Genomic DNA, 140646 nt, shown 5'->3' with positions numbered 1-140646 from the left:
TTGTGGTAATCATTCCCATTGAATGAGAAAGACCAAGAAATTGTCAAAAACCACAGATTCATTGATACTTAGAAAGACCGGTTTTGGTTATTACACCATTTTAAATCTCTGATGAACTGAAACTAAATACAAGAGCAGCAGAATTTATACTAGCGGGCGGGTACTGCTATTGGTCAAGGGCATGAATGTCTGCCATTGGCCCAGCTAGACAGTCTCCTACCACTCAACGGTGTGACAAAATGGCAGTTTAAGCAACAGAATTGCCATAACAAAATTCACTTTCAGTAAAAATCAAGAATCAAGAAAACAAGTGTGAAAGATGATGAAACAAATATGTAAATGGAGAAACTATTGACTAATGTATGCTTACAATTTTATGATAAAAATGAATTTGTTGTGTTGTATTAGTTGAAGTGAATCTGGTCATTTAAACTATACTGGAAATTTTCCTTGATTACTCTTGTTATTTCTGAAGCCTCTAGAATATTCAAAGATCTGCCTTTGTTATTAACATGCAGAAACTCAACATTCTCCTTAACTGTGAACTTGTGATTATTTGTTATCAAATGTTCTGCAAAGTTAGATTCCCTTTTTGTTTATTCCAATCTCTGATGTGTTCTTTAATTCTACTTTTGAAACTTCTACCAGTTTGACCCACATAACAAGCATTACAATCATCACATTCAAGTTTGTACACCCCACTTTTATCCCAAATATCAATTTTGTCTTTACTTTAGCTAAATAGACTATTCAAGATCGGTTTGGTCTTGGAAACAACATGAAATCCATCCCTCCTCAATTCCCTACCTATCTTATCAGATACAAGGCCTAAATATGGGATTGTTATCCAAGTCTTCTCCTCATAGTTTGAGCCTCCAGAGTTAGAATTGATTGGAATTTGTCTATTAATTTCACTCAATAGTCTGTCCATCATATTTTCTTCATACCCATTTGTGACAGCTATCTGTTTTATTTCAGTGATCTCAATATCAAAATCATGATTGCTCATAGGTAACAATACCTACCTATTAGTTCTCTATAAACCATGCTATTGGGAGCAGCAAGTTTGTGAGAAATAGGATGACAAGAATGAAGAGGAATGATAACATCAGTATGGGTTGGTTTTCTGAAAATAGAAAACTGGTGAAAACCAGTGCTATGATCTGTTCTTAGATCTAGAAAATTCAATACACAATCCTGTTCTACCTCTACATTGAATTTTATACTCTGATGTACCTAATCCATTCAGATAGGAGAGAAAATTGTCTAGTTGTCTGTTAGACAACTTTTACAACTTTTACAACTTAGACAACCTTCCAATGAGCAAATAATATCATCTAAATATCGAAACCAGTAAACAATTTCATCTATGAAATGACCATTTCAATAATTTCACTTTCTATCTTATCCATAAATAATTCAGCTGGGAGTGGTGAGAGGAGTGACCCCATTGCCAACCTCTCTCTTTGTTCAATAAATCTATTGTTAAATTTGAAATAATTATGCTGAGTGCATGACTTCATCAATCCTATCAGTTCTTCTCTGAGTGTATGATCATTGATAGAGGCTTCCATTATTTCCTCATATCCTTCAAGACTTTCTCCCACCGGAATGTTGGTGAAAAATAAGTAACATCAAATGACACAAGTTTAAGAGTTGATAGAACAGGAAAATGGTTTATATTGTTGACCAACTACTATGAATTTTCAATACTAAATTTTGGTTGAAGACCCGTTAATGACTGAAAGGTGCTGAGAGATGAAGGTTGAAAGGTAAAAGAGCTAAGGTAATAATGGAAGCCTCCATCAATGATCATACACTCAGAAGAGAACTGATAGGATTGATGAAGTCATGCACTCAGCATAATTATTTCAAATTAAACAATAGATTTTTTGAACAGAGAGAGGGTTTGGGAATGGGGTCACCCCTCTCACCACTCCTAGCTGAATTAATTATGGATAAGATAGAAAGTAGAATAGATAGAAGAGTAGCAACATGACTTTGGCCTCCTATGGAGGAGGGTCACCAGGAGTCGTCCAGACTCGAAAAATTACCCAAGGAGGCGTCACCAGCTTTGGATGGCGAATCCTGTCATTCATGAGTGTATTGCTTACAGAACAGAGACGCCGTCGAATTGCTCTTAGACTCTGTGCAAACTGACAGCACCTGTTCCAAATCGAGGAGGGCATTAGCAGAGCAGCGGCAGCAATTCCTCACAATGCTTACACCACTTCCAAGTGAAGAAGCTGTGCTACAACCAACAATGCCGAGATCAATACTGGCTCATGCAGATACTGATCCACTGAATCATGCAAGACCTGCATTGGTGAGACCAGATGTACCACCAGCTCACCAGTACATGCCCAGACACATACCGAAATTGCCTACCAGAGCTGCAGCACCTCACACTCTATTCATTGACCAAGGATCTGTGTGTGATAAAGTTTGGGGATGGAGTTTTTCATATGATGGCAACTGAGAGGCTCCTAGTTTACGGGAGCGCCTCGAAGAATTGCAACAAGCCTATGGGCTGACAAGGGAGCAGTTGTTCCCGGCGCTACCAGGAATGTTAGCGGGAAGGTGTTCCTTGTGGATGCAGAACCGGAGGGGGCTCTGGCATCACTGGTACGACTTTGTAAGAGACTTCCAGTCTCGTTACTATCCAGCGACCTACAAGGAGGACCTGGATACTCAAATCCTGTTTTAACAGCATTGTGAAGGTGAGGCCATCAACGACTATGTTGAGGAACTTCAGACCCTCATGAGGAGGAGAGGAGATTTCTCAATCAGCCACCAGCTGCAGAGGCTCTTCAAGAATCTCCTACCCCGGTACAAGCTGTACATAAGGAAAGCCGAAGTTTTTTTGGTTGACGATCTGCTCAAGCTGGCAAGGCGATATGAGCGAATAAAGCTGGGTGAGAAAAGTGCTCAACAGAAGCAATGGGCTGCAAAGCAGGAGCTGAGTGAACCAGTAAAATCTCGCCCCGAACCTGAGCCCACAACAACCCAATGATGTGTGGAGTCGACTCCAGTGGGACCTGTATGTTGACTGTGTAAGAAGGTGGGTCACTGGAGGTCAGAGTGCCCTGAGGCTTCTCTCTGCTCAACCTGTGAGAAGTCTCATTCTGATTGCACCCGTGAGAGAGACCAGAAGAGGACTATGGATAAAGCCACTGTGGTGAGAACCCGTAATCAACTCCAGTTGGAACTGGAGTTGCAGTTCTACAACAGGTGAAAAGGTGGAAATCAACCTGAGAGTCGGCCAAGAGTTGCTGCCCACAGTGATGACTATCATGAAAGAATCACCCAAATTTTTTTTTGGCATGCAGTTTCTGCAGGAGCACAAAGTGAAGATCAACACTCACACCCGTACTGTAGTGTGAGAGCCTCAACCCAGGGAGGAAGGTGAACCAGCCACCTGAAAGATCGTGAGGGTCTGAGAGAGAGAGATGCAGTCCGGTGCAGCCACAATATATATGCAATGAGAGTGTCCGCAGCCCCAGGAGACACGTATCGTCATGCTAGTACGTGTCCAAGATGTCTGAAACAATGCAATGGTCGACATTGGGGCTGAGTTGTCCTATGTCTCTGGAGAGGCAGCACGACGCCTGAAGAAGTCTGGTGATTGCCAGATTGGAGCAATCAGTTACCAACCTATTTTGGTGACTGGAGAGAAGCTTTCCTTAGTGGAGGAGCTGAATCTGACTGCCGAAGTGAGCAGTAGACGAGTGTACTGGAGAGTGGTAGTGATCAACGAGTTAGAATCCGGAATGATTTTGGGATTGAGTCATTTGAAAGCAATTCAAGCAAAACTCGATCTAAGGCAGAGGAGGATGGTATTACCTCCTGCCTTAGTGTGACAGGTGGCAGCTGAGACTTCCGGAAAGGAGGAGTTCGAAGAATTCTTAGAGATGGAGCTGGAAAAATTCCAAGATGTGCCAGATGCGACCCACCTCCTAGTGCATAAAATCAGGCTGAAGGAAGGAGCTGAACCGTTCCGTCAACATCCGTATCCTCGTTATCCATGTATGCAAGTGGTGATAACAGTGAAGCCGACAGTATTCTCAATCAGCAGGTGATTGAGCAAAGCAGCAGCCCTTGGAGTACACCAATTGTCTTGATGAAAGAGGGTGATGGGAAGATGCGGTTTTGCATTGATTTCCATCAGATTAATGCACTCACAGAACAAGATGCATATCCATTGCCGAATATGACAGGCATCTTGGATAGATTGAGGAATGCTAAATATATTTCTCCAATCGACTTGAGAAGTGGATATTGGCAAGTGCCATTGGAGGAGCAGAGTGAGCAGATCCGAATTCTGGATGATGCTGTTTGGACTACACTCAGCTGGAGCGACATTTCAATGTCTTCTTGTCTGGGTAATTGGGCCAGAATTGAGCCCTGTGTCTTTGCTTACCTGGATGATGTCATGGTCCTGGGAGAGACGCTAGAAGCTCATATGCTAGACTTTGCTAGAGTGTTCGGAAGACTACGAGAGGCTGGCTTGATAATTAACCAGGAGAAGTGTCAGTTTTTTAAGAGGGAGTTGCGGTATTTGGGCCACATTGTAACAGAGCAAAGACTCTGTTACAATGTAACAGAACAAAGAACCGATCCAGAAACGGTTCCCAACTTCACAGAGGCTGAGAAAGCTCTGGAGTTTTCTAGGGTTGGCGTCCTGGTATAGGAGATTTGTTCCAAATTTTTCGGACCTTGCAACCCCCTTGCGCTGGCTGCTGAAGGTGGGATTGAAGTGTCACTGGGGACCAGTAGAGGAGAGGGCCTTCCAGGAGATAAAGGGGGCCCTCGCAAGATCGCCAGTGCTGATGTATACTCATTTTGAACTCCCATTCACACTCCAAACAGATGCCTCGGAATTTTGATTGGGAACTGTACTCACACAGGAGGTCAATGGAGAGGAGAAGGTCATCGCCTATGCAATCAGAGGGCTCTAAGGGGCCAAACTTAGGTATTCCACAACAGAAAATAAATGCTTTGCTGTGATTTTCACATTGAGAAAATTTAAGCCATATATAGAGGGCTAAGAGACTACCACTATCATGGATCACCAGGCTCTAAAGTGGGTCACAGCAATCCTGAACCCGTCTGAAGGCCTGCCAGCTCGCAAAATTGCTGGGTTCAAACCTCAGCTCTAGCTCAGTGGTAGATACATAAATTTTCCAAACACAACCAATCACCATAAGGTTCAATGACCGGTGATTATTAATTCTTACCGCTGCTTCTATGAAGTTCTTGAAGAATACCAGTGAGAAAATCGAAAGAATAATTGATGACTGACTATCAGTAACCATGTACACAATAGAGAATAATAAAGACCAACTATAGTTTTTTTTTCTAGTTGATCCTTAAAACGCTTGTCATGAATACAGGTATTCACCAATTTATCCTTCTGAAATTCCTTAGAACTTACAACGCCAGTTCTTGAAGCTCTCTGGATCCTTATATGATATAACTGGAACCTTATTAATATAATTATCAATATATTTTCTCTGGCAGACTAATGTGACTATCATCAAAGGATGATAAGTACTGAGTGCTATTAATAAGATCGATATTAATTGATAATTTATATCAACTATGCGTAGAAAGGCCTTAAACGAGCTCGTTTGATTTATCACTCACATTAATGACGTTCTTGACGGTCTCCTGGATTGAATCAATTATTTCCAATAATTTATTAGGCAGGTCCCTTTCGTCACTGCTGGGCTAACACATGGTCCAGATTTCTTATGGATTTCTCTCTGAATTAAAGATATATTCATGTGAATTGATTACAAATTACAAACTCTTCAACAACACTGAGTTCACAGATAATTTAACATTAATCACAAATATTTAACATTTAAAAAGGGGTTGGCTTGAAAATTTTAAAATTTGAAGGAAGAAAGAACCTTAAACTCAATGTGCATCCTCTCAGGTCAAGATCACAAGCCAGAAGAAGGTAGTTTTCAGAAAAATTTTATCTCTTCCTTGAACAATTTGTAAGCTTCTATCTGAATGGCTTTTCATTTAACAAACTCAATACAATTGGTTGCTCCAAAATCAGGGCTTGTTCAACTTTATAATAGAAAGAATAAATAAAAAGTTCTTCATATTAATATATGGAGTGATTATCTTAACTATATTCATAAATAAATTGCGATATACGATGTTAACATGTTACAATATGTATTTAATTTCTTATATGAGTTTTGTATACTCTTGATTTTCGTGCTTTTTAGATTATAATAAATAGTTATACAGAAATAATAGTTGTCCGTATTTCTATACATCAACCTTCCTTAGTATATATAATACATCTTTTGTGAGTAAATTTTTATAATTCAACCTATACTGGTTGATCGAACAATCAGCTGATTTGCTAGGTATTGATTTAAATAACTATCGATTCATTCTAGATTGATTGATTCATTTAAAAGTGTAAACAAATAATTCTAACCTCAATGTACATGCAAACTTTTATTTTTTATAATCTGCCAATAATAAATAAGCCGCTTCATAATTTTTAATTCTGCCAATGGATTCTCATTAGTTGTTGAATCACAGTTATGCATGTTCTTCCTTATCATTTAAGATAATATGATTATTCTTTATCGCTAACAATATTCAATTTTATTCGAGTGGTCATTTGACTAGGTTATCTTTATTTTCCATTCTATAATTCTATTGAAATTCACTGGTTCACTTCAAATATTCTGTGGTGCTAAAATACCACGTGACATAATGTGCCCTCTGATTTCTGATATAAAAGGACAATTCGAGAATATAATATAATTTTATGATCCTGTTGGTTTTGGATCAGAAATCACACATGTTACAAAGCCTGTTAATAAATCCAATGAGAATCGTGTCTCCTAACAATTCAACAACACTTATAATAATAAATAAATTCAATTTGAATATATATACACCTTACATCGGCTAATCTCCTACTACATACAATACATAAATATAAATCATCTCCACCTCCATACACAACATAAACATCTTTTTCGATTCAGGCTTACGCCCTCAGGCTAGAAGTAAAATTTGAACGTTAGTGCAAAATCATTGCCAACCTAACAACTCTATAGTTCTCTGACTTGCAAAATATAACATTTCTTTTCCCTCGATATAGAACAGTGGCTTGTACATCTTGATTTCTCTCTCTTAATTAATTTGGGCTATATGCTCACACAATGAATATTTTTAATAGCCAATCTTTGATGAATTTTATTAACAAGAACCTATTAGTCTTTTAGTACATGAAACTTTGGCTTAACAATCTTTGGTGGTAACGAGGTAGTTTCATCATTTGGCAGATAATTTTATTTATTTTCTCCCTTAGATTTACATATTAATAATAACAATATAATACTTTTTACAATATGTTTACATATAATTCACATTTATATGACACTTGAGCTTTTTTCTGGGGTATCAACTTGGGCGATTCATCAGGCATTGGCTACTTTGGTTTTGGCATGGAACAAGCGATCCCTTGGCTTCTGTATTACTCAGCTGTCGCCATTTTTATGCTTTAAAGATATACGGTAAGCTGGTTTTTTTAAATTGGAAGTTATTTATTTTATTGGTTTATGAGTGAGGATGGTGTTACAGATGGCTTCTAAATTTTCTATTTCTTTATTTCCAGGTGTCGCTAGTCGAAGTGGATACTCGTCTGCTAAATAGGTGTGTTGTTTGGCATTCGTCTGGTACGTATCCATTGACAGGTAAGACAGGTGACATTCCATCAAAATATAATTATTCACTTCCTTATCTCTTAGTGTCTTGATAATACGGTTTGAGATTAGAGATATTTTCCCACCAAGTTAAATTTGGTTTGCATTCTTCATACAGCTGAACTGTATTATGTTCAGTTACAGCTGCAACTTTATATGGTCCAGTATAGATATGAAAGAATTTTCTGGTAGTTTTCTCTAATGCATTGAATAATCTATGGCTTTTTGAGAGTATCTCATCCCTGACACTGTATTTGAATTGTTTGGATTTGTTATCATGATAATGTTTTCGTGAGGTCGCTGACCTTTCTAACCTCTGTTGTCCAATGTGACAGATGTCTAGGTTAGGATGAGTTAAAGCATTCGATGGTGGGAAATCTATCAACTTTTCAATAAACATTTTATTTCTTTCTCCGAAAATAACTTCTACTGGGGTATATCCTGTATTTTCATTGATACAATTGTTGAAACACTCTTTCAGGAATGGTAGATATCTAACCCAACTTTGATGTTTTTCAGAGCAGTATGCCCTCATGAATCATGAGATTTCTGCCATACGGCGCTCTACAGGATTCGAGCTAGGAGAGTATGTGGAAGTTCGAGATATTTTTATGTCAGCCAGGTCAAGTATTCTTTTCCATTGTTTACTACAAAAATATGAGGCATTATCTGATAGAATGCGCTTAGGTTTTCCTACTTGTGGAGTCCACTTATTCACTATGCAATTTGCTAGGGTTCCTCCTGTTAATTTACCCATGGGAAAGAACATGGTGTATTTAAAGAATGTGCATGTTAATATGAATATATATTTTCTCCAATATTGTGCTAGAGGTAGAGGACCATAATTGTCTGCTGATACTAACTCCAATGAGGCAATATTGGTATCATAGCTCCCCTGATTTGATATTTTAGGTGTTTTGTTTTCTGACATAGGTCGCATGCTCTTAATACTTTGACTACTTTTTTATGCATACCCTTCAAATAACATGCTTCTTTTAGCGTACATATAGTTTTCTTTACTCCAAAATGACCTATTCTCTCATGGGTTTCTTTGATCACCTCCTCAGCTTATATTATGACAGCTGGTATTATGATTCGCCAGTTATAACTTTGTGGTATGGTGTGGTGAAATAGGAATCCTCGGTATCGTGTGTACTGTTGCAGGTAGTTGGGTGGTTAAGACGATCCTTCTTCCAATACTTCTAAAATTTGGGATAGCTTGGGGTCTTTTTTTTTGCGCATTCTGAATGCTTCTAGGTGTTGAGGTATTCTTGTAGACCTTGAGTTGAATATTTTCGGGATATGGTATGCTTTTGTCCATTTCCATTGCGTAGCATTTCAGGTTTGTGTCGTTACAATATGTGACATCCAGTTCTCGGGCTAGGAAATCGGCTGTTTGGTTTTGTTTCCCTGGTAAATGTGTGAGATCGAGATCAAACTCTTGTAGAGCGAGAAACCATCTTGACAGTCTGTTGTGATTTAATTTGGCTGTTTTGAAAAATGTGAGAGCTTTTTGGTCGGTATTGATATAAATTTTGTTTCCCAACAGTAGTGTGCGGTATTTTTTACAGACTTCTACTATACTTAATAACTCCTTTTTCGTAATCAAATAGCATCTCTGTGCTGGGTTTAGTGTTTTACTAAAGAAGACTGATACTCCTTTGTCCCCTTCTGCACTTTTCTGAAATATTTCAGCTCCTATGGCGTAATCTGAGGCATCTACGTTTATGTAAAATGGTTGGCTCATATCGGGATGACTTAATACAAGCGTTTCAAGGAAAGCTTCTTTCAATTCTTAAAATATTTTCTCTTCTGCTTCTGTCCACTTCCACGCTTTGTTGGTAGATAGTACGTGACTTAATTGGGCAGTGTAGTGTGACATATGGCTGTTGAAACGTCTATAGAATTGGAGAAATCCAATGAATTTCTGTAGTTGCTTTCGGTTAGTAGGTGAAAAGAATTTTCTGATGGCTTCTAATTTACTGCTATCTTGGGAGATGCCGTCTGGGGTGATGATATGTCCCAAATATTTAACTTGTTGTGCAAAGAACTCGCATTTTGATAATTTCAATTTGAGTCCACATCTGCTGAGGCGACGAAATACTGTTTTCAGGTGTTGACAATGGTCCTGAATATTTGCTGAAGAAATAATTCCATCATCCACGTAGAGCATACAGAAGTCCGTGACATCTTCTCCCACAGCTTGACGAAGGCAATGAATAAATATGGCCATGGCATTCCTCAGTCCAAAAGCTAGGCGGGTGAAGCGGTAATTTCTTCCATTGAATAAAAAGGATAGATAATCTCTTGATTCTGCTGCTATCTGACTTTGCCAATAACCTGCGCTTAGGTCAACTGCAGAATACACATTTTTCCCACTGAAGGTTTGAAGCACCTGTTCTATCTGGTCAGGGCTTTCACGATCATCCTCCAAAATGCTGTTAAGCGCTTGCGCATCCAGACATAATCTCATGGTGCGGTCTTTCTTAGCAACACAAACAATTGGTAAGCTATATTGTGAGCTTGATGGTTCAATGATCCCCAATTCCAACATTCCATTTATCTCTGCTATAGCTGCCGGGCGGTATGTAAATGGTATTGGATAAGATTTTCGATAATAGGCTTCATGAGGCTTGACATTGAGGCAGCATTCAAAATCTTTGGCTAGACCTGGTTGTTCTGAGAAGACATCTCTATTTTCAATGAAAACCTTCGTGACACTGTTTTTTGTATCCACATCCCACTTGGCACAACAGTTCATCTTATCCAATAGTCTTTGCAACATTTCTTCAGAGGAAATATCTTTATCAATCACACTGTCGTCTGCTGTCGTTAAACTCAACACTTTGAATTGCTCCATGGTTTCCTCGATTTCATGAATACCCCAAGTCCTAGGAACTCCTTCCATGTGGTATGCAAATTGTACAATCCGACTTTCTCCAGGATGTCTTTTTAAACTGAGATGTGTAATAATTTTGGTGGTGGTAATTTCAGGACTTGCATGGAATTTTAGTGTACAGAAATTCAAACAGGTTCAAAAATACTGTAGGAAATCCGCGCCTATTATCATTGATGGACCTTTGACTGGTAGCACTAGGAAAGTATATTCAAATATAACTCCTCCTATTTCCACTTCTAAGAGACATTGAGTGTTCACTCTTATTCTTCTGCCAGTTTAATACCGGAGATGTATACATTAGTAAGGGGTAGTGTAGCTATTGCATGCTTATCTTTGATGTTTAGAAACATCTCTTCTTGCAATAAACAGTATTGTGAGCCACTGTCAATCAGGGCTTGTAGTTTAGTCCCATACAACTTGCATTCGATATAAGTTTGTAACTGACTGTCTGATGTCACTTAGGTACTGTCAGGATCTTCTAAAAGTGTTTCACGCTGATCGTCCTGGAAAGTATTGTCTATGTGGAGAGGTTTAGTAGGTTCCTCTAATTTGGCAGATGACTAATTATTATCCTTTACTTCTGGGGTGTCATATAGTCATATAGTTTTAGAAGCACTTATTTCTTGGTTTGGTGGTGGGTTATTTGCATGTTGATTTTGGGTTGTTTTTGTTGTATGTGCTACTGTGTAAGATGTATTTGTTCGGTAATGATTTAGATGTGTTTCACCTTGACTCCTGTGACCTCCATCTCGCTTGTAATTATTCCCGTTTAAACAATCTCTGCCATCATAATATGCTCCTTCATCCTGTTGTTTATTATTGTAATATGGGGATCTATTTCTGGAACTGTTTTCAAACGATTGACCTCTGTTAGTATTTTCTGTGTATTTTGGATATTGCGTGTTTGCTCCAGCATTGGACATTTGATTCTCACCATTATAGTTTTTCCTGAAGCTATTGCTATTATGCTGAAGAGAATGATTGGAATCTCCTGTGTGATCGTCTACATGACTTGATTCAGATGTAATGGATTGGATACAGTGTAAATGTTCTATCAGTTCTTTGCAACTGGAAATCGGAGATACTGCTAGTGTCATGCGAACATTGAAAGGAAGCTTTTTTAATAATATATTTGCTAGTGATAAGTCTGCTAAAGATTCGTCCAGTTGCGAATTCTTACACATCATCTTAGCCACAAATTCAGTATAAGAATGTCCGCCTCTATTATCATATGTGCATGATATAATCTCTGATAGTGCGTCCATCTGTTTACGTTTGCTCCAATACTGCTGCAGGAGCTGAGAGATGAAGTCCTCCAGGCTATTGATATCTCCCATCCGACTCTGGAAGGGCATCAGCGGCTCGCCGAGTAATAGACTGGACAGTTGGAAACGCCATACTAACCAAGAGGTGGGTATCAGTTTCTGAATGGCTTTTATTTGATCTATAAATGGTCTGGGTTGCATATGACGGTGGGAGTTATCAAACTTTCCAAGATTTTGGAAAAGTTGAGTGCCGTTTACTACTTCAGTCAGTGTATAATGCATTCGACTGACTGAGATACTTTCTATACGTGTCTCTATTCTAGAGACTCGTTCTTCATTTGCGATCCATTTATCATTCATAATTTTCTTATTTGCATTCATTTCATCATACAATCCGGTTAGCTTCAACTGTTGTCCGCCTATGGCATTCTCTAACATGCCGTATCTCTCTCTTGATTTTGCCCCCTCCTCTGTTAAGTTTGCTATACATGTCTGCACGTTACTTTGTTCTTTGACTTTTTTTGCTATTTTATTATTATTTTCTTCCACTTTTGACTCTATCTCACCCTTATTTTCTAACACTTTTTCCATGACAGTTCCCATGATAGTGGTGCCTAGCTCCTTACCCAATACGTCCACTTGTTTCCCAACTTCCCTGGGTACCTCATCCAACCGCTCATTCACTTTGCATGTAACATCATCTATACAGGTTTCTAACGTTTTTATGACTGCAGATTGCATATCTATCTTGATATCTATCATATTTCTCACTTCCTCCTTGAAGCTAGAAAATTTTTCATCCATAGTTTTGATACCTTTTTTAGGATTTTGGTATTTTCCTCTGCTTTATCCTGGATGGCTTTAGTGTTTTCATTGATATCTTCTTGTATTTTTTTAGTCACTCCCTCCAAGGCTTGGCTGAGCAAGAGTTCAAATTCATTTATGGAATCATTTGCTATGAGATTTGTAGTACATCCGACTGAAGAATTTAATGTGGTGTTGTGTGTTTCTAGATTGGTGGTTGCGGATGGCGGTTGAGTGACGATATCGGATGGTGATTGGGTGGCGGCACTCTCCATTCCCTCGGTGACGCTTGGAGCGATCTGCGGAGATGCCGGCACTGGGTTGGACGCCCTCACTCCCTCATCTCTACCAGCTGTACTCTCATCAAGATTTATTACATTGACGATGTTATCGATCCTAGTGGAAGACAAATGGGCCAGGTTTTGCGGGTCCAAATTGATGGAGCATACGCTGCCTCCCTCTCTCTCTCAAGGGGTCTCCGCTGTATTGTCCTGGCGTTGTTGGTTGGCTGGTGTCATAGCCATAGGGTTTTGGGGGTGGTCGCTGAAGTGGGAAATTTGTGAGTTAGCCGGCAACTGGTTCATTGTGACGTGATTATGGAATACTTCGAATAAATTGCCAAGTGTACAGCCAAATTACAGAAATATTAAAATGGACTCACTGATAGTGCCTATTCTGGATAAAATTGTGTGGTGTTGAAAGTTTCAAGTGACATGTACATGTATTACGAAAAGACCTTCTAGTGATACAGGTACGTTTGTCAGATATATTACATTAATGTAGTTCTTAAAATTTTAGTTAGGGTCTTATCTTCCTTAATAACAATAATGCTGTTATGTTTTAAATAACCTATAACCCTGGTCAGCATACAATATCCAGATTCACAGATTAAGATCAAAATTTTGCTATAAAATTTTATGGAAATTTCCATCCAATTTTTCTCTACTATGAGAATAATGTTATCAAACTCGTGTGATACAGTTTGTCTGTATTTATGCAGCTTGAAAATTTCAATTTGAAGAGCAGCAATTATTTTTGCCAAAAACTTATAATAGAACATCAGGTATATCCTGTTGAATCAACTTCAGATTATACTTCTTGCAGCTTTCAGTTTTATAATTAATTTTATTAATCATTGATAGTAAGGTTTAGTGGGTAAGCTTTTCATCATGCCTCACGCTTGTGGTGCCATCATGTAAAGACGTGCTTCCTGGGGGGTTATCTCTTATGATAGAGTCCCACGTTGTAACAATTTTTATTGTTACAATTGTGAGTGATGAGAATTATGTGATTTAGCCTGAGACGTTAGCCTGTTATGAAAACAACATCTTGCTGTTCTGCTTTTCTGCGGTGTGTTGTGTCGACTCTATAAGTGTGTGTGTAGAAGTTGTAGTACTCGAAAAAACTACAATTTCTCTGCTCTGGTAGTAATTCTGTTTCGAAGTAAATTTGTCTAAATTTCAAATAATGAGAAAGTAATAGACTTCTTGTTTATAAAATTCTTGAGTAAATTTTTATTGGAAAAATTTAAATAATTCTTTCTATTGTATTGAATTTTGTTTAAACTTAATTTTCTACTGTTTATTAAATATTGTATAAGTTATAGTATGTATAGGATTTACAAAATGGTTTTTCCTTTATATCCCAAACAGTGGTCGATGTCTTCGCTCGAAGTCTATGCTCGATGTCTATGCTGGATGTCCATGCCCGAAGCCCATGATTGGAGCCAGGTCCCATATTTCACGTTCCATGGTGAGGCTGCAAGTCTACATTCGGTGAACCAGACCGATGATTACAAACCCAGGACGTCTAGTCTAATTATTCTGGTACGAGGACTGGTCCAGACGAATCTAGGAAGATTCCACCGGAGTTCATAATTGTACAAACCCGCCACACCACAAGATTCGCCTTCTTCAAATAATATCGACGTATAAGGATATCAGCCAAACTTCGTAACATCGCCCATATGGATAAAGTGTAAACAGTGCTCGCGAAAAGTAAAATATTGCAAAAGTGTTCATCAATTAAAAGGGTTTTGGGGCGCCCCTCCTCAACATATAAGGTATTTATCTGAATCACTATGTATTGAGATCAAAATGTAATCTGTTTATTTCATATTCATAATTTGTTGCACCGTTTAATCTGTTTTCAATATTTAATTAGATGCTTCTTTTAGCTATCAATAACTGTACAATTGATTTGTTTCTATATTTAAATTTGTCCAATTCTGTTTATCTTCAAAATTAAATTTAACACACATGCTTACTACCGAATATATCGTTTTTATTACAATACTACCCATTTGCAATGTTTAAGGTCTGTAGACTGCTGTCAAATTAATTAAGTATACGTTAATTGAATTATTCCGGTCTTTCTTACTTTGTGTTGATGGAATTGATTCCTTAATCTGTCGGTTTGAATCCAGTTTCATTAGCATACAGTGGAAGGATTGAATAAAACAAACAAAAACGTTTCAACTGCGCCTCTCATTAAACTATTTCCGTTTTGATAGCTTTCTATACGCCTTCTGCATTGTAAGTGAGGGAGGGTAGAGTAGAGTAACTAAAGAATAGAAATAATTTAGAAACATAATTCTTTATTAGTTTTTATTTTAATATGGTAAAATTTATGATTGTCCTGTACTATTTATTGGATATGAATGGCGGTAATGTTCTCACCAAAACGTAAATCTAACCCTCAAAATAGTGTAATTAATTACTGGGAAGTAAAGAAGTCAGTTGAAGAAAATTTCGATTTTAGTTTGTTGCCAAATAGGAAATTCAATCCTAACTATATAGTAAAAGAAAATCTAATTTTTGAGCTTGAAACTTTGGGAGTGCCACCTGATACAGTGAAAGATCTTGACCTTGACACACTAAGAGCCAAATTTAGAATTCTAAGGAGTAATCCTGACCCCCAGATTTGTAGGATTAGTTACAACGAAACTTCGAGTGAAGAAGCTCTTCAAAAAATTGTTTTTCAATTGACTAAAGAACAGGAAAATTTAGACGGGATTCCTAGCTTAGGTAGTGCTGAAGGACAGGAAAATACATCTAAGGGATTTATGATTTTCTTGCATATTTTAAATAGAATTTTCCAGTTATTGACCTACGCTAGGGAAGTAGGGGGTCAAAAACTAATCAGTGGAATTAACGAGGCTCTTCTTTCCACTAAAACTGTATTTTCCAAACTAGTAGAATTAAAAGAGTTATCTAGTAGACCTGCGTCTCCCATTGATGAAAAGATTGTTAATATTAATCAAACTACGTCACTAATCAGTCAGCTAGGCGGAAATAACGATGATATTTTAGCTACCAATCTTGGGCTTAACACAGAGTCAACCACTAGGGATGATAAATTGAACTGAGGTTCTAGTAAAGAAGGAAATAATCAGCAACCTATCGAAAAGATATCTAGACCAAACCCTACTATACTAATTACCGAAAGTGAATCCAATAAATTGATTACTAATAGTCAAGTAAACATGGGAGAACCATCCAGTTCCGGGAAAAATCAAACTACGGATAGTTTTAACACATGTTTAAATAGTATCCAGAATACTAAAATGATGTCACAAACTACTAGTAGGCAATCCAACAATGCAACGTTAGCAGATGCCCATGATAGAAATACTGATGAGATATTGTCTAGTATCAACCAAGAAAATCATTTAGTTAGTACTAGAGTATCAGATAATGTAACTCATTCTCTATTAAATGGAATTTATAATAAATTGTCCAATCCTATTGAAGCCCTCATAAAGCAACTTCCTCAAAATGATGGCTTAAGCGTGGATAAGTTACTAAAATTCATTGAAGTGAGTTTACTTATAAAAGAAAGATCTGATTTAGATGGTCAGTTACTCTTCAATTTACTGGTTTCTGCTGCTATTGGCCCACTTGTGGAGAGATTAGACAGGGCAATCTGTGAAGGTAAATCCTTCAATGAATTTCATGGAGAATTGCTCCACTATTTCATTCCATCTAGGTTGATTTCAGTAATAGAAAGGGAACATTACTATAGGTTACAAATGCCTAACGAACCTCTGTCTACATATATCTTAGCGATTAGAAATGCAGCTAAACTGTTGAGATTGAATAAATCAGAAGAGGAAATAGTAAACGACATCTGTTCTGGTCTAAATCCCGAGGAAAGATCTAGGCTATAAAATATGAAAGATCTGCTGTTGTAAAATATGGAGTACGTTGATTATAATAGTAAAGGATGAAACTTTTTTACTCTGCTGAATGTATTGAAATCTAACTATCATTACTATAGAGTTGAGAGTGCAACATATTTTTAACAATATAAAGCAATTCAATAGGCAATACTATCCCACATGGACTACGATTCAAAGATAACAATGGTTGAAACTGCAATGCTAGCGAGCCATCGGAGAGCAATGACACACGCTTGATGTACATTCCGTAGCTATGAAAATTTTCTATCCATTATTGTATTCCAGCAGGAAATCTCTATCACTGAATTGTATTAAAGTGAACTAAAACGGAATCAGTTGAACTGAATAAACCTATGATAAGATTATAATTGTATTAATCATGGAAGGTAAACTGATAAAGAATAGAGATATCAACAAAATAATATGTAATATAAAGCGAATAGAATATAAAATATGAGGCCTTAGACATTATCCTTATTATTTTATGAATGAGAATATATTTTATCTATGTGTACTAACTCCTAACTAGGTAAATGTATAGAAAATTATGATAAATCGTCTTATGCTAAATAACTTATTATTATTAGAGACATCATATACATACATTGCTACATAGGATATTATGACTGTTGATAACTTCAAAAATTGATCATCACTCGATTTACCAAACAATCAATTACAGGAGGAGCTGGGTCTTTGAAAATGTCCATGTTAAATAAGCCATGTCTATCTTCAATGCCATTTTGATCTCTAGAGCAGCATGGCCATGTTGATCTAGAGTGGTGGGTCTCCCATGGACATCTTGATCTAGTAGGTCTACCATGGACATATTGATCTGGAGTGATAGGTCTTCATGACCATCTTAGTATAGAGTGACAGGTCCTGCATGACCATCTCGAGCAAGATTGATAGGTCCCCCATTGATGCCCCTAATGATGATAAAGATTGGTGGGCGTGGCCATTAGTCATTTGACAGGGGGAGGTAGAGTAGGGGTTGTCGAAACAGCCTTCATTGAAAGTATAGTAAGGTGATTCCTTACCTATATGAAAGCATAGCAAGGTGATCTCTTACCTATATGAAAGCATAGCAAGGTGATTTTTTACCAAGCAATTTCCAAGCGGCAAGAGGAGTTTTTGGCTTAGTAATCTTCGCAATGCTTTTCAGTCCTGGTAACTTAGTTATGATGTTGTCAGAATGTGTCCTACTCGGAGCTGGTGGTAGTTTTGCCCATTTCATTCTGTTTATCCGACAGAGGCTGGCTCAAACAGCACTCTGGTTTGTGGACTGTATAAATTTCATCTAGAACTTTTGGGTTGTCTGGCATCGGGTAGCAAGTTGAACAATTAAAATGGCTAAGTGCACAATAACATAGACCTACCTTCATGTCCAAATCCTCCTTGCTTCCAGGATCCCGGGTCCAGATCACAATATGAGACAAGACGACACTTGTAATAAATCACAATAAATAATCAGTGGATCACTTTGCAAAAATCGACTCACTTTGCAAAAATCATTATGAGAAGTGAGCTGTTTGATTGGCTGTCAATCGGCAACTGGCTGCAATTATGCTTGTGCATCACCCCTTAATTGCCCCCTCTACCACACAACGCCAGACAACAGAGCAACATGGATAACGTCTGAACATTCCGCCCACCTTGGAAGAACTTCCAAAAACAAAAAAAATAGATCAATAAACGGTGGTGGTGTGGCTGTGTCTTAGTGAAACACTGAGAAATACATCTGTCTAGCACTGTAATATATGAAACTCTGGATTCTATGGATATGCAGCTGCCTAGCACTGTAATGTTTGGAACGCAGGGTTCTATGAAACTTGATAGCACACACAGATAGGGATGTCTCACTTGTATGGCTTGTGGCTGAACACTGATGGTCCTACACTGTTGTGCACACTATATATGCTTCACAAGTAGGTGAGAGGCCTTCTGATATATTTTGATTTATTTTCGTTTTTTAATTTTCTTTTCATTTTTTTTTTATTTTTTTTTCAATTTTTTTTTTCATTTTTTTTTTAATTAAAAAATTTTTTTTTCATTTGGATGACCTTGAGGTTAGGTTTGGTCGTCTTGGGTGATCTTGAGGTTAGGTTTGGTCGTCTTGGGTGACCTTGGTTAGGTTTGGTCATCTTGGGTGACCTTGAGGTTAGGTTGGGTCATTTTGGGTGACCTTGAGGTTAGGTTGGGTCGTCTTGGGTGACCTTGAGGTTAGGTTTGGTATCTTGGGTGACCTTGAGGTGAGGTTGGGATCATCTTGGGTGACCTTGAGGTTTAAGGCGGTTCTGGGACATTTGCTCCAGGATTGGCAATATATATCTACTACAACTCATGAGTCAATTTTCTGTGGCTGATGGTATCATAAGCTGCACTTGAATCAATGAATGCAACTCCTGTCACCTGACGCCTCTCAAACCCATCCTTCAAATGCTGTGTCAGATTGAGGATTTGCCCACAGAACAATCAGCCAGGTATGAAACCAGCATCTCTTGTAATGTGAATGGGATATCTAAGGAGTGGTTTCCACTCTCCTGTTCTTGCGCAATCTTTGTTCTTCCATTTCTTTCTGCAGTTTTGCCATCCAAGAAGAGCTGATGGGTGATTTGGCTAGCTGTGACATCACCCATGTTTGATTTATTTGTGGTTGGATCAGGAGCTTCCAGGCTGGACGACTGTTTCTCTCCATATCCAATTGTTCAAGGGGGTTAAACCATATTTCCCTTCTAGATTCTGCTATGAGAGACAGTAGTTGTTCACCAGTGTTTATCATCTCATCTGAAAAGGGATCTCCATCAAATAGTTCTCCATAGAATAAAAATATAAATCGAAGTACCCGTTTCAAAATTATTCAATCATGACACGTTTCGGCTATATAACGCCATTATGAAGTAATCACTTGATAATGGCATCTTCTAACCGAAGCATAGATTCATATTTTCATTCATATTCAAGAGGAGCCCCAAAGAAAAATAACAGGTTTTCATTTGCTATTGAGGGCAGCTGAAGAGTCTTGTCCAAGGCCAGTGATTCAGTCCACTTGACACCCTCTTGGAATGTGTTTTCTGGATGAGAGCTTCACCATTTTCAATCTACACCATGCCATACACCATACATCTTGCCTACACCATAAATCTTCTTATATTATATTTTCTTCACGCTTATATACAATGAGCATGTGGATTGAATGGTGAAAAAAGCAAGAAGGCAACTTAGCATGTTAAATTGGATCACTACAGATTTCAAGTATCCTGTTTCCCTCTGTTTGTTATACTGCACTCCAGTAAGATGTTGTGTCCTGGGCCTGAGAAATGCTTCAGTAATTTGGCAGAGATTAAGAATCACATCGACTGTGCAAAGTAGGTTTGCTAGAATATTATGTGATAAATTTTTCCCTCAACTGTGAGGACTGAATTATAATTATCAGGGAGCCTACAATCTAGGCAATTTGGAGTTCCTTCAATGGAGAACAAGGAAGGATGACAGACACCTTTTCTACAGACACCTTTCCATTTCTTTTCATGGCACCCGAGAGTCACTGTTCTATTGGGCCGTATATAATAAGGATCTGATAGAGGAGAATGCAAAACATTGAATAAATTCAATACAATATCACTCTACTTTATTAGTCCAACACCCCAGAAAATTATGAATAGAATTACAGTGATAAAATAATAAATAATAATGACAATAACAATTGTGCAGAACAATAGAACAATAATTATAATAATGAAATCAATTATGATAAAAATAATAATAATAATAATATTAATGATAATAATGATAATAATAATAATAATAAGAATAATAATAATAATAATAATAATAATAATAATGATATTAATTATGATAATAAAAATAGTAATGATAATAATGATAGTAATTATTGTGCAAAAAGATATCCCGAACACAATTCAAAAACAAATTTTTCCTCTCATGACTTCCCCCTTTTTCTCTGTGTTTTCTTCTAATTCTCCTAATTTACTCTTCTCCTAATCTACCTCCTAATGAAACTACGAACAGCACCCATGCCAATGGACTTGAACAAATTCATGAGCGGGCAGGTTCGTCTGAAACAGAGAAACAATGGAAACTAATGAATATCCAATACATACGGTAAATTATGTTTTATAAGGATATTAACTCTATCGAATATTCTTTTATAACTAGAAGGTTGGAATTATTGTGATGTGGAAGAATTGAATGTCCATTTTCACACATAAGTAATGCCAAATTTATTATTATCTGGATTCGATGTTGTCATCTGGGAGAAAAAGTGTTCGATCAGCAATACCCTATAGTTATTTGTGCATAAAGTGAGCGATAGCCGAGAGAAACAGTTTCTCTCAAGAGCCGAGTGCAGCAACACACTTCTACTCACGAGTTATAAATTACATTTTTCCTCCAGTTACCATAGAATGTGACAACTGAGTGATTGGGGAGAGCTTCATAAATCTTGGAAATATACTCGGGAGTATCGGATTGACATTGAAGTATGATCAAGCTAGACTATATAGCAAGATTTGTGAGAATTGATCAGCTATCAACAACTTCCAAAACGTTTGATGCTTGCAAGATTGTCAGAAATTATAATCTAATTTGTTAGGCAACAAAGAATTTGAAGTTTCTATTTACTGCAGAAGGAAAATTCATAAGAATTTTGGTAAGGAATGATGTGTTACAAAGTTTATGGAATTTGTTCTGCTTCGAACTATAGAATTGAAGATTATCTTTCAATTATATTCTCAGACTTGAATAATATTATAATGGAATCATTAACATTATATGGTACCATTCCATTTCCATGAAACTTTTATGTCAATTGGGATAGTAATGAGGGTAAAATATAGATATGTGTAATTTTCATCAACATTATCATTCAATCTGTAAGATTAATTATTTACTCCATCTATAAGAGATCAAGTTTTATTGACTGGAATCAATGATTATAATGGTTGAAAATACTATTGATTTTATAGACATAGATCACTATAGAGTTAATTCTGTTCATGGAATTAAATATGTTGTTTACTGATGATATAATTATCTCCATTGTATCAAAATGAAATATGAACACAATTCAAGGAAGGCAAAGAGAAAGAGAGATAGAATGAGATAGAGAAAGAGCGAGTGAGGAAGCCTGTGAAGGAGTAGTGGGTGGAGAATTATGTTTATAGAATTGCAATTGAAGGGTTCCAGTAGTTGAGAGGTCGAGACGCTCCATCGAGAGTCACAACTCAAGGGCCCTTGCTCATACATTGTTGCCAAATTTCTGGTTTCCATTTGTACAGTAGAACCGTTTTGTATATTTCTGGAAAAATATACATGGATGATGATAGCCCTACCTGGGGATAGAACGCTGAACTGGAATTCATACATTTCATACATCTTCCCAACTTATGGCAACCAAATAAAAAATTTTTATTATTTTTTACTGATGTCTATTTTCTTTGAATACCTTTATGATCGAGTTCTTTGAACCTTGGAATCTGATGGACAATTTTTTTCAGGCATTTTCGAAATTTGGGAGATGAGTTATCAATGGAAAAACAAGTGGCAGCCGTATATGGCTGCCATAAGTGGGGGCTGCCACTTGTAATGGCGAAATAAGCATTATCGGCTGCCACTTGTCATGGAAGATGTACATATATATATATATATATATATACATCCTATACCTATATATATATCCTAACCTATATATATAGGTTGGATTCGAAACTGCAGTCTGCTAGGTTGAGGAAGGAAGCTCAGTCTCCGAAAATTTCCAATGTAAGTCTTTAAGTGTTTTCAATCTATTTATATCTTGTGTCTCCTGTTTTGATTTATATATATATATAATATATATATATATATATATATATATATATATATATATATATATATATAAAGGATACACATGACAAGGATAGATTAAAAACACTTAAGAAAGTGTTTTTCCTAGAAGTCTTCCTGTTTGATTGACAAAGGGAGCCCAGCTTCTGAAAATTTTTGTTTAAATGAGAGTTTTTAATCTATCTTTGTCATGTGTATCCTGTTCATATTCATATCATAAAACTTTAAGGTGTTTTCTGTGAATATATATGAATATATATATATAGCTGGTAGGGGAAAAATCAAGTGAATTTGTCATCTTTTATTTTTATTATAATTTTCTTGTTTTGGCAGTGTACTGTTATCGAAGCAATTTTTTTTAATTTTTGTAGATACTCCCATGGTCAAGCTTTGAAGCTTTGCATAAGTGTAATTTAATCAGAAGGATTCATTAATATTAATTTTCAATTGTTATTATTTTTGTTGTTTTATAATGTATTTTCTGATAAAAAAAATCATTATTTCAATGATATTTCTAGTAGTCGAAACCCTTCCTATATATTTTAGTGGAACTTGAGCTTATCTGTGACAAATTGCACATCATATGCATTTTACATCCATCATAATATGTGCATACTCATGTGCAAATTTGCAATATTAACGCAAAAATGTTGTGATCGTTCTTACGGTGGTGGGGCAAGCTCTGTTGAATGGACTGCTGCAACATTCTTTGCAGGTTCAGTTGAAGATGCAGATGCAAATTCAGGTGTAGATGCAGGTGTAGATGCAGGTCTAGATACAGGTGTAGATGGAGGTGATGATGCAGGGGTGGATGCAGGTATAGATACAGGTGTAGATGCAGCTGTAGATTCGGGTGGCATGTCCACATTAACCATTCTTGTTGAAGTGGATATATATTGAGGCTCTATCATAGGCAATGGTTTATCTGGAAAAAGTATCAAGGTTCAAGTTAAGCAAGTTGTGGCACAAATACGAATCTTGTAATTGTCATGACATTCCCATCCACAACCATGTTATAATATGAACAATATCGAGGGACCATGCTTCGCTCTGGAGTGTAAAAGCATAGAGAATTTGTAGCGAAAGATTGAATACTTTGGACCAGAAGAATATATTGTTCTATTCATTTATTTTCTCAGTCGTACAATTATTTTTACAATAATATGAGGAGGCACAACAGGCTTATGCCCAAAACTGTCCCTTTTCAAATGTATACTACAGTCCAAATCAAAATGTAGGCTAAGCTACTATCAATCATCAAAATAACAATTCATTCACACTTCTAAAAACTAACACATTATGGATTTCAAATAGATATACTATGAATTCTATTTAGAATGATATACTATGTTTGCTACAATATCAATTTGTTAATATACCTAGTTACCATCTTGAACTTATCAAAGTAAACATGTTTTCTAAAGAAGATAGATAGACAAAAATGAGTTTTTCCTCCTGAATTATTCTTCTCATGAGATCAGCTGAGGAATAACCCACTCATGCACTCGCTCACTCACTTCCATCACATTATCAACAGACGAAAAAATTTCCAGCTGTTTTTCCAAGGAATTCTTCTTGTTTTTTGATCTTTGCTTTTTATATTTCTTTGAGATCTTCTTTGCTGCTTTCTGTGGACCTATTGCAAGTGACTAAAAATAGTATTTTAATGTCCTTCAGCGAGTTGTCCCAGAATTGAGACCTAGTGCAATCGAAATTTCACTTCATAAACCAACTTTGTTCCAAATTTGGTGAGAATCGTTATAGCCGTTTTCAAGATCCAGTCACATACTGATATAAATATAAACATAAAAACATATGAACATGAATTGCTCGTTCAATATTATAGGATTACAACATCACAATCAATCTCATAACAGAGGAGTTTTTGTAATGCATATTCAAAACTATACTACAGAATGTGAGCATTATGCAACGACTTGAGCATTATATCACGGTCTTCTATGCTGGCGGAATCAACATTGGAAAATATTTCTGATGCTAGCAGCAGGTTTCTGTTTGTCACGTTTTCACTAAATCATGTGTTCAGTTTGACAAGTTGTCAATTCAGCAAGCTTATTTATCTCAGTTTGTCAAGTTGTCAGTTCGTCAGGATTTGAGTTTATGAAGTTTCCAATTTTTCAAGATCTCAGTTTATCAAGTTTTCAGGACATCTAGTTCTCTTTGCACCAAGTTATCATTCAGTGAAGTTTTCAATTTGTCAGGTTTTGATTTCATCAATTTTCTAGTTCAGGTTCTTAGTCTGTTAAGTTTTTAGTTCATCAATTTTTCCAGTTTTTTAGATTGTCAAGTTCTCATCTATTCAAGTTTACAGTTTATCAAGTTTTCAGTGAATCATATTCTCAGTTTTTCGAGTTTCCAATTCCTCAAGTCTTCAGTTTGTCTTGTTTTCTGTATTTCAAGTTTACCATCCTCTCTCTCTCCCCGAGTATTATTTACCTACGGTATTGTTATTTCGATCTCAATTTAGTTATTTCAATCTCAATATGCTCGCTCAATTGTGTCTCAACTCTTGTAGTGCTGTATTTGGATATACCAAAATATGCTACATTTTGATAGTGATTTTTCATATGGAATGCCACTTGGGTGCCCAACAGTGATAATATGATCCCCATCATGCAAAAAAATTGCAGAAATCGAAGGCTGTCTGGCTCACAAATATAATTGAGTACTAGCCACAGCTCTAGCTCTGTGATAAATGCATAAGTAATTTTTTATTCATTTTTTGTAGTTGAGAAGTTGATATTGTGGTAATCATTCCTATTGAATGAGAAAGACCAAGAAATTGTCAAAAACCACAGATTCATTGATACTTAGAAAGACCGGTTTTGGTTATTACACCATTTTAAATCTCTGATGAACTGAAACTGAATACAAGAGCAGCAGAATTTATACTAGTGGGCGGGTACTGCTATTGGTCAAGGGCATGAATGCCTGCCATTGGTCCAGCTAGACAGTCTCCTACCACTCAACGGTGTGACAAAATGGCAGTTTAAGCAACAGAATCGCCATAACAAAATTCACTTTCAGTAAAAATTAAAAATCAAGAAAACAAGTGTGAAAGATGATGAAACAAATATGTAAATGGAGAAACTATTGACTAATGTATGCTTACAATTTTATGATAAAAATGAATTTGTTGTGTTGTATTGGTTGAAGTGAATCTGGTCATTTAAACTATACTGGAAATTTTCCTTGATTACTCTTGTTATTTCTGAAGCCTCTAGAATATTCAAAGATCTGCCTTTGTTATTAACATGCAGAAACTCAACATTCTCCTTAACTGTGAACTTGTGATTATTTGTTATCAAATGTTCTGCAAAGTTAGATTCCCTTTTTGTTTATTCCAATCTCTGATGTTCTACTTTTGAAATTTCTACCAGTTTGACCCACATAACAAGTATTACAATCACCACATTCAAGTTTGTACACCCCACTTTTATCCCAAATATCAATTTTGTCTTTACTTTAGCTAAATAGACTATTCAAGATCGGTTTGGTCTTGGAAACAACATGAAATCCATCCCTCCTCAATTCCCTACCTATCTTATCAGATACAAGGCCTAAATATGGGATTGTTATCCAAGTCTTCTCCTCATAGTTTGAGCCTCCAGAGTTAGAATTGATTGGAATTTGTCTATTAATTTCACTCAATAGTCTGTCCATCATATTTTCTTCATACCCATTTGTGACAGCTATCTGTTTTATTTCAGTGATCTCAATATCAAAATCATGATTGCTCATAGGTAACAATACCTACCTATTAGTTCTCTATAAACCATGCTATTGGAAGCAGCAAGTTTGTGAGAAATAGGATGACAAGAATGAAGAGGAATGATAACATCAGTATGGGTTGGTTTTCTGAAAATAGAAAACTGGTGAAAACCAGTGCTATGATCTATTCTTAAATCTAGAAAATCCAATACACAATCCTGTTCTACCTCTACATTGAATTTTATACTCTGATGTACCTAATCCATTCAGATAGGAGAGAAAATTGTCTAGTTGTCTGTTACGTCCTTTCCATGAGCAAATAATATCATCCAAATATCGAAACCAGTAAACAATTTTATCTATGAAATGACCATTTCAATAATTTCACTTTCTATCTTATCCATAAATAATTCAGCTAGGAGTGGTGAGAGGAGTGACCCCATTGCCGACCTCTCTCTTTGTTCAAAAAATCTATTGTTAAATTTGAAATAATTATGCTGAGTGCATGACTTCATCAATCCTATCAGTTCTTCTCTGAGTGTATGATCATTGATAGAGGCTTCCATTATTTCCTCATATCCTTCAAGACTTTCTCCCACCGGAATGTTGGTGAAAAATAAGTAACATCAAATGACACAAGTTTAAGAGTTGATAGAACAGGAAAATGGTTTATATTGTTGACCAACTCCTATGAATTTTCAATACTAAATTTTGGTTGAAGACCCGTTAATGACTGAAAGGTGCTGAGAGATGAAGGTTGAAAGGTAAAAGAGCTGAGGTAATAATGGAAGCCCCCATCAATGGTCATACACTCAGAAGAGAACTGATAGGATTGATGAAGTCATGCACTCAGCATAATTATTTCAAATTTAACAATAGATTTTTTGAACAGAGAGAGGGTTTGGGAATGGGGTCACCCCTCTCACCACTCCTAGCTGAATTAATTATGGATAAGATAGAAAGTAGGATAGATAGAAGAGTAGCAACATGACTTTGGTCTCCTATGGAGGAGGGTCACCAGGAGTCGTCCAGACTCGAAAAATTACCCAAGCAGGCGTCACCAGCTTTGGATGGCGAATCCTGTCATTCATGAGTGTATTGCTTACAGAACAGAGACGCCGTCGAATTGCTCTTAGACTTGGTGCAAACTGACAGCACCTGTTCCAAATCGAGGAGGGCATTAGCAGAGCAGCAGCAGCAATTCCTCACAATGCTTACACCACTTCCAAGTGAAGAAGCTGTGCTACAACCAACAATGCCGAGATCAATACTGGCTAATGCAGATACTGATCCACTGAATCATGCAAGACCTGCATTGGTGAGACCAGATGTACCACCAGCTCACCAGTACATGCCCAGACACATACCGAAATTGCCTACCAGAGCTGCAGCACCTCACACTCTATTCATTGACCAAGGATCTGTGTGTGATAAAGTTTGGGGATGGAGTTTTTCATATGATGGCAACTGAGAGGCTCCTAGTTCACGGGAGCGCCTCGAAGAATTGCAACAAGCCTATGGGCTGACAAGAGAGCAGTTGTTCCCGGCGCTACCAGGAATGTTAGCGGGAAGGTGTTCCTTGTGGATGCAGAACCGGAGGGGGCTCTGGCATCACTGGTACGACTTTGTAAGAGACTTCCAGTCTCGTTACTATCCAGCGACCTACAAGGAGGACCTGGATACTCAAATCCTGTTTTAACGGCATTGTGAAGGTGAGGCCATCGACGACTATGTTGAGGAACTTCAGACCCTCATGAGGAGGAGAGGAGATTTCTCAATCGGCCACCGGCTGCAGAGGCTTTTCAAGAATCTCCTACCCCGGTACAAGCTGTACATAAGGAAAGCCGAAGTTTTTTTGGTTGACGATCTGCTCAAGCTGGCAAGGCGATATGAGCGGATAAAGCTGGGAGAGAAAAGTGCTCAACAGAAGCAATTGGCTGCAAAGCAGGAGCTGAGTGAACTAGTAAAATCTCGCCCCGAACCTGAGCCCACAACAACCCAATGATGTGTGGAGTCGACTCCAGTGGGACCTGTATGTTGACTGTGTGAGAAGGTGGGTCACTGGAGGTCAGAGTGCCCTGAGGCTTCTCTCTGCTCAACCTGTGAGAAGTCTCATTCTGATTGCACCTGTGAGAGAGACCAGAAGAGGACTATGGATAAAGCCACTGTGGTGAGAACCCGGAATCAACTCCAATTGGAACTGGAGTTGCAGTTCTACAACAGGTGAAAAGGTGGAAATCAACCTGAGAGTCGGTCAAGAGGTGCTGCCCACAGTGATGACTATCATGAAAGAATCACCCAAATTTTTTTTTTGGCATGCAGTTTCTGCAGGAGCACAAAGTGAAGATCAACACTCACACCCGTACTGTAGTGTGAGAGCCTCAACCCAGGGAGGAAGGTGAACCAGCCACCTGAAAGATCGTGAGGGTCTGAGAGAGAGAGATGCAATCCGGTGCAGCCACAATATATATGCAATGAGAGTGTCCGCAGCCCCAGGAGACACGTATCGTCATGCTAGTACATGTCCAAGATGTCTGAAACAATGCAATGGTCGACATTGGGGCTGAGTTGTCCTATGTCTCTGGAGAGGCAGCACGACGTCTGAAGAAGTCTGGTGATTGCCAGATTGAAGCAATCAGTTATCAACCTATTTTGGTGACTGGAGAGAAGCTTTTCTTAGTGGAGGAGCTGAATCTGACTGCCGAAGTGTGCAGTAGACAAGTGTACTGGAGAGTGGTAGTGATCAACGAGTTAGAATCCGGAATGATTTTGGGATTGAGTCATTTGAAAGCGATTCAAGCAAAACTCGATTCAAGGCAGAGGAGGATGGTATTACCTCCTGCCTTAGTGTGACAGGTGGCAGCTGAGACTTCCGGAAAGGAGGAGTTCGAAGAATTCTTAGAGACGGAGCTGGAAAAATTCCAAGATGTGCAAGGTGCGACCCACCTCCTAGTGCATAAAATCAGGCTGAAGGAAGGAGCTGAACCGTTCCGTCAACATCCGTATCCTCATTATCCATGTATGCAAGTGGTGATAAACAGGGAAGCCGACAGTATCCTCAATCAGCAGGTGATTGAGCCAAGCAGCAGCCCTTGGAGTCCACCAATTGTCTTGATGAAAGATGGTGATGGGAAGATGCGGTTTTGCATTGATTCCCATCAGATTAATGCACTCACAGAGAGAGATGCATATCCATTGCCGAATATGGCAGGCATCTTGGATAGATTGAGGAATGCTGAATATATTTCTTCAATCAACTTGAGAAGTGGATATTGGCAAGTGTCATTGGAGGAGCAGAGTGAGCAGCTCACAGCGTTTAGAATTCCTGGAAGGGGGCTATTCGAATTCTGGATGATGCTGTTTGGACTACACTCAGCTGGAGCGACATTTCAATGTCTTCTTGACTGGGTAATTGGGCCAGAATTGAGCCCTGTGTCTTGGCTTACCTGGATGACGTCATGGTCCTGGGAGAGACGCTAGAAGCTCATATGCTAGACTTAGCCAGAGTGTTCGGAAGACTACGAGAGGCTGGCTTGATAATTAACCAGGAGAAGTGTCAGTTTTTTAAGAGGGAGTTGCGGTATTTGGGCCACATTGTAACAGAGCAAAGACTCTGTTACAATGTAACAAAACAAAGAACCGATCCAGAAACGGTTCCCAACTTCACAGAGGCTGAGAATGCTCTGGAGTTTTCTAGGGTTGGCGTCCTGGTATAGGAGATCTGTTCCAAATTTTTCGGACCTTGCAACCCCCTTGCGCCGGCTGCTGAAGGTGGGATTGAAGTGTCACTGGGGACCAGTAGAGGAGAGGGCCTTCCAGGAGATAAAAGGGGACCTCGCTAGATCGCCAGTGCTGATGTATACTCATTTTGAACTTCCATTCACACTCCAAACAGATGCCTCGGAATTTTGATTGGGAACTGTACTCACACAGAAGGTCAATGGAGAGGAGAAGGTCATCGCCTATGCAATCAGAGGGCTCTAAGGGGCCAAACTTAGGTATTCCACAACAGAAAATAAATGCTTTGCTGTGATTTTCGCATTGAGAAAATTTAAGCCATATATAGAGGGCTATGACCTCTATCATGGATCACCAGGCTCTAAAGTGGGTCAGAGCAATCCTGAACCTGTCTGAAGGCCATCCAGCTCACAAAATTGCTGGGTTCAAACCTCAGCTCTAGCTCAGTGGTAGATACATAAATTTTCCAAACACAACCAATCACCATAAGGTTCAATGACCGGTGATTATTAATTCTTACCGCTGCTTCTATGAAGTTCTCGAAGAATACCAGTGAGAAAATCGAAAGAATAATTGATGACTGACTATCAGTAACCATGTACACAATAGAGAATAATAAAGACCAACTATAGTTTTTTTTCTAGTTGATCCTTAAAACGCTTGTCATGAATACAGGTATTCACCAATTTATCCTTCTGAAATTCCTTAGAACTTACAACGCCAGTTCTTGAAGCTCTCTGGATCCTTATATGATATAACTGGAACCTTATTAATATAATTATCAATATATTTTTTCTGGCAGACTAATGTGACTATCATCAAAGGATGATAAGTACTGAGTGCTATTAATAAGATCGATATTAATTGATTCAATAATTTTATATGCTGCTGAATATTCTATTGGTACCAAAACAGCTTAAACTGTATATCACGAGATGAATTAGGATAAAATAAATTTCTATGATTTGTATGCTGACATAAAACACAAAATATATTCCCATAAAACAGTGTATATAAAATTTCCTATATCTATAATTTTCCTTAAATAAATTCTTTTCTAAAATCTGAATAATTATCACAAAGTTTGATAGCATTCACAATAGTGAGTTTTAAAATTTATAAATTGGTATTTAATACTGATATATGGACTTCAAGTCAATTCATAAATCTACCATTTAAAACTTGTTTGGTCTATAGATTTGATATGACTTGCTTTGATCAATTAGCAAAAATAATAATTAACAAATTTATTTTCAAACATGAGATCTCAGGGCTTTTAATGAGTTTGTGTCATGCACGGAAGTAAGCTTCCTACATATATCAAATAAATTCATAAAATGTTCTTATAAACTATGTGATAGCACTCAACACATTGCGAATTTTCATTGGATTTAAGTTAATTTGAATAGCGCTTTGATTAATTCCCCCAACTATGCGTAGAAAGGCCTTAAACGAGCTCGTTTGATTTATCACTCACATTAATGACGTTCTTGACGGTCTCGTGGATTGAATCAATTATTTCCAATAATTAATTAGGCAGGTCCCTTTCGTCACTGCTGGGCTAACACGTGGTCCAGATTTCTCATGGATTTCTCTCCGAATTGAAGATATATTTTATAAAGATATATAAAAAGTTCTTTATATTAATATATGGAGTGATTATCTTAACTATATTCATAAATAAATTGCGATATACGATGTCAACATGTTACAATATGTATTTAGTTTCTTATATGAGTTTTGTATACTCTTGATTTCCGTGCTTTTTAGATTATAATAAATAGTTATACAGAAATAATGGTTGTCCGTATTTCTATACATCAACCTTCCTCAGTATATATAATACATCTTTTGTGAGTAAATTTTTATAATTCAACCTATACTGGTTGATCGAACAATCAGCTGATTCGCTAGGTATTGATTTAAATAACTATTGATTCATTCTAGATCGATTGATTCATTTAAAAGTGTAAACAAATAATTCTAACCTCAATGTACATGGAAACTTTTATTTTTTATAATCTGCCAATAATAAATAAGCCGCTTCATAATTTTTAATTCTGCCAATGGATTCTCATTAGTTGTTGAATCACAGTTATGCATGTTCTTCCTTATCATTTAAGATAATATGATTATTCTTTATCGCTAACAATATTCAATTTTATTCGAGTGGTCATTTGACTAGGTTATCTTTATTTTCCATTCTATAATTCTATTAAAATTCACTGGTTCACTTCAAATATTCTGTGGTGCTAAAATACCACGTGACATAATGTGCCCTCTGATTTCTGATATAAAAGGACAATTCGAGAATATAATATAATTTTATGATCCTGTTGGTTTTGGATCAGAAATCACACATGTTACAAAGCCTGTTAATAAATCCAATGAGAATCGTGTCTCCTAACAATTCAACAACACTTATAATAATAAATAAATTCAATTTGAATATATATACACCTTACATCGGCTAATCTCCTACTACATACAATACATAAATATAAATCATCTCCACCTCCATACACAACATAAACATCTTTTTCGATTCAGGCTTACGCCCTCAGGCTAGAAGTAAAATTTGAACGTTAGTGCAAAATCATTGCCAACCTAACAACTCTATAGTTCTCTGACTTGCAAAATATAACATTTCTTTTCCCTCACGTGACACCTGGTTAACAAATATCGATGTGGAAAGCTGAACGTGGACCCAGATGCACTCTCCCAAGCGTTGCCAGGAGGCGACACACCGGCCGACAACAATGGAGGCCAAAAGGAGGCTACAGGAGAGGTGGCCACCATCGTCATGGAGGATGATAGATGGATAAGGAAGATGAAAAACAATCTGCTCCATAATCCGGATGAATATCTCGATTATATGGTGAGGGGTGAGGCCCTTTATTGTCATATATGGGCCCAGCAGCAGCCTCTTGATGCACCCGAGAGTGACGGCTGGAAGCTGTGTTTTCCGAGAGTTGCACGGGCTGAGATACTTCAGCAGAGTCATGATGCACCAACAGCTGGCCATCAAGGGGTTTTTCGGACCTATCACCAGATAGCATGCCACTATTACTGGCCAGGCCTCTATGCAGACGTCGCGAAGTAGGTGCGGTGGTGCAAGACGTGCATGAAGCACAAAGTGGAGCAGCGGCCTCCATATGACCAGATAAATAGCCAGAGGAAGCAACGATATTATGGGCCCATTACCTCGCTCGAAGAGAGGAAATAAATACCTGGTGGTGGTTCAAGACCAGTTCACAAAGTGGACGGAAGCTCGGCCACTAGCTCAGGCAGACAGTAATGCAGTTGCACGAGCCTTGAGGGAGCTAGTTGTCACCAAGTTTGGAGTGCCGAAGTTATTTATTCGTGGAAATGGAACACAATATACCAGTAGGCTTCTTGAGTCATACTGTGAGGATAATGGCATTACATTCTCCTATACTCCACCGTATTCATCAAGCCGTAATCCTACTGAGAGGGTCAACAGAGTCTTAAAGACTATGATACAGCTCTATGAGGGAGAGCATCATGCTGATTGGGATCATTATGTAGAGGAGTATAGTTTCGCAATGAATACAGCAGTACATGTCGGTACCAAGTATACTCCTGCTTTCCTGAATTTTGGAAGAGAATTGAGAGCACCAGGAGATGCTAGCTATGAGGAGGAAGGTGATCCCCGACAGAAGGATGGAGGCACGAGTTGAGCAGCCTAGCTGAGGAGGCTTCAGGGGCTGAAGCGTGCACAAAAGCTAATTCTAGACAACCTAAACGAGGTCTATAATAATACCAGGAGGAATTATAATCTTAGGCGAAGACTGTTAGAACTGAGGACGGACGAGATGGTGTATAAGCGAGATTATCACCTCTCATCCAGAGTTAATCAGTTTGCAGCTAAGTTAGCTCCAAAATTTTCTGAGCCCTATGAGGTAGAGAAAATGTTGAGTGCTTCAGTAGTGCTGTTGAAGGGAGCTGCCGATAAGAGGCTGAGTTCACGTGAAAGATATCAAGATTTTGCCACTCCTTCCTGAGGAAGAGGAGGACGAGGATGGAGGAGTTGGCAACGATGGAGGAGCCGGTGCCGAGGAAGATGGTGATGAGAGCATGAATCGCGTGAACAGGGTGACGCTGCCCACTCGGCTGATGGAGTACTGAGGAAGGGGAATCCACCATAACTTATATGGTGAGAGGTTAGAAGGGGAAAATAACATCAAATTTGGAGAGAATTCACTTAGAATTTATAGTTCACATTTAATTATGGTGTTCAAGGAAATTGGTTGCATTAGCACTAGATAAAATTAATGTAAATATTGGAAGATGGGAATAATTATTTCTTGTCCAAAGGAATTCATTAATGATGGGCCTATTTAAAGGTAGTGAAACTAATAACATATTCCGTGTAATTTTCCCTTGTCAAAGAGAATTAAAATCAAGCCAAGTGGCAACTCAATCATTTCAGTCTAATCATCCAGATAATCAGTCTTTGAGCTTTATCTGTTGAATCGGAAAGTCGTGTTACTATCACTTCTTCTATTCCCAATAAAATTGCCACATTTCCATTTCGAAACTCCTAATAAATTTGTCATTTCCAAGCACGGGTTAACATATGAATTTTGAATGATTTTTTTTGAATCATCAGTTATAGTCTATAAACTAGATGACGAATTATGCATATTAGGAGAGTATTATAAGCCAGTCTATTCTGAATTATATTTATCCATGAGGTGATGGTTTGAATAATTATTGCAGTCAGAGAATGAAGCTGGTGATATATAGTGTGGTCCATGTAATAATGGCAGTGGATGAAGATAGAGGAATAGCAATGCAGATTCTCTGCATTAATTAATTATATCTCTACACTGTCAAAAACATAATTGTCATCGTTGTGGACCTAGAAAAGGATAGTACCACCGGCTTTGTCGAATGATAGACAAGGATAGCAAAACCAAAGTTGATCAAATACTGTCATTATAACGTGGACCTCACTATAGTTGCTTTAGACCGTGTTAATCAACAAGATTATGATGCAGTTAATTACAGGTGTTATCATTCTGTAGGATAAAAGTCAATTATGTCGCACTGGATTATTCATAGTGAATGAATGAATTGCGTTTGATTGTGAGTCATGATGCACTACAGTCATATTTTATTAGCTCCAAATATGATTTGATTTCTTCAACCATCCTTAACCATCCTTCAAACCAGAACCGCACCCAGGACTTTGATGCTGTTCATGCAGTCACCTCGAAATACTGCAAAGTGAAGAGACTGCAGTACATCAAGGCGGGAGATGTGGAGTGTTTACATCATGTTCGCAAGGGGTTGACCCATTGGCCGTGTGAGAGGCTGATCGGTCATCAGCTGCTCCGGTTCCTGTAGCAGCGGACCCCACCGGAGGAAACCATGGTGGAGGCGGCCTCACGTGAACTTTTTGATCTCCTCCCCACCTGAGGACGGGCTGAGACCGTGATCTGGTGTCCATGTCCAGCCTCTTTACATCCGAAACCCCAGCCAGCACCAGCCAAGGAACCCTTACTCTCGACCTTTGCCACATCAGCCTCCAAGATGGACGACTCGAGGTCCTGACAGAGGACAAGGATGCCCTACTAGAAGGAAGGTGAAGGTGGTTTCTCCATTTCACCAGCTTACTGGACATCAGAGGAGGTCGCAGAGCACCCAGCACCATCTCGCACTATGACCCAGCTGGCTCCGCCGACTCACCCAACCCCTCTTTAAGTCCAGGAGAGGGATCTCAACGAAGCTTGGGAAGCAGCTCCTGTAGAGACCTGCAGCGCCCCTGAGGTCTCAGCTGATTCCGCCAACGCCAGTGACTTGCCTCAACTACCCCTTGACAGGCCGAGTTCGACTCCTTCAGAAGCACAGGAAGTGATGCTGGTTTCTTCTGGGAAGGAGGAGAAGGGAGTACCCCTGCCCCCACCCATCCGCTCAACAGCTGCTGACTGTGGATGGGGCCTCGCTCTGGTGACCATTGGAGACAGGCCAACAGTGAAGAAGTTGACACATCAGTTTTTCTGGGTCAGCAAACGTCTGCGCTCGGGTCACCCGAGGATCTGGGTCCACCTTCCCGACGGATGTAGCACATGGATGGAGCATTGAATGCTTCATAAGCCCAATCATAGCAGTGTGTAAGCACAGTGAAGTAAGGCAGTGCGAGGGCATGGCCACCCGTAGGGCATAAGCCTGGCAATAGTAGTGCACAAGCATGGCGAAGTAAGGCAGTGTGAGAGCACGGCCACCCATAGGCCGTAAGCCCGGCTATAGTAGTGTGCAAGTACGGCGAAGTAAGGCAGTGCAAGAGCACGGCCACCTGCAGGGCGTAAGCCCGGTCATAGCAGTGCACAAGCACAGTGAAGTAAGGCAGTGCGAGAGCACAGCCACCCACAGGGCGTAAGCCTGGCCATAGCAGTGTGCAAGCATGACGAAGTAAGGCAGTGCGAGAGCACGGCCACTTGCAGGGTGTAAGCCCGGCCATAGCAGTGTGCAAGCACAATGGAGTGAGGCAGTGCGAGAGCACGGCCACCCAAAAGGGCGTAAGCCTGGTCATTGCAGTGAGCAAGCAGAGCAAAGTAAGGCAGTGCGAGAGCACAGTCACCCGCAGGGCATAAGCCAGGCACAAGTAGTGCACGAGCTTGACCTCAGCAGTGTGGAAACACTGCAACCAGATTGCTAGCTCGTCCGAACGTTGTGTGCAAACATGACACATTGTGTCTGGTTGTCATCATGCAGATGCACACCTTTGTGGTGTGCAAGCACAGCGGCAGTGCGAAAGCAGTGCATGCAGTGCAAAAGCACGGCTCCCTGCAGGGTGGAAACCTGGCACACAGTGCGGAAGCACAGCATGCAGTGTGAAAGCACAGCATACCTATGCAGTGTGGAAGCACGGTGCGACCCAGCAGTTCCACTCCAATAGGACCAAGTCAAGCACATGGCCAGATATCCCACTGCTTTTCTCTTTGACAGTGCCACCACATTATCACTGGTTGGTGAGGACCCAACCTGGCACCCAAACAAATGTACAGTCTCTCATGACCATCAGAGATGCAACAGCGTGTACCCGGTGCTTGGGGACATAGGTCAATCGCATACCCTTCTCATCCTCACCTCCCCTCATTCCTCTCCATTTTTTCTCTCCCCTTTTCCCTTAGTAAGAACAGTGTGTCATGATGTATATCGTAACTAGTGAGAGAAATTGATTTTGGAGCTAGTTTTAAAGACGCTCAGTAATCTCATTATAAGATCTCATTGTACAATGAGCAAGATAGCCACTGAGCTACCACTCAATTGTGCTGCGCACCCTTACCCCCTCCCAACCGGCTGCTGAAGAAGGCATGCTGAGAGAGAGTTGAGATCAGTATTGTACAGTGTGGTACAGTCAAGAACTAGTGAAGGAAGCAGCGTGTGGCCAGAGAGTGAGTACAACTCATGACCAGAGTATACTCAAACTCCTTCGACTACTTTGAATTTTGTCTTCTGTTAGCTGGAATTAGTAGAGGACACTGGCAGCTCCAAGATACAACATTCACAGCAGGTTTGTATTGTGCGACCACTTTGGTGACTTTTAGTAGCCAGCTTGTCTGATTCGACCAGTGGCAACAAGTCAGGTTTTGGCTAAAACCTGACTTGACCTAGGGACATCACGAAGAGGACCAGGAACGGTAGAAGGACCTCGAGTAAGGCTTGGGAACGCCTTTCTCGACTCCAAGACACAATCCTGGCCGCAAGAAACCTGAGGTTACCTGAGGTTAGGGAACCGGTGACCAGCAGATCACTACGTCACTATGCCTGGGGCAAGGGCTCTTCTACCTTGCTAGTTTCAACTGGAAAAGCAAGAGGACCTCTAGTGAGGCTTGAGAACACCTTTCTTGACCACGAGATACTGATCCTGGCCGCAGGAAACGCCCGGTACCCGAGGTGAGGGACCCGGTGACCATCCACGACACCCAGTTCCGAGGCTCTTCCACCTTGCTAGTTCCAACTTGAATAGCAGGAGGACCACACCAAGCCTCCTGTCCCCTGCTACGGCCCACCCCAGACACCGACTGAGTCCAGCCGGCCCAGAGCGACACTGGGAATTCTGGTAGAAGAAGGTGTGGGCAAAAATCTACTCAGACATTAAACAATGATGCAATAACTGTACAAATTTCATACATTGATCTCTATGTGATCTCTAGTTACTTTCTTTTTTGTGTTTTTTTAGATACCAATAAATATTTCAAGTATCAAAATAATCAATGCTTCCAAGTTCACATACCATCCCTCACATTCAATATTTATAATTATGAATGAATAAATAAATAAATAACCCTTTATTGCTTCTAAAACTTATATACATAATATAATTGCAATTACAATAAAAATTTTATTCTTTGCAATTCAGCATCTGCTAGGGTATCCTATTAAGGATAAAATGAGTATCTTATCATATTAGTAGAGTTCATATAGAATTAATTTTAACTTAAACATTTCAATCCCTGTAGAGCCAGACCTGTTTGTACACGTTTTTCATCCTCTCCCATTCCTTTCTTTCCCGTGCGACTCTCTGCCAAGTTACTCATCCACAAACTTGCCAGAATTCTTCATCCCATCCGTAGCTGGGTCTTCCTCTGCTTCTTTCCCTATTCCGTGGATGCCAGTCCAATATCCTTCTCATCCATCTGTTGTCCTTTGTTCGCACCACATGGCCAGCCCAATTCCATTTCCTTTCTACTATTATCTTGCCAATGTCTTCGATTTTTGTTTCATTCCTAAACCAAGTATTTCTTTTCCTATCTCTTCTTGTCACTCTGATCATCATTCTTTCCATCGATCTTATACTAGTTCTTAGCTTTTTTATTAATTTTCCATTCAATGTCCAAGTTTCACAGCCGTATAATATTACTGGCAGAACGCTCATTTGAAATAATTTTCTTTTGCCACTCATGTCGATTTTAGATCGGAATAGGTAAATGAAACGTCTGAACATCGACCAGCCCAACGCAATCCTCCTGGTAATCTCTCCCCTTTGACCATCCTTTCAATCTTTTGTCCCAAATGAATGAAGTTTTTCACTCTCTCTATTTTCCCTTCCTCCAATAATATTTCCCCTTCTTGGCAGTTGAATGACATGACTTTGGATTTATCATAGTTCACCTTTAATCCAATCCTCCTTGTTTTGCTATTCAGTTCCTCTAGCATACAACAAACTTCTTCCGCGCTGCTCCCTATTAGAACTACGTCTAAATTTATAATCGTATTGTAATAAAATATATCTCGTTACAATAATTGTTTGGTTGGTCAGCTGATTAATCGATCAATAAGTTGAATAAACTGTCGGCTGACCTGAGATCATGTGACCTACAAAGTCATAACAAGAATTCCAACTTCTAAATTACATAAATGTTTCATTTTTGTGTATGTCAAGAACAAATTTCAATATTTTCTATAATTTTGTTCCTGCCAAAAAATTTAGACTAGTGTATAGTTAGATCTTACATTGATCTCTGATCGCTTTATCAATAATAGCTGTACCTCTTATCAAAAAAGAAGATTCAATTCTATAATAATTGTACCTCGACTAGGCTGATCGTTTTTCAGTTCACCAATTCTTTCTAAGATGATTTATTTTATTTGATTACTATATTGTGAGTCACATGTGACGTCACAGAACGCCGTATGAGTACTGATACAAAAGAATAGGATGGAAATATTAAGTTCAACAATCCTAGTGGTTTTGAATGAGGAGTCAAACAAATTACAAAGCTTGCTAGTAAAAGTTAAAAAGAAAGTGTTACCTACAACTTTGAGCTAAATAAACAGTAATGGGTAGATTCAACCCAAGTAAATATGCCATATTTCGGCTAACCTCCTACTACATACTACATTTCAATACAAATAATCTCTTCTGCATAAATATAACAACTTTTTTAAACAATTCTCCACCCTCAACAACAATTATTCAAAGGCGGTAACCATCGCTTAATATTTCAAATGTTGGCGCAAACACATTTCCAACCTAACAACACAATACTTTCTGGTTTGTAAAGACATCAACTTGGATTTTACAACTTTTGAAACGTTATTTATTCAATTGAACTTTTCCATCCTAGTTAATTTGGGTGCCCATCCCCCCAATGGTCCATGTCGCAAAATTCTCCCCAAAAATTCTGAAAATTTGGTATCCATTTAGGTACTCAAAAACTGTATATTGGAAAATCCCCCCCATTTTCCCTAGTTTTTTCCAAAAATCCCCTAAAATTCAGCCTCATGTCGCAACTTGCGACATCAAAACATGCTGTGGTTTCTGGTCTTATTACCTGGAAGAGTTTCTTGGCTGTTATGGCATATTGATAGTTTAGCCTATAATATTATCTCATTAACCATTCAGTTATATCACTTGGCAGACAGTTTTTACTTTTCTGGATAACATAGTGTAATATGGGGAATATTGAAAGGTTTGTATTGTAGTTTTTTTTGTGTCTTTCTTTCAGGTTGTTGAACTGATCAAAATTGGACTAAATTTTTCCAATATGAACTCACGTGAACCTTGCTCTTGATAATTGAATAATGTATTCATGCACGGAGTAAGCACCTAAATTTTGTGTTGCCATAAAAGATTTGCTAACTTGCTTCTTATTCATCCATATTATTACAGTCTTCTAGCTTTTCCATAGTACTGGCTTGGATTTCGCAATGAAATTAATGCAAACGTATTTATAAATGTATTTGAACCGTGCGAGCCCATGACGTTTTAACCATTACATATACTACCAATGTATAATGTAATTATATTATTATTATTATTCATATACTACCAAGCTATGCTTGATTATGTAGTGTTACATGACATAACTAAACTAAACTAACCAAACCTGAAATTAGGCCAGGCGCTCCACGTGTTTTCTTCCAAATCAGAATTTTTTTAGTGGAAGAGCGGCAGTTCTAATCGAGTCGTCACCGCGAGAAGTTTGGCCCTGATTAGATAATAATTTGGGCTTTGACCTAATTAGATGAAAAATCTCCTTATTATTTCTATTTTGTATAAATTGAAAGCATGTAGTCTGAAATATAGTACCGTAGTTGAAATGTGAGCGTGAGTGATTGTGAGTGCCGATGTATTTGTTAAATGTTCGATTCCATGGTGAGTGCCAAAATTATTTTATTATGCTCAAATAGATTGACCACATAAATTTACTGAGGCCCCAAATTCATTGAAGAGTGCGTTAGAAAATTCTTGTCTAAATATCAAATTCTTATCTAAATATTCATAATTATTGAACTGTTTGAATGCAACTAATAAATTAATGTCAGTAGCATTTCTACAAAATCTTTTATTTTACGTTCCTGGCTCGTGATAAGTTATTTAGTTGCTAATACAGGTGTTGTTAATAGTGAAGATCTTGGCATTCGCATGAACGAATCCATCCAAAGCTCTCAACCGTGGATTAAATTAATTTAAACAGTTGAGTGGAGATTTTTAAAGCAACTTTCATCAAATTTTTCCCTTGTTACAAAATTGGGTCCTCTCATAAATAAATTCCCACCTGTTACAAATTATGGAATCATGATGAAGTCAGGTGTGGGGTAGTGTTATAGATACCTTCACCCATTACAATGGTGTCAGGTGTGAGGTAGTGTTAGATATAACCACCTCCCAATTACAATAGATAGGATAATAATATAATATTTATAGCATTTTCACATATAATTTTCACATTTATGACACTTGAAGTGTTTGAAGTGGTAGGCCTGAGAACATTATGATTCAATGGGCGTTGTATGTTTGGGTTCAAGACAACGATAATTATCAATCGACTACATTGGATTTCTGGTGATTTCACCTGCCACCATCTTGCAATTAAGTCGGGTTTCAAATTCAATTGATTAATTTTTAATAGGGTTTATTATCAATGAAGAAGTTATAGATAGCTTCTAAATTATCTTGTTTTGAATGTTTCAGGTGTGAGCGTTGCTGAGTAGTGGCTGGTAATTTGTCTGCTAGATATACAGTTCTGGTGTGATGAGTTGTTAACCCGATCATAGTTGACAGAATCGAAGCTGAGGTCTTAGTCTCGACTCGATCGGCTTTTGTCTGTTTGTTTGTTTGTACCGCAGTTACAGTCGCAGTTATTGTCCGATTTGAATGAAATTTGGTATGCAAGTTCTTTGGAACAAGGCGCAGAAAAGTATGTGTAACGATCTTTTGTAAGATTTCCGGTTTTTTGTAATATTTAAAAAACCGTAAAGTAACCTAAAAATTTACTTCTTCGTATCTTTGAAGATACAGCAATTCATGTTCCAACTTTTCCGCATCCACTGTTGAATGGGCATGGTGTCCAAGACGGTTAGAGTGTAGTTTGACACACTGTGGGACCCAGATTCAAATCTCGTTCTGACCAGATTTTTTTTGCAGACGATACTAATTGTTTTATTAGTTACTTACTTTTATGTTAGTTATTTTTTAACTGAATTTTCAGTTTATCAGTTGCAATAATTATTTTATTGTATAATTTTTTGTACATTTCTGTGTCGCTCTTCAGTGTCAAGTATTTTGTTCTCCTTTAGGTATGAGATTGGAAACCGATTTATGAGCATTGACATTCTTCATAGGCATAACAAGCCATAACATTGAATCCACTTTACATGAAAAACATCATTAGCAACCTCCTGTCATTGTCACCAACAAACTCATCTTATTTAGAATCATTTTTCATCTCACCATCGTCTGTGAGATGATTCATCATCTAAATTGCCTACTGCATATTACATTTTTCCATCAGTTGACCGATTTCTTATAATTAATTATTAGGAAAGTTGTAATATATGTTTATATTGTAAATATGGATACGATATAAAGGTACCTCCTTGATAAGTCCGGTGTCCCTGCAAACAGTGTCTCTAGCACTTTCAATGGAGAAAATAATAGATGACATGGCTAAATCTTCACAATATACTTTACTTACTGTACTGGCCCTTCTCATTAGATAGAAAGATGTATTCATGAGCGAGGTCTACTGTTTGCAGAACTACTAGTATTCATGTTTACAATTCTTATCTCTAATCAGAGCGATAATACGGCCGAGGCTGGAAACATTGAACTTTGGTACCGTGTATACTGCCGTGAATAATCTGGTGGTTCAGATGACTGATTTTCCAGTAATTCTATTATCTGGGATAACTCAGGATCTTCGTTTTGTGTATCCTGAATTCTCCTGAGTGTCGAAATATTTTTGTAAAATCTAGGATTAATATTCTCGGTATATGGCCCTCCTTCATCCATCATTACATTAATATCACATTCCTTAATCGATGTCACAACTATACTAGCAATCATTACACAGTAAATCAACATATTTATTATACTCCTCACAGCATAACATCTTAATAAGCAACAATCATGTACTTTCACCTTCAATAGACAACTTACTATTTCTTTCATTTTTATTGCACACTTTCCGTCCTCCAGTAATTTCATACAATAATGTCTTCCATCATAATCTAGGCCTGAATCCATAATTATTTTTTTATTGGCTTTAAGCATGTTTCCTTTATTCATCCTATAACTGCAGTCACGACGATGAGCTGCTTGCTTGTACCGCGTGTGCTTTGGATGCATGTTGGTCCCATTTCTCCATCCATCTTGTTGCCGGTCGTCTTCTTTATAAGCTGACTCTCTCCAACTGCTGTCTGGTTCCTGGGCGTCCTTGAATCTGGCATGTGGACGATATCCTCGTTTGCGGGGCTTTCCTCGTCGCTTTTTCCCTCATCACTTCTCTCTTCTCTTCTTTGCCTGCCTATTACATGGGAAACCATAGTTGGCTAGGTATCTTCCTCTCTTTTTTTTCTCTTCTCCAACACACCCAACCACAAAGCCCATGGTTTTTTTAATATTGTAACAATTTTTTGTATTCCATTTGTTTTGTCTTGTTTCGTGAGTTTTAATAAATTCAAAGAAAAACTTTTTTTGACTTTGTGAGTATTCATATTGCTACAAAAGTAGGCTATTGGCAAGAAACGAGACATTTTCCTTGTTATTGCGTCATGAAATTCTCACCTTATTCAACATAAGGTAACTGATTACATATTCTTGCAATGTTTTTTTCAATTTCATCAAAGTATAATTCAAACTCCCTTCCCAACCCTGAAACCGTAAAACATTTTCAACAATAGGTGCACTAGAATATCAGGTATGATATTATCCCACAAACAATATTATCAAAAGATGAATAATTTGAAATTTGAGAATTTTTAAATTTTACACAATTTAGAAATTTGAGAAACTTGGAATTTTACATAATGTAGCAACGCTTTTCTCGTCAGAGCCTTACTCATTTGAAATTGACTGAAGCTCCACAACGTTACCAGTTTGTTTCCTTATCATGGTGGAAATACCAAATGAATAATCAAATACTAAAATGTTTCATCCTTCTATTCTATTTCATGCCATTATCTCTTGAAGTTATTGAATAATTCTGAGATACTGGTCTCGGTTTTTACACCATAATCAATCCCTAGTGAACTTCAAAACTTCAAACTTCAAACTTTTATCCAAATTGTTTCAACATTACATATATATGACAGTTCCTACAAATTGAAATAATCATTATACAATAATATCTTATCGTAACAATTCATTTGGATTTCCATATATAATTACGTGACTATATAGTATTACATATTAATATTTTATTTGTTCCTCCTTTAATTGAGACCATGTTTACGATGCTCACCATCATGTATGAGGAAAAAAATATATATAATAATGAAAACAATTTACTTCTCACAAAGTGCTTCATGAAGCCCTTGTCTGTGAACAGGAGTTGAGGTTTAATCGGGATATGAGAGGAGAAAAAAGCCTACACACACACACACACACACACACACACACGCGCGCGCACATTGATTCACCATCATCAAGTAATTTTATTGATTGATTGTAGCATTTCCTCTCTTTAAATATACTTATATTATGAAAAAATGTAGTTGAAACTGCGAAAAAAATGGGAGGAAGAATCACCAGTACAACTTTTGCATAAACATAATTCATGACAAGGGAGGAAAAAAAATGAAAAATAAAAAATGAGACATAACAGTGGTAAATAAAGCAATGTTTTTAGACTTTTTAGATCAAAGCTCGAAGCAAAGGTTGAACTTTAACGTATACAGAAGTAACTACAGTAAGAAGGCCATACTACACTGATATTCATATTCAATAATGGATTGGATATTAGCACCATGTGTTTCTCAGCTTACTACTTTGAATAAGTGTTCTACTTTTAATAGTGGATGAAGCCATAGTCAACTCTTCGTTTGTTTAAAAAATTCTTGAGATTCTGTAGCTTTCTGATCTCATCTAGAAGAATATTAGAGGAGTTAGGTCCAAGAAATAAAAAAACATCTCTGGAAGGTAATGCTATTTGGTTTGGAGAGTCTGATTAGCATCCTTGTAGTTTGCCTAGTTAAGTGCTGATTTTTTTCGAGATTCCCCGTTTGATTCCTATCGCCACTCATTTTATAAAACAAAGATAAAACTTTCAGTACATACATGTATCTAAAAGGTAGTATTCCAAAAAAACTGAACTTCAGGGAAGTATGCGTTTGTCTATTAGCACCAAACATTATTCCAGCAATTGATTTTTGTAGGACTATAAGATTTTCTAAATGAGACATGAAGGTAGATGCATAACATGAGATTCCGTATTCCAGCCTACTATTGAAAAAAGAGAAATACATTACACGAAGAATATTTACAGGGAAGAATTGACGCAGTTGATAGAAAGTCTTAACCAAGTATAAGAGGTACCCTTTTACTTTATTCACATGCAAATCCCAATTTAGACTTTGATCCAATATAAGCCCAAGATATTTAATAGATTCGGATTGTTCAATCACCTCACAGTCACAACTTACAGATCTGCAATCAACCTGATGATACCTGACAGAATCAGTGAAACTAAATGGTGATGATAGTGAAAAGTTTATAAATAGGAAGTCTCTCTCGCATTTAGTGCTAGTTTGTTACAGTTGATCCAGCATCGCAAATCAAACAGATATCCAGCTGCATCATTTCATGCAGTTCTTCTTTATTTCTGGCAGAATACACTAGGGCTGTGACATCGGCAAAAAATGAGATTGATCCAAAAAGTGCGTGGGAAAACAAATCATTTATGTAGACTAAAAACAATATAGGGCCCAAAACGGATCCTTATGGAACGCTGTATTTAACTGTTGTCAGCTCACTATCACAACCCGAAATAGACACATACTGCTTTCTATCCATCAAGAAAGATTTTAACCACATGTTGGTGACAACACGGACACCAGCAGCATAAAGCTTATTCAACAAGGTGCTGTGTTCAACTTTTCGGATGTCCAAAAATATACCAGATGTTCCATTTTTATGTGGTGTGTTGGTGCTGCGATAAATATCTGACATAAACTTATATAACGCCTGTTCTGTGTTCAAGCCCTCCTGGAATCCAAATTGGTTTCTATTAAAATAGTCCACTTTTGAAAGAGCTCATTAATATTTTCTTGAAAAGTTTCTCTAGAATTTTTGAGAACACTGAAAGCAGTAAGATGGGTCTATAATTTGAAATTTCTCTATTCGATCCACTCTTAAAAATAGGTATTACCTTAGCTGTTTTCAGATATGATGGGAAATGAACATTCAAAAAGCTGGCATCAAAAATGTGACACAGAACAGAAACAATAGCATAAGCTATAGATTTTATTTAACTGGAGGAAATATTATCAGGACCTGGAGATTTTCCATTTTTCAATTTATCTATTCCAGTTTGTAGTTCTTGATAGCTAATAGGATTCAAGAAAAAATAATTTTGGATAGAATAACATGTAAATTTTCCATCATAATCTCCTCTCATGGATTCATCTGTGTCATGTATGGATGAAACTATTTCATCGGATATATTCATGAAGTATTCATTGAATTTGATAGCTAAAACGTTTCAATCTGTTATTAGATTATCTCCACAATGCAGATGGATCGACTTTCGTTTGGAAACTGATTTACTGCAATGATTATTTATAATTTCCCATCCAAATTACATCCTGTTTTTTCCCATCCTGTTTTTTTACAGGAAAGGTGAACTTCAAGTACAGCTTAACTCAATTTCAGCTTCTAAGTTTATCTGTATTTAAAGCTTTTGTGCCTGGTTCCACCAAATCCGGATCGATTAACCAGTATGCACTGGAGTCATCGATAATCATCACTATAGAAATCATAGGAACTCAAGAAATGATCCAGTGCACTCTTCTTAATGCAAACCCGATTTTAACATGTTTATATTGCTTGACCGAGCTTCGTGAAACCCAAGATCAGAGATTACCAGTGAGTAGAGATTCATAATGGGCTTAAGAACTGAAACTATCATCTTTAATTATTCCAATAAGTCAGTGACTGTAACAATATATTTAAAGTCTTCCTCATCGAATACGAATACCCATTAATTACAACTTCACTTCCACATGATAAACATAGGAGGTTATAATACACTTGGTAGTACCGTGGAAAGTATGTTATAAGAATCTACGTGAAGAGTAACTTATAAGTAGGTTGAATTGAAAGTATTGGTGCTACTCGTGGGAATAGCTGATGACATTTCTAGATGAATCTCTCAGGGAGTTTGACTTACCAAATTTCAAAATTCGGAAATCAGTCGCGTCCATGTATTTGGTCTCAGTGATATTTAATGTGGTCCCTCCGCCAATCTCCAGTTGCATTTTATTGTATTTGATTCCATCATGCTTTACTATCAGGTAGAACTCCTTAACGCCTTCCAATCTGGTTTCTACTCGAAGTATGGTTTCCTGAGAACCCAATTATTTATCATTCCTCATGATGGCCAGCTGAGCCTACTTTATTTCTATCAATCCTATAGTTAATAGCCAAAATTTCGTAATACAGTGGAGCCTGGTTAATCCATCTCATACGAGACTGGAGAATGAGAAGTTATTGGATCAGTTAGTTTATTGGTTGTCCGGTTCCACCAAGCTCAAATCAGGATTTTGCGTGGATGGCTAGTATCCTATACTATTAAACGAGCAAACTATGTTTATTCATGTATGTATGTCACTAGATCTCGAAAATGGTTCTAACAGTTCTAACGAAATTCGGATCATAGTAGATTTATTATATAAAAATTCGATTGCACTACAAGGTCTCATCCCTAGGAAAACTCACTGAAGGACATTGGAAAGATAATTCTTCCTTGGAAAAACAGCTAAGAATTCTGAAAATTCCGTAGACTGTTGATAATGGAAGTGAGTGAGTGAGTGTGTGGGACTGAGACAAAAATGCCTGAGCTGTTGAACTATTGCATTCAATCAGCTGATCTCACAAGAAATATTATCCGGCAAAAAATTAAACGACATTTCCAAATAAGAGCATAATAGGATTGAATATGAGTTGAATAGATTTGAACAAAACTCAATATCAAAATTATTATGCTGTTAGTGTGGAATAATACATAGTATATTTACTAATGTTGTAGCTAACGTATTATTATTCTGAATTTTATATATAAAATATATTCTCCTCTTTCGTTATCAATTTTCTATATCCTTTTGTACTCCAGAGCAAAGCTCGGAAGAAAAAGAAGAAGAAGAAGAAAAAGAAAAAGAAGAAGAAGAAGAAGAAGAAGAAGAAGAATCTATTCTTTGAAGGATGAATAAATGAATACTAACATCATTATCTACTTACTCGCTTGTTAACGCAAATCCAGACTGCGATACTCTTTATGTTGAAATATTGGAGTATGGTGTCAGAGTCCAATTCGTAGAAATCGTCTTTGAAATGTAATTTGATTTTCGTCAAGAATTTCTGTTCGTTGGTAGGGTTCCATTGATCGAGCATGCACCTTTCAATGAAATTCAAATTCATCAATTTAAGACTATCTATAATTTATTGATAAAAGTAGTATATGAAAATAGTATAATAATAGTTCAAGATTGAAGTCGACGGTTTTGCATTTCTTTTGTATAGACTATTTATGATTACTGGTTGGCTGCCCGTGCTCCGCAACGGGAATAATCTCAGTAATAAAATAAATAATCAATTTTCTTTCGCTCTTTCCCTTGTCATTAAAAAAATATTCTTTTGAGAAAATGACTGAGTCTATCCAACCCTATGAAAAATTTCACCATTTATTGACTTCATAAGTAATAAATACATCATTCAAATCATTAATTTATGTTCTAGTTATTTCGATTTTCTATCCATAAAAGATTAACTAACTCATGTCTAAAAGTTTTCATTTTGCTTGTAATACCGTGTGTAATATTAACCATCAACGGCTATTATTTCTGAATAATTCTAAAATTTGTATACAAATTTGAACCTTTGAAAATTTGAACAAAAAAAAAAATCATTGAATTTTATTCCTTTTTACAAAATCATAGGAAATTACAAATCGAAAAATAGGAACTAAGTTGACAACATTAACCAGTATTCGTGGTCAACTTGCACAAGAATAACATAATCATCAGTACTTATCATTATTATACAGAATAGAATCAATTGATCTTCGAGCCCAGCATTATTAAAAAAATCTCTCGGACTCCGTGACGTCTGCAAACCAATTGAAAGTGAACAATAATATACAACCAGTACAATATACAACATTATAACTACAATTATACCAACATACGATATTAGTTGAAGAATGATTCCATGCAGCTAAACACTGATTGTTGAGAAGAGCTGTCTGGATGGAAATTTAAAAATTGAAACATAAGAATGGAACTGCTGAACCTCAAATATAGACTTATCAATAGACACAATTTTTCGGTAGCCATACATTGAAAAAAATTCCATTTCGTGTTATAAAAACTGATTACCACAGATGAAAATATTATTCATTCGATGATAGTTATCCTATTAATTCAATTTTAGCGAGAACGATAAAGAAGTTCCACGCGCAAATTAGCCTACATACAGACTACAACATCTTTCCCACAACCACGATATTGAATTCCAATACAATAAATTGTTTCATAAAATTCATGAAACTTATCCACTTATTTTTATACAAAACTGATTTCATACATGAATGTGATGATAAAATAATTTACTTCCACTATTCCAACTAATCTTAATAGTTGATTTTGGGGGAACGAGCTCCGCTCGGGAGTTAACAGGGATAGGTAAGTTTAAAAGGAAAAAATCATAAAATTATCCTCAAAAATGTAATAATAATTGTTTGAGAATTATTGGTATGTGCTGTCCAATAACAACTGTCATACAGAATGGGTGAAAAGTCCAAGAACGGTTTAATATCTCATACACAAAGGTAATTTGACGGTGAGTGTTATTGAGGATCCAGTAATTAAGATTGAAAATACTACTACTCTACTATGACGTTAAAAATCTGGTCCATCAGAAAATTGGGAGCAAACATGTTTTTCTCAAAAATTTAACACCTCTAAAATCGGATATCTCAAAAACGATGGGAGATATGGAGAATAATATGAAATAAATTATGTAAGCTTCAGCTTTGAATAGTACAGTCATGTTTTTAAGATGCATAGTTTTTTAGTTATATGTGACAGACAAAAAATTTTACCATTGAATAACCCCTACCTCATTAGCACAGGTGGTATTGGTGGGGACTTTTGATATGTTAACCTCATCACTACCTCTAAACAGAACTGCGGAGTCAAAAATTGTTTTCCAAACTTCTGCCTCTATAATGGCCAGGACAAACATAGCCGCACCGAACCGAGTGTCGGACGTACTACGGCGAGGCTAAGGCTGAGAGGCCAAAAACATCGGCAACCTGAATGTTGATTATTGTGAATGTTAATCATTGTTAAGAAATTATTAAGGCTTTCAAAAGTGTAGAGACACGTATTATCGCACCGCGCCAGCACCGTCGCCGTGTTTATTGCCCGCGCCGTGCCAGCGCCGTCACCGACTAGTTCAGTTTACTTTTTGATGTAGACAGTGCGGCCTTGTGTAACATGGAGAAATCTTCTGAATAATAAAGTACGTATCAGCTCATGGGAAAGTATCCAATTCATTTTTTGAAGAATCCACGCTTGATGCGTGGGTTTGTATTTAATTCCACCGTATTTGTGAGTTTATTTTAAATACCTACTTTATTGGATCGTCATCAAGAACAGTTAGAACGGCTTGGTGCTTAGAGCCCACTTCGACTCTGTATCCTCCGGTATGGAAATTGTCACTTGTGCTGTGTTGTGGATAGGCTACAGCAGGCAGCATTATTCCTTCTTTTGGTTTTTGTCGAAGAGCATGCACTCTCAACACCTCCAAAGGCCACAGTTTCACATCGGCAGCACTAACTTGTCTGTTGTCATCAGATGATGTTGAGTCACTGTGAAAAAAAAACAGCAATTCAGGACGCATGTTCGAACATGCTTTGATTGAACAGAACTTTCCTATTGGAAAAGTAACAAATCTATTGATTCGAGGAGGGGGCTGTGTCACTGATGCAGCCGTTTTTATGTGGTTGATTTCAAAAGGTTTTTTGTGATGGAAGAGAGTCAGGATATCTACCTGTGAAGTATGGTGTTCCTCAGGTTCATGGTTCAATTCATGGTCCAATCCTGTTCATCATTTATATTAATGACTTGCCAAATCTATACTTATAAAATTCTTATCTCACTGACTCACTGATCACGATTTCTGAAAAACTACTGAATGGATTGCAACAAAACTTAGAATATAGCTTCCTCATACGTCCTAGGTTGTCACTAAGAAATCTTTTAGCGATATTTCAACTCCAAGGGTGGTTTTTAAGGGTTCAAAGTGCGTCTTTTTGCATGTATATTTTTCTTCTCCCAATATCTCAATCATAATTGAAATGTCCATATCATAATATGTTAACATAGAACTATAATCTAGAGAGAGTACCTATTCGAAACAGTTGATAATTGGCGACCAATTAATAACTTTGTCAGGTTAGCATTAAGTTGAGATTATTTCATTAGGTTGGCACCAAGTTAAAGAATGAATGGAAATGCATTTATCGAGAACAAATTGATTTTGCTGCTTTAATCAGAGCTGCTTCAATCAGAGCTATTCCTGGGAGTATAGATGATTTTTATTTACCATAAAACAAACGGAGACGGGGGCTGCTTCTACCAATTGATCCTACTCAATTATAATTGAAATGTCCATATCATATGTTACTATAGAACTATAACCTAGAGAGAGTACCTATTCGAAACAGTTGATAATTGGCGACCAATTAATAACTTTGTCAGGTTGGCATTAAGTTGAGATTATTTCATTGACCAGTTCAAGAAACAGGTGAGGAGACTTTCCACTCGCGATGTCGGATTTCAAACGGAGGAGCGCCCAGTGTTCATCAACTTGTCACTGACTGTGGTACGTAGAAGGATTCTGTCACAACTAAAGAAACTTCAAAAGGAGAAGGGATTCAAGGGATTGTGTGGGTGGATAGAGCAGGCAACATTAAAGTAAGACCAGTGGATAAGGGAAAGTGTCAATGATTAACAGTGATAAGGATCTGAAAGCTTTTATTACTGCTATGGTTCAAATTTATAATAGTTAAACCGTAGGTTTCAAAGTGGCATTATCCTTTGTTGAAAGAATTAAATTCTCCCCATATAAAATCGTATAAAATGGACCCAACAGATCAATAATATTATATTATATACATCATATTCATATACTTAATGCATGAAACTCTTTTATGAAGAAACATATTGATATTAAAATTGAGAATCTGGGAGTCTAACAATATTATCAGGCAGGTGTTGGAATGAATCGCTCCGATGAGCGGGCCATGTACTGTTGTCTATTGTGACTGCTGCAATATCAAATGGCTTTTAGTTGAAACAAACGATTCACAGTACAGTTCAGAGATACCCTAGACCCTGCAAATACAATACAGCTCATCAATCAATTCTCTTTTGCGTTCACTATCGTTTATTGTTATCTCTTTCTCTCGCTCTTCAGTGAAGTCAAGAATGACAAAGTGGCCTACACTGTGTAGTATCTTAACTGTTTTACTAGTCTAGTGAAATGCTAATATAATGAGATTTCGTTTGTACGAATTCATTATCGCAAAATCGAGATCAACAATGGATAAAGCGGTGGATGCCCAAATAGCTGTCAGGTATTATCTGTGGCATTTCCCTGAAATCAATAATAGCTATAACCTAGATACCAAACACTGGCCTTATCTTCGAAGTGATTCGGCTCAGTGAATGCATACAGTGTAACAGTTTCATGGCCATGTTTTCTGTTTTGGTATTGATTATTCTTCATCGCCTTATATGGATTGTAGGGGGTAATTTAGACAGTTTATTCATTATATTATTTATGGTCGTTATGTTTACAATATCAGCTTATTCTACTCCAAACTGTATTATCTCTGAGCTCGTATCTTTGTTAATTGATTTTCAGAAAATCCTACTTTTGTTTAAAATAATTTTACCACTCAATTACTTTAATTTTTAATTTTTTAAATTAAGTTTCTGGATCTTTCTATGTGACGGAAAGACTGTCTTTCTTGTATAAAAGAGGCGCGGCGGGAAGTCGCAGGATTGGTAATTTACCAACTTTTTTTATTATTATTAACAAAATTTTCTTTATCTTCTTGATCTTTAACTTACTTCATTTTCTTTTTCATTGGAGTTTACATCATCATAAATTTAACAGAATAGTCTTATACTTTTATAGAATATTATATGTCAGTTCTTGAATGTGATGATGATCTGATAGGCTATCATGATACAAGTGAAATAGATGATTTATTCTCATTTGAACCTCAGAACTCAAGCAATAAAAACTTATTGAATTTTTTCATACTAATATAAGAAGCCTGAATAAGAACTTTGAAGAATTGGTTCATTATTTGGGAGATATCAAATTTAAATTTCATATTATTGCCTTGTCAGAGACGTGGATTACGGATGATGCTCATTTCACTTACGGTCTTGAAGGGTATAATGTTGTACAGAACAAAAGTAAACATTCAAAGTGACAAGAATTTTCATTTTGAAATTATCGATTCAGATATCGAAGAATCGAATTCCATCTGTATAACGTGTTTAATTGATAAAATTAAATATACAGTAATTTTAATTTATCGCTCCCCAGCTACCAACATTAATAATTTCATATCAAGTCTAGACTCTTGTTTAAACAGAATAAAGGACACTACCAATGTAATTTTAATGGGCGATATAAATCTTAATATTTTAGATAACAATAATTTAATAAATGAGTACTTGAGTACTCTGCATATCAATGGATTTAAATCCTACATCAATAAACCTACAAGGATGGTGAATGGAAATGGTACCTGCATAGACCACATATTTTTTAAGGAGGGGGCAAACAATAGATACCTGCAACATGGCGTTATTATTAAAACTAATATAACAGATCACTACAGTATTTCACTACACTTGAGTGAAGCCTTGAAAAATAACGCGGTAGCAGGGGAATTATGGACCAAAACTGTAACTGATTTCGACGGATTAATAGCTGACTTACAGGTTGAAAGCTGGGCTGATGTCTACAACACCGACAATATCGATGCAATGGTTAGCAATTTCATAGAAAAATTAACACAACTTACAAATTAAAGAACAAAAACAATCGGACCAAGTAAAAAAAATAAACCAGTAAAAAAATGGATTACACCCAGTCTAGTCAATTCGATTCGAGAAAGAGACAAACTACACAGGAAACTCTCTCAGCAGCCAAACAATATTGAATTGCAAACCCGCTACCATAACTACCGAAATACTTTGAATAATTTAATAAAAAAAGCGGAAATAGATTATTTTAATGAGAAGTTTGACGAAAATAGGAATAATGCCAAGAAAACATTCACGAGCTGCTTGAAATGAAAAAAAAAACACAAAAGAAATAAGCCTAGATGCAGATATATTCAACAATTACTTTGCTAATGTAGGTGTATCATTTGCCAAAAAATATCTGGAAATGTTAACGATATCCCAGTTCCTTTATCACTATCAAATTCATGTCGACACAGTATCTTTTTGACCCCCACAAACACAAACGAAATAATTACAATTATAAATCACTTGAAAAACAAATCTACTCCAGGACCAGATAACTTCACAGGACCTTTCATAAAAAAAATCTCTCACTACATAACTGGACCCTTAGAGCATATATTCAACAAATGTTTAAATGAAGGATATTTCCCAAAAAAATTCAGAGAAGCCAGAATCATCCCAATACCTGAATCCGGAGATTTGAATAAACCAGAAAATCATAGACCTATAAGCCCAATAAGCAACCTTTCAAAAATATTGGAAAAAATAATAAAAAACAGAATTATGTGTTTTTTGGAAAAAGAGAATATAATGAATGAAAAGTAATTTGGTTCTCAAAAAAATGAGTCTACTAAAGATGCAGTCATCCACCTGAACAAAATAATTTTTGACAATTTTAATAGCAATGGAAAAACTCTTGCAGTATTCATGGATCTATCAAAGGCTTTTGATACCATACCTTACAATATATTATTAAACAAATTAGACAGATCTGGAATTAGAGGCAAAGCAAATGATTTATTTTCTTCGTACCTATATGAATGGAAACAATACCTAAATCTCCATGGTCAAACTGATATTAAATATACATCAGGGTTCGGCTTGCCCCAAGGTTCTGTATTATCACCAATTCTTTTTATGTTGTATGTGAATGACCTACTCGAACTAAACCTCCAAGATTGCACCACCCTGTCTTTTGCAGATGACACTGTATTGATCTTCAGTGGCAAAAGCTGGGAAGAAACCTTCAATATGGCAAATAGAAACTCAATAATAGTAACAAATGGCTGCAAGATCATATCTTGACTTTAAATGCTGACAAAACTAAGTATATCACCTTTTCACCCAATATAACTGGACAACCAGCAACAGATTTGAATCTTACAATAGGAACAACAAATGATCGCAATGAAATCACTACGGATAATGCAGAAGTACATAAAAAATTAGAAAGGGTGCACACAATTAAATATCTTGGTATACTCTTGGATCAACATATAAAATGGAACAAACACATAGACTATTTGTGCTCAAAGTTGAAATACCTCATTTACATTTTTTACAAAATAAATAAAATCAAAAACAAAGACATTATAGGAAAAATTTACTTTGTGTATGCTCACTCATTATTTCAATACATTAATGAAGTATGGGGAGCAGCATATGATACACATTTGAAAAATGATTCATCCTACAAAAACATATTATAAGAACTGCATTAGGAAAGCCACGACTCTATCCTAGTAGGGAAATTTTTCTTGAATCTAAGGTCCTGACAATAAGACAGAATTATATGAAAAACATAATACTCTATATTAATAAGAATAAATCGAATTTTGCTACACATATTTCACCCCATAATACACGTCCTAACAATAGATTTAACACAGAACTCATCAAGCTAACCATATGCAGGCACCAATTTACATATTATTGTAACTACATTATAAATAAGATTCCAAACGATTTTATAGATAAAAAATCTCACGTAATTTACTTAAAAGTATAGAGTATTGGATTGAGCAGAATATATTCTTCAAAATAGTTGTATGAAGTATAGTATTGTACCCAACAAGCATTGTTACTGGAAACTGTGAACGATGGTATTTCGGTTTCAGGTTCTTGAACCAGGTATGTAATTGTCCCATGTATCTTGCAGGAGATTAGTTTTATTGTATTTATTGACTCTTTTTGAATGATTAACTGTCATGATGGCCTCAAGATGTCACAATAATTAATTGGATATCACTTTATCATATAATATGTAGTATTCTTGAGTTTTGTTTTTTTCCAAGCTTTTGCGATTTTTGTAAATTACTGTAATACTTTAACATTATGCAATTTGAATTGTATATAAAGTACTTGAAGCAGAAAAAGTGAACTGCAACTCACTGCCAACACACAACATTTCTTATGTTGGCAGTGCCAAATATTACATTGATAATATTGGCGGTGTGTCCCAGGATACTTTTTCACATAGAGAAGTGTGTGGCTGTGCTGCAATGTGCTGAAACACCAGGTCCTAGAATCGAATGTGGGAGATGTGTCTTCTATAGCTCTTAACTGAACACTGATGATCCCCTCACTGTTGTGAACACTATATTATATACACTCCAGAGTGGGTGGGAGGCCATCTGATTCATTTTTATTTATTTTTATCCATCTTTGATTCATCATTATTAATTTTTTTCATTTTTTTTTATTTTTCTTTATATTTTTTTGTATTTTTCCAATTTTTTTTTCTGAATTCATATATTTTATTTTTTTCTATTCATATATAAATGGAAAAAAATAATAATAAAATATATATATATATATATTCTATTATTTTTATTTTTTCCTTAAATTTTGACCTTGACCTTCACCTTGACTTTGATCTTGACCTTGATTTTGATCTTGACATTGATCATTTCTCTCGCAACACGTTTTGGATGAATAATACACTCAGAATCCATCCCATAATTATATATTAACAGTTACACTTGGACTATCCCTCTCAAAACAGTCAAGTTGATTGATGGTGGTGGGAAAAGAAATTCCATTGAAATTGTATTTTTCAATAAGCTGATGATATCTATCATTGATCCATTGAGGATCATGCCGCTCAACATGTTTGGCAAGGATTGTCCACTTGAAACATTGTTGATTGCTATTCTTCAGATTGATGATGGCTTTTCTTGCTGCAATTTTGGCTTGCAGTTCAATGTGGGAAGATCCTCGAAGTGGTTTGTGCTTGCTTATGCATATGAGGAGACCATCAATGATGAGAAGACTCTATCCACTAGAGTTGCCCTCGAACTTGGCCTCTTCTTCCAACAGCTTCTTGCATGCCTCCCTGATAATTCCAGTAAGATTGTTGACATTGAATGAGGAATAGTTTGGTGTCTTGGAGGCTACGTTTTGGAATTCTTCCTGCTCAATTTTCTTCTCATCAAGGTGGCTGCATTGGTATGTAGCCTCCAACACCAGGTTGACCTTGATTGATTATCATATCAATGATCTTTGTCTGCAGGCTGTTCAGCAGAGAGTGGAAATCCTTTGCTGGCTTGAGTGAAGAGTTGTTGTTGTAGAAGAGTGTCCAAAAGTTGTTGTTGAAGGCCTCCTCCAATGTACAAAACTCTCCTGACGAGCTGTTGGTCTGCTGGCATCTTGTAGCTTCATTCATCTGTAACATACGTACAAGCAGATTAATAATAGGATGCAATGTAGACAGCAATTATCTAGAGTAACACAGTAATCTTGAATGACATGTCTTGCACTCAATCTAGATGTTTAGCACACAATTACTATATATGCTACTGAGAACCAATCATATGATGGTAGTATGTTCAGAAAGAACAATGTTTGAAATCAATATTTTGAAGTTGAGTTAGGTCAGAAGAAGTTACTAGTAACTTCTGCAAACCTAACATAACCACAGTTCATTGTCTACAATCATATCGATCTGTTGACTTAATTTTCATAGAGCTCCACAGGCAGAAACATACTTATATGCGAACATATATTATGCATTACATTATTTATTTATTTATTTATTTATATGTGGATACAATAACAAATCATATGAATATGATTGGGAAGGAACAACAGGCTTGGCCCAAAACTATCCCATTCCCAAATTTTGATTTCATGTCCAAAAAATAGGTTATGTTTCTTCTGTAAGAAGTTCAAGCTCAACTTTCGTCCAAAAATAAATATGAGATGCAAATTTTAAATTTAGAAAAATTAAAATACCAAATTATAGTTGAATATTACACTTAATTATCACTGCACATTGTATTTAATAAGTTATTTTATGAATTTTGAAGCCAAAAATACACACAAGTTCTCACTAAGAACAGCTGATGAGAATTATGAGGTGACATACTAGAAATCATTAAAATCATATGAATCTGCTGGCATTTTGCTTGTCAGGTATGAAGTCTATTATTTACAGAATCTACTATGCAATAAATAAAAGTGAAACTGAACATAATAAATCAATCATTTAAATATCAATTTTTATGAGTAGAATAAGAAAAATTTCTTCATATAATAAAAACACTTGTGTACTAACCTTTTTTATACAAGTGAAGATTGAAATGGCGGCAGTATGTCCTAGGATACTTTTTCACAAAGAGAGGTGTGTGGCTGTGTGCTGAAACACTAGGTCCCAGAACTGACAGTGGGATATGTGTCTTCTATAGCTCTTAACTGAACACTGATGATCCTTCCTCTGTTGTGAACACTATAATTATATACAGTCTAGAGTGAGTGGGAGGCCTTCTAATTTATTTTTGATTTTTTATTATAAAATTTTATCAATTTTTTTCCTGAGCTTTTTTTTCATGTTTTTTTTTAAGCTTTGACCTTGAGCTTGATCCTGAACTTGACCTTGACCTTGACTTTTACCTTGAGCTTGACCTTGACCTTGACCTTGACCTCGACCTTAACCTTGACTTTGACCTTAGGCTAGGTTGGGTGAGGTTTTTTTTTTGTGCACCAGAACCGGTAATTTATATCTACTCATTCTAAAGTTGTCAATTATTGAGATAGAAATTTTAGTTTACATCCAAATTTTCATCCCTAAGCTTTTTGTTGCAAGCTAAGATCAATGAAAGAAATCATATAATGGTAGTCAATAATCAAAGAAATTGAATGAACTCTATTCAGATTTATGCAAACTGACATTAAAATGATCCCACTTCAATATTTATGATTGTAGAGTTGAGGACATGTGAAATCAGCCACAATGAATGTTATACTATTATAAATGGACTCTTATGTATGAATGGACTTCCATGGAAGAAAGAATCAGTCGACTGGCTGCTTTTACACCTTTGGATGAGTGAAACGAAAAGTAAGCGACAAAAATTCCAGAATAAGCAAGAGTTCCATGGATACCAGAGTCATCAAATTCCGAATTAACCTAATTTGGAATTTAATCTTCAATTACCAAAGCAAAAATAACATGATCACTGCTAATTTGATAACTATCAATGGGAAATATTGATTGCCAATGAATAAAGTCGAGGGCGACTCTTAAGCCTCGCCCCATATCCTACAAAATTCGCTGCAATTGGACTACTCTTCTATAGAGCACTTCCAACACATCAATTAATTATTTGAATGACTTGACTCAATAATTTTTATGCAAAGTTGTGGCCTAATCTCAGAAACAATATTATAACAATTTTGGTAGGATTTAGATTATAAATGTTTCAAAGAATAATTCTACCTTCCAATTCCCGTAGCGAAGCACGGGTGCCCTGCTAGTGTTTTATCTAATTCATCAGTACATAGCTTTCTTCCTCTTTGCTGATGACATTAAAATCTGTCTCAGTTCCAAATTCATATGGAATATTGAGAAATGAACTAAAAATATTCCTGAAACTGTTCAAGATAGGTGTACTACTAATGTTTTCTCTCTCCACCCCAGAACCATTCTTCATGACTAGCCAGATTCCCACCCTTTCTAAAAACTATCATCTTAGATTCATCTTTTTTTTTTTGATTCCCCATCCCTCACAATACTAGATATTAATCATTATCTGCAGAGCTTTGTGTGTATCTGATCGCAGCACCAAATCATCGGCATAAAGTAAGCCGGCATGAAGTAAATAGGTCTAATATTTTGCATTACAGGAATACAGTATTCTCATGTTATATAATTTGAATCATAGTGCCTAGTGAATGACATCGAACGCAGCCCGGAAATCGACATACATACAACACACTTTACTGCCTTACTTCGCCATTTTTAAATTGACAATACTGTACATATTGAAAATGTTGTCCACTGTAGAGTAACCCTTTCTCAAACCGGAATGACTCTCTGTTATAACATTCTGATGTATCAAATATTTTTCCAATCTCCTCAACAGTACTCCTGCGAAAATGTTGACTCCCGAATCTAAGAATGCAATGCCTCTATAATTCTTCAATAGTGCCACATCTTTTTTATTGATTGGGGAAATTATGGCTTTACCAAAACAAAAAGGTAACTCACCTTTTTTCAAAAGCGTGACTGAAAAAGCAGTGCAGCAATGCAACAAAACTTCTAGGGGCATATTTGAAGAATCCTCCTGGTATCCCATCTATGCCAGGTGCTTCACCCTCTTTCAATTTCTCAACACTTCTAATATTTCGACATCCCTTATTTCGGAATCCAAAAGTTGATTTTCTCAACGGTGCGCTGCATACAAGAACGCATCAGCCACCCTTTCTGATGACAGTAGTCTTTTAAAATGATTAACCCAATCATCAGCCGAGCATTTAAGTTTACTTGATTCAATAGTTTTCATCAGTTCCCAAGATTCAGTTGCGTCTCTTATCTCTCTGAACTTATCACCTTGAGTTTTGAAATAATAATTCTTTTTCAGTTTGCACAGTACTTCATATGCCTTATTTGCACTGAGATACATACTCCTAGTTTCTTCATTATTACAGGCTCTATGAAATTTTATTTGCGAAACTTCTATACCCAGCCTTCCTACAGTCCCAGTCAAACCACGTTTGTTTACAAGATTTCTCATCCCCCTTCGTCTGATGCGCCTGATTTCCTGATGCTTCATAAAAATATAACGTATACAACATAACCTACCTTTTAGACATTGGCTTACCACTATCAAAATTCGGAAAGGGAACAGTTTTGGGCTAGGCCTGTTGGTTATTCTCCTATTATGTATTTCATGTGTGCATTGGTTAATGTAAATGAATGAATAAATAAATCATTTTTGAAATATCTGTCCACTTTTTTCGCTCAATATCCCTTTCCCGAGTAAAATCTTCACATTTAATATCAAACCTATTTTAAAAATTTCCATCATTTCGTTTCGCCCAATTTTATTTTGGTACTGACTTAAGTGTCTCTCTTCTATCTTCAAAAAAAGTTGTACAATAATCGTCATATGATCGGAGAAAATAGGGCTGCCAACACTAAACTCGCGTACTAGCTCAAATATATTTAATGATATCAAACAGCGATCAATAAAGGAAGATCCCATAGCGCTAACAAAATTATATTCTCCCATACAGTCAGTCACCTCTCAGTCTTCCATTTATTACCGTCAAACCAAACGTGTCACACATATCCAAAATCATCCGCCCTTTTGTATTCACAACTTCATCTTTCGAGCTTCTAACTGCTTTGATTTCCCAATCACTTTCTAAAACCTCCTCGTGATCAACCTGCCCCTCTCCAATCCTCCCATTAAAATCCCCTATTAGCATCAACTCCTTCTTTTCATCACAAGTATTTAAAAATGCCCACATATATGCATAATTATTTTCCCACAAAGCGCTAGACTACTAATGTGATAATATGGCATTATAGAAATTATCTCCCTCATATTTTGAACTAATAACCTGCATTTTTCCCAATTTAAGAAAATTACAATTACCCTGCAAATAATTTTTAAACCCTATCAGCATACCACCACTCACTCTACCATAATTACTTTCTCTTCTAGCAGGCATCCAATGAAGCTTATAGTTCAGAAAGTAATTTCCATATTTACAGAAATCTTTTTCCTCCACAAATGTCTCGATCAAACAAAATATATCAGAACTCTCAATAAATGAAATAAACTCTGGGACACAGCATTCACCTCGCAAACCTGCAACATTAAACGCTTCTATTTTACAGTCTCTTTTAATTTCCATCGCCTGACAGACGACGTTTTCCTATTCATCATTTTTATTCTCCATTACAGCATCCTCCAAAATCTTCGTAAAATCGAAACTTTATTGAACATCTGTTCAATTTTTCGGCACCGCAGCACTTGACTACAGCGAAGTTGCATATTGTCAGTGAGGGTGAACCACATACCCTCAACTACCAGGCGATCCCCAACGAGCGCCATTATCTTGTCTATGACGACGCGGGAAATCTCCTTCTTCAATCGTGCCAGTTTTCCTCGCTCCCTTCTGGTCTCGAAGCTGAAGTCTCGATGCAATACACAGCCAGTATCTCTTAGCTTTTTCACATCTTCATCTCGAAGAATGTGCGCTTTAACGGGAGCATTGCTTCGATTTTGTTCTAGTGTATGTGCTCTATTGACAATTTCTTTTTCACACTTATGAACGTTCTTACAGAGCCCTGCTACTATTTTCTTGCAATCTTCACTAGCATTGTACTTGAGTCCTTTGAATATAACGTCATTCCTCCTAGCCCGATGTTCAAGACTTGTGACTCTTTCATTCACTTGGCTGATTTCCTTCTTCAGATGATGAACCTCATTCTTGAGAATAATATTTTCCTGGACCAATCGTAGCATCTCCGTGGTTAGACTTTCCAAATCTCCTTTTCTTGTTAAGATTGGAAGTTCTTCATCGAATAACTTTCCCATAATGTCTGTCATGTTTCCGAGAATATATTGGTTGTCAGTATTTGAAATTGTACAATTCGCTGTGCTCTGCGAGGTTTCTGGTGAAGATTGCGAACGCTCTCGTTTTCCATTTCGAACCGGAATAAGAAACTTGTCCATGTTTTGATTGGTTTTATCCGACACATATGTAGATAATAACACGTTTCTGACCACTACTAAGTCACACGTTTTACGAGTTAGAATGGTCTTTGAAACGGGAAATAATTTATATTAATATGTGATTATCGTAGTGAGAAAAATAACTGAGCATTTTGACAGTGTCCTGTGCTATTGACCTATATCTCCAGTGATAAGCCGCCGGCTGTTGAATAGATCAGTCTTGTAGACAAGATATTGGTGTAGTATATAAATAGTGCCCCTACAGGCGGACCGCTTCCATAGATTAACGAAGTACAGTAGATAAGTCATCCATACAATATAACAAGAAAAACATGAGAAACTCAAAAAGAAATTAGTAGACACCATCTATAAAATATTTTCCAACTCTAAATTGATTCGTATTAATTTTGTTTTCATTCCATTCGAGATAGTGTTCTTAAGATAAAAATAATGAACTTACTAGTTTGAAACAAGTGTGTTCTACATGAGGTTCAATAAAATCAGAATATCTTCTCCATTTATCTTCTCTATTCACTCCATTTTACAATTTTACAAAACAAACAAGAAAAAATACTAAGTACACTCCTCATTAGGCTAAGGCTGCGACGAGGAATGGTTTGTCTTGTAGGCCTACTAATTAACAATGAACAAAAAACATTTTATTTTATTAAATATACAATTCAGACACATAACATTCCCAATTTCTCCCTCTTCTGATACAAGTGTGGAAAATCTGGTGTGGTACACTCACACAACTTTCCATGTTCATTGAACTGTAAGCCTCATTCTCAAATGAGAATAATTTAGGGGAATAACATAATGATGATTGGCGGCAACAATATTTGAAACTACGATCAGACTACTGTATATGTGTATATATGTATTTGTTTTCAGAATACTTTTTCCTTTGTGTAAATTGTGAAATTCGATGATTTTTTTAAAAGTCGTCAAAACAGCTGTTCTGCAGATGAAATATATTGACTATAAACTGCTCTACCTACCTACCTCATGCACGAGAAGGAGGTTACAAAGTTCATTTCTCAAGGATGGGGTGGACCCCCTATTAGTTTCCCAGAAAAAAGACTCATAACAGTTGATAGAGCTGATAAATAACTATACAGGGTATGAATTTGAAAAAAATCGTTAGAGCCGTTTCTGAGAAAATCGTGAAAAACATGGTTTTTTAGTAACTGTCATTTTTCTCAAGAATATTACGGAGCTCCTGCAATTTTCCCAGGAATGAGACTGATGTCACTTGATAGGGCTTATGAATAGCCATCCATGGTATAAATTTGAAGAGAATCTTTAGAGCCGTTTTCGAGAAAACCGTGAAAAACATGGTTTTTTAGTCATTATCCGCCATTTTTCTCAAGAATATTACGGAGCTCCTGAAATTTTCTCAGAAATGAGACTCATGCCAGTTGATAGGGCTTATGGATAGCTATCTATGATATAAATTTGAAGAAAATCGTTAGAGCAGTTTTCAAGAAAACCGTGAAAAACATGGTTTTCAGTCATTATCCTCCATTTTTCTCAAGAATATTACGGAGCTCCTGAAATTTTCCCAGAAATTAGACTCACGCCAGTTGATAGGACTCATAAATAGCTATACATGATATGAGTTTGAAGAAAATCTTTAAAGCCGTTTTCGAGAAAACCGTGAAAAACATAGTTTTTTAGTAATCATCCGCCATTTTTCCCGCCATCTTGAATTGAATTCTATTGAATTTCTTATTGTCGGATCCTCATGGTATTTTCAAACCTTAAGTTTGAAATTTCAAGTCAATCGGTTGATTAGGAATGTAGTTATCGTGTTCACAGACATACACACATACACACACACACACACACACACACACACACACACACACACACACACACACACACACACACACACACACACACACACACACACACACAGCCCAACACCCAAAAATCTTGTTTTTGGACTCAGTTAGCCTTGAAACGTATAGAAAACTTGAAATTAGGGTACCTTAATTTTTTTTGGAAAGCAATACTTTCCTTACCTATGGTAATAGGGCAAGGGAAGTAAAAAAGGAGTTACAATTTCGTGAATATACTATTTTATGTTGATTCAAGTTATTTAGATTTCTATTTGTAATCTCTGTACCGATTGTAGTAAAATATGTATTGTATTCATCAGCCATCTCTTTCTTTTGTCTGATTTTATATTATTTGTATTTCTATATCCTGTTTAAAAGAAAATATTATCTCTTATGTTTGATGAAGTCTGCTTGATTTATGTTTCCCAAGCTTCTTCAATAGGTAGTGTGCAGTCAATAAATTTGTTTTCATAATAAGTCTCTTACCACGGGCAAAACTCTCTTCAAAATAATATAATTCTTGAATTTGTTTCCTTCTGAGCTTTTTCAGATTGTTTTGCTTGAACCGAACGATCCGTCTTTAGCTTGAGTGGATGGTAGATTGATGGTAAACTTGAGCGTCTGGACCATCCTTCAAGCGGCCCATACACCGCTCGTGTATTGCACATCCTGTCATTCCTTGTATTTGCATGACCAGCTTGTCATGGCACGATGAGTGGCATACACTTCAAATTCATTTCACTCTGTGCCGATTTCTTTGATAAGTTTATTTCTTTGATTTATCTTATAAAACTCCTTACATTATCAAAGTCCGTTTGTCATGAAGTTAGCAGAAGACATTTCTTACCCAGGATAACATCAAGTTTAGTTGGAGCAATAAGGACAAGAAACAAAATGACTGGAAAGCTCAGAAGGCAAACAATTCAAGAATTATAATACTATTTTAAAGATATTTTTGCACGTGATAAGAGACTTATCATATAAACGAATTTATTGACTGCACAGTACCTATTTAGGAAACTTGGGAAATATAAATGAAGCAGACTCCATCAAACATAAGAAATGATATTTTCTTATATACAGGATATAGAAAAACGAATAATAAAATCAGACAAAAAAAGAGATGGCTGATGTATTCAATACATATTTTACTACAATCGGTACAGAGATTACAAATAGAAATCTGAATAACCTGAATCAAGATAAAAAGTATATTCACGAAATTGTAAATCCTTCTTCACACCAGTATCAGGAGAGGAAGTATTAAGGAATGTTATGAGTCTGAATTGTATATTCTATAAGAGAAAATGTTTTTGTTTTTTGTCAATTATTAGTAGGCCTACAAGACGAACCATTCCTCGTCGCAGGCCTAGCCGAATGAGGAGTTTACTTAATATTTTTATTTTTGTTTGTTTCAAAGAATTGTATAATGGAGTAAATAGAGGAGATAAATGGAGAAGATATTCTGATTCTATTGAACCTCATGTGGAACACACTTGTTCCAAACTGGTAAGTTTATTATTCTTGTTCTAGGAACACTATCTAGAATGGAATGGAAAAAATCTGGTCTGGTGCACTCACACAACTTTTCTTGCCGTTATGAAAATTTATCAACTGACGCTAGTGTTCCCACGCATCTCAAGTCTACTTTTCTAAGATCTGAGCCAGCTGGTGACAGGACAATAGCGCTGCAGACACACGAAGACTGCTATCTCTTCATAGTGAATGATTTAATAGGATCAACAGTTGCCAACACTTTGCAATTGAAAAATCTTATTTTCTTGAATTTCGAGCTTATTTTCAATGTTAGGTGAAAATGTTACTGAACATTAATTGTAGAGATTTTTATGCTCAATCTTTTCCACTTTAATTTTCTTGTTCAAATTGTATCTGAAGCATGATAATTGGGAATCTAAAACCAAACTTTGCATGGATGGTGCAGTGCTCCTGAATTTTTCACAGATATGAGACTTTTAGCAGTTGATAGAGCTTATCAATTACTTTTCTAGGTATGAATTTGATCAAAATCGTTGGAGCCGTTGTCGCCATTTAAGCCGCTATCTTGAATTGCATTCGATCGAAAATGTTTGTGTCGGATCCTTATAGTGTAAGGACCTTAAGTTCCAAATTTCAAGTCATTCCGTTAATTGGGAGATGAGATATCGTGTACACAGACGCACATACACTCATACACACACACACACACACACACACACACACCACACACACACACACACACACACACACACACACACATAAAAAAAAAACTTTTTTGGACTCAGGGGACCTTGAAACGTATAGAAATTTAGAAATTGGGGTACCTTGATTTTTTTCGGAAAGCAATACTTTCCTTACCTATGGTAATAGGGCAAGGAAAGTAACAAATATGAATCAATTTGAAGTTTCTGAAAATATTCTATAGATGTTGGCTACTAAAATTTCTTTTTGAGTTTTTCATGTTTTTCTCGTCATATTGTATAATTGACTTATCTACTGTACTTCTTCAATTTACGTTTTGTATCATAAAACAAGATTCTCTAGTTTATGAGGAACTAGACTAACCCGAATGGAGGTAATGGTCGGATTCAGGTCCGGTATGCGGCGATATGGCGCGGCGCTGCGCGCTCGCAGTGTGCGTTGAGCAAAAACGGCGTCTCCAGTGTGCTTCGTGCTTCAACTGGCAAGGCAGCGCGGCGAGGCAAGGCGCGGCGCGGCGCATCTCCAGTGTGCTACGAGCTTGAGGTAGAACACTTATGATACACAATGCCATCATACATTGTTGTGTTATCATAGCGAAAGGCCTGTTTTTTTTTTTGAGGATAAGTTGCGTATCTACTATGTTTTTCTGTTTATTTTTTCTTTGCTGTTACATTCAAGGTTGAACTATCTCTCTGTGAGTATAGTTTGTAATTATCCAGTGGTTCATCCATTCTTATTGGTTGTTCATTCCATGATAGATGCCTCTCGCTAATGACAAAACATGAACATACACATTCATCATGCATGGCCTACCGTTAGTGGCCAGCCTGGAGGTTTCCATGACCGAGTGGACTGAGGTCTAAAACCTCATGCCGATCTAAGTCGATCCAAGTTGAGAACTTAGGGTTTTTCATTTCTCCTTTATACAATTTTCATAACGATCTTCCACCGACACAACATACAGACAAAATTTACTCTGATGGACAGTATAAGAGGAGGCTGTAGTTTATAGCAGCGTGAGGTCCACTGTTCTCAGAACTACTAGAAATCCACTCAACAGCTAATTAATTTATGATCAACTTTAATTTGGGCTATTAATAACATGCCTCATTGCATGCAAATTAATAATCCACTTGACAGCTGATTAATGATCAGTAATATTCTATAGTCTGATTTTTACGGTAATATTGGCATGTATGAAGGAGGCTACTTCCCCTTTATACAATCTACTTCATACTTATACAGAGAGCGGCAAAATGATCTGACAGTTTTTGCTGCCGCGCTGTCGAGTTAGTGAGTGGTGGGGGTTGGTAAGGATAGAGGCGTTTCAGAGCCTACATGCGGACATTATGGTAGCCATGGAGCAGTGGTCGGCTGAGCACCACACATTCGTTGTGGAAGCATATTTTAAATGTGGCGATAGTCTTGTTGCTGTTCAGCGGCAGTTCCGCAGACGTTTCAATGTGGGTCCGAGAGGGAAAGTTCCAACTTGAAACACCATTTTGCTGTGGGTGGATAACTTTACAGCTACCGGTTCATCATTAAAACGAAAATCAATGGGCCGTCCAAGGTCAGCCCGGACGCCAGAGAATGTCGAGAGAGTGGAGAAAGCTGTGGAAGCCAGTCCTCGGCGGCCTGCATGCAAACAAACTGCTGCTCTGCGCATGTCTGACCACCTGGTAAGAAGAATATTACGGTACAACCTGCACTTTCATCCATTAAAAATGGCTATTGTGCAACAGTTGAAGCTCACTGATTATGCAAAGGGCAACGCATTTTCACAGCAAATGATTGATTTGCTTACAGATGACAAAATCTTTATTATGAGTGACGGAGCACATTTTCATTTGGATGGATATGTGAATAGACATAATTTCCGCTATTGGTCGGCAAAGATCCAGAAGAACTGCATGAACGTCCCCTTCATAGCCTCAAGGTCACTGTGTGGTGTGGTGTTACAGAATAATGTGTTATAGGCCCTTACTTTATTGAAGAAAAAAGTCGAACTGTAACCGTCAACTCACAATAATTATACCTGAGTATGTTGAAAAACTCCCTTATTCAAGAACTACACAGAAAATGCTTGAACCACAGCAAAATTTGGTTCCAGCAGGATGGAGCAACTGCCCACACAGCCGATGAGGTAATGAACTCTTGAAAAGCAAGTTTCATGGCCTAGTCATTTCACATTTCAGGGACATCGCATGGCCAGCTGGCTCCCCGGATCTCAGCATTTGTGACTTTTTCTTGTGGGGACTGCTGGAATGAAGAGTGTACACAAACAAACCTCGCACATTGGATGATCTGAAGGAAGCCATATGTCAAGAAATAGCCAACCTTTTTCCTGCAATGTTGGGGAAAGTGTTTGATAATTTCAGTGCAAGATTGGGAGAATGCATGGCCCAAGATCGTCATCATTTGGAAGATGTCATCTTCTTATCTTAAACGGATAACATAAACATTTCTTTGGTTATTTCTATGGATGTTCATGGATAGCAATCTGTAATATGCAATAGAACCCTTTGTATCTCTGGAAACTATTGAGTTATTCACATTTTGGAACTGTAAGATCATTTTACCGCTCTCTGTACTATCCTTGTATTAAAAGATTCTGAAAAAAATTGTATGGTATATGTTGATACAAAATTTAAAAAGCTACATATGGGTCAAATTCCATGGAAATCCATTCCCATGATGAGCTGAAAATGTGGAACTCATCTCATTATATTGAGCAAACAATTCCTGTATATCTGTTCATATTCCTATATTCTTGAATTTTCATATTTTTCCAGTTTTTTTATATTATCATATTCTTTTTTTTCATATTTTCTTATCATTATATTTTTTATTCTTCAATTTCTATATCTTTCTTATTTGAATATTTCGGAATTTCAATAATTTTCTATATTTCTATATTTTTATATTTCCATATTCTCATATTTTCATATTTCCACATTTTTGAATTTTCATATTTTCATATTTTTTTCATATTTTTTTCATATTTTTTTATTTTTATATTTTTATATTTCCATATTTTTATATTTCCATATTCTCATATTTTCATATTTTCATATTTCTATATTTTTATATTTTCATATTTTCATATTTCTATATTTCAATATTTTTATATGCTTTCATTTTCATATTTCCACATTTTTGAATTTTCATATTTTCATATAATTATATCATCATATTCAATAGCTTCTTAATTTTCTATATATTTCGATATTTTTGTATATTCATATTTTCATATTTTCATGTTTCCATATTAACATTTTTCCACATTCTTCTATTTCTTTTTTATATTTTCAAATTCTCAATTTTTTTCTTCTCCTATATTTTTGTATATTATTATATTTTTATATTTCAATATTTTGATATTTCAATATTTCAATATTTCAATATTTCAATATTCTAATATCCTAATATCGTTATATTCCCATTTTTTTTTTTTATATCTTTATATTCTCATATTTTCATATTTTCCATTCTGATATTTTTATACTTTTATATTTTCATATTCATATAATCCTATATTTTCATATTTCCATACTTTTATATTTCTTCATTTATTTTTATCTTCATATCCTTATATTTTTTAATTTGTATGTTTTTCTATTTCTATTTTTTCGTATTTTCATATTTTTATATTTTCATATTTCTATATTCTTATATTCCCATATTATTTCATTCTTATATCTCTATATTTTAATATTTTATATTTTTATATTTCCATATTCTCATATTTTCATATTTTTATATTTCTATATTTTTATATGCTTTCATTTTCATATTTCCACATTTTTGAATTTTCATATTTTCATATAATTATATCATCATATTCAATAGCTTCTTAATTTTCTATATATTTCGATATTTTTGTATATTCATATTTTCATATTTTCATGTTTCCATATTAACATTTTTCCACATTCTTCTATTTCTTTTTTATATTTTCATATTTTCATATTTTCATATTTTTATATTCTCATATTTTTATATTTTTATATTCTTATATTTTTATATTTCAATATTTTGATATTTCAATATTTCAATATTTCAATATTTCAATATTCTAATATCCTAATATCGTTATATTCCCATTTTTTTTTTTATATTTTTATTTTTATATTCTCATATTTTCATATTTTCCATTCTGATATTTTTATACTTTTATATTTTCATATTTTTATAATCTCATATTTTTATATTTCCATATTTTTATATTTCTTCATTTATTTTTATCTTCATATCCTTATATTTTTTAATTTGTATGTTTTTCTATTTCTATTTTTTCGTATTTTCATATTTTTATATTTTCATATTTCTATATTTTTATATTTTCATATTTTTTTATTTTTTATATCTTTATATTTTCATATTTTTATATTTTTTATATTTTTATATTTCTTTAAATTTTATTCTCATATTTTTATATTTTCATATTTTTATATTTCTATATTTTTATATTTCCATATTCTCATATTTTTATATTTCTTTAAATTTTATTCTCATATTTTTCTCATTTTTTCAATAATTTATTTTAATTTTTCCATATATTTCCTCCATTTCCATATTTTGAAATTTCAATATTTTTATATGCTTTCATTTTCATATTTCCATACTTTTATATTTCTTCATTTTTATATTTTTATATTTTTTCATTTTTATATTTTCATATTTTTGAATTTTTATATTTTTTATATATTTTTATATTTTCATATTTTCATATTTTCATATCTTCATATTTTTATATTTTTATATTTCTATATTTTTATATTTTCATATTTTCATATTTTCATGTTTCCATATTAACATTTTTCCACATTCTTCTATTTCTTTTTTATATTTTCAAATTCTCAATTTTTTCTTCTCCTATATTTTTGTATATTCATATTTTCATATTTTTATATTTTCATATTTTTATATTTCTATATTTTAATATTTCCATATTTTCATATTTTAATATTTTTATATTTCCATATTTTTTTATTTTTATATTTTTATATTCTCATATTTTCATATTTTCCATTCTGATATTTTTATACTTTTATATTTTCATATTTATATAATCCTATATTTTCATATTTCCATACTTTTATATTTCTTCATTTATTTTTATCTTCATATCCTTATATTTTTTAATTTGTATGTTTTTCTATTTCTATTTTTTCGTATTTTCATATTTTTATATTTTCATATTTCTATATTCTTATATTCCCATATTATTTCATTCTTATATCTCTATATTTTAATATTTTTATATTTTTTTCTATTCCCATTTCCTTAATTTTTTCTATATCTTTATATTTTTATATTTTTATATTTCTATATTCTTTATCCTTCAATTTGTATATTTTCATATTTTTTTCATATTTTTTTATTTCTATATTTTCATATTTTTATATTCTCATATTTTTATATTTTCATATTTTTATATTTTTATATTCTTATATTTTTATATTTTTATATTTTTAATTTTTATATTTTTATATTCTATATTTTTTATTTTTTAATTTTTATATTTTTATATTTTTATATTTTCATATTTTCATATTTTCATATTTTTATTTTCATATTTTTATATTTTCATATTTTCATATTCTTATATTTTTATATTTTCATATTTTAATATTTTTATATTTTTTTTTTTTATATTTTTATATTTTTATATTTTTAATTTTTATATTTTTATATTTTTTATATATTTTATATTTTTTATTTTTATATTTTTTTATTTCTATATTTTCATATTTTTATATCTTGATATTTCTATATTTTTTATTTTTATATTTTCATATTTTTATATTTTCATATTTTTATTTTTATATTTTATATTTTATATTTTATATTTTTTATTTTTATATTTTTTATTTTTATATTTTATATTTTATATTTCTATATTTTTATATTTTTGTATTTTTATATTTTCATATTTTTATATTTCTATATTTTTATATTTTATATTTTATATTTTCATATTTTCATATTTTAATATTTTCATATTTTTATTTTTTATTTTTATATTTTTTATTTTTATATTTTATATTTTTATTTTTATATTTTATATTTTCATATTTTCATATTTTTTATTTTTATATTTTTATTTTTTTTTTATATTTTATATTTTATATTTTCATATTTTTATATTTTATATTTCCATATTTTTATATTTTTATTTTTATATTTTATATTTTCATATTTTCATATTTTCATATTTTTATATTTTCATATTTCTATATTTTTATATTTTATATTTTATATTTTTATTTTTTATATTTTATATTTTATATTTTCATATTTTCATATTTTTATATTTTCATATTTCTATATTTTTATATTTTTTATATTTTATATTTTCATATTTTTATATTTTTATATTTTTATTTTTTATATTTTATATTTTATATTTTATATTTTCATATTTTTATTTTCATATTTTTATTTTTATATTTTCATATTTTTGAATTTTTATATTTTATATTTTATATTTCTATATTTTTATATTTTATATTTCCATATTTTTATATTTTATATTTCTATATTTTTATATTTTTTATATATTTTTTTTTTTATATTTTATATTTTTATTTTTATATTTTATATTTTATATTTTATATTTTTATATTTTTATATTTTATATTTTATATTTTTTTATTTTTATATTTTCATATTTTTATATTCTTATATTTTATATTTTCATATTTTTATATTTTAATATTTTCATATTTTCATATTTTTATATTTTATATTTTATATTTCTATATTTTTCAATTCTTATATTCTTATATTTTATATTTCTACATTTTTATATATTTTTTTATATTTTTTTTTATATTTTTATATTCTTATATTTTTAATTTTTATATTTTATATTTTTTTATATTTCTATACTTTCATATTTTCACATTTTTATATTTTCATATTTTTATATTCTCATATTTTTATATTTTATATTTTTATACTTTTATATTTTTTATATTTTTTATATTTTATATTTTTAGATTCTTATATTTTCATATTTTCATATTTTTATATTTTTATTCTTTTATATTTTATATTTCTATATATCTTTATATTTTTTATCTTTATATTCTTATATTTTATATTTCTATATTTTTATATTTTAATATTTTTATATTTTCATATTTTTATATTTTATATTTTCATATTTTTATATTTTATATTTTATATTTTATATTTTATATTTTCATATTTTTATATTTTCATATTTTTATATTTTCATATTTTTACATTTTTATTTCTTATATTTTATATTTCTTCATTTTTATATTTTATATTTTCATATTTTTATATTTTTATTTTTATATTTCTATATTTTTATATTTTTTATATTTTCATATTTTTATATATTTTTTATATTTTCATATTTTTAAATTTTCATATTTTTAATTTTTATTTCTTATATTTTATATTTCTTCATTTTTATATTTTATATTTTCATATTTTTATATTTTTTATTTTTTATTTTTATATTTTATATTTTTTATATTTTCATATTTTTATATATTTTTTTATATTTTCATATTTTTATATTTTCATTTTTATATTTTATATTTTATATTTTATATTTTATATTTTATATTTTATATTTTATATTTTTATATTTTATATTTTATATTTTATATTTTATATTTTATATTTTTTATTTTTATATTTTTATATATTTTATATTTTATATTTTTATTTTTATTTTTATATTTTATATTTTATATTTTATATTTTATATTTTATATTTTATATTTTATATTTTATATTTTATATTTTATATTTTATATTTTATATTTTATATTTTATATTTTCATATTTTTATATTTTATATTTTCATATTTTTATATTTTATATTTTCATATTTTTATATTTTATATTTTATATTTTATATTTTTAATTTTTATATTTTCATATTTTTATATTTCTATTTTTATATTTTTTATATTTTCATATTTATAAACTAGAGTCATTATTCTACCCCACCTGATATTTTTATTATTCTATTATGGTCATTGTCTAATAAATAAATTTTTTCATGCATTTTATTGTCGTTATTGGAAGGAATGTGATTCCCGAAAATGGTGGTCAAGTATACTATTGATCTTGAATAGTGTCCTGGCTTTTCCTGCAAATTGAATGTAGCTGAACGCGACAATCCAATACCGAGAATTCGAGGAATCTCCTTTGTTCCTCCACTATCTCCTCTTTACTATTTCCTTTCTTTCTCCTCTTTTCATTTCGATACAAAACAATATTGTTATATCCTGATTAGAATTACATTTCATCCTCATATCCTTCAGCTCATATATTTTGGTTACTATACTTTAGCTTGAGAGTCAGCAGATATTGAAATTCATACAACCAGAAAAACTATCTCATTTCTAGTTTTTTCTTTCTTCTATCTTATCCCTCTTCTCTTTTCTATTCTTTTTCCATCTGTCACGCCCTTTTCTTACCTCTCTTCTCAGAAAACTGTTCCGAGTCAAGTGGAAGAAATCTTTCTTATTGCTTCAACTTCGCCAAACAACAATATCTGTTAAGTGTAAAATATGGACTAACTATCTATCCTCTACCTAGTCCTCTTCCTTTCTCTTCTCCCTAAGACACTCTGCTATCTCTAAAACCTCCTGTTACTCTCTGCATCTCTGTACTTTCTCTCTCATTCTCTCCTCTCCTCTCTATCATTCTTTCTCTTTCACTCACAGCCGTATATACGTATCTCGAATTTCACAACAAACAAACTGAAAGCCTGCTCCGGCAATAAAACGAATTCTTTTCCTAACTCTGTTAAATTACTGTCGGGTGATTCAATCTAAGATTGTCATTTTAGGAACAATCGTCCTAGATAATCTATGAATCCAGTGTAGAAACCAACTGTATTCCATCGGTAAGAGTTTTTGATTTATTTAAGCTTGAAAGCATCATGGAAACATACCATGATGAACAATGAATGATCAAAGTTGCGGAGAGTAGTTTGATAATGGCATAGAGAAAAGATAGCATGAGAATATATCTCATGTGTAATGTTATATTATGGCCTTGTGTTCCAAATTCCTTGTGTTCCAAATTCCTTGTGTTAACTCAATCCGATAGTCCTAGTAGTTATTTTTCGTGAAGCTATGTGACGCTGGTAGTCTCTCATACTGTATGGTATTTACACTTTCACCGTTTTTACACTTTCACACTGCCATAACAGTAATAATAGACAGTAGACGGCTTGAATTTGGAACATAAAGGACCTATACCATGGGATATCTTCTCTTGCTATCGTTTTTCCATGATAATGATAATGGAATAATGCCAATTAAGCAATCTGGTGTTGGAAACAGTAATTCGGAAGCTGGGACTGAGAGGCACAATAGTAAATAGAATGTGTCAATGTGTCAAAATGTGTATTTATTTTTAAAAAAAATATTTTCATATTTTTATATTTTATAATCTCATATTTTTATATATTGATATATTTATTTGCTATATTTTTATATCTTCTTATTTTCATATTTTTATTGTGATAGATTGGGAATCAGTATTGAAGAAATTAGTGTGCATTGTACAATGAACAAGGAGTCAGCAGTATGAAGCCAGACAGTGCAGGCCGCTCTAGCTGTTGTCTCTTTCTAACTTTAGTCAATTTCTCATCTAATTTCTCTCTCTGAATAGTGGTGTGATTTTCCGAGTGACCAGCAAGGGAAATTATGTCTTGAAAAGATATTTTTGGCAGACTAGGGCAGGCTCCCTTTTCGAATTTTGTTCAAGAGAATAATTTTTTTCCACTGTGAATGCTTCACTCAGAGTGAGAAAGTGAATGGAGGTCATAATATCATTCATAATATCTAGTTGGGAGAACTGATGATCTCATCTTCCTTATTTGGAATTCAGTTTATTCATAAATAAATTGATGACATAATAATTGAGATAATTATCACTCTAGAATACTCAGTTCTGTTAATATTATATTGATAATATAGTTAGAATATCCCAACCATATAGATACATGTGTGGGGTGGCTGCAACAATGTCAACTGATCCACGAGGAACGCCGACCAATCAGGCAGAGGTGGCTAACAATGAGACATCACCAGAGCTGCAGGAGATGCAAGACCACATATCTTGACTGTTAGATGAGAGGAACCAGATGGCCAGTGACCTCTACTCTCTCAGGGAGGAAGCTGAGGTTGGAAGGGGTGCTCTACCACAACCAGCAGCAGGACAAACTTGAGCCAGGAGAGACTTGTCATAACAATCATTGATAAAACCAGTCACAGGCAATGCATCAGTCCACCAGTAGAGGAGTTCGTGAGGAATATAAAGCTAGCTATAAAGCTAGCATCGGAGACTGGCCACTGGGAGGAGGCTGACAGAGAACTGATATTTGCTGCTTGAAAGTGACCAGAACAGCAGCAACATGTCTGGACTCCTGTGAAATTGATTGGAATAATATTATGGAATGAAGAATATGTATGAGTTGATGCTCACTCAATAAAGGGAAAAAATTAATGAAAAAGCAATTCAAAGTACCCCAACAGCCAAAGAAAGTCAGTTTTATCAAGCAGTGTTGCATGTTATGCAGTGTTATGTTTTGTTCACGCTCGTTTCATTGTGTGTGTTTTGTTTATGTTTGTTTTATTTTCCATGTTCGGTTTATGTTTGTAATCCTTTCTATATTCATTTATTCCATGGCTTGAGGGCAAGCCAATTTGTCAGAATGGCCGAGTGTAGGATATGAGATTGTAGTTATGTTCATTCTATTTTGACGTATGATGTTATCATTATATGAAAGTAATCATGTGATTCATTCCATAAGCAACATCATTGATGAAATAAATAAACAATCTAGTTTTTACGAGAAAAGCTCAATGTATAGATCAAGAAAATGTAAAATGTGAATGTGTGAAATTAATAAAAGTTATTGATTTGTAACAGGATATGGATTTGTAGAATAATATCCCACATCCATAATGAACTGAGAATTTGTAATCCAAGTATCAAAAAGTTATTTACGAGTTTGAAAATTTATTTCTATGAAGAAGCAGCTGAGGTTGATCATGAGCTTCACAGCTGTAAAGTTGCAATATTTATTCCTTATATGGAAGGAATAATGGGATATAATTTATTATTCAATAGCTAGTAAATCCATACTGATTAAGAAAATGATAATTCTTTTAGTGCTGTCTGCCATTCTGCTCATTCGCAGAGGACAGTTGAGGCCACTTTTCCAGGAGTCCTCTACCATCGCTGGCCTCAGATGTCACAGGTCTCTACCATCGTTAGTCTAGACTTTTGCAGGACTTTTCTGTCGTTTACCTTGTTTGTCATTGACCCCTTTTAAACCATCCCCCTAGCACATGAGTTAGGAATGGGAACTTTTGATATGTTCTCCTCTTAACTAGTCTCAACAAAGCTGCAAAGTCAAAGGTTTTGTTTGGAACATCTCCTTCAAATTCATTTGTCAATTGGTATATTGTTGCAAAAATGGAGATTCCACACGCATCACTAAAGCTGCTGCAAAAGATGCAGGGAAATTCGTAAAAGTCTGGAATTATACATCAAATTGAGAATTCAATGCTCTATAAGCTCATCATGGATCAGCATGGATTTTTCCCATAGATTTTCAAAAAGTTATAAGAACAAAAATAGGAAAAAATTGATGGCATACGTTACTCTTCAAAAATTTCACACCTTCAAGAGTGGATAATTATCTCGAAAACTAGAGAGGATATAAAAATAAATTGTGAAATGAATATTGTAGAGAATTATGTGAGCTTTAATTGGTTATATGACACAGTCAAGTCCTTAGGATACATAGTTTTTGAGTTTCATGCAAGAAACCAAAAAATGGTACCTTCAACCACCCCCACCCACTTGACACAATTGTTAGGGGTGGGGACTTTTGATATGTTAACTTCCTTACTATCCCAAACAGAACTGCGAAGTCAAATATTGTCTTCCCAACTTTTCCTTCTATAACCTTTCCTTGAATGGACTATAGAGGATAATAATTGTGTTCTGTTTATCGATGAATAAAAATATCCAGCGAAACTCGGTGCCCCGATATTGAATATAAAGATAAATGCAAAACCGTTGACTTGACTCGTAGACCTCACTTTGCTTGGTCAATTAGCCCAATTGCATGCTATGACGCATGCAATTAATATCTCAATGTAACTTGGTAGAAAATCAGCTGTTTTGTGGACTATCAACTGCAAGTAATGAAGCATGCAATTGATAGCTTAAAGTAGCATCACTAGTAGTTCTGTGAACAGTAGATCTTGCACAGTTTTAAACTAAAGCCTCCTCTTATACTGTCCATCAGAGTAAATTCTGTCTGTATGTTGAGTCGTTGGGATATCGGTGTGAAAACGGCTAATGAATGTTGGGGTTGTATCATAGAAGGCCAACATCAAAAGCTAATCTCCTTTAAGACATACTAGCAACAGGTAAGTCTGAATTGAGAGCAGAGAAAAGTCGAGAGAAAATACTATATTTACTTTCAGTTATTAATTGCATGAGTCATTGCATGCAATGAATAGTCCACAAGACAGCTGATTTTTCACTAAGTTATATTGAAATATCAATTGCATGCAATTAATAATCCACTCAATAGCTGATATATGATGAATAAAATCCTTTAGTCTAATTTTTACGGTAATATTGGCGTTTGAAGGAGATTCTTTTTCCTTTTGTATAATCTGTCAAATGCGAAATTTCCAAAAACCTTGTATATACATCGATGCATGATTTAGGAAGGAACATACCTCTCAAATTTCATGGAAATCTATTGCGCGTTTCGCCGTAGATTTGGAGCATATAAACATACAAACATATAAAGAGAAATGCAAAATTGTCGACTTGAGTCTTAGACATCACTTTGCTTGGTCAATTATTATTTCCCCCAACTTTTCTCTGCTTTCAACTCGGTAAGCTTTTGATAATGGTAGCATAGTTGTTTGAAGCAAATTATTAGCATTGTAATGCTGATACTTATAATTTATATTAATAATTATTATCGATACAACCCAAACACCCATGGTAAAGACAGTTATCGTGATTTCCTCCCTTACCCCCACCCCTCCCTCTTCATCGTAGAAGGAAGCAGTCAAAAGAAGCTTCCCCCTCCAGTTTCAGTTGGCATGAAGTTCACGAAGCTACACCATCATTGCTGCTTTGAAGCCCTGGTTTCAACTGTATTTTCTTCAGTTTTTCAAGTGAGTTTTCGTTTATAATCACACAGCTCTTTTCTTTTGTTCACCCGCGGTCCTCCACTTGTAAAATTTCTGTTTCTAATCACCATTTTGGTCCTAATCGGGCCGGATTAGATCAGTGTTTTTTGGAAATGCATTCCGCTCATTGTCAGTGTCTATACGTGTCGTGTTATTTAGATGTTTTTAAATGTTAACCTCAACTCACAATGTCAGACCATGGAGATACCTCGCTTACTGAATCGCGTATTTTACACAATACAACTCAAAATGCAACCACCCAGAAAACTAATATTAATGTTACAGTCAAAGATAAGGATCCCACTATGGAGTTGGAGCTTTCAACAATAAAAAGAAACAGAATTATTATCAAAATAGAGTCAGCAATCAAATCCTTATCAAAAAATCCCTTTGAGCGTATGATTCTAGATTCAAGAAATGATTTTCTAACATTCAAATCAATCCAAGACAACATCACAGAACTTGCTTTATTAACTGATTCAGTTGATGAGAATTATGATGTTATGGGCGAGAAGTTTCTTGAACTCTATGGATGGTACACTTCATTTTGTAAACAGCCAACAATTGAAACTGTACAGCAGACCAATCCTAGTTCTAACATCAATTTACCACAAATAAAGCTGCTTAAATTCAATATTGAACAATGGATCGAGTTCTTGAACATGTTCAATGCGATTATTCATACGAATAGATCACTTTCAGATATGGAAAAATTTCATTATCTGAAATCCAATGTGTCAGGCTCAGCCGCTCAAATGATAGCTCATTTGTCTCTATCAAATGAAAATTATCTTATCGCCTACACTCAGTTGTGTGACAGATACTCGAATCCAAGAAGATTATGTTTGTATTACATCGATCAGTTACTAGAGTTTAAGCAAATAGATAAGCCCGATTATTTGTCATTAAGAACATTTGTTGACACTCATTCTGTTTGTATTTCTGCTCTCAAAACACAGCAGATTCCCGATTTGAGTGACTTTATTCTGTTATCGCTGTGTTTAAACCATTTGGATAAACGAACCCGACTTGAGTTTGAAAGTAAGATAGCTGATGTCATTCCTGAATATGAAGACCTAATGAACTTTTTAGTGTCTAAAACTCGTATGTATGAGTTAGTGAACCCTTCAACTACACTTCAATCCGCAAGAAATATTGAATCTAAGTCTACTCGCTCAAATGAAAATAAATCTGATAAGAGATTTTCACTAGTTGCAAGTGATAATTCTTCAACTGTCAAACCTAATCAAATTGTCAAGTTAAAACCGCTTCAGTGTATTGTGTGTGGATCAAAGGATCATAGTATTTATTCATGCCAGCAATTTGTCAATTTGTCTGTCGATCAAAAGTATGATTTCCTCAAACAAAAAAATCTATGTTTTCAATGTTTTGGAACTCATAATCGTGTTCAGTGCAAGTCACAAAAAACTTGTAAACTATGCAATTCTAGTAACCACCATACATTATTGCATGCTCAGAAGGAAAAGACCCCTGCCACCTTTGTGTGTAACACTTCAAGTCTATCCATTTCAGAATCATCTCTATGTCTACTTGGCACCGCTAATGTTGTTGTTTTCAACTCTTTCAATAAGCCACATATTGCGCGAGCTATTCTAGACTCAGCTTCACAAATAACCGCTGTTACAAAGGAGCTAGCAAATAAATTGAATTTGAAATCTACTTATTCATCTCAAAAACTCATTGGCATCGGTACTAAAACAACAAGTACAATGGGCGAGGTTAACTTAACTATCTCTTCACAGATTCAGCCGAATTTCAAGTTGAATACTAAAGCTACAGTGCTATCAGTCATAACATGTAATCAACCCTCTGTTTCATTGAACGCTGAAGATTTTAAGCATTTTTCAAGTCTGAAATTGGCTGATGAAAAATTCTATGTGTCAGGTAAAATTGATCTGCTCATAGGAGCTGGCTCATTTCTTCATAATCTATGTGCTCAAGATCACGAAGTCACAAAGTTTTATCAAAATTCTCCAGGAGCCTTGAGCACGGTTTTTGGCCATGTTATCATTGGAAAAATAAATTCTAATGAACTCACATCACAATCAGATTTAGCTACCAGCCTTCTAACCTATGTAGAACCAGTTAATCAGTTGCTTCAAAAGTTTTGGGGAACCGAAGAGATATCTATCAAAGCTGAGGAAGACCCGTCTCATGTGTATTGTGAAAACCTATACACAGAAACTACAACTCGGTGGCCTTCAGGTCGTTATGAAGTAGCGTTACCATTCAAAACTCAGAATGTGGTTTCAGTTGGAAACCGAAACTCTTCAATGAAAAAATTCCTCTCACTTGAGAAAAGACTAGCATCAGACAACTCTGTTAGCAAACAATATCACGATTTCATGAGTCAGTATATTGAGTTGGAGCACATGTCCAGAGCTTTAACTTCGTCTAAATATGTAATACCGCACCACTGTGTTCAAAAGGCAGACAGCTCCACAACTAAGTTACGTGTCGTTTTCAATGCATCAGCATCTTGTAACAATGGAGAAGTGCTCAATGAATCTCTCTTACCAGGCCCCAAGCTCCAAAACGAGCTTAGTCATATCTTATTAAGTTTCAGAACTCACAAAGTGGCAATTACATCAGATATTAAAATGATGTACAGGCAGATATCAGTGAGAGAAGTTGATCGTAATTTTCAGCACATATTTTATCGACCAACATCACAAGAAGAACTGATAGAATTTCAACTCAATACTGTCACGTATGGTATGACTTCAAGTAGTTTCCTTGCTCGAAGAACATTGCTTCAATTAGCCAGCGATTATGAAACCGAATTTTCTTTGGCTGTCAATGTCATCCATCAGCATACTTACGTCGATGACGTGGTTAGTGGCGCTTCCAGTTTGAGTGAAGCTAAATCACTTATCTCACAACTCAATCAATTGATGCTGAAGGGTGAACTCCAACTGCGAAAATGGTCATCTAACGTGAGAGAAGCAATTGAAGAATTTCCTGATGAAATGTTAGAAAATCCCCTTGCCTTTTCTGATACCACTCAACAAATTAAAGTACTTGGTTCTCGTTGGAATCCATCAACAGATGCCTTTCCATACGCAGTCACACCATTCATTGAAAAACCGACAAAACGCACAATACTGTCATACACAGCCAAATTGTTTGACCCGCTTGGGCTGTTATCTCCCGTTGTATTCTTATTCAAGTATTTTTTGAAGCTGTTTTGGTTGTCTAATCTCGATTAGGATGATCCATTAAGTGATTTAATCCATTAAGATTTAACCTGTCAGTGGAGTTGTATATCAAGTACAATTTTGTCACTCACCAACGTTCACATTCCTTGTCACATTGACACTACACACGTGAGTGTATCATTACTCGGTTTTTGTGATGGATCAGAAAAAGGTTATGGTGCATGCGTCTATATTCATATCTCTTCAAACACTCAATTCATATCAATGAATCTTATCATGGCAAAAACAAGAATCTCACCTGTAAAAACTCTTACTATTCCAAGATTGGAATTATGCGGTGCTCTATTGCTGTCAAAATTATATAAAATTGTTCTACCTCAGTTCGAAAAATGTATCTCCAATACACGGCTGTACTCTGATGCAAAATTAGTATTAAATTGGCTCAGAACTCCAACTCATCAACTCAAGATCTATGTGAGCAACCGAGTCACACAAATACTTGATTTGTCATCACCAGAAAATTGGTTTCACGTACCTACTGATTGAAACCCTGCGGATCTGGCCTTGAGAGGTATCTCAGCACAAGATATTGTAGAAAACTCCTTGTGGTGGCATGGACATCAATCGTTCCACGTGCAATTTGAGAAATTGATTATATCAGAGGTTGATAGGATTGAAGACGTCTCGGAATTGAAACCTCAACTTTCAATTCTCACAACTACAATAGTTGAGAAGTCTCACGCTCTTAAGTTCTTTGAAAAAAATTTCAACCTTCACAAAGCAACACGTATATTTGCGTTTGTGTTGCGCTTCATAAAAAATTGTAAGCTGAAGGAAACACACAGGCACAATCTTCGCAGCCATAGAGCACAACCGGCGCGCCTCACCTCTCCGCATCTGTCTGTTGCTGAATGTCATGCAGCACTATTGAGTATTGTCAAACTTACTCGATAGTTCTATTTCATTGACACTTTCAAGCTTCTCAACAAGGGAGAAAACCCGCCGCAAGAATTACACTCTCTAGCGCCATTCATCGATCCATACGGTTCTCTCAGGGTGGGTGGACGTCTCAAACGATCCTGTCTTCCGTATGACAGCCGTCATCCACTGCTGCTGCCGAAATCATCTCACCTCAGCACCCTCATCTGCGATCAGATGCACCGAGATCATCACCACGTTGGCCCTCACACCACTCAATCACTAGTTGCACGCAAGTATTGGATCATCTCGGCGCATAACCTGATAAGAAGCCAAATACGTAATTGTGTCCACTGCACTCGTATGCGAGCCCAACCTAATCAGCCAGTGATATCTGATCTTCCAGACTTTCGTGTTAGCGCATCGTTCCCATTCACCCATGTTGGCATTGACTTAGCAGGTCCTTTCTATACAAAATGCAGCCCACTAAAAAAGACGAAATAATACAAAGGCTATCTCGCACTTTTTATTTGCCTAGCTGTAAAAGCGATTAATTTGGAATACGTGTCACAATTAACAACTGAGGCCTTTCTAGCTGCATTTGACAGATTCACATCACGCCGAGGTCTACCATCGCATATGTACTCTGACAACGGTTTAAATTTTGTTGGAGCCGCTGAACACTTTTCAGATATTTCCAAATTTCTGTCTGATAATAATACTGAGATATTGAATGGACTTGTCCAACGTGAGGTAACTTGGCACTTCAATCCACCAGTTGCCCCAAACTTTGGGGGAATTTGGGAAGCTAATGTTAAAACTGCCAAAGTGCTATTAAAAAATCAGATTGGTGACACACCAATGACTATGGAAGAATATTTCACTGTTTTTTCTCGTATTGAAGCCATTATGAATAGCCGTCCGCTGCTAGAACCCTCCCTGGACCCAAATGAAAACACACTGCTATTGACACCTGGTCATTTCTTGATTGGACGACCACTGCTTCAGGCCGTGGAGCTTCATCTAAATGACTCCACCTCAAATTGGCAACGTTGGACTCACCTGCGTCAATTAGTACAGTCGTTCTGGCGTCAATGGAAATCTGAGTATCTACAAACACTCATTCAACGAAATAAGTGGAAAACTCCAACAGAAAACATCAAAGTTGGACAAATTGTGCTTATAAAACATTTGAACACTGCACCTACACTATGGCCTATTGGTAAAATTGAGAAAGTATTACCTGGACAAGACAAAATAATAAGAGTAGCGTTAATCTGCACAGCCGGCAGTACGCTCATCCGACCTGTGAACAAACTTATAGTGTTGCCAGTAGTCTAATTCTCGGCAGCCCCTTCTGAATCTTGTGTAAATATTCTATTATCGTCTACCCCACTTCGTGTAACAATCATATATGTAACAGTCTCTTTGTGTGCATCGTATGTGTGATATCCGCTTTGTATTCATATGTGCTAAATCTCAAATAAACAATTACATTTTCCTCGATAAAACTCCGATGTAGTTTTAGGTGGGCGGTTGGTAAAGACAGTTATCGTGATTTCCTTCCTTACCCCCACCCCTCCCTCTTCATCGTAGAAGGAAGCAGCCAGAAGCAGCTTCCCCCTCCAGTTTCAGTTGGCATGAAGTTCACGAAGCTACACCATCATTGCTGCTTTGAAGCCCCGGTTTCAACTGTATTTTCTTCAGTTTTTCAAGTGAGTTTTCGTTTATAATCACAGAGCTCTTTTCTTTTATTCACCCGCGGTCCTCCACTTGTAAAATTTCTGTTTCTAATCACCAACCCATCGGTGCTGTTCACACACCGATATCTTACCGACACATCAAGCCAGGACATAACTCACTCTGATGGACAGTATTACAGGAGGCAGTTGTCTTTAACTGCGTGAGGTCTACTGTTCACAGAACTTCCAGTATGTATAAAATATATCAAATTGTTGGAATGGATAGATTTTTTGACAAGTTCTTCTCATTTAATAGTCATACAATGGTTGGAATGGTTACAATAGTGGAAGAGTTGATACTTACATGTTGTAGTCATTGTACTGGGAGGTTGCTTGAAATAGACTGGTTGCCTTGTCACTGTAGATTGCTTCTAGTGTTAGTTTACCCTCTGCAAATACAGTAAACGATTCAGATATAATTAAGAATATTTCATGAGAACATACTAATTAATAGCTGATTAGACTGGACTGTAATGTATTGTCCTCATATTCTAATTGAAAAAAATTCCGGACAGAGAAATTCAATTCGATTCAATTCAATTCATTTCCATAACAAAAATACATCAATAAAACATTCACATTACAATTCAATAATTAATATTCTCAGGGAATAAATATTTCCCCACATAGACTATAAGTCCATGTGTGGGGGAAGAATTCCTATCTATAATAACTGTAGAAAAAAATTCTGCAGAATTCTACCTTAATATTATTCTCACTAAACTATTTGAATATTGTAAATATGTTATATTGAGAAAAAAAATATAAATCATTGATAGTTTTTTTTTTTCATAAAAAGAGCATGATGTTGTGGGTTTCTTTTATTAAAGACCTAGTATATTGTTGGAGTACCTATCTCCTAAAGTTTTTAAATTACTTATTATAATGTTCAGAGTGCTGCATCACAGTACCAGAGTTAACAGAGTTTAAATCATGATCTAACATATAAGGTGAGTTTATGAGGGCTTCTGATGCCTCCCGACCAATTCCAAGCAACCATGTGACTATTTTATTTTTGTAGTTAGCAACACTGCATCCCTCAGCCTCTCTTATCGTGATTGGCAGATTGTGATGAAGTAGGTGAGCAATACGAAATGGGTTATTATCGATCAACCGATGTAAAGGTGGATGTATTGAATCCAAAATTCAGCATATGTCTAGTGGGGTAGTAATGGTTTAGCTGTGTAAAAATTTCTGTTCTGTACGATTTGATAAAAAAAAGAAGAGTTTTAATGTAGATTTATCTTATGTCAAGAACAGGAAATTCGGTGTAGCCTAGAGTTGTTCAGTAGGAAATCGGATATTTTTATTTAGAATTATTTTGATGAGTAATCTCTGTGTGACAGCTAGTGGATGCAGCGAGGGGGCCGAGACTCCCCCCTAACACCAGGACACCATACAACAACTGCATGTAGGCAAAGTAAACCGTCCTACACTGACCCACGGTCAGCACCCCTCCAAGCTGCAAAAAGGCGTAAATGAGTTTTCTATGATAATTTATGATCAATTATCACACCTTAATAATGTATATTGTTCCACATGCTCTATGACATTGCTGCCGCAGTCCACTGCAGGTCACCACAGGAGTGGAGGGCCAGTCGTCTCGGAGCAGAGTCACTGTCACTTCTGAAAAATATTGGCAGATGCTTGGTTTCTTCTATATTCAATGTTGAGGTATTCTGCTCCAACCAGCATTTGATTTTGACCAAGTCTGCCCCCACTTGTTTGTAAGCTTTGTCCCACGTGCAGCTGAACGACACCACCACCATGTCATCAGCGAAAAAGAACAACCTGCCCCTCCTGGAAACCTTCTCTAAATTATTGATGTATATCAGAAACAAAAGCGGCCCCAGTGTACTTCCCTGAACCACTCCATAGTCGATTCTAGCCTTTTCACTGGTAATGCCATTTATACTAATGTATTGGATGCGGTTCCCCAGGTAGCTTATGAACCACTCCAATGATTTAACACCTATATAATGCAATTTTGAAATTAACTCACGTCGATCTATGGAGTCAAATGCTTTAGCTAGGTCCAGGAAAGTATCCAGGACATGTCTCCTATCTCCAATCTCCTTAGCTATGTTTTTAAAAAAACTCAAAAAATGCATGAGACATGCTCTGTCCTTTCTAAAACCGAACTGAAGATCTGATATTATTTTCACATGCTCCAAGTAATCAGCAAGCTGGAATTTAACACATTTTTCAATGATCTTTCAAAAATTATAAACATAGATTATATTGCAGCTTGGATTTATTCAACTGTGGCAGTGAGTTGGATTCGGTCTTTACCTCATCGTTGGGCTAGGTTTGTGGCAAATCGTGTAAGTCAAGTACAGGAACACCTGTCTACAGAGCAATTCAGATATGTGTCAACTGAATGTAATCCAGCTGATTGTGCTAGTCGAGGACTATTGCTCAATGAATTAATTGGTAATTCTCTGTGGTGGAATGGTTCTGATTGGTTAGACAAACCACTGGAGTGCTGGCCACACTAAACCCACGGTAATGATGATGAAAATTTCAAACAGATTGAATTGGAAGCATGAAAAATTACTCTAGCAACACAGAGTAAAGACTCAGAGAAATCAATTCAATCGGTGAACTTGAGAAATCAATGAAGTTTACTTAAAAGAATTGTATCCTCATTCTGGAAACGTTGGCAATTGGAGTATGTATCTAGCTTGCAAACCCGAACAAAATTGTACAGAAAACATAGTAATGTTAACATTGGACGTATGGCTCTCTTAAAGGGAAGTAACCTACTCCCTCTTCACTCGAGGCTTGGTCGAATAACGAAGATATTCCCTGGACAGGATGGAATTGTGAGAGTGGTGGAGGTACAGACTGCAAAAGGAAGTCTCACTAGGGCTGTCAATAGGGTATGTCTCCTCCCTATTGATGAAGATTAGGCCTTATTAAAGGGAACATCAATAAGTTTTGTTGGATAGTTTTTTATTTCTCGTTTTACATGTGGGGAAGGTTCCCAAGTTGCTTTGTTTCGTGTTTTCATCCATAGTGGTTGTATAGAGTCATTATTTCTCGTCCCTTCCTCCCCTTTTCGTGGGCCTCCTACTTCTTTTGTATAAGTCTCCTCAATGGCCCCTGAGGATTGGAGATATTTTTTTTTTCCAGTTTCCCTAGTAGGGTTCGTAATAGGTGGTTTATGTTTTTTTTTTTTTGTTATTTGAAGTTCTTCCAAGGTGGGAGGAATGTATGGACGTTATATCAATGTTGCCTTGTTGTCTGGCATTGTATGGTGGAGGGGGCAATTGAAGGGTGATGCGCATAGCATAATCGCTGCCAGTTGCCGATTGACAGCCAATTGAACAGCTCACTTCTCGTAATGTCGATTTTTGCAAAGTGATCTATTGATTATTTATAGTGATTTATTACAAGTGTCGTCTCGTCTCGTATCGTGATCTGGACCCGGGATTCTAGAAGCAAGGAGGATTTGGACATGGAGGTAGGCCTATGTTATTGTGCACTTAGCCATTTAAATTGTTCAACTTGCTACCCGACGCCAGACAACCCCAAAAAGTTCTCAATGTAATCGATACAGTCCACAAACCAGGGTGCTGTTTGAGCCAGCCTCTGTCAAATAAACACTGAGGTTAACTATATAAAGCAAGAGAGTAATCAAAGTGGCAATATTGATTTGATAAATTTTGATGGTATATCATCCCAGCCCGGCGCAGAGTTGCCCTCGATGCTCCCCACCACCTCAATAAGCTCCTGCCGTGTAACTGGCCACAGCCAGAACATAGAATCAGCGGTGTGGTCAGCGTCATCCACCTCAAGTGGACCGGCAGGGTTGAGAGCCTCAGCCAGCCTGTGACCAACTGATACATAATATTTAACTCATTATGGAAGAGGGATGTGCAGTGTTACTAAGTCCCTCAAAAGCATTCAAGGGAAATTTGGATTTGCCTGTAGGCCATCCCACAACATTGTTAACAATGTCCTAGAATTTACTAGGGTCACTGTTAGATTCTTGTATTTCATTTTTATAATAATCCAATTTTGCATGTTTGATTGATGACTTCAATGTATTTCTTTATTGTTTATATTTTGAATTGAATAACACATTTTGAGGGTTTTCTCTGGCCTCTTTAGCTAGTTTGTCACGGCAGCATATGGATGACAGGAGACCAACCATAATCCAAGGCTTCAACTTTCTGCTTTTTGCTTTCTGAACATGAGTTGTTGTATTTTTCTCCAATATTTCCAGTATAATGCTATTGGAATTGATAGAAGTGGTATCTACATCAGTTGATTCTAATACTCTTTGCCAGGTTTCGTTTTTAAGGGGATCTATTATATTTGGCCAGTCTATTTTCATATAGTAGTTTTGATCTGAGTTGTTTGTTTTCGAATTGCTTGAATTGATATTGAGGCATCAAGGGACAACAGACTGTTCATTACTGTGACAATTGGTGGTAAAAAGTGTCAGGCCTTGCTAGATACGGGTGCTGAAGCTAATTATATGAGCAACAAGGTCTATGAAGTCATCCGGAAAATAGGGATGATACGGAAAGAACCAGCACGTCACCGCGCAATATTAGCTGATGGACGGTCAACCCCGTTAAATAGGAAAGTGACTACTAATGTGACCATAGAACAAACCACAGTTCCACTAGCGGCGTCAATAATGGAAGGACTTGGACAAGAGCTGCTATTAGGCATGGAATTTATGCGTGAAAACAGAGTGAATATTCACACATTCACGAGAGAGGTAGAGTGGGATCCTCCCCAATTGAATCCTCCAAGTCAGCGAATTATGTCGCGATCTCTCTTATTGGGGACTAAGACAACAGCAGTCCCAACAATATCAGCTGTAGACTCCAAATCTCCGGACAACAAGAGTCGGAACAAAAGGAGGTTCAAGCAGGTTGGTTTGAACAGAGTCGAACCCAATGCCTTAATTGATAGAAAGGCGGAGTTGTCATATATTCCAAGGCAAGCATCCTGGGGCAACATAGTGATGGATCACAGGGAAGAGATGACTGACTCTGAATGGCAGGCCACGATTCATGCTTCAGCCACCAACACAAGTGGTAACTCCAAGAGGGATATGGAAAAGACAAAACCACCACCCCCTGTCATGGATGTGAAAGAGTTAATGCCACCATTGACTGTCATGGATGTGAAAGAGACAACACCACCCCCCACTGCCATGGATGTGGAGGAGTCCATGCCACCCTCAACGGATATGGACATAGAAGAGCCAACACAGTCTTCGACCATCAAGGAAGTAGTCCCACCGTCCCAGGCTCCCAGACCAGGCCCCTCTCGAAATAAGGATCCGGTGATGTGTCACCGCAACACAACACCAGGAAAGCGCAAACGGGCTGGCAAGCCACGTATAAAAATCCAATTACCGGATGGACGGCGTAAATATGTGCCCATAGACCAGGCATAGATGATGCCTATAGGCAGTGGCATACACCTCTAAAGGTGATGCCTGAGCGGCATACACCTCTTAAAGTGATGCCTGAGAGGTGTACACCTCTTAAGGTGATGCCTAGATGGCTCACGCCTTTAAAGGTGGTGCCATAGAGGGCTCCGAACCCCCCCCCCCAAGTAGGAGTGGGGTGTCACAAAGTAAAATTGTGACGGAAAATATTGTTAAATAATTAATAATATTGAAGAAAGACGCTCGGCTATCAGCAATGCTAGCCGACCGCGGAGATAAGGAAGGTACCGATGGCGCACCATCTTCCGCGCATCAAGACGATTTCCACCGCCTCTGGCGGCGGCTCAACTCCATCCCCTCCACTTTGGGGGAGTATTTAAAGGCCGGACGAGCCCCAGACCACAGCATTCCGCTCACAACCTTCCTGCTCCTTGTATAGCGGCCCGTTGGCTGCCGTACGTCCTCGACCTCCTGCCCTGGTACAGCGGCCCGTTGGCTGCCGTACGTCCCTAACCTTCCATCTCCCTAGGGCACAGCGGACCGTTGTCTGCCGTCCCTGTCCTCCATCTACCTAGGGCACAGCGGACCGTTGTCTGCCGTCCCTGTCCTCCCATCTCCCTAGGGCACAGCGGACCGTTGTCTGCCGTCCCTGACCTCCAACTCCCTAGGGCACAGCGGACCGTTGTCTGCCGTCCCTGTCCTCCCATTTCCCCAGGGCACAGCGGACCGTTGTCTGCCGTCCTGACCTTCCATTCCCCCAGGGCACAGCGGACCGTTGTCTGCCGTCCCTGTCCTCCCATCTCCCTAGGCACAGCGGACCGTTGTCTGCCGTCCCTGTCCTCCCATCTCCCTAGGGCACAGCGGACCGTTGTCTGCCGTCCCTGTCCTCCCATCTCCCTAGGGCACAGCGGACCGTTGTCTGCCGTCCCTGGACTCCCATCTCCCTAGGGCACAGCGGACCGTGTCTGCCGTCCTGTCCTCCCATTTCCCCAGGGCACAGCGGACCGTTGTCTGCCATCCCTGACCTTCCATTCCCCCAGGGCACAGCGGACCGTTGTCTGCCGTCCCTGTCCTCCCATCTCCCTAGGGCACAGCGGACCGTTGTCTGCCGTCCCTGTCCTCCCATTTCCCCAGGGCACAGCGGACCGTTGTCTGCCGTCCCTATTCTTCCTTCTCCCCAGGGCACAGCGGACCGTTGTCTGCCGTCCCTATTCTTCCTTCTCCCCAGGGCACAGCGGACCGTTGTCTGCCGTCCCTATTCTTCCTTCTCCCCAGGGCACAGCGGACCGTTGTCTGCTGTCCCTATTCTTCCTTCTCCCCAGGGCACAGCGGACCGTTGTCTGCTGTCCCTATTCTTCCCTCTCTCCAGGGCACAGCGGACCGTTGTCTGCCGTCCCTATTCTTCCTTCTCCCCAGGGCACAGCGGACCGTTGTCTGCCGTCCCTATCCTGTCTGTCCTTCCTTTTCCTACTTCACTGGAGCGGAACCGAGGCCGTAAGGCCGATACAAAATTACATCAAAGTGGTGTCATCAGAGAAGAGAGCCACCTTCACGCCGTCAGAAGCACCAGGAGGTGCTGTTCACGCCAGCTGAGGCACAAAGAAGAAGGAAGAGGAACTTCGACTTGCCTCCTTCCCCCGCCCACATTACGACGGAGCGAAGTCATCCAGGAGCAACACCTGGGTATCAATCACCCACCTCTGAAGCTACTCAGGGTGTATGTGATAGAATGTAGATTTATCTTATGTCAAGAACAGGAAATTCGGTGTAGCCTAGAGTTGTTCAGTAGGAAATCGGATATTTTTATTTAGAATTATTTTGATGAGTAATCTCTGTGTGACAGCTAGTGGATGCAGCGAGGGGGCCGAGACTCCCCCCTAACACCAGGACACCATACAACGACTGCATGTAGGCAAAGTAAACCGTCCTACACTGACCCACGGTCAGCACCCCTCCAAGCTGCAAAAAGGCGTAAATGAGTTTTCTATGATAATTTATGATCAATTATCACACCTTAATAATGTATATTGTTCCACATGCTCTATGACATTGCTGCCGCAGTCCACTGACTGCAGGTCACCACAGGAGTGGAGGGCCAGTCGTCTCGGAGCAGAGTCACTGTCACTTCTGAAAAATATTGGCAGATGCTTGGTTTCTTCTATATTCAATGTTGAGGTATTCTGCTCCAACCAGCATTTGATTTTGACCAAGTCTGCCCCCGCTTGTTTGTAAGCTTTGTCCCACGTGCAGCCAAACGACACCACCACCATGTCATCAGCGAAAAAGAACAACCTGCCCCTCCTGGAAACCTTCTCTAAATTATTGATGTATATCAGAAACAAAAGCGGCCTCAGTGTACTTCCCTGAACCACTCCATAGTCGATTCTAGCCTTTTCACTGGTAATGCCATTTATACTAATGTATTGGATGCGGTTCCCCAGGTAGCTTATGAACCACTCCAATGATTTAACACCTATATAATGCAATTTTGAAATTAACTCACGTCGATCTATGGAGTCAAATGCTTTAGCTAGGTCCAGGAAAGTATCCAGGACATGTCTCCTATCTCCAATCTCCTTAGCTATGTTTTTAAAAAAACTCAAAAAATGCATGAGACATGCTCTGTCCTTTCTAAAACCGAACTGAAGATCTGATATTATTTTCACATGCTCCAAGTAATCAGCAAGCTGGAATTTGACACATTTTTCAATGATCTTTCAAAAATTATAAACATAGATTATATTGCAGCTTGGATTTATTCAACTGTGGCAGTGAGTTGGATTCGGTCTTTACCTCATCGTTGGGCTAGGTTTGTGGCAAATCGTGTAAGTCAAGTACAGGAACACCTGTCTACAGAGCAATTCAGATATGTGTCAACTGAATGTAATCCAGCTGATTGTGCTAGTCGAGGACTATTGCTCAATGAATTAATTGGTAATTCTCTGTGGTGGAATGGTTCTGATTGGTTAGACAAACCACTGGAGTGCTGGCCACACTAAACCCACGGTAATGATGATGAAAATTTCAAACAGATTGAATTGGAAGCATGAAAAATTACTCTAGCAACACAGAGTAAAGACTCAGAGAAATCAATTCAATCGGTGAACTTGAGAAATCAATGAAGTTTACTTAAAAGAATTGTATCCTCATTCTGGAAACGTTGGCAATTGGAGTATGTATCTAGCTTGCAAACCCGAACAAAATTGTACAGAAAACATAGTAATGTTAACATTGGACGTATGGCTCTCTTAAAGGGAAGTAACCTACTCCCTCTTCACTCGAGGCTTGGTCGAATAACGAAGATATTCCCTGGACAGGATGGAATTGTGAGAGTGGTGGAGGTACAGACTGCAAAAGGAAGTCTCACTAGGGCTGTCAATAGGGTATGTCTCCTCCCTATTGATGAAGATTAGGCCTTATTAAAGGGAACATCAATAAGTTTTGTTGGATAGTTTTTTATTTCTCGTTTTACATGTGGGGAAGGTTCCCAAGTTGCTTTGTTTCGTGTTTTCATCCATAGTGGTTGTATAGAGTCATTATTTCTCGTCCCTTCCTCCCCTTTTCGTGGGCCTCCTACTCCTTTGTATAAGTCTCCTCAATGGCCCCTGAGGATTGGAGATATTTTTTTTTCCAGTTTCCCTAGTAGGGTTCGTAATAGGTGGTTTATGTTTTTTTTTTGTTATTTGAAGTTCTTCCAAGGTGGGAGGAATGTATGGACGTTATATCAATGTTGCCTTGTTGTCTGGCATTGTATGGTGGAGGGGGCAATTGAAGGGTGATGCGCATAGCATAATCGCTGCCAGTTGCCGATTGACAGCCAATTGAACAGCTCACTTCTCGTAATGTCGATTTTTGCAAAGTGATCTATTGATTATTTATAGTGATTTATTACAAGTGTCGTCTCGTCTCGTATCGTGATCTGGACCCGGGATTCTAGAAGCAAGGAGGATTTGGACATGGAGGTAGGCCTATGTTATTGTGCACTTAGCCATTTAAATTGTTCAACTTGCTACCCGACGCCAGACAACCCCAAAAAGTTCTCAATGTAATCGATACAGTCCACAAACCAGGGTGCTGTTTGAGCCAGCCTCTGTCAAATAAACACTGAGGTTAACTATATAAAGCAAGAGAGTAATCAAAGTGGCAATATTGATTTGATAAATTTTGATGGTATATCATCCCAGCCCGGCGCAGAGTTGCCCTCGATGCTCCCCACCACCTCAATAAGCTCCTGCCGTGTAACTGGCCACAGCCAGAACATAGAATCAGCGGTGTGGTCAGCGTCATCCACCTCAAGTGGACCGGCAGGGTTGAGAGCCTCAGCCAGCCTGTGACCAACTGATACATAATATTTAACTCATTATGGAAGAGGGATGTGCAGTGTTACTAAGTCCCTCAAAAGCATTCAAGGGAAATTTGGATTTGCCTGTAGGCCATCCCACAACATTGTTAACAATGTCCTAGAATTTACTAGGGTCACTGTTAGATTCTTGTATTTCATTTTTATAATAATCCAATTTTGCATGTTTGATGATGACTTCAATGTATTTCTTTATTGTTTATATTTTGAATTGAATAACACATTTTGAGGGTTTTCTCTGGCCTCTTTAGCTAGTTTGTCACGGCAGCATATGGATGACAGGAGACCAACCATAATCCAAGGCTTCAACTTTCTGCTTTTTGCTTTCTGAACATGAGTTGTTGTATTTTTCTCCAATATTTCCAGTATAATGCTATTGGAATTGATAGAAGTGGTATCTACATCAGTTGATTCTAATACTCTTTGCCAGGTTTCGTTTTTAAGGGGATCTATTATATTTGGCCAGTCTATTTTCATATAGTAGTTTTGATCTGAGTTGTTTGTTTTCGAATTGCTTGAATTGATATTGAGGCATGTGATGTAGTGATCATTTATGTCTGTCTTCAGTATTGAAGAGTAAACAAAGAGGTTTTTAGGAAGTGAGATGAAAAAATGATCTATACAGGTATTGCTTGTGGGACGAGTTGCTTCATCAATGCATGCTACCAACCCATTTTCATAAAAGATATCCAGGTAACGCTCTTCTTGTAAATTGGGGTTTAGAATGTCGCAATTTATATCACCGGCAATGATTTTCAAGCTCCTTTGATTCAGCGATGCAGTACTGAATAAGTCCTCCAGTCCGTTGTTGAAAGCTGATAGTGATGAAGACAAGTTGTGATAAATACAGTAAATTTGACAAGGACAGTTAGCCCAGTTGAAAGATAAAGCGAGGCAGGTTGCAACTCCTCCCACAATCAAATCTCCTTGCTCTTGGTTAAGTCGAGTGAGTGAACATGTCTCAGTGTCCTAGTAGCTCGCCGAAAAATGGGGTCAATGCTTTCAAGCCTCCCCCAGCTATTTCTGAACCCCCATTGTCTTAGGAGGCCCTTCACATAATGTGACCTCAAATTGAAGAGTCTGTTCAGAATGCAGTCACAATGGCAATGAAGAACATTCTAGAAGAAGTCCAGAAGCTGAAAGTGGAGAATCAATGGCTGAATGAAAAAATTCGGGAGCTCGAGGTGAATTGTCACCTCAAAGTCGACGATCTGGAGCAATATGGTCACCAACACTCCATTCTTATTTTTGGCATCCCGGAGAGCAATGAAGAAGACACGGACCTGCTGGCACTTGATGTCTTCAACAAGAAGCTGGATGTGCCCGTGACTCTGGGGGATCAAGTTGGTAGGCGTCAACCTCCTCAACAAGGGCAAGCGAAGCCAAAGGATCGCCCCATAATCATTATTTGTCTGTGCAGCTACCGACCAGGAAGATGATCTTCGACGTGAAGAGGAAGCTGAGGGTTCCGGCAACACGATACGTGAGGAGCTGACTATGGAGCATCTCAAGATCCTCAATGCTGCGGCTGACCACATGAGCACAGGAATGTCTGGTCATCTGATGGGAGGATCAAGATCTCTATCGGTGGGGGAGGATCCAAGAGGGTTCACACTGTCAAGAGGATGACTGACCTTCTAAAACTGAGGTGAACTGAATGATTTCAGCATTTTTAGATGACTAAGGTGCCCTTCACTCATAGGAGAATCGTATTTAAAAATTTCACAGTAGATATACTTGGCATTATTTATGAGCAAATATTTAGTCCAAAATAGTTTGGACTAAAAGTGAAGCTGTTATTTCAATTTAAATTGTGTGACGCATTGGTCTCACGCGGCCATAAGTGGTCCTGGGGACCCATGAGCCGCGTGAGATCAACGTGTCACCAAACTTTTCTAATCATTTTCAGGTCTTGTGAAGAAATATTCAAAGTTTGAATCTTTTCTAATAATATTAAAATATTAATTCACACTTAAAAAAGAGTATTTATCTTGAAAAACAAATCACTATCGCAAATCAGGAATTCATTACTTTATCACTCTTTAATTGTATTAGTATTGAAGAATCTATTGGTGGATGTGCACTTGTAGAAGCCAAACTGGTTCGCCTACTTGGAATTTCTGACATTTTTTTTTTTTTTTTGTTGAGGTTGTTCTTCACTTGGAGTCTTCACTTTTACTGGTTTGTATTCATCAGACAAATAAGTATCATCTAAATCTGAATTTAAATAATCCGACTCTTCATCAGATAATAAGTCCTGTAAAAGTGTTTATACAACTTGCTAGGATGACAGTCACTTGCCATTTCAGAAAACTTTCACCATCCAATCAACACTAACAAACTCATAGAAACCGTTTCATAATTATTGAAAATAGGTTATCAATACAGAAGGAAGCTTCTTGATAGCAACTCCTTGTAAAACAAAAAATATGATTGAAGCTAAAAAGAAACAGCTGATTTCATTGGAATTAGAAATGTTTGAATAGAAATGAAATAAATGGAAAAATATATTGCAAAGGTTTAAAAGGAATTGTGATGGATTTTTAATTTTATGCAAAATAAAAATAGAACAAACAATCATATGACCAGGCCATGGCAGTTTTAGTACTACTGGCCATGCACTTTCGAATAGTATTGAAATGCATAGGAAATGTGAAGCCACTGCGACCATCACACGGCCTTTCCTGAAAGAAGTACGTGAGTCCACCTTGGATTCACGCGGCCGGTAGGCTCAATACAATGTGAGTCCACTGTGGACTCACGCGGCAGTCAAAGTGCTAAGAAGTGAGATGAAAAAATGATCTATACAGGTATTGCTTGTGGGACGAGTTGCTTCATCAATGCATGCTACCAACCCATTTTCATAAAAGATATCCAGGTAACGCTCTTCTTGTAAATTGGGGTTTAGAATGTCGCAATTTATATCACCGGCAATGATTTTCAAGCTCCTTTGATTCAGCGATGCAGTACTGAATAAGTCCTCCAGTATGTTGTTGAAAGCTGATAGTGATGAAGACAAGTTGTGATAAATACAGTAAATTTGACAAGGACAGTTAGCCAGTTGAAAGATTAAAGCGAGGCAGGTTGCAACTCCTCCCACAATCAATCTCCTTGCTCTTGGTTAAGTCGAGTGAGTGAACATGTCTCAGTGTCCTAGTAGCTCGCCGAAAAAATGGGGTCAATGCTTTCAAGCCTCCCCCAGTATTTCTGAACCCCCATTGTCTAGGAGGCCCTTCACATAATGTGACCTCAAATTGAAGAGTCTGTTCAGAATGCAGTCACAATGGCAATGAAGAACATTCTAGAAGAAGTCCAGAAGCTGAAAGTGGAGAATCAATGGCTGAATGAAAAAATTCGGGAGCTCGAGGTGAATTGTCACCTCAAAGTCGACGATCTGGAGCAATATGGTCACCAACACTCCATTCTTATTTTTGGCATCCCGGAGAGCAATGTAGAAGACACGGACCTGCTGGCACTTGATGTCTTCAACAAGAAGCTGGATGTGCCCGTGACTCTGGGGGATCAAGTTGGAAGGCATCAACCTCCTCAACAAGGGCAAGCGAAGCCAAAGGATCGCCCCATCATCATTATTTGTCTGTGCAGCTACCGGACCAGGAAGATGATCTTCGACGTGAAGAGGAAGCTGAAGGGTTCCGGCAACACGATACGTGAGGAGCTGACTATGGAGCATCTCAAGATCCTCAATGCTGCGGCTGACCAACATGGGCACAGGAATGTCTGGTCATCTGATGGGAGGATCAAGATCTCTATCGGTGGGGGAGGATCCAAGAGGGTTCACACTGTCAAGAGGATGACTGACCTTCTAAAACTGAAGGTGAACTGAATGATTTCAGCATTTTTAGATGACTAAGGTGCCCTTCACTCATAGGAGAATCGTATTTAAAAATTTCACAGTAGATATACCTTGGCATTATTTATGAGCAGACTTTCTGTTCTATAATAAATCTTTCGACTGCTATATTCGGTAATTATCCCATCAAGGAAATCCACATTTGATAATACTCATTAATAATTTTTCTCTATAATAAATTCTCAAATAAACATTCTATGATTCAACTGCTATACTCCAGAGGGTACTAGAAGAATTACTCACTAATTACATCACTCGCCAAGATCAGTTCCATTTTAATTCATAATTTTGAAAATACTGAATTTCAAATGTTTTGAATGATTAACATATGTTATGGGTACAGATGTAATCTCTTCCATATTAGGTGAACATAAATGATAGCATCTTCTATTGTCACAGCTCGAACAATAAAAGCCAATGTGTAAAGAATTATTCATAGAACAGAAGGATAGGTAGTCTGTTCATATGTTTATATAGGGGCAGTGTTTCATTTAATGTCATCTCAGACATTCATCACTAAACTATTATAGTACTCAATTTGCTGCTTTAATCGTTATTGCAACTCTCAATAATTATTTATCCTTGTTCTCATACTTTACCATTGAATCCTATTTAAAACTCATCTAAGATATTCTCTAGAATTCTCTTGATCATCTCCTACTCTTCTTATTTTTCTTTCTCATCTCTCATCTTCCTCATTTCTATAGTAGTTATTACTAGAAAAGTGTTGTTATTTTTATATTATTATTACAACAACTGTTGAGATTGTAGTGATTATTGCAATGATGATAATTATTCTTCTCAATCCTTCTTTGTCTCCCTTCGTCTTCTTCTTTCTTCTTCTTCTTCTTCTTCTTCTCCTTCTTCTTCTTCTTCTTCTTCTTCTTCCTTCTTCTTCTTCTTCGTCTTCTTCTTCTTCTTCTTCTTCTTCTTCTTCCTTCTTCTTCTTCTCTTCTCTTCTTCTTCTTCTTCTTCTTCTTCTTCTTCTTCTCCTTCTCCTTCTTCTTCTTCTTCTCCTTCTTCTTCTTCTTCGAGGTAGGTTCTAGAACATCAATCCACTTGAACCAACAACTAGAAAGAAGCTTGTATCGATTGGATGTAAGTATGTGCCAAGAATAGCATGCTTCAAGGAATGCAGTAATTAATGCAACTTTGAATGCACTTTTTCACTGAAAAACATTATTTAACAAGCACCTACGTGAGACCCATTACTATAGTTCAGTCTGTCATGCAGTTCTGAATGCACTTTTTCACTGAAAAACATTATTTAACAAGCACCTACGTGAGACCCATTACTATAGTTCAGTCTGTCATGCAGTTCTGAATGCACTTTTTCACTGAAAAACATTATTTAACAAGCACCTACGTGAGACCCATTACTATAGTTCAGTCTGTCATGCAGTTCTGAATGCACTTTTTCACTGAAAAACATTATTTAACAAGCACCTACGTGAGACCCATTACTATAGTTCAGTCTGTCATGCAGTTCTGAATGCACTTTTTCCAAGGTTCAATGAGGTAAGAATGGAAAGTTTCACATACGGTAATTATATGATAGAGCAAGAAAGAATAAGGATTAGAAATAGATGTAATGCTTCCCCCATTTACCTTCAATAACCAATTTTAATATAAAAGCAACTATCAGCCGACATCTACTATACAGTCAGTATCATCTTCTGTTGAGACCAAGACTACTTCTACTTCAATATCAAGACTACTCTTATACTATTTGCCAGCACTATCACCAATATCTTAACAAAGTAAGTTAATTTTTCATGTTCTCTCTGTCTGAAAACAGCAATTTCTGCTGGATTTGACCAGTTTCAAGAACAATGAAACCATTTTATGTAGATACAGGAGTTAAATGTTTAAATGATGCTTTTTACAAGATATTGCAACTCTCAAGATAACACTTGAATAATTGAAATTAGTATTACCCTTATATATAAATTATTGTTTGATTTTATTGGAATTGCTTATGTAATCCTATCCAGTACCCTACTAAAAAAGTATTTTTTGGAATTGCTATTCTTCAGACGAACATTGAATATATGAATTATGTTGTATAAAGTCTAGGTTTAGCAGTACAGTTTAATTTCATTTGGCAATTGATTTTGGCAACCTGATGTAAGTATTTCATTATAAGAACTGTTAGTTCATGAGTACATTTCTGCTACATCCTTCTACTAATTTTCTTGTACAATATATACTGTTAGGTAGAATAGGTTGGAAGTGAGGTTGGTTATTGGATGTTCAGTAATTTTTAAAAATGTTTATTCAATTGATGGTTAGTAATATTATTTTCGTTTTGCTCATACATTTTTTCTTTGCTATAATCTAACTTGTAAAGATATATTTCTCTATTATCAGCTGCTCTGAAGATATTTCTGTTGGTGGATCAATTATTCTCATTTATTATTGCATTTGAAGGCTTTTGATGGTATTCCTCATGGAGTAATCAGCATAATTCTGCCGATTCTGGCTTAGTAGTGTAATATTTCCGATTGTGGCTTAATAGTGTAACTGCTGATTCTGGCTTAGTAGTGTAATTTTGAAGATTTTATAATTGGAAAAGGTTTTAGTCGAGCTTAGTAAGGTATCGTTTTGGCAAGGCCACCTGTGTACACCAATGAAGGGTAGAGAATAAACCTGCCCACTTGGGAATTCATGTATCTGCCTTACAATCCCACCTGTATTTTGGTTACACAAGAAAACATTTTTTTTTTAATTGAAAAATCTACTATAATACTTATAAGAATATAATGGAGTGCTTTTTTTTGTTCCAATAATTATTTTCAATCATATTGCAGGTTCAGCTCGAGTACTGACTAGTGCCACAACAGCTGAATATCTAGTGGAATCAGCTACAGTACCAGTGGAAATAGGCTACCAGCACCAATTTTATCAACAAGAATTAATTGAAGTAAGTTTATTCTTCATATTTGCTCTGTGTAAAAAAACAAGATGTCTATTTTACTCGAAAAAATCATAGAGCATGCATATATCCCTGAAAAGGGAACAGCAAACTCTGCTGGATTTGATCTAAAAAGTCCAGTATCAAGAATAATTGAATCAAAATCATTGTTAACAATTTTTCTAGATCTAGAAGTTAACTGTTCAAAAGATACTTTTGAAAAGATATATGAAAGATCAGGGATGGCTAGGAACCATCAAATAATTATTTTGGGTGGGGGGGTGGTTATTGATGCTGATTATAGAGGAAATATTGAAGTCATGCTATACAATTTGGGGGCAGAAGATTTCAAAATCACAAAAGGAGATAGAATTGCACAAATTGTTCTTTATAAGATTATCAATGACATAGAAAATTGTAATATATTGAGAAAAGAAAGAGGTGATGGTGGATTTGGTTCCACTGATGATGGTAGCAAAATGAGACAAAAATTATGATGGCATAAGATAATAATTCATCAAACTCAGAAAGATTTCTACAGAAAAAAACATATTATTTATGAATTCAAATACCTACTAAAAAACTTATGAGAACATAATTATTCCAAATAATCGCATTCTATTATATTTCATTGTGTTATCAGTTATGGTGTGAAATAATGATTTCCCCATTTTTTCCAGATGATTTCATTACTTTCTCTATTTCAACTTATATGCATTCAAGGAGTAAACAGCATTGATCTATGGGAGAAGTTCATTCTATATGTTAAAAAAGAAGTTAAAAATATGAAAAAACTATCAAATATTTTTTATAATATGGAGAAACTGTTCAAATGCATGAAATGTGGTTATCGGGATTCATCTTCAAGTCAGAGAAGTCTTTTGAATATATTGACTTTTGAATTAGCATTAGATTGTTTGGAATAATTTATTTCAACAGGGCTTTCAATCGAAAAATACAAATTGAAACTTAATGATGGAAAGTACTCTCAAGAATTGTGTGATTCAATTGTGAAAATAGCTGAAAATCTTACATCCTCGAATAACTGTAGTACAATAAATGAATCTGATAGTTCTAGTGATGATGATGATGATGATGTAGAGATGAGTGGAGATGACTCAGATTTTGAATCAATTTTTAATGAAATTGAGGGTAAAAAGTTCAATAATCAAACATTAACACAGTCATTCATGATTAGGGACCATACAAAGCAGGAAATACTCACATGTCAGAGTGAAAATATTTCAAAGGGGGGAATTTTGGATAAAGTTAAGATAACAGATATTAATGATTTGAAAAATATTGATGAGAGTTCTAGGTGGAGAAAAATCAACAAAAAGGTTATATTTATTGCAAAGAAAAAGAATGATGGAGAATTTATAAAAATTAATGATGGATTGGAAATATTTTTGAAAGAGTTATCTAAAAAATCTAATGTTGTAAGAGAATCACTCAAAATTAATGCATTCAATAGTAATATGCCAAACTGATTTTTTCTGTATCCATCAGATAGGAAAACATATTCAAACATAATATTATTACATCACTTTTCTTCATTTTTTATAGATAAGTAATGAGAAGCAATGAGCAGCAATATTCATTTATTCAAGGGGGGCAGAAGAAAAAAAGATAGAATAAAGGTTACCACTGGTCAGTTCACAGAATTGGAAAGTGCATTCAATAATGCATTAAAGACTTATTATCACAAGAATGATGAATATAAGGATATTATTGTAAGCTATTAATTGGTATCATATTGAAAATTATCAACTTATTATTACTTCTCTTGATTCAACATCAATGTTTAAAATTCAATATTCTTGTAGAATGTACATATAAGTAAAAATCAATCTCTTATGATTTTGATTATCAAGATTGCACTTTCAAAACCAAGAACATTACTATTGTAAAGTCATCAAATTTAGAGAATGTATTACAGTATGTTTTGAAGGAAATTTGTCATGGAGAATCTATATATGAAGGATATCAATCAGGATAGACACTTTCAAAAATTGATGGTGTTTTTATAAGAGTGAACAAATACAAACCTCTTAGAGGTAGATCTAATATTCCACTTCCTAAAAAAATACAAAATAAAAAGGCCATAATCAACTGCAAGAATATTGATAACAAATGTTTCATGTGGGCTATTCTTTCTGATTATGTTAAGATCCATCCTGAAAGAATATCATATCATCATAGAAATCTAATATCAAAATTCAATTTCAAAGGAATCTCATTCCCCACACCAATCAAAGATATAAAAGTTTTTGAAAAAAACAACAAGTCAATATGAATAAATGTTCACTTTCTGGATGAAAGATATGAAATATTCCCATTGAAAATATGTGATTATGAGAAGAGAAAGCATTTTGATTTATTACTATTGCAAGAGAATGGGAAATATCATTGTTGTTTAATTAAAAATTTATCAAGACTCATCAGAAGTCAATTGACAAAACATGGAGATAGAATAACAATTTGTGAGAGATGTTTCTCATACTTTGATGCAAGAGTGAAGAAAAATTTCAAAACCCACAAATGATTATGTTTGAAGAGAAAAATAACAAAAGTTATAATGCCTGAAAAAATATTTGTGATAATATTGACCCAATACTTAAATTTAAGAATTATCAGAATAAGTTTAGAGTTCCAATAGTAATCAATGCTGATTTCGAATGTTTATTAGTTCTATATTTGTCTTGTACCCCATCAAGCTCAAAAAGTTTCAGTAATAAAACTCACAGTCATCAACCATATAGTTTTTGTAGCTATCTAGTTATTGATGAAGAGATTCCTGAAAAGATAAAATCAAAACTTCCTAGTGAACCTTACCTATATAGAGGAGAAAATGTTGCTGATAATTTTATGCAATATATTACTCATTTGACAAATACAATTAGAAAACTGTTAAAAGAAAATATAAATATGACTTTTACTAAGAAAGACTTGCTGAATTTTAGAGAACAAAAATGTTGTGAAATGTGTGATGGTCAATTTACAATGATGAATAAAGCATTACGTGATTACTGTCATATTACAGGAAAATATAGAGCAGCTTTATGCAATAGATATAATTTGCTTTGACAAAATCAAAAATATATCCCAGTATATTTACACAATGGAGCAAATTATGATAATCATATAATAATACATGAATTAGGGATAGATGAGCATAACATTGATATTATCTCCAATTCAAGTGAGAAATACATTTCTTTTACAAAACATACATCAAGTAAACTACCAATAAGATTTATTGATACTTTGAAATTTATGAATACTTCACTTGATAAGTTAGTAAAAAATCTCCCAAAAGAAGAATTTCATCACATAAAAAAACTTTTCCTCAAATGAATTTAGATTTGGTAACTTGTAAAGGTGTTTTTCCATATGAGTATCTAGATGATGAAGGAAAACTGAATGAGAAAAAACTACCTCCTATATCCAAATTTTATAGTAGCTTGAATGAAAAACATATAGCTTATCAAGATTATATTCATGCTCACAAAGTATGGCAATCATTCAAAATACAAACATTAGGAGAATACAGTGATCTTTATCTAAATTGGATGTTCTTTTGCTATGTGATGTTTTTGGAAACTTTTGGAGAGTTTGTTTGAGTTCATATAATTTAGATTGTGCTCATTAATATACACTACCAGGATTCAGTTTTGATGCAATGCTTTCATATACTAAAATTGAATTGGAACTTTCAACAGATTATGAAATGTATTTACTATTTGAAGAAGGGATACATGGAGGAATTTCAGTCTGTATGAAAAAACATGCAATAGCAAATTATCCATTAATTGATGATCTATATGATAGTGATAGAGAGAGTTCATATTTAGTCTATATGGATGCTAATAATTTATATGGATATGCTTTGTCATGGCCATTGCCAAGTTCAAATTTTAGATGGATAACACAAAAAGAAATTGACGAACTTAAAATAGAAAATATAGGACATGATTCAAACATAGGCTATATTCTTGAGGTTGATATGGAATATCCAAAGGAGCTGCATGATTATCATAATTGTCTTCCAATTCAACCAGAGAATAAACCCCCACCAGGAATAGAAGAAAAGAAATTGTTATTAACTCTTGAGAACAAAGAAAACTATGTTTGTCATTATATGAATTTAAAACAAGCAATTGAGCATGGATTGATACTGAAGAGGATTCATAGAATATTACAATTTAATCAGTCACAATGGATGAATCATATATCAATTTCAATACATCCAGAAGACAAGAAGCAAAGAACAATTTTGAATATGATTTTTAAAAATCACTAAATAATTCAGTATTTGGAAAATGTATGGAAAACTTGAGAAGAGAATTAACATAGCCTTGGTTAGTTGTCATATGAAATTACAAGAACCGATTAATAATCACACATTTAAAGATAGAACAATCTACTTTGAAAATCATTGTGCAATTGAATCACATAAGAAACAGATTATTCTGAACAAACCAATATATGTTGGATTTGCTGTTCTTGAACTCTCTAAAACATTGATGTACTCTTTCCATTATGATATAATGAAAAAGTTTCATGTGTCATGTATAAAACTACTGTATACAGAGACTGATTCCTTATTCTATGGAATTCAAACAAGAAATTTCTATTATGATGTAAGCAAACAGTTTTTGAATAATTTTTTCGATTCTTCTGATTATCCTTTAGATCATCCACTCTTACCAAAAAAGAATGAAAAAGTACTTGGAAAATTTCAAGATGATTGCAACAGTCAACTTATTGAAGAATTTATTGGTTCAAGATCTAAGCTCTATTGTTTTCAAATTCATGATGAAAAGAAAACTGTAAAGAAGAAAGCTAAAGGTGTAAAATACAATGTAATTGAAAATGATATATCTTCTGATGATAATTACTTTGTCTTGAAGAATGATGAGAGTCAGTTGAACAATGACGATGGAAAAGAAAGCATAGCCTGTAGATATAGGAAGATGAACACATTCAGATCTAATGAACATGTAATAAATACAGTGGAAAGTAACAAAATTCCATTAAGTAATCAGGATGATAAGAGAATCATTTGTGAAGATGGAATGAATACTTTGGCCTATGGTAATTTTCCATTGAACGAAAATTAAAGAGAAAAAATAATGAGCTAAAAATACCCTAAGCATTAATTTTCATAACCATCTTCTTCACTGTTCAGTTTTAATTCATAAAAAAGTGAAAAAAAGTGTATACCATATTACTAGTAGAAGTATACACATTACTTATGATTTGAAATCCAAAGAAATGACAGTTTCAAGTTCATTTGGTAAGACTATAGTATATATGGATATAGAAGAGGTAGAAGAAAATATAGAATATAGCATTTCATTGATAGTTAATAATGATATTCATTATAAATTAAAAATCAATTTTAATAACTAGAATTAATGAGAAGTGAATATGAATCAAACCTGCACTATTGCAATATAGATATTTATCTAGAATAAATAAATGTGTTGTTATCAAAATATAATATAAAAATGTTATTAAAATCAAAGATAATATTATGCTCTCATTTTATTCTATTTTTCATCAATAAATCTATTATTAGCATGATTATTGTTTTTTCTCCAATACATATTCCTCTCTATCCTCTTACATCACTTATCGATGATAATTGAAGAAAAAAATAGTTCTTCAATTGAAATGGAGAAGGACTTTGAAGAACTATTTCTTTCCTCCAAAAGAATCATCTATGATGCAAAAGCATGTATTGCTACTCCTGGTATAATGTATGTGTGCTCACAAGGTTACTCATAATAGAATAATGTTTGTTAGCATAGATCATTTTTTATCATAATCCAATTGGACTCAACTCTTTGGATTATAAGGGGAGCTCAAATGGTTATCATTAGCAAATGTATCAATTCAAAGTAGACATCCACTGTAGTGTAATGGGTAGCAGTCTCATCTGTTATACTCAAGGTCCCAGGTTCGAGACTCAGACCTGCACTCTCAGGAAAGGTATAAGGTAAGGTGAGTATCATCAAACCTGAAAGATCTACTACACCACAGAGGATATAATTTTTTTTCTGGTTTGTATGATCTCACTGAGCATTCAAGAATAAAATACACATACTAGAAATTGATGATCCTCTTTGATATTTTTTGTTTCACAATATAACTCTGCTGATTTTTGCGATCATTTTTTTGTGTGAGCAGTTAGCAATAGACTAATGTGTATGACAAGAGTCCTCTTCTATATAATCTACTCTATTCTAGAGTGGTGATGAGGTAGGTGAAAAAATAACACATCCAATCAAGATAAGAAATTATTTATTGACATGAAAAGGTTGCAAAAATATCTATCTTCAAACATAGACTGCATAATCCAATTGTGAGTCATGTGTACAATATTAAGTGCACAAAATGGTGGTGTATCCAAGGTGGCTCTAGTACTACCAGTCAACTTTATCCTCACAGTCTCCAAATAGTGGATTAGGTTGTGTTCTGGGCAGTATATTCCTTTTCCAGTACTAGTCTTCATCAAGGTCTCGAGGTTCAAATCCTTGGAAGTTTATCAGGTAGAGTGGTAGTGATCCAAAAATGTCAGTGGCCCTCCTGGGTATACAATCATTCTCATTGATCATAGCAGTCAGATCAGTTGTACTTGTAGAAGCATCCTTCATTAAGGGTCTGCTGTTATAGATGCCTGGACAACAGCCCACAACATCCTCACCATCACTGATTTCTCCATCTACTCTATCAGAAAAGCCAACAGCTCTTTCGGAAATGACTGTCTCACTCAATGCACTAGATAAAAATGAGCAGTAGATTGCTTATACATAAGATTTATATTGTCAACAGCTATTTCCTCCTAGGCAAAATTTACAATGCCTGTCATTGGTTTGTACTCTCTAATTGTTTCATGAAGTATCAAACAGTAGGCATGTGTATTTGCAGGAATGTTTTCGGTTGCTTCAAACTCCACTCTGACATCAACACTCCCAGCCTTGAGAGTTTCATTTTGAGATGAACAGTCAATAGGTAACAGCATAATCTTTTTGTCTTGCAAAGCACTCTTCTCAAACAGTGGATCACTTAGTCGGAAATCTCCATGGTTGTGGACTCCATTGAAAGCAGTGTACATATTGCACACTTGATTATCATCACCATCAATGCTCCCATATGGATAATATTTATTGTTCGAAAATTCATGAATATCTTTCATGTTGCACTTATCAAATCGAGACATATTCTTAGTGTCATCACCTCTCCTTGCAGTCTGTAGTCCAATCACAATATACCTGAGCTTCTCAGTTTGTGAGGTTGTCTTGACAGTCCAAGTATGTTTTGTAGTTCCAGGCATGGATGGGTACTCATACTCTTCCCAGTGTTGGAATGGTATAGACACAGGTGTATCATTCTGTACCAAATTCAATAGACATAGCTTAGCTTCTTCAGCTACCTCCACGTAGGGCATTCTCCAAACAAGTTCATCAATTATGATCTTTCCAGTTGCTTTGAGACAATCTTTATCATTGGAAGAGTGTCTCAGCACCAGTTCTTGTTTCACATTCAACATTACCCTTCTGTAGTCCTCTGCAAACTCAAGCAGATATCTGAGTGGTGAATCCATAACAGTAGTAGAAGTATCATTTGGTGCAAATGTGCCAAGACCATTGATAGCATCATACTTATAACCAGCTCCTTCCATCTTGGTCAGCTCATCTCACTCAAAGGTCATTGTATTTTTCATAAGGCTAGACCTCATATCTAAAGTTCACAATACGTCTGTCCTCATCAACAACCTCGAGTATAATGTCATTGATCTGATTGGTGTTTACAGGTAAATAGACAATATTTTGCATAGTGACAGCCATTTTATAGCCAGGGTCCACAGATGGGTGAAACTCATAGAGAACGTGATCTTTTATGCCATTTGAGTAGGAGCCACTAACAATGTTACACTTTACATGTACCACATTGGGACGACTGATTTTCACAGTTGAGTCACCTCTAGCCACACTGTTGGCTTCCACAGTTCTATGTGGACCAAAGCCCAACAGTTTACCAATTGAGTTTTCTGGTTAAAAGCTCAACTTGGCACTGCATAGAACCATACACTTCAATGTTGATGGATCCACATTAAGATGAAAAGTAATTCCATGTCTCCACATCCTTGACTCCAACAACTCTTTGATTGTATGAAACTCAAAACCACCTTCTGGTAATGATATATGTTGCAGAATCAATTCCTGTTCAGTTTTTATTTCATCATTAGCAATAGCTCTTCCTTTTCGAATAACTGACTCCTTTTTAACATCAGCCTGAACTCCTTCCTTGACTATATGATTGTTGACAAAATTTGCCCCAACTGACAACTTCACTATCTTATTACTCATAGGATTGTGATCATGATAATAGTTCTTTAAATTTGGCCTCTCATCTGATGACAGTCCTGCAAGTTCAAAATGGGTTATACAAGAATCATCCACACCTTTTCCTGTTCCAGCTCTCCTGTGCTGGTTGAGTTGACGGTTGCAGGGGTGTTGGTGCTGGTACATAATAGTGCAAGGTATTGTTATAATTGAACTCAACATTAGGTAAAGAGTTACAGCTTGTAAAGCTGATAAGTCCAACTTCTCATTCACCAATACTTGAATCAATTGGTGGGTAGAATTCACTTTTCAGTATTGACCTCTTTCCTCCAAAGCACAACATCATGTTGAATGCACAGCATACTATTGCACAATGTTTATGAATAGGCTCTTACTCTACATTTCATACTATTTAGAAGATAAATAGGGTAATGAAGAAACATGTTGTATAGATTACAATAATTTATTTTCATCAACTAAAAATTTCAAACATCTTCTCCTTCTGCTTCGATCGTCCGATTGGTTGGCAGCTTTCCATCTTTGTCTGACCAGAGCCAGCTGTTTTAGTTGGGTATAGCTCTGAACCTCAAGATCCCAGGTTATCTGCTTCAAATATTGTAGACGGGGTCTTCCATGAGCCCGTTGTCAACTGATTGCACCTTCCAGTATTGTTAGCTTGAATTTGCTGTGTCTTATAATATGTCCTATCCAAGAATGCTGTCTGTCCCTAAGAGATTTCAATAGAGTTTTTTGTGTCTCTTCAGCCCTTTGAAATACTTCTTCATTTGTTATTCTATCAGTCCATTTTATTTTCAGCATTCACCTCCAACACCATACTTCAAATTCATTAATTGCCTTTTCTTCCGCCTTACTGATAGTCCATGTCTCTGAGCCATATAGTGCAATACTCCATATACAACTCTTTATAAGTCTCTTTCTCAAATCCAAATTTAGACTTTTGGATGAAAGCACATTCCGTTTATCGATGAAAATGGCCTTGGCTTCTCTTAAAAGGTGCTTTATGTCTTCTTTGTCTTTTCCATCCTCTGAAATAATGCTACCTAAGTATTTAAATTTCCTTACTTGTTTGAGGGCGTTATCCTCTATCTTTACTATTTCAAAATCAGGATTCTTGGAGCAGATCATCACTTCTGTCTTAGCCTTATTTATCTCCATGTAAAATTCATTTTTGAGAATGTCATGCAAGGTATTCAGTGCTCTCTCTAGATTACCTTTATCTTGTGCCGCTATTGCACTATTCAAGCATAAATGTCCACAAGTATGTGAATATAGATCCTTCTGCTTCTGATCATAGTTGTACTCGATCCTTGTTGCTGGCATTGATCCTAGATGCATGTAGTTGATAAACTCTTTTGGTGGTCTCAGGTAACCAAAACCATCAAGGTAGTAGACAACATCATACTCCTTTACATAGCACACCCAATGTGTGCCAGCTCCAATACTGCTGTCAAGATTTATGATGCCTCATTCTCTTTCCAATGGTCCAGAAGCAGGTAGGGTATCTTGCATAAACAGTCCTCGGAATCATTTAAGTCTCAAACAACATACATACTTGTAGAGATCTGCATCAGTTAGTGCTCAATTGAGCAGAGCAATTATTGTCTTTTGCCTCTGCATTGACAGCGACAAGCTCCGTTTCCCAACTTCTGTTGATGACGTCTAAGTTTTTAGGAATTTCCTGGAAAAAAGGAAAAAAGAATTTTCCCCTTCTTAGAAGATGTCTTCTTTGTTACCTTTTTGCTATTTATCAGACCTCTACCACGCTTTGATCCTCCTCCAAACTTTGCTTCAACCTTCATGATGTTGGTTACTGCTAATGCTGCTGCTCTCTCTTTTAATTCTGTATCTGAAGATGTTGCAACACTCCAAGCTTGTTCTGCCAAGATATTGTCTGCTATTGCACAATTTGATATATCACTATTCCTTGAATATGCAATGTCATGCTCCTTGCAAGCTTTATCAAGTTTGTTGATTCCTGGATCACCTCTTGCCAACTGTTTATCAAGTTTTGTGCCTGGGCCACAGTACTGATAGCCTGGGAGATAAAGTTCAACTGATAGAATATCGATTGCTTAGTTAACTCTTGTACCAGCAGCATTCTTGATAGCTGAGATAACTCCTCTCCCTTGATATCTCTTTCTTGCTTCATAGACTACCATCTAATGCTCAACATCAGTGTTGTCACTTGGTTTTATACCATCAAGTGGGTTTGGATCTTCAACCACACGCCTCAAAAGCTCAATGAATGAAATTTTTATTCTTGCTCCATCCCAACCTTCTACATTCTCCAAAACATTTTGAAACTCTGGAATACTGAATAGAGCATCCATATAATTCTCAAAGAACATGCTGGCAAGCTTTATAAATCTTTTGTCTTAATAGCATTTGTTCACTGCATCTAAGTCTCCAATTGGGTCCTGCAAGTCTGTCAGTATTGAGTTACTGAGACTTGTGAATACTTGTGATGTCTCAGAATTTTTTGTCTTTGGCAGCCATGACCAGATAATATCCTTGCATGTGATCAGATTTATAGCATCCATATCATTTCGAGGATGTGCAACATTAATCACCAGCCTGTGGTGAGCATTAATATTACCCAAGGTTTCAATGATTCTTTTACGACTCTCACTCATTCTACTCTGCTACTGTAACACTGTAAGCTAAGCATAGTAACAATATCTTTTTATATTGCAACTAGTATGCAGGTTTGCCAACTATAAAGCCTCCTTCAACTAATTCTTCCAGTATTGAGTTTATTGAGTTCTCATGCCCTGTGTTACCAACTGCTTTTGACTAGTCCAACAAACTTAGTCTGACAACATGTTCATTTGGATCATTATAGTATATATATATTCAATCTTTGTATCATTGTTTGCCACCATATTGAATGGTGCTTCTAGTCCTAATCCACTGACTGTACTATATTTATTCTTATGTTCATCATTCTTCAACAACTTGTGAATTGTCTTCTTATACTTGACATCATTATAGTTTATAATCTCACCATCTGGAGCATAATTTCGTCTATAAACATTGGTCCAATTGAGAATATGTTTGTATGCATTCTCATCAACATTTAAAACAAGTTGTTTGCTGGGTCTCTTTTTGAAAATGAGTTCACAGAGTCCAGGTGATGCATCAAAAATCAGATTGATTTCTACATATTCAGGATCAGTAAGAATAATCTTATCTCCATCTGGTCCAAAGGTTATAATCTTGCTGCCTAGAAAATACTCATTTCCTATTACTTGTGGACTGAATGTAGTATCATTGGTATGATTCCTCATCATTGCTTTTTGAATATAGGGACCCACTGGTGTACTAGCCACAAAGATTTTGCACTACTTCATGATCACTAGTATTAAGTACTTTCTCAATACTCTGATTCCCCTCTTATTCACCACCATCATCACTCAAAGTATCATCCTGGCCTGACCACAAGTTCCTTGCAGCTCTTGGAGTACTTGTAGCTGGACTTGAGCTTGCAGCTGCTCCAAATGATTCATAGACTGGTGACTCCTACCCAATAATACCAAGTTGTGGTGGTAATGCACGCTTCAAAGGTTTGGGTTGAATTGGTTGCTGGTGGTGTAGGTTGTATAAGATGATGTGGTTCTGTTGGTGGTGATAGTGCTATTGGTTATTGTTGGGGGGAAGGTAATGGTAATGACTGTTGTTTTTGTTGGAGATCTTCAACTATGTTAGCAAGTGGTTCAGTAAGTGGTTAAAAGCGTGTTGCATGCTGCTCCTCTGTCAACCCTTTCCCAAGTGTGAGCTCCTTGTGCTTCCTCTTGATGTTACATTGCAGATTTGCAATCTCCTTGATAGTGGGAGCAATTTCCTCCACTGTCTTCTGACGAAATCTCTCCTTCACATCCATCCTGCTTGCTATATAGTGACAGACTGATGCTTTGCACAACTATGCCTCAGATAAAAATGTATCAATGCCATCTCTGTAGCACCCCCTATCCTTCTCCAATGATCGATCAATGACAAGAAATGAATGGGTAGCTGATGACCAGACTTTGTTACACATGTTCTTGAACTGATCAGAGGTCATATCAGCACCCACATGATCCCTGTACAAATGTTTCATATTAAGTTCATCCTGTTCAAATATGATTAGAAAGTTTGGATAGTCACTAATCCACTATTTGGGTATGCAACTATAGGTCTGTGCTAAGTAGAATATATCAACATCGCTGTGGTGTGTGGCACTAAAGAATTGCCTGATAACATCTTGTTGTTCACAGATTACATCATCAGAAATTATTATTGAGTTGGGTGACAGTTCATGTGGAGCAGGTATTTCTTCACTTCTATCACACTCAACATAGCTTATCCCAGCCCCTAGTCCTTGCATAATAGTTCGCAATAACTTGTACTTTGGTTGAAAAACTGTTTTTTAGAATAGGTGAATGTTTGAAAAGTGAACTCCATTGCTATCAAAAAGCATATTGAGTAGCATGTTAGTTTTGCCACAACCAGATGGACCACATATGATACATCTGATATGATTGGGAAATAGAGGCCCATGTCATTTCTTCTTCTCCATTTCTGATCCAACAAGTCCACAACCTTTCACTACCTTATCAAAATCAATGATTATAAACTTGTTATTCTTCTGCACTACCTTTTTCATTGTTTCAACTACACCAAATCGTTTTTATCAATCCACGAGTTGTGGCTGCTATCATATCCTTTCCAATGCACAAGCAGCTTGTTCCCCCTCCTCTTTAACACTTAAGCAATTTCAAAAATACTAGGCACCTTGGTTTTAACAATTTCTTGTGAATAGAATCCTCCTTGCACTGGTTGACCTCTAACGTGTTAGACCTCATCGTGTTATAGGTACTGTGGATCGTACATGTGTTACTGTGAACAGCTCATTTAACCAATTGGGTAGATAGCCCTTATCAAAAATCTTTTTATACTTGCTGATTCTAACCTTGTTACCAGGCACAATTTATTGATGAGGACCTGGATAAAACATGTTTTTAAGTTTTGTATTCAACTCTTCTCGATAAACTTGATGCTGCTCACTGAGTCTGGAAAGCAATTTTTTTTTGTGCTTCTTCCCAACATCAGCTGGTCACATACCAATTGTGCGATGAATCCTACCATTGTACTGTTTGAGAAGTGATGTTAGGATATTTGTCCAACAATGAGTTCCCAGCTCTGTGAATTTGGTCCACATTAATTGTTTAAGTGTTCTATTGAATCGTTCCACTATTGATGCCTTTTCATTGGAAAAGGTAGAGTTATGATTGATACCATACTTTTGCACGAGATGTTGAAACTTTGAATTGAACCATTCCTTACCATCATCGGTCTGTAGATTTTTCATTTGATATTGTTCGAATATAGGATGCATAGCTTTGATCACTTCATCTGCTGATTTGTTTTTTATTGGTATTGCTAGAGCATACTCACTGAGACAATTGATTACTTTGATTATATACTTGTAACCTTTGTTCTGTCGAGAATATGGAATCATTTCAACAAGGTCGGCTTGATAGAGGTCATCAAGACCTTTGACAATTACCATCCTAGTTGGAAAATTCCGACGAACTTGTCTGTGCAGCTCACTTGCTATGGTAACCTTCTCAATATTGCATACTCTTCAATAGATGTGACTTATTTTATACTATATCAACCTTGAAAAGATAAATATAATACATTCTCCAAGTTATACTGAATAAATGTGTGTGATGATTGATGTCTTTCTTTCCATGAACTTTAATGTTGAGGGTATATGAAAAATAAAATATCAGTTTGATTAATACAGTTTATATAATCAAAGTCAAACATAATAATATAATGAAATTGTGATCTTCCATTTTGTTTTTAATTATTTCCACTACTCATTGATTGATCATCCAGGTTCAACAACACCCAGTCATGCATTGCCCCTAGATCACTAACCATTTCACAGTAACATTGTCTGTATGGAGAAGTCAGAATAATCATTTGATCATTGTTGCAGAGGTGAATTGAAGCATGTGGGAGAATCAAAGTCATTGAATCAAGAAAGTTCTCCAAAGAATTGAATGGTTTACAATTCTCTTCTCTATACTCAAACAGTAACTCCACAGTCCACCTGGTGCTCATGGTAAAGATGCAGTGACATGAAGATTCAGAGTTGTCTGCTGGCCCCATTGCAAATGGGTGGTACTATTGATGATGAATGAATATCTGTTTCAATGCTACTGGTATCCACCACTGGAATTAATGTATGAGGGCTATTTTTTTTTTCAACTTCCGATGTGGTATAAAAAATTTACTAGTGAGAGTAATTGAATGAATTTATTATCAAAAGTTATTTACATTATTAGTTACTTCTCAACATAGTCACCATTCAGATTGAGGCATTTTTCATACCTGGGTACAAGCTTCTTAATACCTTGTTCATAAAAGTTAGCCGCCAGTGATTTGAGATGGTTTTTCACAGCACCGGGAAAAGGTGATAGTCGCTTGGTGCTAGGTCTGGGCTTTACGCCGGATGGTCAAAAACGTCCCATTTAAACCCGTCAAGAAGATGCTTTGTCACAGCAGCACTGTGAGGACGGGCGTTGTCATGAATGAGCACCACTCCTGATGTGAGCATTCCTCTCCTTTTGTTCTGCACAGTTCCTCTCCAATCACGCACTGCACTGTCACTCATGAAGCTTTCACCATATACTCGTTCCATTCTACGTGAATTTCTGCTGCGGATAACCCTTCAGCTTGCAAAAAATGAATTACACTTTGCAACTCACACTTTGTGGGAGATTCTATCATATTAGCCATGTTTATGTGTCGCTAGATGAACTGGTAATGACGACAGATGGCCGAAAACGAGTGAGGTTATAGTGTGAGATGTGCATAGTCAGCTGCCACGCATTGTTGGCCAATGCCGCTCGCATTGCCATCTAGCGGCACGATCAGAAGTTGAAAAACAAATAGCCCTCGTAGAAGATTGTTAAAGGTCTTGACTGTATTGTGTACATACCTTGACTGAAGCATCTATGATAGCACTTAAGAATTCTAGTGATGAAAATGTTGAGTGAAGGCAGCTTTGTAGATTATATGTGCAGTGAACACGTTTGCACAAGTCCTCTTGTATCTTTGCTCCATTTGCTAGCTTCATGTACTACTCCTTAATATCCTTCTTCAAAGTTTCTCCAGCCTTCCCAGTTGATGAAAGGCATTGTTGCATATGGAATATGTTTGATGTGTCCAGTCCATACTCCCTTGATTTGAGGAATTCTTCAGACCTATACTTAGAGTCCAGCTCCAGTGCATTGATACTTAGTACCAGCATAAGACAGAGCACAGTTTGAATAGTGTTTTTACCATGAGCCATGATTATGGAATGATAACATTCACTCATTCTATCCTTTTTTTATATTCATACCTTGCTCACTAGTGGAATGGCATCATCAGTTATCAGTAGAATGTGCGAATCCAAATATTGAGCTGTCTTCGGTAAAATATCACATAATAATACATTCTCATACTAGAAGTTTTATTTTGATAGTTGATAGTATGTTCAAATCATATGATAGTACTCATGACTTGATAGTACTTCCAGATGATACTAGCTTTTGACTGATACTAGCTTCTGATTGATAGTACATTCAAATCATAGGATAGTACTCATGAATTGATTCTTCTACCAGATGATACTAGCTTCTTTCTAGTTGTTGGTTCAAGTGAATTGATGTTCTAGAACCTACCTCGAAGTACTGGTGAATTGATCCTTCAACCGATTTGATAGTACTCCTGATTTGATCCTTCAAATGAGTTGATCCTTTAACCGATTTTATAGTACTCTCGATTTGATCCTTCAAATGAATTGATCCTTCAACTGATTTGATAGTACTCCTGATTTGATCCTTCAAATGGATTGATCCTTCAACCAATTTAATAGTACTCCTGATTTGATCCTTCAAATGAATTGATCCTTCAACTGATTTGATATCCTCCAGTTAACCTTTTTACACTACTAGTAGGTATGATTATTTCAATAATAGTAAAAATTACACAGGTATGTTACTAGCAAATAAGCTCCACCCTTTCAAAGAATTTTTCAAGGCTGCTCACCTCAACGTCCAATCCCTCAACTGCCACATTGATGAGCTCAGAGCAATCTTCCATTTTCAGGACTTTAATATAATTATTGGAATTTCCGAATCATTTATGAAGCCTAGTATTTCTTCAAATTTTGTTGCATTACCTGGATATAATCTCTTCCGGAATGATAGAATTAATGAAGCTTATGGGGGTGTAGCAATTCATGTGAAAGATGATATCAAAACAAAAGTTTTAATCACATCCAAACAAGAGTATTGTTCCAGACCAGAGTCTATGTTACCTGAATTATCCTTATCCAGTACTGATAAATTACTAGTTGGTATCTGTTATCGCCCACCAAAAATAGGACATTCAACAGATTTCAAAAATCCCTTGCTTCCTCTTATGCCTTGTTATAACCATATACTAGTTATGGGGGATATGAACACTGACTTGAACATGACAAATCGTAACTTCGACTACTTTCAACTGACTACAATTTTCCAATGCCTGATTATGACTATTCTACCTCTTGATCCAACTCATCATACTCATGAATCAGACACACTCATTGACACAATCATTGTTAGTGATCTCAACAAGGTTGTTCAAACAGACCAATCTCCAGTCCCAGCTATTTCTGGACATGATTTGATCTGCTGTGTACTTTCTCATAAGATACCCGAGCCAGAACAGGAAATTATCACTTATAGAGACTTCAAAAACTTTGATGAAGCCGCCTTCCTGACTGATGTGGCTCAGACTCCATGGCATCGAATTGAAGCGTTACCCACAGTTGATGACATTGTCAAGACTCTCCATAATTGGACTTCGACTTTGTATGACAATCATGCATCTTATGTGACAAGGAGAATTAATGGAAAACGACGACCATGGATGACTGAAGACATACTCCAGATGATGGTACATGGAGACAAAGCACATAGAAAATTTGAAAAGACATTTGACTTGGACAGTTTGATAGAGTATAGGAGCCTTGGAAATAGAGTTAAACAGGAATTACGGAACTCAAAGATTAGGTACTTGAATTCGTTCATGACAAACAATAGACAAGACTCTTAATCACTTTGACAGTGAATAAAAGAATTCGGGCTTGGCAAACAGAAATTGAATCCCCAAATTGACTTACCATTGAACAATATGAATGACCATTTCGTTTTACACTCCAACCAACATGACAAAGTTGTCATTGCTAATCATATCAATGATCTTGAAGAGCAGGTAACGAACTTAGATAAACCAATTACTGATCAATTTACAATTTCAATTTCCATTTCCATCCAATCTCAGAAAAAGACACTTTCAAAGCAATTCAACATATCCATAGTAATGCTATGGGTGTAGACAAAATGCCTATTGAACTTATCAAGAAGAAGTTATTTGCTGTTTTATCAACCATTACATACATTTTCAACAAGTCACTTGAAGAAGGCAATTTCCCTGAAAACTGGAAGTTCGCTCTGGTTCGCCCTCTAAATAAAGTTCCACCACCCAATAAAGTTGAGGATTTTAGACCAATCAGTATTCTACCTGCATTGTCCAAAGTGCCAGGAAGACTCATTCATGCTCAAGTTGTATAATTTCTAGACAACAATAGTAAGCTTCATAACTTTCAATCAGGCTTTAGGAAATTCCATTCAAATGAGACAGCTCTGCTTTGTGTCACTGTTGATGTACGGTTAGCTATGGACCAAAGATGATGCACCATCCTCACCCTATTTGATTTTTCTAAAGCATTTGATACTGTTGATCATACAGTCCTTTTGAATAAGTTGGCTATTCTTGGTTTCAGTCACAACTCACTAGTTTGGTTCAAATCCTATCTCCTAGGTAGGAAACAATGTGTATCTGTCGGTGACAAAAAGTCAACTTGGAAAAACGTTATGCATGGAGTACCACAAGGTTCAATTTAAGGCCCTCTCCTCTTCACTTTGTATGCTAATGACTTTTCTTCCATTATAAAATTCTCCATTTTCCATACTTATGCAGACTACCTTCAAATCTATTTAAGCTGTCCCATAACAAAAATTGATGATACAGTTGGAATAATGAATCAGGATATCAATTCAATAGTGGAATGGACAAAGAAAAATGGCCTTAAGCTCAATCTTATCAAAACACAACCCATTATAATTGGATATTGTCGTCTTATAAACAATATTGACCTTGAATCGATTCACAAAATTAGTGTAGACGGTAATGACATTCCTTACTGTAGTTCAGTTGAAAATTTAGGCATTTTTATGAATAATACTCTTGACTGATCAGAACAAGTGAACAAAACTTGTAAAAAGGTATTCTCAGCCATGCATACATTGAAGAAAATGCAGGATATCCTCCCTAGAAACATTAATTATTATTGATTCAATCTCTCATCTTCCCACATTTAATGTATTTCAATTCTGTTCTCAATGACATGCAAGTCACTCCGAATGATAAACTACAGCGATGCCAAAATTATCGTCTACGTTTTGTCTACTCTCTCCAATGCCATAATCATATCACCCCAGCCAACAATGCTAGTTCAACATTGAAGCTTCCCGATCAAAGGCTTTTTCGAATAGTCAAGCTTGTTAGAGATATCTTGAAATACAGAAATCTGAGCTATTTTGAAGATGATTTCAAATTTGTCTCTGAAGGTAGGAGGATAGATGCTTCACACACTAGAACCGGAGGAAGTATGGATAGGTTATTATGGAGAAAAGTAACGTGAGGTTGAAAATTGATTTCTTCAGGTATCGATTATCACTATTGATTTTTCACAAAGTATCAATATGTACCACTATAAAATATCGCAACCAACTATCAACTATCATATATGAACCAAAGATATTTCGTCAAAGTGAATATAACCTAAGTTGTGCAGAAGAAATTTTGTTGTGTTGTGTTGCAAATGAGAACATTGTATTTCAAACGATGATGGAAACTTGTGTTCCAATGTGTTCCAATAATTCATTCAAAAATACATTATTGTAATCAATCATACGACGTGTTTACTAGACTATTTTGGTAGAATGAAGATAAAACATAAGGGCTAAGAACTGTGTACAGTAAATGTCAAAAGTAAAAATGAAAAATATTTCTGGTAAACTGAGAACATTGAAAAGCTAGAGAGCGATATCACTATCTGCTTTGTTGCTAGACAAGGAGAGCAAAACTATCGCCAATCATACACTGTCATGATAACGTGGACCTCACCATATATATTATAGAAATTTATTCGAATGAAACTTGAAATAGGTCTATAGCTAGGTGTAGTTCGGCTTCTATAGCATATACATTCTACTTTCTGTCTCCCATCTAATAATGTATGAATGAGTAATGAGGCGAATGGGAGTTAGATGATATCAAATCAGAGTTCTTCATCAATGTAATCAACATATTCATGTAGGGAGAGCACCTTCCCCGATAAAATTTGATGAAAGTTTTGAGACTATCAATTCATTAAACCAGTCCAATCCAGCAAGCAGTTTTTGCTTGTATGATGGATCTCAAAAACAATTATAACGATTTTGATTGAATTTGAATGATAAATATCTCGAAAAAATCTATCGTTCAATTCCTGTAGCGAAGCACGGATGCTCCGCTAGTTGAATATGATGTATGGGATGAAATTTATCATTTGATCAGAAAGAATGAACAATAACTTTATAATATCATGTCCGATAACCGGAATGACTTGAATCTCAGTATATCTGATATAATATTATCTGCTACTATATCTTATATAGAAGGCGAATGGGAGTTAGATGAGATTGAATCAGAGTTCTTCATCAATGTAATTATACTGGCTTATACTTCAATATTTAGATTGGATTACAGTTTTGCTACTTGTTCAAAAAATTTCACAAAGTTTGAAAATTTATTGTGATTGCTGGATCAAAAAAAATCTGGTGTGGCGCACTCACACAACTTTCCTTGCCATTATGAAAATTAATCACCTGACACTAGTGTTCACGCGCATCTCGAGTTGGAACATAATTATAGAAATTCAAAAATTGGGATACCTTAATTTTTTTCGGAAAGCAATTCCTTCCTATAGTAATAGGGCAAGAAAAGTAAAAAATGAATAATGAGAATTATTGATTGATGAGGTAGCAGAGAATTTCCATCCCATCATCACCTCTCACTTTGTAATGTGAATTCCAGTAAAGACATTCACTTGTTAAACAACAAACATATTCGAAAAATGTCAAGCCGATTATACTGATTAGGAGGAGAATATTTATTCACCTATTACCTATTTCAAGTCAATATTATAGGTAGGAAGCCTACTGATTAGAAGGAGATTTGGGACCAGTTTCCGAGCTCGGGATTTAGCTAAGGTGTAGACTTAAACAGCTGGAGTAAAAAGTAAAAAAATGGCTTTTCAAAATGGAGCATAGTCGTTGTCCACATTTGAATTACATTTCAAAAAACTAGGAAATCGAGCACAAAATCAAATAAAGAGGAAATAGTGTAGAGGAAATACTATAGTTTCAGCTATTTTGAATTATTAAGAATGTTTCAGGGAAAACCCTTTCCAATTAAAGGAATGAGAAAATGAAGATTATCATAGAGATGTATAACTGACCATATTTGAGAGGAACAAGAGTATAAGGCTGCAGATATTTCACTTCTATTATCTTAACAGATCTGGAATTATCGGGAAACACTTGTTCGCCGATTTTCACGCCATCTGGATGATAGATGCGAGAAATGTCTCTCACTGCAATCATTACGTTGACCACTCTCAAAAACGCACTTTCCTGTAACATAGAATAAACATTATTAATAATAATAACAATGAATTCATTTATTCTTCCAAGTTATACATTACACATAATCAGAAATTATGGATAGTACAGTAGATATATAACAACAACAATCTTGCAAATTATAAAAAATAAAGATAATAGAAATAATACAATTACATGTTGTACAAAGAAATCACAATAATTCATTTACAACAAAAGAAGAATAAATAATTTTAAGTACCCCGAGCACTAAAAGTCCTGTTTGGGGCACCTTCATATTTTCAATTAAGAAAGAAAAAAGCAATGAATTATTTTGCCGAGTTGAAACTTTCATAATATGACAGGGTGAGAAATTTTAGTTTAGAAAATACATGTATATTAAATTTTTATCTACTCTCCCTTCATTTGAGAAGAATAAACAACAATCAATGCACATTCCAGGCAATTAGCAGACTAATAAATTTCAGTCCATAATTATCAACATTTTAGGAAAATTACTCATGTAGCTTGAATAATAATATCATCTTTACACAATTTCCAAGGAAGAGAGAAGACATTCATCCAATGAAACCCGTAAATTCATATCTATTCTACTCTTGAGAATAAACTCTCCACATAATTTTTTAATAGAAGCCAAGCTTCCACTTCATTGGATTGGATATTCAAATTTTTCTTGAAAATCACTTCTAAAGTGAAATTTCAAAAGATTCCTCTTGTTACAAACACTGACGTTTCACTTTCCATCAGTTGATTCTTATCTTATATCTGAATTTGAAAGGAAACAGTATATTTATATACAGAGTTCTCCACGGAGACTGTAAACCTAGCTCCGCAGTGCAGGCTGGTTGCTTGACTAAATTGGACTAGGTGCTGAGACAGCAAATAATAGCAGCGTTGGTGGGAGTGCGAGCGGCCGCGGTAACATCTTCCACCCAGCAATGGTCGGCGTAGTTCCGCCTGGTGGACAGATGAAAGATCAAACCAGTCGGTTTTTTGATCCCTCCATCAAGGCTCAGCCAAGCAGCCGAGACAATGGAACAATGGAGTGGCGTTCTTATTCGCGTTCATCAGCAGTTTTCTTTCTCATGATTATTTTGATTTTTGTGTGTCAATAATAACTCCAGTCACCAGTAAAAAGTTACCAGAAACGTGGTGTACTACCATATTAGTGACTTTTCATGATGATTTTTAATTATTTAAAAACATTGTTGACATTCTGAGCCTTTAGGCTAAACTTGGGGTCGCTGAGAACGAATCTGCAATCGAAATTTCTCTATCACGAAAAATAACGGAAAAAATCCAGCTGTTGATCTTCCGGCAACCGTTAACAGTCATCCTGCAATGCGGCCGAAACACTTCCAAGCTAGACACCCATCTCGAATGACAACAACGCCAAGCTGTTAGAATCCATCCTGCACTGCGGTGCTAGGTTTAAAGCCAAAGACTCCAGATTGGACATGGAATTTGCAACAAAACATGTCCAGTCAAATTTCCTCATATTGACTCTAGTTTTCGAGATATATCAATTTTTTGACTTCAATTTATATTATAACTTAAATTTCAATTTTTAATCGAGCAAGTGGTCGATGCACAGTAGTTCGTTGACTTTAATAATAAATGCCAAGGAGATAGGAAGGGTGACAGACGTCTAATCATCATTGTAAGCATCATCTGCGGGAGGAGATATACCTCTTGAAAAAACAAGGGACCATCTGGCAATAAGAATAGGTAGTTGCTATGAATGGGAGGACTTGGGTGTCATTGATCATCAGGACGAGTGATGGAGGAAGGCCACAAGCGATAAATGTGTAGTGTCATGTGTATACTTGCAATTCAATATATTTTTGATGATAATGATTGAATCAGTACCTACCACCTCCCATAAAAAAACATTTTTCTTGATGAATACTTTATGAAAATAAAAAATATATTTACAAACTGTTTTAAACATTTTATTTGAGTGTTATCAATTCATCAGAATGGAAAAAAACAGGATTTTTTTCTTATTATTAGTTTTTGGGATTCAAGCGCCTGAAGTTTCATTCAAATGTTGATGGAACCTGTTATGTGAATAAAATGTGGGAGCCATTTCGCTTTTATATACCAACTATAACAATTGTAGATTGGCATAAACTTGAAATTTGTGATTGCTTATAGATGTAAAGTTCATCTAAAATCTTCTTGATATCTGTGAGATATTTTATTCTTATCTATTCACAGTCATGTTACTAGTTCACTAAAAGAAATGCAGATGATTGATAGAGCTTGCTGGAATTGTGAATGTCTATATTCGAATTCATTCTATTGAGGCTATGATTAAGATGAATTTGAACTGTTCGAGTCTGAACGCTTTTCAAAGCTGAAAGCTGTTTGATCCTTGCTTAACAATTTAATCCCTTTTATGGGAGTTTGTGTGTGTACTGAGACAATCATCATTATCATCAATATAATATCGTATTGTGAGTATACAAACGACACTATCTCTGATGATTAATGACACTCAAGTCCTCCCATTTATAGCGTCTGCCTATCCTTATTTTTATTCTGAACAATTGATTGCTCAGTGGACTGCTAACCCCACAATTCGCTCATCGGGAATCGATCATTGGACGTAACCGGTGTAGTAGGGTGACTTTGGGGGTCACATTGACCTTTTGGTGACCTTGCAATGGGGAACATCATTCCCATGGTTAATGATTATTATAATTCAATGGAAGAGTAGGGCAGAAAATAGATAGTGAAATAATTGGATGACATGGGGAGGATATAGTGGATGATAACGGTATGAGATGGATTGAGTTATGTGAGCAATATTTGAAAATATTGAACGGATTTTTTCTGGAATAAGAATACGTTAGTATACTTGGACGCAGACTACAAGGAGTCTGAAATCGTTAATTAGTAGATACTTATTACAGGAGCGGCCTACCCAAACAGGGGCATGGCCTTGCCCCCAGGACCTGGGGACCAGCGCCAAGGCCAACAACCCCCCCCAAAAGGGGATCAACTCTAAGCGGCAACCCCTCAAGAGCTAACCCATTTCCCCTCATTGTAGTCATAGTCCCAAGCACATGCCCACTATCAACCACCTCCCACCTGAGGTAGTCTGCTATTTCAAAGGTGTTGAAGCTTCACCCAGTGAGTGTCTCCATCTAGCGGTGAAGATTCCAAGCTGTTGAATGATTGCTTATAAACAGTACTTCATACACTATACTGACATAATACTTTGGTAGTATTTATCAAATCAAACAAATTACTATTGCTGAAGGAATCGCTAACACAATTATCTAATATTCTATAAGATTCATGACAACTGCAAACATTATCATGTAAGAAATTTTAACTATATAACCACTTTCTTGTATCAAGTTCCAATGAGCTATTGTAATTATAATTCAGAGCTGATTTTAAACAGGGAATAAATATGAAAAGAGTGCTATCCTGCTCTGTTTGTGATAGATGATTTGAATATACATCTGAATCTAAATTGTCCATTTCAACTGAATTTACAATTTCCTTCTCAAATGGAAAATCATCTTCTATACTCTGATTGACAGTTATTGGATTAGCATTCTCTTGTAATGTAGAATTGATATATTTTTTTTCAAAGTAAAGGTTAAATTATCATTTTTCAAGATATCCAACTCTGTTTGTAATGATAGATTTGAATTTTCAATTTCCTTTTCAAGTGAAAACAAATTTTTCACATTGTGATTGAGAGTCATCAGAGCATGATTATTATTTTTTTGTAATGTGGAATTGATGTTCACTCTTTCAAAAGTATAGATGTGATTATCATTATCCAAACATGAATTGAACACTTTCATAATAATAGTATAGTTCCCTTTTGATGGACTCTAAGTTGAATGTAATAAGATCACAATACAAAAACTGCAATTGAATAGAAAATTGCAATAGTCTTAGTAGTGGACCCTTTAGAGGATCACTTACTAGTTTTGCGGATGATACTGCTTTATGTTACAACTCAAAATCTGCTTTGGAATTGCAAAAGGATGTTCAGTATGATCTTCAGTTATTAAAATTATGGTTTTCTTTCAATAAATTATCCCTTAGTAATAAAACTAAGTTTATTCATTTTTCTTTAAAGGATAAAATTTCTTGTATCAAACCTTTGTATTATAAATGTATTTGTTTAAAGTCTGATATTGCAATTTTATATGATTTGAATTGTCATAGTTGTATGCTTATTGAGCAAGTTGATAGAATCAAATATTTAGGCCTTTTCATTGATAAAAATTGTAATTGGAATGAGCATATTAACTCTATAAATAAATATATGTTATCTGCTATAAGAACATTCTACTTCTTGAAGAATATTTGCCATATAAATGAATTAAGCTTGATCTATTTTTCCATTATTGAAAGTAAGCTACAATATGGGATCACTTGTTGGGGAGGTATTTATTTCACAAATATCAATACACTTTTAGTTGCACAAAAGAAAATTATCAGAATAATGGCGCGTGTACCTAGAACGGAACATGCAATGTTTTTTTTAAACAATTTCATATTTTGCCATTAAGATATTTATATGTCTTTAGAGTTTCAAGAATATTTTTCATTAGAGGAGGAAATGTTCAAAGTAATGCTAGAGTTTACTCTAGTTGTTTGAGATTTCAAAATAAGGTCATTCTGTTGAAGGCTAATGTTGAAGCTTTTCGTAGGTTTTTTACTTTTTGTGCTTTAAAGTTTTATAATTATCTACCTCTCCATGTGTCCTCTAGTTTAAATTTAAGAATTTTTCTCATGGAATTGAAATCTTGGTTGTTTTCACTAGAAGATGTTGAGTTTCTGTTTAGATAGTATAGTTACTTTTATATTGTATTTTTGATATCATCATATTGCAGTGAATGATACATTTATGAAGGGACAGTTTATCTCTTAGTACTCTTCAACATATTTTTTTCTCTGTATTATAAACATTTATCAAGTTTTTATATAATTTTAGCTAGGCTCTAAGCTACTCTTTCTTTATTTTCAGTGTGATGGTGCCTCAACACGTTTTTTCAAATGAGGTTACCTAACCACTTTATATTATTGTTTTGTAATGTTTTGTGTATTATTTATTATTGTTAATTGTAAAGTGTGTCAATAAATGAAATGAAATGAAATGAATGGATATAATTAACCATATCAAACTTTCTGAAACCCTTAACAGTCATCCTGCAATGCGGCCGAAACACTTCCAAGCTAGACACCCATCTCGAATGACAACAACGCCAAGCTGTTAGAATCCATCCTGCACTGCGGTGCTAGGTTTAAAGCCAAAGACTCCAGATTGGACATGGAATTTGCAACAAAACATGTCCAGTCAAATTTCCTCATATTGACTCTAGTTTTCGAGATATATCAATTTTTTGACTTCAATTTATATTATAACTTAAATTTCAATTTTTAATCGAGCAAGTGGTCGATGCACAGTAGTTCGTTGACTTTAATAATAAATGCCAAGGAGATAGGAAGGGTGACAGACGTCTAATCATCATTGTAAGCATCATCTGCGGGAGGAGATATACCTCTTGAAAAAACAAGGGACCATCTGGCAATAAGAATAGGTAGTTGCTATGAATGGGAGGACTTGGGTGTCATTGATCATCAGGACGAGTGATGGAGGAAGGCCACAAGCGATAAATGTGTAGTGTCATGTGTATACTTGCAATTCAATATATTTTTGATGATAATGATTGAATCAGTACCTACCACCTCCCATAAAAAAACATTTTCTTGATGAATACTTTATGAAAATAAAAAATATATTTACAAACTGTTTTAAACATTTTATTTGAGTGTTATCAATTCATCAGAATGGAAAAAAACAGGATTTTTTTCTTATTATTAGTTTTTGGGATTCAAGCGCCTGAAGTTTCATTCAAATGTTGATGGAACCTGTTATGTGAATAAAATGTGGGAGCCATTTCGCTTTTATATACCAACTATAACAATTGTAGATTGGCATAAACTTGAAATTTGTGATTGCTTATAGATGTAAAGTTCATCTAAAATCTTCTTGATATCTGTGAGATATTTTATTCTTATCTATTCACAGTCATGTTACTAGTTCACTAAAAGAAATGCAGATGATTGATAGAGCTTGCTGGAATTGTGAATGTCTATATTCGAATTCATTCTATTGAGGCTATGATTAAGATGAATTTGAACTGTTCGAGTCTGAACGCTTTTCAAAGCTGAAAGCTGTTTGATCCTTGCTTAACAATTTAATCCCTTTTATGGGAGTTTGTGTGTGTACTGAGACAATCATCATTATCATCAATATAATATCGTATTGTGAGTATACAAACGACACTATCTCTGATGATTAATGACACTCAAGTCCTCCCATTTATAGCGTCTGCCTATCCTTATTTTTATTCTGAACAATTGATTGCTCAGTGGACTGCTAACCCCACAATTCGCTCATCGGGAATCGATCATTGGACGTAACCGGTGTAGTAGGGTGACTTTGGGGGTCACATTGACCTTTTGGTGACCTTGCAATGGGGAACATCATTCCCATGGTTAATGATTATTATAATTCAATGGAAGAGTAGGGCAGAAAATAGATAGTGAAATAATTGGATGACATGGGGAGGATATAGTGGATGATAACGGTATGAGATGGATTGAGTTATGTGAGCAATATTTGAAAATATTGAACGGATTTTTTCTGGAATAAGAATACGTTAGTATACTTGGACGCAGACTACAAGGAGTCTGAAATCGTTAATTAGTAGATACTTATTACAGGAGCGGCCTACCCAAACAGGGGCATGGCCTTGCCCCCAGGACCTGGGGACCAGCGCCAAGGCCAACAACCCCCCCCAAAAGGGGATCAACTCTAAGCGGCAACCCCTCAAGAGCTAACCCATTTCCCCTCATTGTAGTCATAGTCCCAAGCACATGCCCACTATCAACCACCTCCCACCTGAGGTAGTCTGCTATTTCAAAGGTGTTGAAGCTTCACCCAGTGAGTGTCTCCATCTAGCGGTGAAGATTCCAAGCTGTTGAATGATTGCTTATAAACAGTACTTCATACACTATACTGACATAATACTTTGGTAGTATTTATCAAATCAAACAAATTACTATTGCTGAAGGAATCGCTAACACAATTATCTAATATTCTATAAGATTCATGACAACTGCAAACATTATCATGTAAGAAATTTTAACTATATAACCACTTTCTTGTATCAAGTTCCAATGAGCTATTGTAATTATAATTCAGAGCTGATTTTAAACAGGGAATAAATATGAAAAGAGTGCTATCCTGCTCTGTTTGTGATAGATGATTTGAATATACATCTGAATCTAAATTGTCCTTTTCAACTGAATTTACAATTTCCTTCTCAAATGGAAAATCATCTTCTATACTCTGATTGACAGTTATTGGATTAGCATTCTCTTGTAATGTAGAATTGATATATTTTTTTTTCAAAGTAAAGGTTAAATTATCATTTTTCAAGATATCCAACTCTGTTTGTAATGATAGATTTGAATTTTCAATTTCCTTTTCAAGTGAAAACAAATTTTTCACATTGTGATTGAGAGTCATCAGAGCATGATTATTATTTTTTTTGTAATGTGGAATTGATGTTCACTCTTTCAAAAGTATAGATGTGATTATCATTATCCAAACATGAATTGAACACTTTCATAATAATAGTATAGTTCCCTTTTGATGGACTCTAAGTTGAATGTAATAAGATCACAATACAAAAACTGCAATTGAATAGAAAATTGCAATAGTCTTAGTAGTGGACCCTTTAGAGGATCACTTACTAGTTTTGCGGATGATACTGCTTTATGTTACAACTCAAAATCTGCTTTGGAATTGCAAAAGGATGTTCAGTATGATCTTCAGTTATTAAAATTATGGTTTTCTTTCAATAAATTATCCCTTAGTAATAAAACTAAGTTTATTCATTTTTCTTTAAAGGATAAAATTTCTTGTATCAAACCTTTGTATTATAAATGTATTTGTTTAAAGTCTGATATTGCAATTTTATATGATTTGAATTGTCATAGTTGTATGCTTATTGAGCAAGTTGATAGAATCAAATATTTAGGCCTTTTCATTGATAAAAATTGTAATTGGAATGAGCATATTAACTCTATAAATAAATATATGTTATCTGCTATAAGAACATTCTACTTCTTGAAGAATATTTGCCATATAAATGAATTAAGCTTGATCTATTTTTCCATTATTGAAAGTAAGCTACAATATGGGATCACTTGTTGGGGAGGTATTTATTTCACAAATATCAATACACTTTTAGTTGCACAAAAGAAAATTATCAGAATAATGGCGCGTGTACCTAGAACGGAACATGCAATGTTTTTTTTTAAACAATTTCATATTTTGCCATTAAGATATTTATATGTCTTTAGAGTTTCAAGAATATTTTTCATTAGAGGAGGAAATGTTCAAAGTAATGCTAGAGTTTACTCTAGTTGTTTGAGATTTCAAAATAAGGTCATTCTGTTGAAGGCTAATGTTGAAGCTTTTCGTAGGTTTTTTACTTTTTGTGCTTTAAAGTTTTATAATTATCTACCTCTCCATGTGTCCTCTAGTTTAAATTTAAGAATTTTTCTCATGGAATTGAAATCTTGGTTGTTTTCACTAGAAGATGTTGAGTTTCTGTTTAGATAGTATAGTTACTTTTATATTGTATTTTTGATATCATCATATTGCAGTGAATGATACATTTATGAAGGGACAGTTTATCTCTTAGTACTCTTCAACATATTTTTTTCTCTGTATTATAAACATTTATCAAGTTTTTATATAATTTTAGCTAGGCTCTAAGCTACTCTTTCTTTATTTTCAGTGTGATGGTGCCTCAACACGTTTTTTCAAATGAGGTTACCTAACCACTTTATATTATTGTTTTGTAATGTTTTGTGTATTATTTATAATTGTTAATTGTAAAGTGTGTCAATAAATGAAATGAAATGAAATGAATGGATATAATTAACCATATCAAACTTTCTGAAACCCTCCATACACCTCTCTCCATTCTCTCTCTGCAATGGTTCATAATATACTAATCCACAATCGGAGTGGAGAAAACAGGTTTGCAAACTTAAGCCGCGTTTACACCGGAGTTGGCAATAAAAAATTGCCAATTTCGATTGCAGACGCTAGTTGCCGATGGAAGTCTGCAACTTGTACTTGCAACCTGGGCACATAGTTTGTTTTTAGGTCTGCAACCTGCAACTTGCAACTAAACTTTACAGTATGTAGAAAATCAGACAGTATGTAGAATGTCGAGTGCTGAAGAGGTTGTTCTTGCTGCGGCAGCGTGTGTTATTTTATCAAAAATGTAGAAAACCGAGAAGATACTGGGTTCGACCTTTATTGCAGGCAAGAGCAAAGTATAGCGGCAGCGATCTTTTAAATCGATATGATACAGATCCTTTGACGGGAGAATTGAGATGCGATGGCAGTGTAAAAAACTTTTTAAGAATGTCAAGTGACGTTTTTGAAAGTTTAATTGTTGGTATTGGACACATAATTAGTAAACAGGATACTAACTACAGGAAAGCAATTCCAGTGCGAGAAAGATTGGCTATTACATTGCGCTTTTTGGCGAGTGGCGACTCTTATACTAGTATCAGTTATTTGTTTAAAGTTTCCAAAAGTGCGATATCTATTTTAGTGCCATAGATTTGTGAGGCTGTTATAGGTTTCCTGAAGGATAACATACAGGTGAGCAAAGAAAGAAAATTACTAAATATTGTTATTTTTAGATTCCTTTTATTTGTTTACGTTGTGCACTGAGTTGAATAAATCTAGACAAAAGTTAATAATTGTTAATAAATCTAGACAAAAAAAGTTGCAACCTGGTAGTGACTTGTTAATAAAATATGAACACAAAGTTAAGTTAACGTTCCAAAGTAACACAATTCATAAAATTAGAAATAAATGTATACATCAAAAAAAACTCCAAATCAAACAAAGAAACTCTATAGCTTAAGAAATATATAGCTTAGCTTGAGTAATGTATAGCTTAGCTTACATTATAGCTTACATTGCACTAGCACAAACAACAACCAAACAACAAAACACAACAAGTCACGACGACCAGCCTGCTTGAACTGAGGAACTGACGCAGCGCGTCCATGTGGAGCCAACAGGCGGGAGGGGTAGCGGGGTAGTTGCAGACTCAAGTTGCAACTCAAGTTAGCGCTGCAACTCGCATTGCCAACCGGGGTTGGCAACCGCCTTTGATCTTTACCGACTCCGGTCGGAAAACCAAATTTCGATTGCCAACTCGCAAAATCGGTCTCCAACTACGGTTGGCAATGCGAGTTGCAGTTGTTTTAATGCGTGCAACTCAAAATTGCCGATAAATGTCGGCAATCATTGGTTGCCAACTCCGGTGTAAACGCGACTCCTTGATATAGTGATCAAAAGTTCACAGCTCTCTGCAAATGTGTGATGTTCTTTGGTAATCACTATTGCTGATGGGATGATGCTTGCTTTGATTGGTAAAGTTGGAATTTGATGTTTGTAAAATAAGCCAATATCCTGGAACAGTACAACATTAATACTGTGAACTATATGTCTTATACATAATAATGTATTGAGAATGATAGTTTAGTTGAAGATAATGATGATGATAAAGAATTGTCAGATGATAGTAAATGATTGAATTCAAGCTTAAAGTATCCAATCTTATCTGAAGTGTATGAATTCTTATATATTGTAATTGAGGAATATGGATGTAGCAATGATCATCATATAATTACAATCACAGATAGTAATCAAATGTGGGAGGTTATTTTTGATCTAGTTGAGTAGAAATGTATTAGGGAAGGTTAAAGTTAGGGGCGATTGCTGAGATCGGGTCTGGCTAACCCCGGCGCAACGTTGGTCTAGCGCAACTTTGGTCTCGGCTAAAAAATCGATTTTCTGAGATCGAGTTTAGCTGTCGGTTATCTCTTGGTCGAGAGCAACTTTGATCTGCGGGTTTAGCCAGACCGACGTTCAAGTTTAGCCAGACCGAGGAGCAACTGAAGGAATCAACGGGGAATTATTGTCGCAATGTTGGCAACAGCCATCTTGAATGCTACTTTGGCTCTCACACGCTGTCTTTGCGTATTGCTTTTGCACTCTCTCACTCACACTCACTCACTCTCCCATCATTCGTTTCGTTCTTGTTTTTTCTTCTTCCCCTCCCTCCCACTCACTCTCTCTCTCAGGCATAATATGCCTTTATTAGGGCATATTGGAGAAAAAAAATCAATCAATCTCATTCTCTCTCTCTCTCTCTTTCCCCCACTTACTCCCATTCTCTCTCTATTTCAGTCTTGATCCTCTCTTGACCGTCGTTATAATGATTATCTGTGATTAGATAATCTTCTTAACTCTTTCGAATGTTGTTACAGTGAACACATGAACAACTAACTCCTCACCTTTTTGGTGTTCATTTGGAATTCATTCCCATTTATCTCCAGAATGTAGTTTTTTTCTAGCGTATTGTCCAGCTAGGAATTTAATGTAATATTTTTCAATTATTGAACAAATAATAGCTATTGCCGCAACACTATGTATAATGCGACATGATGCTGCAGTACTCACATAAATCACCAGTCTCTATGTGGACTACCATCAGCAAAAAATCTGATAGCAATCAGCACTTCTCTTCAGTTTTAAATTCTGATACCGTACTCGCCAACTTTAGTTCTTAGAGTTATTGGTTTGTAATAATCCAAATATTCAAGGTAATCCATTATCACTTCATCCACTCACAAAATCAATTCCACAGAAAGGATCACGCAAACGAAGGGTCGCTCATCACCATCTGGACTCAATTTAATAGTTCAATTATGCAATGCAGACTATTTCTGCATCCCGTGATGATGCAAGCAAACACAGCTGCCTCCAATTAGCAACAATCAACCCCACATAGATATTATCATCTCACACTTTCTTACAATTACAACGTATTTAATACAGTTCTCCTTCATTACTGATATAGTTGCAGTTCCATATTATGTTCAAGCCAATTATAGATAGCATCGATACTAACGTGTAGCCTAGATTCGTAGAAGGTTATCGACCACTGATAGAAATTGAGTCAAAAGAATTGGCTTCCAATTTAATATATTTTCATTGTTTAAACCAAAAAATATAATATAATATGAGTGTTGAGAGAATATCAGAATGATAATAGAATTATGGGCTACTCAGTGATGGGCTAGTACTGCCAGAGACAAATAAATAGGTATCTTTCAAACAATATCTTTACTCTATGGAACTGCATATAGCGAATACTTCAGAAAAATCTTTTTGAAGTAAGTCAGTTTTGTTTTTACCATCTTTAGCAATTGAAAGTTCAATTTAACATGTATTGATAATTGTTCATTCAATTTCATGCATGAATATGAAAAGATCATGTATTTAAACCAGTTCATGTGATTGAAACGTAGTTCCCTTGAACAATGCTCCAGCACCTTTTTTTAGTATGCTACCCACAAAATGTCCTTGTTATGTTATGATTGAAGAGTAGTTTCCACCGGGGACAGGAGGATATACAAATCTCCAGTAATATCTGGGAACATGGATATATCCCCCCACAGTAAATTTTTTTTTCACTTTAGTTAAAATCATGAAAATCATAGGTTTGTAGACTATAGCTTTGAAACTATTTTTTGAAACAATTGAATGACTAATGAAATTATATTTCCATTCTATTTGTTATATGAACTGGAATAACATAGGCCTATAATATTTTCTATAAAAATTAAATAATGATCAGCCCACTAAACATAAAGAAACTTCATTATTAGTATGTAGTTTTTCAAGTGGAAATTGCTTGAAATCACACCAAATTGAGGGTATTTTCCTCAAATTTTCCAGGGGAGGCCCCCCGGATCCCCTTTTTGTGAGAGGTAAAGAATTTCCTTGTTGTTTGAAGGTGTTTTCATTTTCACTTTCTTATGTTATAATATTTTAAACATTGGTGGAAAAACATTTTAAATATGACTTTATGGGTAATGAAATTATTCAGAATTCAAAGGTGAACCCCAATTTGACATTTGTTTTCAATAAAATCAAAAGAATAGCGAGTTAATAGCTTAATCCCGAACTTAAACCTGCCTCCTAGCAGGTCTAAGTTGGAGTCTAAAATCATCATTTTTGCTCCTGAGATTATCTCATTTTAGCCTGATCCCGATCTCAGCAATCCACCGAGATTATCTTTTAAACTCGAGTTGATCTACGCTTGAACTCAGCAATCCACCGAGATTAATTTTTAGCCTAGACTGGATCTCAGCAAACCGATTTTTAGACCGCCGGTTTTTCCCTGCGATAATTGCCGGTCGGCTAACTTTTGCGCTCGAGCGTGGTTAATCCCGATCTCAGCAAACCGATTCTTGATCTGCGGCGCAAAAACCGGTTTTTAGCCGAGCGCAAGAGATAATCCCGATCTCAGCAATGTCGTATCTAGCCTTCCAGTTACATCATGTCTGTGGACAGGTTTGGACATGTTTCACATGGTAAAACTAATATGATAGATTCTAAGGAATATTCAGAAAATCAGTTATGTCAGCATAAGAAAACGGTTCTAACAAGATCTGACTTCGATAATAAAAAGGCAGATTTGGTCACATAGATAGTTTGAAGAAACTTGAGAAAAAACTTAAAAATAGTTTCGACAATATCAGATTTGAAATGGAGAAGGTTGAATTAGTCTCACTCAATCACCTCAAATCGAGTTTGAATGATTTGATATGAAAAATATGATCAGAAATTAAATCGAAATAAGTATTTGATGTATGTATATTATATTTGTTGTATATTTTCGAAAAGACTTACCTTATTCCTTGGATTCACTTGATAGGTGGTTCTGTATGGATCTCACATTGAACACTAGGTGAAGACTGAAGGTTGAGTGCAAAAGCTGGTCTATTTCATAGTAGGCCACTTACAAAGAGTAAAAATGAAATTTAGTTTTCATGTTAGAACCTGCATAAGAGCAAACACTCAACAGTAGAGAACACTAGACTGGTGAAATTCAATTATTATTTTCTATTATAAAATTATTATGGAATATATATCAGAGAGAATATGGTTATTAATGGAAATGTGAAATATAGATTTTCATTCATTGAAACCCAGTTGGATTTACAGTTGATTTTAACAACTTTGGAAGAAACAATATTCAACATTTTAATCAATAATTCAATAATTTTTGATGAGAACATATTATGTTGATTTATTGCTGTAAAAGTTCATCTGATAGAAAAAGCACCTCTACTGCCAGCATTGGATGGTCAAGAACAGACTATGAACATGGAGACAATTGCAACATTTCATAGCACATCTTATAATATTATTAATATAAATCAAAATACCGATGAATTAATACATCAATTTGACTTAGCATCTAGTAAGTTGAATACAGGTTTGGAGCGATTTGTCTCTCAAGGTTCTGGTTGGGTGGTGAATTGTATTTTTAATTTAGATGTCAATTCTATAAAATATAATCCCATTTATGGTGGTGATTCAACATATATAGAAACACCGCCAAAACTTGTCAACAAGAGAGTTATGATAAACATTGGAAATAAATATTCATATTGTTTTCTTTGGAGCATCTTGGCTTATTTCCATTATAGACGTAGAAATTTGAATGTTCAATACTTGAAACAATTTAAAAGTGAACTTAGAACTGATTCTATAAGATTTCCTATTTCTTCACGTGATATTTTAAAATTTGAAGGATTAAACCCAAACATAAGCATAACTGTCATCACCTATGACAGCGCCCATAAGAAATTTTTCCCATACCATGTGACTACACAGAGAGAGAGAGAATATGTTCAATATACATTTGCTTCTGCTATTCAGAGAATGTTACCCAAACCGTTCACATTACGTTCTTATAAACACGAGTCAGAATAAGAATGGGCTTAGCCATCTTTTATGTCATTTAACAAATGGTAGAGAATCTGTTCATATATGTCCTCTGCTCATCAGATGTATTTGAAGATTTAAGATATATCTTCTATAAAAATTATGGTCTTGATGTAGCTCAATTTTTATCATTAGCTCCTTACTCATTTCAGGCTATGCTATATGAAACTAAAGTTAAATTAGAATTATTGACTGATCCATGTATGCACCTTCTCTTTGAATCATCAATACAAGGTTGTTTATCTGTGATTCCAAACAGATATGCGGAAGCCAAGAACCCCTACATGGATAATGAATATGATAGCAGGAAACCTACATCCTATTGTTGCTACCTTGATGCGAATGGCTTGTATGGTTACTGTATGAAGAATTATCTGTCATATGGTGGTTTTAGGTGGTTGACGGAGATGGAAATATCTTTCTTCAATGTATTTAACATTCCAGATGATGCTCAAACGGGCTATGTTCTAGATGTGGATTTAAATTACCCCTCTCATCTTCATGATAAACACAATGATTACCCTCTTGCCCCAATAAAAGGTTTACCACCTGTTGTAGAGCTATTCTCCAACACAGAGAGTGTCAACCAAGCTTTTAGCCATACTGGATTGTGGAAAGAATTATGTATTACATTACTGAAATTTGAAACTATATTTGACACTGGGAATGGTATCAACAAAAATTCATTGTATTATCACTTTTAGCCAATCTGCTTGGTTGAAAGAATTGACCTCAACACAAATCATCGTCAGGAGAGTAAAAACATATTTGAATCAACACAGTACAAGAAACTTACGAATTCAATTCATGGGAAATCAATAATTGAACGTGTTAGAAATAGATTGAATATGAGATTGATTACAGATGAGAAGCGATTACAGAGACTATTATCACACCCAAATGTAAAGCAGTGGAATATGTTTAATGCAAATGTGATTGGAGTGGAGTTGAAAAGGTATGATATTGTATTGAACCGACCAATTTATTGTGGGTTTACAGTTCTAGATTTGAGCAAACCAGTTATGTATGACTTTCATTATAATAAGATTTTCTAAATGTACAATTACCAAAGGGTGAAAATACTCATGTCTGACACAGATTCTTTTCTTTATCATATAGAAATAGATGAATCT

The 140646-nt window shown here is 35.7% G+C and overlaps 1 protein-coding gene across 1 annotated transcript; it reads right to left on the bottom strand.

Annotated features, from left to right (window-relative positions):
• Window positions 1-20498: 20498 nt before the first annotated feature.
• Window positions 20499-124578, bottom strand: LOC120349555. The gene is made up of 7 exons (XM_039419911.1): window positions 124404-124578; window positions 87123-87207; window positions 51315-51551; window positions 48920-49076; window positions 47853-48027; window positions 23404-23662; window positions 20499-20972 (listed from the first exon to the last, which is right to left on the bottom strand). The coding sequence occupies exons 1-7, from the start codon at window positions 124546-124548 to the stop codon at window positions 20900-20902; spliced, it is 1131 nt and encodes a 376-aa protein (XP_039275845.1). The 5' UTR covers window positions 124549-124578; the 3' UTR covers window positions 20499-20899.
• Between the last annotated feature and the right edge of the window lie 16068 nt (window positions 124579-140646).

Source organism: Nilaparvata lugens, chromosome 2 (genome assembly GCF_014356525.2).
Source record: "Nilaparvata lugens isolate BPH chromosome 2, ASM1435652v1, whole genome shotgun sequence".
Lineage (NCBI taxonomy): Eukaryota > Metazoa > Arthropoda > Insecta > Hemiptera > Delphacidae > Nilaparvata > Nilaparvata lugens.
This window is presented reverse-complemented; position numbering and strand designations above follow the sequence as displayed.

Bases quoted from the DNA above. Each gene is read 5' to 3' on its own strand.
- LOC120349555 (XM_039419911.1), bottom strand. From the start codon at position 124,548: ATGATTGCAGTGAGAGACATTTCTCGCATCTATCATCCAGATGGCGTG. The intron at 49,077-51,314 runs GTAGGTATTTAA...TTTCATTGAAAG, and splicing joins CTTGATGACGATCCAATAAA to GTGCATGCTCGATCAATGGA. The intron at 48,028-48,919 runs GTAAGTAGATAA...TTGGGTTCTCAG, and splicing joins GGATTTGCGTTAACAAGCGA to GAAACCATACTTCGAGTAGA.